Genomic DNA, 144,179 nt, shown 5'->3' with positions numbered 1-144,179 from the left:
CATCGATATCTTCCTGCAGTCTACAGCTATCCTCCTCGCTATCAACCACACAGTCAATTTCTGTGTCGTCTGCAAACTTCTTGATCATGGCCCCTGCATTTATGTCCAAATTGTTGATATATACCACAAAAAGCAGGGGATCTATTACTGAGCCCACTGGAAACAGCCTTCCAGTTGCAGTATTACCCCCAACACCATGAGCTCTTATCTTGTGTAGTAGCCTTTTATGCAGGACCTTATCAAATGGCTTTTGGAAATTCAAATACACTCCAGGTTCCCCTTTATCCACCCTGCTTGTTATATCCTCAAAGAGCTCTAATAAATTTGTCAAACATGATTTCCCTTTCATAAAACCATGTTAACTTTTCTAAATGTCCTGTTACTACTTTCTTAACAATGAATTCTAGCATTTTCCCTATGACAGATGTTAGGCTGATTGGCCTATAGTTTCCCGCTTTCTGTCACGTACCATAGCACCCGCACACCCCCCCCCCCCCCCGCCCCCACTTTCTATAATAGAGGTGTTACATTTGCGGTTTTCCAATCGCTGGGACCTTTCCAGAATATAGGGAATTTTGGAAGATTACAACCAATGCATCCACTATAGCTGCAGCCACTTCTTTTAAGAGTCTATGATGCAGACATCAGATCCAGGGGACTTGCCAGCCTTTAGTCCTATTAGTTTTCCTAGTACTTTTTCTCTAGTGATAGTGATTGTTTTACATTCCTCCCTCCCTTTGGCCTCTTGATTTTCTGCTATTCTTGGATGCTTTTTGTGTCTTCTACTGTGAAGACAGATACAAAATACTTTTTCAAGTATCTCTGCTATTTCCTTGTTTCCCATTATTAATTCCCCAGTCTCATCTTCTAAGGGACCAACACTAACTTTAACTATTCTCTTCCTTTTTATATATTTGTAGAAGCTTTTGCTGTCATTTCTTCTATTTCTTGCCAGTTTACACTCATACTCTAATTTCTCCCTCTTTTTATTTTTTTCTAATCATCCTTTACTGTTTTCTAAATTTTTCCCAATCTTCTGGCCTACCACTAACCTTTGCAGCATTGTTTGCCTTTTCTTTCAATTTTATACCATCCTTAACTTCCTTGGTTAGCCATGGATGGTGCATCCTTCTCGGAGTCGTTCTTTCTCAATGGAATATATCTTTGTTGTGAGTTATGAAATACCTCCTTAAATCTCTGTCACTGCTTCTCTACTGTCTTACCTTTTAACTTATCTTCCCAGTCGACTTTCGCCAACTCTGTCTTCATACCCTTGTAATTGCCTTTATTTAAGTTTGACACTACTTTCAGACCCAACTTCTCACCCTCAAACTGAATATGAAATTCATCATGTTATGATCATTCTTGCCTAGAAGATCCTTTACTATGAGGTCATTTATTAATTCTGTCTGTTACACGTTACCAAGTCGAAAATAGCCTGCTCCTGGATTGGTTCCAGAATGTATTGTTCTAAGAATCTGTCCCTAATACACTCTGAGCCCATCTTTCAGGCTACCTTTGCCAATTTGATTAACCCAATCTATATGAAGATTAAATTCACCCATGATTATTGCAGTACTTTTCCTACAAGCCCCCATTATTGATTTATATTCTGTCCTATTGAGTTGCTACTATTAGGGGACCTATAAACTACTCCCACCAGTGATTTCTTTCGGTTGCAAGTTATCTCCACCCAAACTGATTCTACATCTTGATCATCCGAGTCAAGATCCTTTCTCTCTACTGTGCTGATCTCAATTTTTATTAACAGAGCTACCCCACCTCCTTTTCCTTTCTTTCATTCCTTCCGAAATGTCAAATACCCTTGAATATTCAGTTCCCAGCCTTGGTCACCTTACAACCACGTCTCTGTAATGGCTATCATTTGCCCATATATTTCTGTTTGTGCTATCAATGCATCCATCTTGTTATGAATGCTGCGTGCTCAGATAAAGAACCTTTAATTCTTTTTATAGTTTAATCCTTTTTATAGTTTAAATCCTTTTTACCATTTTTCCCTACTCTGACCTTGTTTGCTGGTGCACTCTTTTATGTTGGTATGCTCTGTCCCTTCCGGTCACATGCTGGTTATCATTACCTGTGTCTCTACCCTGCACTAATCCTGTCCTTTCTCGTTAACTTTCTAAATTTCACCTCACATGAACACTGCCCCCCACTATTTAGTTTAAAGCATTCTTTACAGCCCTAGTTATACGATTCACTAGGACACTGTTCCCTGCGTGGTTCCGGTGAAGGCCATCCCAACGTTACTACTCCCTCTTTCCCCAGTACTGGTGCCAGTGCCCCATGAATCGAAACCCACTTCTCCCACACCAATCTTTCAGCCACACATTCAACTCTGATCTTATTTACCCTTTGCCAATTTGCTCGTAGCTTAGGTAGTAATCCTGAGATTATTACCTTTGTGGTTCTGCTTTTTAATTTAGCCCCTAGCTGCTCGTACACCCTCAGCCGAACCTCCTATCTTAGTCCTACCTATGTCTTTGGTACTCACTTGGACCAGGACAACTGGATCCTTCCCCTCCCACTCCAAGTTCCTCTGAAGCCCCAAGGACATGATGACCTTAACCCTAGCACTGGGCAGGCAGCACAGCCTTCAGGACTTGCGCACTCAGCTGCAGAGAACAGTATATATCCCCCTAACTATACTGTCCCCTACTACTACCTTCCTTTTTACTCCCCCCACTTGAATAGCCCCCACAGCACAGTGCTGTGGTTAGTTTGCTCATCCTGCCTGTAGTCCCTGCTCTCATTCACACAAGCTGCAAATACCTCCAACCTGTTGGACAAATGCAAGAGCCGAGGCGCCTCCATTACTATCTTCTGAATTTGTAGGATAATGTGGAAAATAGAGGGGCCAGGGGAAGTGGGACTAACTTGATAACTGAGACAAAGAGCTGGCGTAAGCACGATGGGCCGAATGGTCGCCTGCATTGTACGGTTTAATGAATTCACACTGGTAGTGGCTCTCTAGTGACCCCTCCTGGAAAGTGTGGATGTGTGCTCAGAATGGCTTGTCTCCATGCTGTAGATTCAATGAAATCCACTAACCGGTGTCAAAAATCCACTAACCGGTGTCAAAAATCCAACATCGGCAGCTTTCGAATGATGTTCTGCCCTCTGGTGGAGACAATCAGAAGGCAAACATTCAACTCTGGAAATGATAGAATTTTTCAGGTGTTTTCTCCACGTGAGCCACTTGCTTGAATCAAACTCTGTTGTTCTCCACGTCTCCCCTTTTAATATTTCTCTTTTTCAAGCAACTTATTTAACTCCTTTTTAAAAAGATGTTATAAACTCTGCTTCAACAGCGGCTTGTAGCAGCAAATTCCACGTTCTAACCTCCTCTAATTGATTTTTGCGATTATCCTACCGTTTGTGTCCGTGTTACTGTCTCACTGACCAGGGAAACAGACTGGAGGTATTCACATTGTCAGAATCTTTTACAATCTTGAAGACCTCTGTCAGCTCTAGTGGAAAAAAAAGCCCTAACTTATAATCTCTTCATAACTGTATTCTTCGATTTATGGCAACATCCTAGTGAATCTCTGCTCCACCTCCTCCATTGCATTAATGATCATTCTACAATGGGATGTCATGTCTCATCAACTTCACTATAGTTGCCAGATTGTGCAGCAGGTCAGTTTGATCTGCCTTTTGGGTGAGACATTAAATTGAGGCCTCATCTGCTCTCTCAGGTTGACGTAAAAGATCCACAGAACTATTTTGAAGAAGCGCAGGGCAGCACTCCCCAGAGTCCTGACCAATAGTTATTCTTCAATCAATATCACTAAAACAGATTATCTGAGCATACTCACATTGCTGTTTGTGGGAGCTTGCTGTGTGCAAATTGGCTGCTGCTTTTCCTATGTTACAACAGTGGCTACGCTTCAAGAGTACTTCATTGGCTGTAACATGCTTTGGGATGTCCTGAAGTTGTGAAAGGCACTATATAAATGCAAGTTCTTTATTTTCTTTCCCTGCCATTCCCATTGTAATATCTGTATCTTAAGACTTCATTTTATGTTTTTTACAAAAATGATAAATAACTTTCTGTTTCATTTCTGGTTGTACAAACTTTATTAATCTTTGGTCACAGATTTCCTGTTTTGTATTTTTCTTTTTCAGACGCCTACAAATTGAAGATTTGGAAGCCCGTATAGCACTGCTACCCCTGCTGCATGCTGAACAGGATAGGCGGTAAGTTAGTGAGGTGTCTGCTTTTAAAAAGGTTAAGGAGGAGTTTATCGCAAAGTGTATGTTTCAGTGTGGAGGTGGACCCCTTTAAAGACACAAAGTCTAATCGGTGTTAAGGCTTGGGTCAATAAGAGTCTAATTGTTCCGAAACAAAAGCAAAATACTGCAGATGCTGGAAATCTGAAATAAAAACAGGAAATGCTGAAAATGCTCAGCAGGTCCGGCAGCATCTGCGAAGAGAGAAACAGAGTTAATGTTTCAGGTCAGTGACCTTTTATCAGAGTCTAATTGTTGGTTTGGAGATCTGGGCAGAGTAGAATGTGCTTCTCAGGGTTTTTAAACCCTTGAGAGGGTTGAATGACTTTACTTATTCTCGACTAGGAGTAACCCTGCAGATGAATGCAACTGTACCAGTGGAGTAGAATTTTTTTTTAAATCTCTTGTAATTTGATTTTGTTCTTTCATTTCTCTGATTCTCTGTCATTATTTTTCAAGGACTCTGCGTCAATTAAGAGAGAATCTTGAGGAAGAGGCTAAAATTATGAAGGATGTTCCAGGCTGGAAGGTAAATGGGGCTCATTTCAGGCATTTGCATTTCTTTGTAAAACAAACATTCATGTAGTGCTTTTTTTTTATTTGTTCATCGGATGTGGACATCACTGGCAAGGCCAGTATTTATTGCCCATCCCTAATTGCCCTTGAGAAGGTGGTGGTGAGCCGCAGTCTTGAACCACTGCAGTCCATGTGGGGTAGGTACACCCACAGTGCTGTTAGGGAGGGAATTCCAGGATTTTGACCCAGCGACAGTGAAAGAATGGCGAGAGATTTCCAATTCAGGATGGTGTGTGACCTGCAGATGATGGTGTTCCCATGCATCTGCTGCCCTTGTTCTAGGCGGTAGAGGTCGTGGGTTTAGGAGATGCTGTCAAAGCAGCCTTGGCAGTGCATCTTGTAGATGGTGTGCCAGTGGTGGAGGGAATTAGTGGTCGATGGGGTGTCATTTGAAGCGGGCTGCTTTGTCCTGGATGGTGTCAAACTTCTTGAGTGTTGTTGGAGCCACACTCATCCATGCAAGTGAGAAATCTTCCATCACGCTCCTGACTTGTGTCTGACTTGGATGGGGTAATGAGTAAGGCACTTGACTTTACTTCTGGGACTTGAGTTTAAAACATCGAAGATTGATGCAGTAAAAACGTCCTCTGTCTATTGACCGTAACTGTCATATGCAAAATAAGTCCAGTGAGCCTCAACCTATCCCAATGGTCATGGGCTGACAGCACGAAGGAAATTGGCAATGTTGTGTCAGTCTAAGATTGGGAAATGAGGGAAAAATTGCACTGATGCAGTTCCGGCCCTCTTCTGATGTTGGGGCTAAAGGAGATTGTTGGGGCGGGTGGCGGTTTTCATATCTTTGCTTGAAGTAGTGGAAGCACCCGCACCCACCAGCCATGAGTATTCAGCCCCTTGGGTCTGTACGCTATTCAGTTAGATCATGGCTGATCAGTGACTCAACTCCATTCATCCGCCTTTTCTTCATCTTCCTTGATACCAACAAAGAAGTCGTCCTGATTTTGTTCCTGAACGGCCTAATTTTAAGGTTGTGCCTCCTTGTTCTTCTCTCCCCCATCAGTGGAAATAATTTTGCCATATCTAACCTATCGAATCCTATGAATGTTTTAAACACCTCAATTAGATCACCCCTCAGTCTTTAAACTCAAGGGAGTACAAGCCTAGTCTGTGCAACCTGTCCTCATAGTTTAACCCTTTTAACTCCAGGTGTCATTCTAGTGACTCTGTGCTGCACCCAGTCCAAGTCCAATATATCCTTGTATTTTGATTGAAGTGGGAGTGGGGTGCAGGCAGTTTTATTTTGATGTAACATGATGTGGCTGCATCTTCCGTTGCAGGTTGGCGAGAGTGTTTACAACATTGATCGCTGGTTCACACCCACGGTGGAGGAACTGTTTAACCTACGACCGGAGGAGGAATACCTTCGAGCGAAGTACGGATTCCAGTGGTATGTGTGAGCGCCAGAGAGGGCAGCAGGACTTTGACCGGAGATTTGGCCTTTGGCCCCGACAGGTCATCTCCACAAGAACTCCTGTTCTGAGTGTGGTATTGTTAATAAAACCGATGTGTGTATTATGGAAGCTGCTTTTGTTTTTGTGTTCATTTTGCATTGTTTTAAGGAATTGGTTCAATCTGTGCAAAGAGAAAGTAAAGACAGACTTTGTGCCTTTCACAACTTCACGAAGCCTCAAAACACTCTACAGCCAACAAAATACTTTTTCGAAATGCAGTCACTGTTGTAATGTATGAAATGCAGCAGCCAAGTTGTGCACAGCAAGCTCCCACAAACAGTAATGTGGTCATGAGCAGATAATCTGTATTTTTTTGTTGATGTTGATTTGGGGGATAAGTATTGGCCAGGACAATGGGGAGAACTCCCTTGCTCTTCTTCGAAATAGTGCCAGAGGACCTTTACATCTACCTGAGGGGGAAGATGGGAGCTCTATTTAATGTCTCATCTGAAAGATGGATTACGCAAGAGAAGACACAGAGGTGACCTGATAGAGGTCTTTAAAATTCTGAATGAGTTGGACAGCGTAGATATGGAGAAGGTGTTTCCACTTGTAGGAAAATCCAAAACCAGAGGCTATAAATACAAGATAGTTACTAATAATCTAATTGGTAAATAAGGAGAAATTTCTCAGAGGTTAGAATGTCAAACCTGCTACCACAAGAAGAGGTTGAGGCAAATACCTTGGATGCTTTCAAAAAGAAAGTAGATAAATGCTTGAGAGGAGAGGGAATAGAAAGATTTGCTGAAAGGCTGAGATGAGGCAGATGGAATGGGAAGGGGCACGTGGAGTATAAACACCACCACATCCTGGTTGGGCCGAGTGGCCTATTTCTGCGCTGTATGTTTGATGTAATTTGTCCGTCATCTTTATAACTTCGAAAGACTTTTTAGCAGAAATCTGGAAATGGTCAGGATTAATCAGTGTGCACCATTCTGAGAGCCCTTCCATAAGTTTCAACCCATGCACTGGTCCTGCCACAGGATTTAGGATCTGTAAGTGGAGTTCTGAAAAGAAGACTTGCCCCTCCTTCATCAACTTGATCTCCAGAAGTAAATAACGAGCTAAGTACTTAATCTCTCTCCCAAAACTCCTGGGGATCCTCTGCAGGACTATGGATATTTTAAATCAATCCCAAGCAAGAGTGTGATTTCTTTGTTGTGAAAATGTATCCCGCAGATCACCCGAGTCTCTTTCTCCCCTCGTTGATTTGTAAGGGGGCATCTCGGCATTTTCAAGCTGAATTGGATGAGATACATGGGGGAAGGGAAACGATGGTCGATGGAAATTAGTTGGGACAAGTGTAAAGCACTGAGTGGTGGTGTCGCAATAACACACAATAAAATTGAGAGATCAAAGAGATTCAGGAGGTTAGGCACTCATCAATTGATGGTCACTACAGAGCAGAAATATGGTCAGACCACAGCCTGAGTACTGTGTCTGGCTCTGGCCAGTGAGACTTTGAAGTGCAGAGGTAGTTCTAGAAAGGCACTTGAGATTCATTCTGAATGCCTGATGGACTGAGATGAGGGGAATTAGTGGAGAAATCTGGGCCTTTGAAAGTTGGGTAGTGGTGTGAGGGGAGCATTGACTTCAGGATGAGTAGATAGGGGGTCCCCAGGAATGTGTTAGCATTTGCAGGGGGTCCCCGGGAATGTGTTGGCATTTGCAGGGGGTCCCCGGGATTGTATCGGTATTTACAGGGGATCCCTGGGTGTGTGTCAATATTTACAGGTGGTCCCCGAGAGTGTGTTAGCATTTGCAGGGGATCCCCGGGAATGTGTTAGCATTTGCAAGGGGTCCCCGGGAATGTGTTAGCATTTGCAGGGGGTCCCTAGTTGTGTCATCATTTACAGTGGGTCTCCACGCACAAGTGTTATGAAAACCACTGGTTTTGATCGTACACAACTCTTCCGAGCACAGCATGGAGTTCCCCGGTGTCCTGGCAAATATTTCTTCCTCGACCAGCATAAATTAATTAGTCCTTCATCTCATTACTGCTTATGGGATCTTGCTGTATGTAAAGTGGCTCTTGTGTTTGCTTACATAACAACCGTTACTGCACTTGAAAGTAACTCATTCTACGTGAAGCACCTTGCGATGCTTTTAAGATGTGAGCAGGCGCTATACAAAAGCAAGTCTTTTGGAAATTTTTGCCCGTCACTGCATTGTACAATTTTTGCCTTCCTTCTCCACCAGAGGTCAGCATATGTCTTCCGTATCCAATTTGCTGTTCCCTGTTCCTTGTTGAGATGTTACACAGGGACTGCTATTAAACTGCACTCTAATAAAAACTCTGCATTTCTAGAATTGCTTCAAGTTTAAATTCTATAGGCAGGTATCAATCTATCAATTGGAACACTTGTGCGTAAAGGAAAGAAGGAAAAAATTACTTTTCTGTAGCATCTTTCACAACCTCAGGATTTCCCAAAGGTCATTACAACCAATGATATAACTCTTTTGAAGTGTAGTCACTGTTGTAATGTAGGAAACGTGGCAGCTGATTTGCACACAGCAAGATCCCACAAACAGCAAAGAGATAGCAGTCAGACAATCTGTTTTTTCGTTATGATAATTGAGAGATCAGGACATGGGAAAAACTCCCCTGCTCTTTTTCGAAATAGTGTCATGTAATCTTTTACTGTTTCCAGCAGGGTTCGGTGATACTCAGTACTACATCCCTTGCTTTTCATAGTATATAATCAATGACTTAGACTTAAATGTAGGGGATAAAAGGGACAGTTGCAGCATGAATATGAAATTGAGTGACAGGAAATAGTGGGGTTCCCCAGGGTCAATGTTAGCACTCCTGCTTTTCTTCTATATTAATGACCTAGACTTGGGTGTACAGGACACAATTTCAAATTTGCGGATGACGCAAAACCTGGAAGTATTGTGAAGTATGTGGAGGATAGTGATAAACTTCAAGAGGACATAGGCTGCTGGAATGCACGGACAAGTGGCAGTTGATATTCAACAGCGAGAAGTGTGAAGTGATTCATTTTGGCAGGACGAACAAGGAGAGGCAATATGAATTAAAGGATACAATTCTAAAGGGCATGCAGGAGCAGAGGGACCAAGGGATTTATTTATACAAATCATTTAAGGTGGCAGGGCAGATTGAAAGCAGTTAATAAAGCATATGGGATTCTGGACTTTATAAATAGGGGCATAAAGTACAAAAGCAACCAAATTATGGTACACCTTTATAACTGGTTTGGCCTCAGCTGGAGTATTGTGTCCAGTTATGGGCACCACACTTTAGGAAGGATGTGAAGGCATTAGAGAGGGTGCAGAAAAGATTCACCAAAATGGTTCCAGTGATGAGGAACTTCAGTTAGGTGAATATATTGAAGAAGCTGGGGCTGCTCTCCTTGGAGAAGGGAAGATTAAGAGGAGATTTGATAGAGGTGTTCAAAATCATCAAAGCTGATGATGGAAGGATCCAGAACCAGAGGACACCGATTTAAGGTGATTGGCAAAAAAGCAATGGGGAAAAACCTTTTTACGCAGCAAGTGGTTAGGATCTGGAATGCACTACCTGAGAGTGTGATGGAGGCAGATTCAATCATGACTTTCAAAAGGGAATTGGATAATTATCTAAAGAGAAAACATTTGCAGGGCTACAGGGAGAAGGCAGGGGAGTGAGTGGTACTCGGTGAGTTGATTTTAGTTTAGTTTAGAGATACAGCACTGAAACAGGCCCTTCGGCCCACCGAGTCTGTGCCGACCATCAACCACCCATATATACTAATCCTACACTAATTCCATATTCCTACCACATCCCCACCTGTTTCTATATTTCCCTACCACCTACCTATACTAGGGGCAATTTATAATGGCCAATTTACCTACCAACCTGCAAGTCGTTTGGCTTGTGGGAGGAAACCGGAGCACCCGGAGGAAACCCACGCAGACACAGGGAGAACTTGCAAACTCCACACAGGCAGTACCCAGAATTGAACCCGGGTCACTGGAGCTGTGAGGCTGCGGTGCTAACCACTGCGCCACTGTGCCGCCCGATTTTGCAGAGAACAGGCATGGATATGATGGGCCGAATGGCCTCCTCTGTGCTGTTACCATTCTATGATTAAGAAGTTTACAGATGATACAAAAGTTGGCCATATGGTTGATAGTGAGGAAGATAGACCAGGAAGATATCAATGGACTGGTAGGTGGGCAGAGAAGTGGTAAATTTAATTCCATCCAGAGACGAATGAAGTAATGGATTTGGGGAGGGTAAACAAGGAAAGGGAATACACAATAAATGGTAGGATACTGAGAAGAGTAGAGAAACAGAGGGACTTTGGAGCACATGTCCACTGATCCCTGAAGGTAGCTGGACAGATTGAAAAGGTGGTTAAGATGGCATATAGGATACGTTCCTTTATTAGCCATGGCGTAGAATTTAAGAGCAGGGAGGCTATGTTAGAATTGAATAAAACACTAGTTAGGCCACAGTTAGAGTACTGCGTAAAGTTCCGGTCACCGCATTACAGGAAGGATGTGATCGCACTTGAGAGGGTACAGAGGAGGATGTTGCCAGGAATGGAGAATTTTAACTATGAGGAAAGATTGGATCAGCTGGAGCTGTTTTCTTTGAAACAGAGGAGGCTGAGGGGAGATTTAGTTGAGGTGTATAAAATTATGAGGGGCCTGTATTGAATGGAGAGGAAGGGCCTATTTCCCTCAGCAAAGAGATCAATAACTAGGGGGCATCGATTAAAAGTAATTTGTAGAAGGATTAGAGGGGGGTTGAGGAGAAACTTTTTCATCCAGAGGGTGGTAGGGGTCTGGAACTCACTGCTTGAAAGGCTGGTAGAAGCAGAAACCCTCATCGCGTTTAAAAATTACTTGGATGTGCACTTGAAGTGCTGTAATCTATAGGGCTACAGACTAAGGGATGAAAAGTAGGATTAGGTTGGATCACTCTTTTTCAGCTGGAATACGATGGGCTGAATGGCCTCTTACAGTGCTGTAATTTTTCTATGTTTCTATGACCCTCTGACTCAAGAGTTGAGAATGCTATATGGGTGTCGGAAGGCTGAGTCTAAGACAGAGAGCCTGAAGGTGTGGGTCACGTGATACAATTTCTAGGCCAGGTGAATTTTAATTAGTGACAGTGTGCAAAGGCAGGCAGTGGCACTATTAGCAAAGCGGATAGCGGCAAATAACAGGGTCCAAATATCGAACAAACCTGCCAACCTCTCTGGCAATAACAATTGGAAACACAGGAACCTGCATTGTGAGATGAATTGGACGCCGACCCTATCACTTCTTCCTAGTTTAAATCCGGGGCAGAGTAATGGAGTTTGAATCTCTTTTGTGAGGGGCCTATTTGAAATTGATGTTGGCCATTCACAATCCACTCGGTCGAAATTCCTGACTTACAATACAAAGCCTCCTCTAAATCAAACTGGAAACCACACTCCCAGGGCAGGTACAGCATGGGGTTAGATACAGAGTAAAGCTCCCTCTACACTGTCCCCATCAAACACTCCCAGATTAGGTACAGCACGGGGTTAGAAACAGATTAAAGTTCCCTCTACTCGGTCCCATCAAACACTCCCAGGATAGGTACAGCATAGGCTGTGTTGATTGAGGAACAAATATTTTACATCGGGGACCTGGGGTGGAGTGTGCTGCACAGGGCTGTTCGGTGCAATAGACTTTTAAGCAGGTTCACGGACACCCAGGCCGCCTGTAATTTCTGCGGCCTGGACGAGTCGTGTTCCATGTATATATGGAGTGTGCGAGGTTGCAGCCCCTGTTCGAATATTTGAAGGGGCCGCTCCTCAAGTTTTGGCTGCACTTCAGCCCCGCGCTCCTGATCTTTGGGCACCCGGTGTGGAGGGGGGTGGGCTAGGAGGAGGATCTCCTCGTCTGTCTGCTCCTGGGCCTGGCCAAGGTGGCAATTCACAGATCCAGGCTGCGGGCCATCAGGGTGCCCGCCACCATGATTGCCTGCCCCTCTTCCGTGGTTACATTCATGCCCGGGTGTCCCTGCAGAAGGCACATGTGTCCACCGGTAGGCTTGAGGCATTCCTCGACCAGTGGGCACCGCAGGGACTGGAGTGCATCATTGATGCCGAGAATGGCATTTTAATTTGAATTTTGTTTTATTTATCTGTTTTAATAAAGTTATAAAATGTACAGAAGGGGCGCCTGAGGAATAAAGGCCCCCTCGACATAAAATACATAAAAGGGGCCTGGGGTATAAAGAGCACGTCCAAAAAAATTTAAAAAAAATAAAAAACGGAGTTAGATACAGAATAAAGCTCCATTAAAAAAAAAGGGGTTAGATACAGAGTAAAGCTCCCTCTATACTGTCCCCGTCAAACACTCCCAGGACAGGTACAGCACAGGGTTAGATACAGAGTAAAGCTCCCTCTATACTGTCCCCGTCAAACACTCCCAGGACAGGTACAGCACAGGGTTAGATACAGAGTAAAGCTCCCTCTACACTGTCCCCATCAAACACTCCCAGCACAGATACAGTACGGGGGTTAGATATAGAGTAAAGCTCCCTCTCCACTGTCCCCATCAAACACTCCCAGGACAGGTATTGCAGGGACATCTAAGGTAATAAAAACAAGAAATGCTGGAAATACTCAGCAGGTCTGGCAGCATGTGTGGAGAGAGGAGCAGAGTTAATGTTTCAGGTCAGTGACCCTTCATCAGAACTGGCAAATATTAGAAAAGTAAAAGGTTTTAAGCAAGTAAAGTGGGGGTGGAGCAAGAGATAACAAAAGAGAAGGTGTTGTTGGGACAAGGTCACAGAGAATAACTGACCAGAAGCCATGGAGCAAAGGCAAACAGTGTGTTAATGGTGTGCTGAAAGACAAAGTGTTAGTACAGAGAGGGTGTTAATGGACAGAAAAATTAACAGCCCTGGCCCCAAGCACAAACATGAAAAAATCAGTGGGTAGGCACAGTAGAAACAATCTAAAATAAAATAAACAAAAAAGAAAAAATAACTAAAAACAAAAAGGGGGGCTTGCTCTGAAATTATTGAAATCAATGTTCAGTCCGGCGGGCTGCAGCATGTCTAATCGGTAAATGAGATGCTGTTCCTCGAGCTTGCGTTGATGTTCACTAGAACACTGCAGCAATCCCAGGACAGAGATGTGGGCATGAGAGCGGGGTGGGTGGAGTGTTGAAATGGTCAGCAACCGGAAGCTCGGGGTCCTGCTTTCGGACTGAGCGGAGATGTTCCGCAAAGCGGTCACTCAGTCTGCGTTTGGTCTCCCCAATGTAGAGGAGACCACATTGTGAGCAGTGAATACAGTATACTACATTGAAAGAAGTACAAGCAAATCGCTGCTTCACCTGAAAGAAGTGTTTGGGGCCTTGGATAGTGAGGAGAGAGGAGGTAAATGGGCAGGTATTACATCTCCTGTGATTGCAAGGGAAGGTGCCATGAGAAGGGTATGAGGTGTTGGGGGTAATGGAGGAGTGAACCAGGGTGTTGTGGAGGGAATGATCCCTTTGGAATGCTGACAGGGGGAGGAGAGGGGAGATGCGTTTGGTCATGGCATCACGCTGGATGTGGCAGAAGTGGCTGAGAAAGATCCTTTGGATGTGGAGGCTGGTGGGATGGTAAGTGAGGACAAGGGGAACCCTGTCGCAATTCTGGGAGAGAGGGGAAGGGGTGAGGGTAGAGGTGCGGGAAATGGGCTGGACACGGTTGAGGGCCCTGTCAACCACAGTGGAGGGGAATCCTCGATTGAGTAAAAAGGAAGACATATCTGAAGCAATTCATATCAGGGACTTCTAAGGTCTGACTCCATAAATGTGAGCTCCTCCAAAACTCTGCTGCCTGTATCTTAACACGCATAAAGTCCTGTTCACCTATCACCCCTGCGTTCACTGGCCTATATTAGCTCCTGGTGCAGCCTTCTTGTGTTCAAATCCCCCGAGTGGCCTCACCCCTCCCTATCTCTGTGCCCTCCTACAACCTTTCACGATCTCTGCACTCCTCCAATTCTGGCCCCTTGTGCATCCCCAATTTCCATCAGCCCCACTCCTGATCCTGAATGTGTGTGTGTATCAAGTGTGGTCTGGATTGAAGTCTGCGATGATGCTTCACAAGGGTGAATAGCTCTCAGCTGGAGAGTGGGGAATGACTACTTGGCCGAGGGCTGAGGATAGGGGTCTAGCACCTGTGTCTTCAGGAGAGATGGGGAGAAAATTGGAAAAGGGGCAACAAAAAGGTGTGAACACAGTAAAAGGGCAACATTTAGTCAAAAAACTCTCGCCTACATGTTATACATTAACAGTGTGTACAAGTTGCATCGGTTTGGGTGAAGGGAGACCCATGAATGAGCTTCTCTGCACTGATATTTCACTCACACCCCTCTCAAACCCTGTCTCTCATCCATCATCAGCTACACATTCACTCCATCCCGTTTGTTGGGTTGCCAACTCTGGTAGGATGTATTCCTGGAGGTTTCATCACATGACCATCCCAGTCCAACCGCTCCATCCTTTTTTTAATCTTTAATATTTTTGAAAATGGAAAATATATATCTTGTTTAACGTCCCTCTGATTTTTGACCTGGTTGTTGCTCGCAGTTGTGTCCTGGAGATGAATCTTTACAATCCTGGAGACTCCAGGGCAATTCTGGAGGGTTGGCAACTCTACTTGTCTGACAACCTCTTCCTCCTCGTTCCTTACTGTGTTAAAATTATGACTCATGGTGCTGTCTCCTATTCTAATTTACTCCTTCACCAGGCCACAAAGGCCCTCACCTCTCCCACCCTTCCCTACAGGATCTTAAAGTCCAAGCTTGACGTCAATGAATCCTGATTCTCGTTCTTGCTCCATTTTATTCCTGAAGCTTGATGGCACCTTGCACTCTGACCTTTGCCCAAAAACACCATCATGGTACACAAGTGGCTGTTAGTTTAGAATGGCAGTTCACAGACACTTTACACGGTTAAACACTCCTAGTTACTAATTTCATGACCTCATACACTCTCACTCTCTCACAGACATATTACACTCACTCTCTCACAGACACATTACACACACACTCACTCTCTCACAGACACATTACACACACTCACACACACACATTACACACACACTCACTCTCTCACAGAGACCTTACACACACTCACAGACACACGTTACACACACGTTACACACACTCACTCACACACTCATATGCTAACACACATACTCTCACTCACACACACATTACATACTCACTCTCACGCAGATTCTCACATACATAAATACACATAACACACACATACATAAACACACTCTTACACACACACTTTTACACACACTGTTACATACATACACACACAGTGGCCAATCCTGATATGCTCATGCTTCAGGCCAATCACTTTCCTGTCTACTGAAGCTGGTACGCTTCCGATTGGCTAATGTGCCAGCCAATGAGTGAGGACACTGAATCACAAATCACTGTGTCATCTAAGGCACAGAGTCTGACACCAGCTCACAGCCTCAGCATCAGGACCCAGCATAACCTCCCCACTCTCCCCACACAAGAACAGTGACAACTGCACGAAGACATGGCCAACACAATCCATGGTGTTGTACAGCAGCCAGCAACGACCGAGCCTGTCAAATTCCTCAGGTAAGTGGGAGCCTGCGATAAGTGTGTGGATGAAAGCCCTTTCTTGCTGCCTGAATACAGCTACATTGATTTCTCAAAGGCTGTAAGCTCTGTGCTGTTTGAGCTGCATCATTGCGAAAGGTTCCGAGCTATCTGAACGAGTTACCTGGGATGATTGAGTTGTAAGTGTTCCCCAGCTCCAGGTTCAAATCTAATTCAGCTCCCGACATCCTGAGACTGAAGGGAGCTGCTGATTGTGGATCTTCGACGAGATGTCCTGAATGTATCAAAGGACAAACACACCCACCCAGCAAGGCTGAGAACTTTTTAAATTTGTTGCTCAGCACGGTAGGTGCATGCTGAATAAAAAGAAGCTCTCGTTAGAATTAATTATTGCGTAGAAAACATTGTGTGTCCCGGGGATCGCTTCAGATTGGGCAGGGCAAACATTGAAACGTGAGCCCAACCCCCCCAGCCTCTCACAATGCCCGTCCTGCACCCCTTGAACGCCAACTATTGTGTGCAGAAACACACACAAATAGAGTGTTTTAAACCAGGTTTGTACATGGGAGGCGGGCTTTGACATGCAAGGAATAAACTTGCATTGTACCCCAGTTAGGCTGGTGGTGTTTACCCTGTGTCGAGTGCAGTCAGCGCTGCCTGTGAGATTGAGTTCAAGTGGTTGAATTATACAGAGGTGCTGAGGTGGTGTCTGCAATGTGGAAGAATAATTATGCAAAGCACAAGCTGTCTGTATGACCTCAGTGAACTTTATCTCCCATGATATATTTTACCGTTAGCACGTTGCAGGTGATTTCAGAGAATGGGCAGTGTCGGTCGCAGGGGCGATCAGAGTGACAAGTGTAGGGACAATCGGAGTGGCAACCCACGCTGTCTGCTTAGATAGGCAGGAACGTAACTTGGTGGGATTCACTGCAGCGATGCCAAACCATGCTTCCTGGGTTCATCCACAGATACCCTCCCAGCAGGAAGCTCAGTGGGGAGCCTCCTCGATGGGGGCGCGGAGAAGAAAAACAACAGTGTACCAAGTCGTAGCCCAAAACTCCGATCTATGTTCCTGCTGAGCGAGGCTTCCTGCTGGGAGGCAGTACGAGATGGTTGACCCCATAATTGTGCCCTAAACTTTCCCTCATCGCTCACTGTGTAAAAGTGCCATTGGCTGGTAGCAACACACCAAATAGAACAGCAAGCTGCTGGCCTTTGTCAGTCCTGGTACTGCATCTCACAAAAGATATATTGGCCTTGGAGGAGGTGCAGAGTCGATTCACCAGAATGATACTGGGGCTGAAAGGGTTAAATTAGGAAGACAGTTAGCACAGAAGAGGATTGAGTTTAGGAGGTTGAGAGGGTGAGATGATCGAGGTGTTTAAAATGTTAAAACAAATTAAATAGGGTAGATACAGAGAAACTATTTCCTCTGGTCAGGGGAGTCCAGCACAAGGTGGAATAAATTAGAGTTAGGCCACAGTTTCTTCACACAAAGGATAGTGGGAATCTGAAACTCTCTCCCTTAAAAGTCTGTGGATGCTGGGGGTCAAGTAAAATGCTTACGATTGAAATTGATGAATTTTTATTAGGTAAGGGTATCAAGGGATATGTAGCAAAGGTGCTCAAATGGGGTTGAGGTACAGATCAGCCATGATCTGAGTGAATAGCAGAACAGGCTTGAGGGGCTGAATGGCCTCTTCCTGTTCCTACCTTCCATTCTGTGCTGAGCTGGATGATCTCGGCAGAGGTGGAGGTTACAGTTAACCTCAGTGCCCTCAGCCAGAGGCAGCAAAAAACAATCAGGCAGGGTCCTGCGTTTGATCACTATTCGCTTGTCTCCCATTGGAAGGTGCAACCATGTGTGCGATTAGCGAGTCAGAACATGATTGTGATACCTGCTATAGCCAAATATCCAATGCACTGCTCTCTGAGCATGGTCAATGGTAGAGAGGAGGGGCAAACCCTGGCAGAAGCACAGAGGATCTGAATGCACCTGGTTTTGAAACACAGGCACAGGCACAAAATTGAGCTCAGAGTAGAAAGCCCAGCCCATCTGCCCTGATATCTCACTGGAACAGAAACATCTTTTACTGCATGTCCCAGACTGAAAACTGACTCCTCTCACAGTCTGTGATATTTAGTCACCTGTTTCTTGCAGTTTGAAGTGGTCATGCCAGTTCGTTTCAATTCAGGAGAGAAAGTTGAAGGGAATACCAATGGAAAAAATTATAAATTATAAAATTTATAAAATAAATAATTATAAAACTCTGGTTTGACCTCCACTGGAGTATGGTGTCCAGGTCAGGGGATCACACTTCAGAATGGGTATCACGGACCTGGAGAGATTATAGTGGACGTTTACCGGGAATATAAGAGGGATGAGGGGTTCAGTAACATGGATAGGTTGCAGAATCTGGGGTTGTTTTCCTTAGAGAAGGTTGAGAGGAGATTTTATAGAAGAGTTCAAAATCAGGAGGGGTCTGGAAAGAGTAGATCGGGCAAAACTGTTCCCATTGGCTGAGGGGTCAAGAACCAGAGGTCACCAATTTAAGGTGATTGGCAAAAGAACCAAAGGCAACATGAGGAAAAAAATTTTTACGCAGCGAGTGGTTAGGATCTGGAATGCGCTGCCTGAGAGTGTGGTGGAGGCAGATTTAATCATAGTTTTCAAAAGGGAATTGGATAAGTACCTGAAGGGAAAAAATTATAGTGCTACAGGAAAAGGGGCAGGAATTGGGACTAACTAAATTACTCTTGCAGAGACCCAGCATTGTCAAAACCAGCCAAATGGCCTCTTTCAATGCCATAACTATTCTCTGATTCTATTCTATGAAAATTACAGAATAAACTGAGATTCCACTGACAGGTGAGCTTCACAGAACATGCAAGTCCCAGGTTCCAAAACCAGTGTCTGTGTGGAGTTAACTAACCTCACCTGGGCTTGAGATTGTCCTCAAGGCTCCATGGGCTAGAGTGGAGGGTGGAAGGAAGGAATCATCAAAGATTCCTGTTACTTATCACTATGCAGTGACCCCATTCGCACAATGTTTATGTATGGAACTGGGGTGGAGAGACTATCAGTTCTGCTGTGATACCATCCCAGAGTTGAATAGCTTGCCTGAGTTCACTATCTTGTATGGCACTTGCCACCTGTGGAATTTAATCCAGGCAGGAGTCAATGCCTCCAGTACAAAAGCAGCTGAGTGGGCTGAAATCACTCAAGCCCCAAGATCAGTGTGCCTTCATTCCAAACCAACTGGGGTTGTTCTAAACTCAATCATTAAGGGGAATTATTAAAACACAATTAACCAGATTCACTGCATTTAAAGGGAAGTTAGAAAGGTACATGAGGGCGAAAGGAATAGAAGGATATGAGGTAGGGTGGAGGAAGCTCACGTGGACCATAAACACTGGCATAGACCAGCTGGGCCAAATGGCTTGTTTCTGTGCTGTACCCTTGATGTAAGGGTGGGGGAGGCAGGTGGAATATAAAATGTGGATAACCCAAAATTCAGAATCACAGGGACAGGTTCGGAATAACAAACCCACTCTCTGTACTCCAAGATCAGAATAAGAAAGCCCATTTACCAGCTTCACTCCAGATTGTCGAGAACTTGAATACAGATTGGCAACTGTCCAATTGCAAACCTAAAATAAGTTTCATTCATTGTCTAAATGTTTGCAATTGTCAACCCTGTTGTATTGCAATGGCGTGATGTGATCACAGGGTTTCTGATGTCACACTCCTACATCATCTTACCCCTGCAGAGTCTGTGGTATTTTTAATGTCATTTGAATCATTACCAGCAGGTTGCAGAAAGGTTATTTTTCAAATTTATTGCAGAAATATTGCTCCTTCCCTTTTTGGAAGGCGGAGAAGGTTCTTGCAAAAATAAGCAAAGTGGGCACTCATTAATTATTGGGTGGAGGACCTTTTGTTACTCTATTATTTGTCTCTCATGCAGCTCCAATTTTCTTTTGTTCTCTCCAAGAAAGATGGAAAGAGAATGAGGGAAAAAGAGATTTAAAAAAGAAATGAAAGAGAGAGAGAAATGAAAGAGTTGGGAGAAACAAAGAGAAAAAAGAGATTGCGTTTGTTTTGTGTTTTCCGCGTTCTCTGAAAGAGTTGGAGTAGAAGGTGGTTCAATGAGTCCATGGGCAGGATGTGGGAATTTGGGATGAGGGAATTTGAACACTGCAAACAAGAAGAGGAAATTTCAGAGCAGCTGTGACCACAATAGTAAAGACGAAAGAAAAGTTGTGATGGAGGAAAGGTAGAGGTTGAATGCTTGAGATGGGAAAAGGAAGGATGGTTAATCAGTTGCAATTCTTTTTCTTGCATCTAGCTCACGGAAGTGAGAGAGCTGTTGGGGCAAACTCTAGGGAACAGTACTCAAGTCTGTTGTGTATGTGGGGTTGGATAAAACCTCTCCTTTTACAAGACTTTGCCTTTATTCCTGCTCAAGTTGATGCATTAACATTTGTGTTCTAATTTACTGATCTTCCACATATTATTATTTTATTTATTTATTTATTTTATTTAGAGATACAGCACTGAAACAGGCCCTTCGGCCCACCGAGTCTGTGCCGACCAACAACCACCCATTTATACTAACCCTACAGTAATCCCATATTCCCTACCACCTACCTACACTAGGGGCAATTTACAATGGCCAATTTACCTATCACCTGCAAGTCTTTGGCGGTGGGAGGAAACCGGAGCACCCGGCGAAAACGCACGCAGTCACAGGGAGAACTTGCAAACTCCGCACAGGCAGTACCCAGAATTGAACCCGGGTCCCTGGAGCTGTGAGGCTGCGGTGCTAACCACTGCGCCAGTGTGCCGACCTTATAAAATAATTAATATTAAAATTAAATTAATAAAATAAGCTTTGATATTGTGTTTCCCCTTAGACTGAAAATAATAAGCAATTTGTCAGCATATCTTAGCAATTGATAACACCTCACGCCCATTGTGTCAGGAAGAATCTGCCTCCCTCCTGGCTCTAAACATCTCATCTGAGAACTTATCAAACGTGTAAGAGCACCCAATGAGACTCCTGCGATCGAAAATATTAATAATTGCATGTCTTAAAGCACTGCCACCTTTGGAGGGACTTGGAATTTAAATGGTAATGTCATCCCTGCAGAGGTACCTATCCCGATGGGTACTCATATCAGACATACGATTGGGCAGCACAACTGTTTGCTGATGGCATGAAGTTCAAAATTACCTCTTGATTGAAAAAGAAATGTTGTAGCTCAGAATGGCTTGTGTTAGTCATTAGTTCTGGCCACTGACAAACATCATTCCTGCTCCCAGTTTCAGGGCCTAGTATCACCACGGCTTCCCTGATATAATGCCCGTGTTTTCGTCAGGCTGTTGGGTGAACCGCCCTTTACCCTAGTGACACAGTTTGATCATGGGATCCAATTCATTCTTGTTTGTTTTTGCTGTTGCTGTGACTGTAACAATCTCACTGGGATTCACTGGGATCGTGGCTCTAATCTCTGGGTCTGGATCCTTTCCCTCTGTCTGGATATCAGTGCCTTGTTTTTGGGATCCTTTGACCATTTTTTCCGCAGAAAAGATTTGGAAAAAGAACTGCACTTAAGTGTTGTGTCTTAAAGCAAAGTAAAGCAATTTTTTTTGAAAGTGGTGCGAAGGTAATAAATGGTTAAAATGCTAATAAAATAAGCTTTGATATTGTGTTTCCCCTTAGACTGAAAATAATAAGCAATTTGTCAACATGTCTTAGCAATTGATAACACCTCACGCCCATTGTGTCAGGAAGAATCTGCCTCCCTTCTGGCTCTAAACATGAGAAACTTTTAAAAAAACAAAGATACAGACAGTCAGATCCACCCGAGGCTGTGCAGAGGTTAGAATGTAACTAGGTACTGCAAAAAGGAGTTGAGGCCACAATCAGATCAGCCATGATCTTATTGAATGGCACAGCAGAATCGAGGGGCCGAATGGCCTACTCCTGCACCTATTTCTTATGTTCTTATGTAGGTGTATTAGAATTGTTCTCTACAGCCTTGTGTTAAGGAGGGGTAAAATCAATGACAGTTTCCTCTCCTGATCACTATCCAGTGAGCCCCCTCCCAGAAAGTGGTGCATGCAGATTTAATCAGAGATTTCAAAAGAGAATTGAATAAACACTTGATAGGGGAAAAGAAATTGCAGGGTTTTGGAAAAGAGCGGAGGGGTGGGACTAACTGGATTGCTCTTCGAAAGAGCCAGCGCAGACTCGATGGGCTGAATGGTCTCCTTCTGTGCTGTACTATTGTATAATTCGATATGAACATTGGGCAAGGGCAAGGTGAGACTCAAATGTGACGCACCTCATGGATAAATATCCTGTTGGCATTTACCGTCTCAGCTAATACATGAGGATTAAACACTTGGGTGGGGCCATAAATACAGGAATAAATGGAAGGGATTTAGAATAGAGGGCAGGAGAAATAGAGATAAAAGCAGGAAATGCTGGAAACACTCAGTAGGTCTGTCAGCATGTATGGAGAGCGAAGCAGTGTTAATGGTTCAGGTCTGTGACCTTTCAACAGAACAGAGAGTTGTGAAGCTGTGGAATTCACTTCTGGGGTTAGTAGTTGAGGCATAAACTATGTCAACGTTGAAGATTAAATTAAAAAGATGAATAAAGGAAAATCCTATGAAGAGATGTGGGAACTGGAGAGTGTAAATGTGATTAGGACTATTTGTCTGTGCAGAAGGTAAACACTGACATGGACTAGTTTGACTTGATTGGCGTGATTCTATGTTGGAACTTCAATATATATTTTTTATTTGTTCATGGGATGCGGACATCGCTGGCTAGGCTAGCATTTATTGCCCAACCCTAATTGCCCTTGAGAAGGTGGTGGTGAGCTGCCTTCTTGAACTGCTGCAGTCCATGTGGGGTAGGTACACCCACAGTGCTGTTAGGAAGGGAGTTCCAGGATTTTGACCCAGTAACAGTGAAGGAACGGCGATATAGTTCCAAGTCAGGATGGTGTGTGACTTGGAGTGAGACTTTGAGTGAAAGGAACAATCACACAACAACAACAACAAGAAATTGCATTTATATAGTTCCATATCATAGTAAAACATCCCAAAGTGCTACACAGGAGTGTTATCAGACAAAAGTTGACACCAAGCCGCAGAAGGAGATATGAGGGCAGTTGACGAAAAGGTAGGTTTTCAGGAGCATCTTAAAAGAGGAGAGTGAGGTGGAGAGGTTTAGGGAGGGAATTCCAGAGCTTAGGGCTCAGGCAGCTGAAGGCACGGCCGCCAATGGTGGAACATTTAAATTGGGGATGTGCAAGAGGCCAGAATTAGAGGAGTGCAGAGATGTCGCAGGGTTGTGGGGCTGGTGGAGATTACAGAGACAGGGAGGGGGGGAGGCCATGGAGGGATTCAGAAACAAGGATGAGAATTTTAAAACTGAGGCATTGCCAGACTGGGAACCAATGTAGGTCAATGAGTACAGGGTGATGGGTGAACGGGACTTGGTGCAGTATACACAGGAAAGAGAGAGAGAGAGAGACAGAAGTAAAAAAGATAATATTAATGTGCACGAACAGAGAGACAAAAACGGAAGATCTGGACTAGAAAGATCGCAGGCATAATGAGACCCAAAGCTTAATTTTTTTTTGATTTTCACATGACTTGTGGAACCACAGCGGACTGGAGATAGAATGGGAGCTGAACACCAGCAATGAGTCATTTAGACATTTGAGCAGTGATGAAGGTTTGCTGTGAGCTGCCAAAACTTATCAGCAGCTGCACAGAAGCAGCTGAAGCTATTTTACTTGACATTCTTTGCACTGTCTGTACGTTTGAGGTTAGGGCAGCCCAGTCAACTGCTTGATTGACAGAAGACTAGCTCTTCTGTGAAGGGAGAACTGAAGGAAGCAAAGGGATTAGGATAAAAATAACGACCGTCTGATCTGCTCCTTAGTTGGATGTGTTAGAATCTTGTTGTTTAAAGAGAATACTGATAGTCAGATGGTATTCATTTCCTAGAATAAATCTCCTTGTGGCCTCAGCTGGGTACAAAAATAGGGTTGCCACAGAAAAGGGTTTTATTTTTCCACTGCATGACTTTGTCTCCTGAACATGGTCTTTTCCACTGGTGGGAGGGTCGTTAACCAGAGGACACAGGTTTAATTGGCAAAAGAACCAGTGGGGAGATGAAGAGTCAGTTGTTGTGATTTGGAATGTGCTGCCTAAAAGGTGGAAGTAGATTCAACTGTAACTTTCTAAAGGGAATTGAAAAAAAGATTTGCTGGGCTCTGGGGATAGAGCAGGGGATTGGGGCAAATTGGATAGCACTGTCAAAGAGCCAACACAGGCATGATGGGCAGAATGGTCTCCTGCGCCGTATGGTTCTATGAATGTGCTGAAGGCCCAGTTCCGTGGATTGCCTTCATTCCCTGGTATCTCACCCAAGTGGCCTTTCTTCAGAATGAGGCCTAAGATATACCAAGAGGGTTAAACTAGATATGACACACCCGGTGCAATACTAAGGGAGTGCTGCACTGTGAGAGGTGCCATCATCCGGATGAAATGTTTAACTGAGGCCCTGTCTGCCCTTTCAGGTGGACATAAAAGATCCCATGGCCACAATTTGAAGAAGAGTAGGGAAGTTCTCCCCAGTGTCCTGGCTAATATTGATCCCTCAATTAGCTGAAACAGATTAACTGGTCGTTCAGCTCATTTGTGGGATCCTGCTGTGCACAGATTGACGATTGTTTTTGCCTACATGGCAACAGGGACTACACTTCAAAATTACTTTGCCGGTGTTGAGGTCCTTTGGGATAGCCTGAGGATATGAAAGGCACTACAGAAATGCAAGTTCTTGATTTTTTTTCTGAGAGACGGTCGTCAGGTCCATTCTGACCTTAAGCAGGGGTCATTAGGTAGCAGCTAAGAGTAGGAAGGCTGTACCATTGGAAGAGGACTCTCACACACAGTGTCACACAAGCTGTGACCAGACCCTAACACAAAAAGTGCAAAATAACACAAGTTGTGTTTGTGATTTAATTAGGCTGAAATTTATGCTATTTTTCTGGGGTTTTTTCATATTCATTCCTGAGGTGTGAGCATCACTGGCAAAACTGGCATTTATGACCCGTCCCTAGTCACCCTTGACAAGGTGGTGGTGAGCTGCCTTCTTGAACCACTGCAGTCCATGTGGTGTAGGTACACCCAGGATTTTGACCCAGCGACAGTGGAGGAACGGCGATATAGTTCCAAGTCAGGATGGTGTGTGGCTTGGAGGGGAACTTACAGGTGGTGGTGTTCCCAAGCATCTGCTGCCCTTGTCCTTCCAGTTGGTAGAGGTCGTGGGTTTGGAAGGTGCTGTCTAAGGAGCCTTGGTGAGTTGCTGCAGTGCATCTTGCAGATGGTGCACACTGCTGCCACTGTGCGTCGGTGGTGGAGAGTTTTTCTATACTTTCAGCATTCAGTTGGAAAAAAAAACTACAAATTCTTTTAAAGCCCACACATAATCACTGACCAACCTAATTTTTAAAAAATGTAATTATATAAGAGCGATGCATTTTCAGAGATATCTCTGTGAATTGTGTGAAATGTGATCTCTTTTCCATTAAGTAGCTCATTATCAGAGCTTCACACACGGGATACCAGTTGGCATGACTGACCTGAATTTCATTTTGATAATCATGTATGTCCTTGGCTCCCATTGTTTCCAATTTGCAAAAGAAGGAGAGTTGGACTGACGTGTGCAGACCTCCCGGGGAGGGAGGAGGCTCTGTTGCAGTTTGCTACAGTGAAGAATGGTTTGCCCCTCAGGCGGCTTTGGACCTTATCTTGCAAGGAACAAAACCTTCACCCAATGAAGCTCTCTGTCTGTTCTCAGGCTCTTGCTACGTGTGTCTGTGTCTGTCTGTCCGTATATGTGTCAGTGTCTGACTGTATGCGTGCCTGTTTTTTGTCTATGTTTCTGCATGCACTAGTTCTGTCATCCCTGTAAATCCTGCTTTCTTCCCCATTAGTTGACAACAGCCTGTGCTCGAGTCTTTCCATCTGAATGAACAAACAGCAAACAAAGATATTGGTACAAAACGTTGTGAGGCCTTTGTAACCTCAGCTCACTTGTCTGCAGTCACTGAGGGGATCATCATTTTAACCCCAATCAAGGACAAATGCACCCGCCTCTCCTGCCACTTTATTGATGAGCAAGATTCATCAGGCGAGCATTCCTGCTGGACAGTTATTGGCGTGGTGTCCCAGCATGTGACCCATTAATGACACTTACTTTGGAGAAACTGATCAAAAGAGTCCCAGTGACAACATTGTCTCGCCTCCGCCTGCCGTCCTTGCGATGGTATCTCCCCTGCGCTCTTCCTGTCTCTGAAAATAGCTCGATTCCTCTGTAATGCATGTTGAAACTCAAAGTCCAGCTTAATGTTTGGCTGAGGAACCAGGGGAAAGAGGGCACTTGGTGTTGATCGCATCCCCAAAGGAAGGATCAGAAAGCAACAGTGAATATTTAGCATATCATTGCTTGGAGTTTAGACTTGTGCACTGAAATGAATGCATCATCTTCAGACATCTGCATAGACAGTCAACAAAGGACCCATATAGTGGGTAAAAACATGCTGTAATGTTACAGTTCAATACAAACCCCTCCATTAGATTCTAGCCTGTAGTTTAACATCACGTCCGAAAGACGGCACCTCCGACAGTGCAGCACTCCTTCAGTACTGCATTGGCTGTGAACTCGAACCCACAATCTCCTGACCAGACTCAAGTTTTCACCTGGACTGATAGAACAGGCAACTAGGATGTTGGTTTAACACCTCACTGCAAGACAACGGGGATGAAATTGGTCTCTGGGTAGCAATTTGGCAGCCTGGTACACTCAAAATAAGTAAACTAAAGAGAAAAGCAGATGAAATGTAAAACAAGCTGCCACTTTGCTATCTATTGGCCATTTTATGCTTCTACCTAAAGATAGATTTCACTGCCAGCAAAGCAACTGTCCACCTACATCATGGTGTTCAAATGCTGCAGTGGGGCTTGAACCCAGCATACTTCTGAGACAGCTGCAAGAGTACCACCGACAGAGACAAGCCGACAACTCTTTGTCTCCTTTTACCCAAACTATGTTTACCACTGTTCAGTGTTTTTATTTTCTTCCTCTTCACTCACACTGTCTATTTTCACATCACCGCAGACCAAACTCCAGACAGCTAGATGTGGGATTTATTTGCATTGCTGAATTAATCAAAAGCTGGAGGTTAAAGCAGCAACACTGGAGCTGAGACACGGAGCAGCCTGCAGCGTAGGCTGGGAAGAGCCTCAATCCAGTGAATGATGTGGGTGAATAGAGATTTACCTGACAGCTTGTAAACCCACACTTCTGGGATCAGATATCCTTTTTTATTTGAGAGACTTCTGTAATCCGAATCATCTATAAAATGAGGATAAATTAAAATTAATAATTATGTAGAATTTACATGTTTATTTCCTGTTACCACTGAAAGCTCCCTCTACACTGACCCATCAAACACTCCCAGGGCAGGTACAAAACGGGGTTAGATACAGAGTAAAGCTCCCTCTACACTGTCCCCATCAAACACTCCGAAAAGAAAAGGGAAAAAAAAACGAGGTTAGATACAGAGTAAAGCTCCCTCTACACCATCCCATCAAACACACCCAGGGAGGCCGTGCCTTCAGCTGTCTGGGCTCAAAACTCTGGAATTCCCTCCCGAACCTCTCCACCTCTCTATCTCACTGTCCTCTTTAAGATGCTCTTTACAACCTACCTGTTTGACCAAGCTTATGGTCACCTCACTTGATATCTCCTTATGTGGCTTAGTGTCAAATTTTGTCTCATTACACTCTTGTGAAGCACCTTGTGACGTTATATTACATTAAAGGTGCTATTATATAAATACAAGTTGCTGTGTCCTGATCAGTATCTAGTGGCCTTTGCTGGAGTGTGTTTTTGTGTGATGTGTGTTGTGTTTGTGCATGTGTATATGATTAGATTAGATTAGAGATACAGCACTGAAACAGGCCCTTCGGCCCACCGAGTCTGTGCCGAACATCAACCACCCATTTATACTAATCCTACACTAATCCCATATTCCTACCAAACATCCCCACCCGTCCCTATATTTTCCTACCACCTACCTATACTAGTGACAATTTATAATGGCCAATTTACCTATCAACCTGCAAGTCTTTTGGCTGTGGGAGGAAACCGGAGCACCCGGAGAAAACCCACGCAGACACAGGGAGAACTTGCAAACTCCACACAGGCAGTACCCAGAATCGAACCCGGGTCCCTGGAGCTGTGAGGCTGCGGTGCTAACCACTGCGCCACTGTACCGCCCGTATGTATGAGTTGTGTGCAATGTCCGGTCTGTGTGTGTCTGTGTGCACAATGTGTGTAGTGTGTGTGTGTGTGTGTGTGAGAGTCTACATGTATGCGGTACGTGTGCAGTCAGTGTGCTCCCACCCTGCCTTTCCCAAAATGATTCAGGGGTGGGGTAGTGCTGGCAAACCGGCATGCCAGCTGGCAGCACAAAATTATGTGCTGACCCGCCTCTGTTCCCATCCCCATTGGCCCACAAAAATCCTTCCCTATTTGTATGGCTCTGTGGTGTGTATGCGTGTGTGTATGTGAGAGGTAGCATCATAATCTAACTGCCAATCAACATGCTGAAGAATGGAGACTTGCTTGAAGCAGTAGAAGACTGATGGAGCCTGGAATATTGTCCCAGAAACAGCAAGCTCCCTTGGGAGGAGCCTGTAGGGGAGAATATTGAACGAAAACTGTACAGTGGTTGGGGAAGTTGATGCAACTCTTTTGGGGTGGGAATGCCTGCAGTAAGTCATGTGTTCAGGCCAAATTTGCACACCCAGTGACTTCCTGCTGTCAAAGCAATTGCGGACTCCACAGGCAGCGAGGTGAAAGGGTCGAGTAAGTTGAGTTGGGAACAGCCCTGGTGAGCTGATTCTCAGTTGATTACAGAGCTGAACTGGAGGCATACATTGCCCCCTTTAACCACGCGGACTCCCAGAGAGGGAGGGCTAAAGACGGGAACCTTACAGGAGAAAGAAAATTAAATACGTTACAGGGAGGAATGTGCCTTTAACTCTGAGGTATTTGAGCACTTTAGAAACTGCTACCATGGCAACCACTGCTAAATATAGATGAATATCAGTGCTTAGGTGCAGCAAGTTGTGTGAGAGGAAAAGCCAATTAACCCCTGAGTGTTAGGAAGTTACGCCACTCTGCTTTACTGAATTCAACAACAATATCCTGCATTTACCTAGCACCTTTAACATAGAAAAATGTCCCAGGATGCTTCACAGAGGAAAAAGATGGTTGCCAAACCAGTGAAGGGGAGTGAACTGTGGCTCAATGAGTAGCACACATGCCTCTTCGTCAGAAGGGTTACGGCTAGGGTTAGGGTTAAGACGCACTCCTGAACTTTGAGCCTATAATCCAGTCTAGTGCTCCCAGTGCCACTACTGAGGGAGCACTGCACTGTTGGCGGTGCTGTCTTTCCAATGAGATGTTAAAGTGAGGCCCCGTCTGCCCTCTCAGGCCATGGCGCTATTTCGAAGAAGAGTAGGGGAGCTCTGGACAATACTTCTTTATTCCCTCAGCCAACATCACTTACAAAATCAGATGAGCTTGAGCCCCAAAATCAGCTGTGTGCAAATTGTCTGCCACGTTTCCTACAGTGACTGCACTTCAAAAGTACTTAATAGGCTGCAGTGCTTTGGGATATCCTGAAGTTGTGAAAGGCGCCATGGAAATCCAAGTGTTTGTTTCTGTTCTTCATAGACTGCTGACACAGTGTTGGAGCTCACAGTAGAGCCACTTTGGCAAATAAACCACGTGCAGCGATGGGCCTGTTGCCCCACATCGGTTAGCAGCATCAGGAGTGATGGAAGAAAGTTGCAGGGCAGGGGGTGAAATGAGGATTGCTTGAAGGATGGGGATATTGTGAGAAGATAAGATTGGGAATATGGTGAGACAGTGGCGGTGTATTTAATGAAGAGTTAGAGAGGTGGAGTTGGGGTTATGGTGAGATGGTCATGGTGGGGATGTAATGAGGCAGTGGAAAAGTGGTGTTGGTGTCTACCAAAAGGAACGATTTCTTGATGCGAAGACTCTGCCAGGAGTTTCCCATATATTATTCCTGTATAATATTACCCGTTTGTTTATGGTTCTGATCTCTGTTCTCAGGCAGCTGGCCAGCAACACAACAACCCTGTACTAGAGGGAATCAAGGCACCTCCAGGGACAATGATACACTTTAATAACATGTCACAGAGTTACTCTAATTTTCCTGCTCCATCACCTGCTCACAGCATACAGACAAAATAATATAAATGAATATTAACACCTTGAACTTATTGCTAAGCTGACAATTCATCGAGTAAACTGAAGTAGGAGTTGGTCTCCTCATGCAAATTGTGGTGAAGGATTCATTCACTAGGGGACATAGAACAAAGTTAGGTTAAGAAAGGGAAGTCAAGAGGATCGTTTTCACTAGAGGGACAATCATGATGTGGAGTAGGTTCCCAGTGAAGAACATTGAAGTAGGCAGTATGAATTGACCAAGAGACAACATGATGTGTTTCTCAAGAGAAAAGAGTGATGGAGACAAGATGGGAAGGTGGCGGAATTTCCTTGATTGGCCACTGTAACTTGAAGACAAGATTGGCATAAACTCAGTTTTTGCCACATAAACACAACCTACTCCATTCTACCCAACTCAACACACTCCTAAGCAACCCATTCCACCCTTTTCAGCCCTACTCAAAGACAACTCCATCAAACTTCATCCAACTCAGTTTAAAAACAACACCTTGTATTTATATAGGGCTTTAATGTAGCAAAACATCCTAAGGAGCTTCACAGGAACTTTGTAAAACAAAATTTGACATCGAACCACAGACGATATTAGGACAGGTGACCAAAAGCTTGGTCAAAGAGGTAGGTTTTAAGGAGACTGTTAAAGGAGGAGAATTCCAGAGTTTAGGGTCCAGGCAGCTGAAGGCCACCAATGGAGCAATTAAATTCAGGAATGACCAAAAGGCCAGAATTAGAGGAGTGCAGAGATCTCAGAGAGTTGTGGGGCTGGAGGAGATTATACATCAACCGGTTGCCCCACCCAAGCTAAAGATGCCAAATACCTATTCTAAAAGAGACGTGTCAAATAAGTGGATACACATAGGTTTACTTTTCTTTCAGTGCCCTGTTCTTGTTGGTCATCTGAAAGCTCCTCCAGGCAATTGCAACTGTCTTACAGCTACTTTCCTTGGACTCATTTGTCACATTGAGTTACTAGAAACTGGATTGAGACAAGCTAAACTCTTTTCAATTAGTGGCTGTAGAGCAGAGAGAGGCGGCTTTCCAAACATCAGTCGGGCTTGAATTGGAGCTCAGGTTTCACAGGTTCCAGGTGAAATGCCAGTATGTAACCCACCACGTAAACTGGTTCCAAGCTACTGGCTAGATGGAGAAAATTGTGTTTATGTACCAAAAATGGTAAGAGAAAATGACAAATAATGTAAGATGCAAAGTTTTAAAGGTGTTTAGAAGCTTTCATTTTCTTTACCTTTTGAGGAGTAGAGAAAAAATCTGTAGAGCCTTCCCTCAAGAGGGGAAATGGTTGGGCTGGAAGTCGTTGACGGGACAATCTGTAGGTAGTGTGTGTGGACAGCAGGCTCTTGCTTCATGCTTTCTTCCACTAAATGTTATCAGTACAAACAAAATTTATGTTGTAGCCTTGCTCAAACTAACTGCAGGAGTCAATCTTTGACTTCTTCAATCTGATGTTGACGGATAGAAGCCAAAGTCCTCCTTCTGCTGCCCTATCAGTTGTAACCAATGATATGTTTTTTCCCCATTCCAGAGACTTGACCACAAAATCAAGCTGACACTTCCAGTGCAGTACTGAGGGAGTGCCACGCTGTCAAAGGTACCATATTTCAGAAGAGACGTTAAAACGTGGCCCTTCATGCCCTCTCAAGTGTGTGTACAAAATCCCATGACACTATTTCGAAGAGCAGGGGTTGTTCTCCTGCTGTCCTAAGTCAATATTTATCCCTCAACCAACATCACTAAAAAAACAGATTATCTGGTCATTATCACATTGCTGTTTGAGGGAACTTGCTGTGCGCGAATTGGCTGCTAGGTTTCCTACATTACAACAGTGATTACACTTCAAAACTATTTGGGACCTCCTGAGGTCATGAAAGGTGCTATAGAAATACAAGATTTTTTTCTTCTTTATCTTTCCATCAAGATACCTGTCCATTTTGACCTTGGGGAAGCCTAAGTAGCTTATCCCCTGGAACCTCCCATTGTGAGTAATTCCAAAACCTGACCACCCTCTCTGTGATATCTCCAAACATCCTGCCTGAATCTACCACTTCTTGGCTTCTAAACATGCCCCTTGCTATGCCATCCTGTGCCAATACTTATTAATTTCAATAACTCCACTATATCTCCTCTCAGTCTCTCCTCTCCAGTGAGAAGAGTATCAGATCTTAGATCTTCATATATTTATAATCATGAAGGGTTTAGATCGAACTTTAAAAAAATTTGTTCATGGGATGTGGGCATCGCTGGCCAGGCCAGCATTTATTGCTCATCCTATTGCCCTTGAGAAGGTGGTGGTGAGCTGCCTTCTTGAACTGCTGCAGTCCATTTGGGGTAGGTACACCCACAGTGCTGTTAGGGAAGGAGTTCCAGGATTTTGACCCAGCGACAGCGAAGGAATTGCGATATAGTTCCAAGTCAGATTGGTGTGTGACTTGGAGGGTAACTTGGATAGAGTTTAGCTAAAGAGAAATAATTTTCAATGGCTGAAGGGGGAATAACCAGAGGGCACAGGATTTAAGGTGATTGGCAAAAGAACCAGAGGTGACATGAGGAAAACCTTTTTTACACAACAAATGGGAATGAGCTGCTTGATAGGGTTGCAGATACAGATTCAATAACAGCCTTCAAAAGGAAATTGGATAAATATTTGAAGGTGAAAAAAATTGCAGGGATACGGGGAAAGAGTGGAGTGGAGTGGTGAGGTGGTGGGACTAAAAGGATTGCTCTTCAAAACAGCTAGTGCCAATTCGATGGGCCAAATGTTCTCCTTCTGTGCTGTATTATTCTATGATTCTATGACTCTATAATGTAGTCCTGATACAATAGACATCTGAGTGGTTTCCTAAGGGACAATCTGGCAGGTTTCCATTCCCAGCATGGAACCTTTCTGGATAGGAACATTGATTGGAGAGTCCATGTCCTGTTTAGAATCTCAGAATCTTACAGCGGACAAGGAGACCATTTGACCCATCGTGCCTGTGCCAGCTCTGTGAAAGAGCTATCCAATTAGTCCCACTCCCCCTGCTCTTTCCCCATAATCCTGCAAATTTTTCCCTTTGCAAATATATACCCAATTCTCTTTCGAAATTACGATTGAATCTGCTTCCACTGCCCTTTCAGGCAGTGCATTCCAGATCACAACAACTCACTGCGTAAAAAAATACTCCCATCTGCCCTTTAGCTGTTTTGTCAATGGTCTTAAGTCTGTGTCCTTTGGTTACCAACCCTCCTGCCACTGGAAACAGTTTCTCCTCATTTATTCTATCAAAACCCTTCATAATTTTGAACACCTCTATTAAATTTCCCCTTAACCTTCTCTGCTCTAAGAAGAACAATCCCAGTTTCTCCAGTCTCTCCACATAACTGATAACACTCTCCCTCATCCCTGGTACCATTCTAGTAAATCTCTCTTGCACCCTCTCCAAGGCTTTGACATCCTTCCTAAATTGGACACAATGCTTCAGCCAAGGCCTCACCAGTGGATTATAAAGGTTAACCACTCCTATCTAGCATGGCCTTCAAAATAACCTTTATCCTTTCAGAATCCTCAATCTAACAGCACACGAAAGTTCTGCTCCGTACTAAGGGAGGGCATGAAGTAGCTGGGATGTGTTGGCTGTATGCCCGGGTTTGGGTTGCTGAGTTGCTGGATACACTTCCTGTCAAAGTCACCTCCTGCCACCCCACCACCCCCCACCCCCCAATTCTCACACCACCCCCACCACCCCAACCCTGTGTCGCCTGCCCTGCTTCACACTCTCACCTATGACAGCACTGGAGTAACATTGGGACCAGCCAAACGGTAGTTAGCACAGCAAGTGTGTGGAAGTCTGGCAGGTGATGCTCGAGAAGTGCTGAATAATTGAATAGGAAATGAAGCTCACGCAGGGGCTCAGCTTAGAGGGGCTGGCAAGTTTCACAACTTACACAGAAAAAAATTGATTTTGTGATTAATGAAATTAGCCCCGGCCTGTGTGACTCAACAGAGATTGTAAAGCCTTTGCGTTGACCTCATAGGCAACTGGATACTTGATTCTTTCAACATACAGATGAGACGTTAAACTGAGGCCCTCTCAGCTGGGCATAAAAGATCCCATGGCCACTATTCTGACAGAAGAGCAGGAGAGTTCTCCCTCGTGCCCTGGCCAATATTTATCCTTCAGCTACCATCACTAAAACATATTACCTGGTCGTTATCACATTGTTTTTTTGTGGGATCGTGATGTGCGCAAATTGGCTGCCACGTTTTCCACATTACAACAGTGACTATACTTCAAAAAAAGTATTTCATTGGCTGTAAAGCACTTTGGGATGTCCTGAGGTCGTGAAAGGTGCTATATAAATGCATGTCTTTCTTTGTGGGAGTCAGTGACACATTCCCTTGTCTTTTCTCGCTGTAGAGCTACAGAAGTTGTCTCATTATCCTGCAGTAAAGTGGGTTCAAAATGGAGCTAATTTATGGAAAGATAAACAGAAAATGTTGGAAAGACGCAGCAGGTCAGGCAGTATCTGTGGAGAGAGAAATCATGCCAATGTTTCAGGTCGATGACCTTGCATCAAAACTGGAAAAAGTTAGAGATGCAACAAGTTTTAAGCAAGTGCAGAAATAGGGAAAAGAGGGAAGGCAGTTGGGGTGGGGTGGGGGGTTGGGAAGAACAAAAGGGAGGGTCTGTGATAGCATGGAAGACAAATGATGACGGTGCAAGGTGCAAAGGGGTGGTAATGGGACGAGTAAAGAGACGATAGAGGAAGTGTAGAATCATTACCAGGCCCTGATGTCCAAAGTTATGATCTGAAATTGTTGAATTCGATGTCTTGAATGTTTGAAATTGTTCTGCTGTTGCATATATTCACCCTGCTCCTTGCCAGCCTTTAGTCCCATTCATTTTCCCAGTACCTTTTCTCCAGTGATAAAGATTTCTTTAAGCTCTTCCCTCCATTTTGCCCCCTGATTTTCTGCTATTACTGGGATGCTTTTTTTTGTCTTCTACCATGAAGGCAGATACAAAATATTTGTTCAAAGTCGCTACCATTTCCTTGTTTCCCATTACTAATTCCCCAGTCTCATCCCCTAACAGACCAATCACATTGGCCACAATAGACCAGCAAATGCACCACAATAGAAAGGTAAACCCACTCAGATTTATCAGCAAGCAAACCCAAAATACCCCACTAAATACACTAAAAATGTTACCCGAATGGACCAGTGGTCACACCTCATTATACAAACAGATCGACCAACCCGCAGCAGCATACTCATCACAGCTAGTGACTCTCCGTGCAGTATCTTTCAGTCATACTCACATGGCGATATCTGTTTGCAATTATTACAAAGACTCGTCAGCTTTAAATCAATTTTTGTTGCAGAAATGGAAACCAGTCTTCAATCTGACAGATAAAATGAGGAAGAGCCTTGAAAACATTCCTCCATCTCAGCGATAGGGAGGGAATGGCATTAGAACGTTAACAATGTGAGGGAAAGGGTCTGTTTTGTGACAGTATTCATCAATCACACTGATAGGAATCTGGCCCTGCTCCTGTATTACTCTGGGTCACTACAACAGATCTATTTCATTACTGCTGTGATAAGATTTGACAGGGGGGGGTCTAATTAAGATCTATTTTTTGCTTTTAAAAAAACGATATTAAGTAATTGAATCCTGTTAGCTTCTAAGTAATATATTATATCCGCACTAAAAACAGCAGTTGTTGTTTGGAAACTCTCTGCGAAACATTTCAAATTGTCATTACATTTGACACACAATGTACATTCCCATACTTCCATATAAATATGGGTAGAGGCAATAAATGCTGGCCTTGCCAGTGACGTCCACATCCCATGAATGAATAGAAAAGCAGTTCTATGTTCCTAAGTATGCTTTTTTTCTTTCTCTCTCTCTCTCTCAAAAGAAGGGCTGGCTGTGTGATGGAATGTGCTCCACTTACCTGGATAAGTGCAGCTCGAAGCGCAACACCATCCAGGACAAAGCAGCCAACTTGCTCAGCCCACTCGCCACCTTCAACGTTCATTCTCTCCACCACCGACGCACAGTGGCAGCAGTGTGTACCATCTACAAGATGCACTGCAGTAACTCACCAAGGCTCCTTCGACAGCATCTTCCAAACCTGCAACCTCAACCATCTGGAAGAACAAGGGCAGCAGATGCATGGGAACACCACCACCTGCACGTTCCCCTCCAAACCACACACCATCCTGACTTGGAACTATATCGCCGTTCCTTCACTGTCGCTGGATTAAAATCCTGGAACTCCCTCCATAACAGCACTGTGGGTGGACCTACCCCACATGGACTGCAGCGGTTCAAGAAGGCAGCTCACCACCACCTTCTCAGGGGCAATAAATGCTGGCATTGCCAGCGATGCCCACATACAGAGAATCAATTTTTTTTTAATGTGGACTTTAATGCGATGAGCTGATTGCGAATCAACTGCCTGCTCTACCCTGCGGCCCAATTTCCATCTTCATTGTCTGAATTTGACAAAGAAGTGATGCAAATGCACCTCATTTTGCTCTTGTGCATTTACAAGGAGATCGTAACCAACTCTCTCTGCCCTTTCCTAGGAACTAGTGATTCCTGGAGGAATTGCAAATTGCAATTTCACTATGCCCATTTTGGGTACGGAGTTCGAGTAGGGGAGTGGAACTGACTGGATAGCTCCATGGAGAGCCGGCACAAACTTGATGGGCCAAATGGCCTCCTCTTCTGTCGTAAATGACTCTCTGACTCTACTAATCTTTAATTGGTGCTATTTACCGCTTTCTCACATTCCTGCCCAGTGCAGGGGTATAGACAGAATCCCAGACAGATCTGTGATGATTAACACTTTTTCAAACCTGATTGAAGGTTAGCAGGAGCAGCACAAAGAGAGGGACACAATCGAATGTGTGAGGAACAGGAGCTGATGGAATCCTGGTGATGTCAATCCACTTTTCTTTTTTTTTATTTCCAAAATATACTTTATTCATAAAAATCTATAAAAATTACATTGCCAAACAGTTTCCAAACAGCACCAAAAAATACAAACATTGCAAGGCAGATCAGTTTCCTTCAATACTGTCATGAGTTTCTTCCCAACCCTTCCGTTTCACAATTGTCATATCAATTACAGTTTTACATTTACAGCAATTCAGAATATTAACGATACAGTTCGAGGGGTTTCCCATGGATCCAGCCCCTCAGTCCAGCTTGGTGGGGGAACCTTACACTGTGGTCTTTCCCCATTGAGCCTTTGCTGCGGCTGCCCCAAGCTTTAGTGCGTCCCTCAGCACGTAGTCCTGGACCTTGGACTGTGCCAGTCTGCAACATTCGGTGGTGGACAACTCTTTGCGCTGGAAGACCAGCAAGTTTCGGGCAGACCAAAGGGCGTCTTTCACCGAATTGATAGTCCTCCAGCAGCAGCTGATGTTTGTCTCGGTGTGCGTCCCTGGGAACAGCCCGTAGAGCACAGACTCCTGTGTTACAGAGCTGCTTGGGATGAACCTTGACAAAAACCACTGCATCTCTTTCCACACCTGCTTTGCAAAGGCACATTCCAGGAGGAGGTGGGCGACCGTCTCTTCCCCACCACAGCCAACGCGGGGGCACTGTGTGGAGGGGGCGAGACTTCGGGTGCGCATGAAGGATCTGACGGGGAGGGCCCTTCTCACCACCAGCCAAGCTACGTCTTGGTGCTTGTTTGAAAGTTCTGGTGATGAGGCATTCTGCCAAATGACTTTGACGGTCTGCTCGGGGAACCATCCGACAGGATCCACCGTCTCCTTTTCCCGTAGGGCCTTGAGGACATTCCGTGCAGACCACTGCCTGATGGACCGGTGGTCAAAGGTGTTTTCCCGCAGAAACTGCTCCACGAAGGATAGGTGGTACGGCACCGCCCAACTGCATGGAGCGTTCCGCGGCAATTTGACCAGGCCCATCCTTCGCAACACCGGGGACAGATAGAACCTCAGCACGTAGTGACACTTGGAGTTTGCGTACTGGGGATCTACACACAGCTTGATGCAGCCACACACGAAGGTGGTCATCAGGATAAGGGCCGCGTTGGGTACATTTTTCCCGCCCTTATCCAGAGATTTGAACATCGTGTCCCTCCGGACCCGGTCCATTTTAGATCCCCAGGCGAAGCGGAAAATGGCTCGGGTGACTGCCACGGCGCAGGAGTGGGGTATGGGCCAGACCTGCGCCACGTAGAGCAACAACGTGAGCGCCTCGCACCTGATGACCAGGTTCTTACCCACAATGGAGAGAGATCGCTGCCCCCACATGCCCAACATTTGTCGTACCTTGGCTACTCGCTCCTCCCATATTTTGGTGCACGCCCCGGCCCTTCCGAACCATATCCCCAGCACCTTCAGGTAATCTGACCTGACGGTGAAGGGGACAAAGGATCGGTCAGCCCAGTTGCCAAAGAACATGGCCTCGCTCTTGCCGTGGTTAACTTTGGCTCCCGAGGCCAGTTCGAACTGGTCGCAGATGCTCATCAGTCTGCGCACGGACAGCGGGTCCGAGCAGAAAACGGCGACGTCATCCATGTACAGGGAGGTTTTGACCTGAGTGCCTCCGCTGCCTGGGATTGTCACCCCTCTTATGCTCGCATCCTTCCTAATAGACTCAGCAAAGGGTTCAATACAGCAAACAAACAAGACCGGGGACAGAGGACAGCCCTGTCTGACTCCAGATTTGATCGGGAAACTTTCAGATTCCCACCCATTGATTGAGACTGCGCTACTGATGTTTGTGTAGAGCAGTTGGATCCAATTACAGATTCCCTCCCCAAACCCCATTTTGGAAAGCACGTCCATCATGTAGGTGTGCGATATCCTGTCAAAAGCCTTCTCCTGGTCCAGGCTGATGAGGCAGGTGTCCACCCTCCTGTCCCATACATAGGCGATCGTATCCCTGAGTAGCGCGAGACTATCAGAGATCTTCCTGCCGGGTACAGTACAGGTCTGATCGGGGTGAATCACCAACTCCAGAGCAGACTTGACTCGACTGGCTATGACTTTGGACAGAATCTTGTCATCAACATTAAGCAGTGAGATGGGCCGCAAATTTCTGATTTCTGCCCTCTCCCCCTTCTGCTTGTAAATGAGGGTGATGATGCCTTTTCTCATGGATTCTGACATGCTGCCGGCCAGGAGCATACTCTCGTATACTTCCAGCAGGTCCGGGCCGACCCAGTCCCACAGGGCCGAGTACAACTCGACCGGTAAGCCGTCGCTCCCGGGGGTTTTACTCGTCTCGAAAGACTCGACGGCCTGTGTCAGCTCGTCCAGAGTTAGCGGCTTGTCCAGTCTCTCCCTCCTGCTGTCATCTAAGACCTCTGTGATAGATGACAGGAAGGACTGGGAGGCTCTGCTGTCTGTGGGCTTCGCGTCATACAGCCCAGCATAAAAGGATTTGCTGATCCTTAGTATGTCGGACTGCGAAGACGTTACCGAGCCATCTTCTTCCTTCAGGCTGCTGATAACAGAGCTCTCTCTCTGTACCTTTTGGAAGAAGTAACGCGAGCACGTCTCATCCTGCTCGATGGAGCGGACTCTGGACCGGAAGATGATCTTGGAGGCCTCCTTGGCAAAGAGCGAGGCCTGCTGGCTCTTCACCTCTTGGAGGTCCTCCTTGACCTCGACCCCCATTGACTGCAACCGGAGTAGATTTTGCATAATTTTCTGGAGTCGGGACAGTTCCCTCTGTCTCTCTCTCGCCTTCTCAACACCTTTGTGGATGAAGAACCTCTTGAATCCACTTTTTTCACCCCACCATTGGTGGCCGTGTCTTCAGCCTTCAAGGCATCAGGAATTCCTTCTCTCTGCCTCTCCATCTCTCTCTGCCTTTAAGATCTGCCTTAAAACTAACTTCTTTGACCAAGCTTTTAGTCACCCCCTACTAATATCCCCTTTTTTGGCTCAGTGTCAAACTTTGTCTGATAACACTTCTGTGAAGCACCTTGGGGTGGTTTTCTAGGTTATAGCAGAAATAAATGCAAATTGTTGTTGTCACGTGAAGAAAAGGCAACTGACGTGGGATGTATCATACAAGAAGTAAGCTGACTTAATTTACCTTTGAGTGACAGGGGTGAACATGCCAGACCCTCCCCTCAGGATATTAAAGGACCAATTGTAAAAGGGCTGCTTTTCTGTTGGAGCAAGAGGCAGCGCGTCAGTCATTAGTGTGGGACCATACTCAGTACGATCATGTGTCAGACCCTGACTGACCTCAGATTGTAAATGGTTTGAAGTACAGTCTAGGCATGCACATAGTCATACCCACTGGAACAAGGAAAGGCAAGAGATAAATTGCAAATGGTATATGTAACAGAGAATTAATGAAGAAAATGCATCAATTGAAGGGAAGTTAGACATTATATTTCCATTGCTTCTCAACCTTTTAATGTTTTGCACCTTTTTTGTTCTTGTTTTTCTCTCCTGTGCTGGCTCTGGCTCTTGCAGAACATACATGACTAGTTCAATCTAGCATCTAAATGACCATTTTTCATGTAAGAGTAGAGAGTTACCAACCTTCCAGGGTTACCCTGGAGTCTCCAGGAATTGAAAATTAACCTTCATGGTAATAGCTGCAAACCAACCCAGAAGAACAATCATAGAAGGCATTAATTATTGGTTATAGAAATATTGGAAATGGGGAGAAAAGGATGTTTACTGAGACTGGACAGGTGAAAGTTGGAGATCTTGTGATGTAACCTCCAGGAATACTTCCAACCAAAGTTGGTAAACCTACATATGTCTGGACAATGAGATGGTGCTGGACTGGGAGTCAATGTAGGTCAGTGAGGAAAGGGGTGATCACTACAATTTATCCTAGCACCCCTGGGCTCACGAGTGACAAAAGAAACAGGCTTCCTGCTCTTGTTGATTATCCAATGATCCAACTGCCCACCACACCCCACACCCTGCATTTGTCATCAGGATAGGATTGTGTTATGATGCTCCCAATGTTTTCTGATTCTTCCTCTTCCTAGCTCTGGAGCACAGAGACCTAAATCTTCCTCAAAGCTGACAGGTTGTCTGAGGATATTTGAGGGAATTGTCCTATGAGGAGAAATTGAGTAGAATGGGCCTATATTCTCTGGAGTTTGGAAGAATGGAGAGGCCTTGACAGGGTAGATGCTGAGAGGCTGTTTGGCCCTGGCTGGAGAGTCTAGAACTCAGAGTCATAATCTGAGGATAAGGGGTTGGCCATTTAGGACTAAGATGAGGAGAAACTTCTTCACTCAGAGGGTTGCGAATCTTTGGAATTCTCTAACTCAGAGAGCTGTAGATACTCAGTTGTTGAATATATTCAAGACTTAAGAGCCATTTGTATTGGGGGTCAGGGCAGGGGGATCAGATCATCTTTGAGCTCCCTGAATAAGGTAATCTATTTTGTGGCTAGCAATTTCAGGATGGGAACCCATTCAAAAGCGGATTGCGGTTAGCGAGATTTCATCACCTTCGACACTGAGACTGTTTCAAACTCAGTTCACATACGAGCCTTACAGACTATGGGGACTTCCAGCTCATTGGGCTAGGCTGGATATGGAGCTGAGTCTCAGAGGTAAAGTTGACAATAATAAGGCTCAAGTTTTGTTAATGAACCAGCACCTGTGACCACGGGATAATCAAACAGTGTCACACCTGAGAGAGATTAAAGAACACGCAATACATCTCTACACAATGTGTGTCATGTGTGCTGTTTGTTCCATTCTCCTCTTAATCCATGTGGAAATATGTCTCAGAACTTTCAAAAGGGAATTGGATAAATACTTGAATGGGAAAAAAATTGCAGGGCTTTGGGGAAAGAGACGGGGAAGTGACGGGGAAAGTAATTGGTGAATCCCCTCTGCACCTTCTCCAAGCGGTTGGCATCTTCCAAAAGTGTGGAGCCCAGAATTAGACGCAATACTGTGGGGTCTAACCAGTGATTCATAAAGGTTTAGCGTAACTGCTTATCGAACCACAGAAAGGGAAACAGGAGAGAAGACATTTGGTTAAAAAAAAACTGAGGCCGGGAGCAAAACATATCCCCAAGTATCTCAAACTGAAAGCGCATCCCGTGGGGCTTGCTTCCATTTCATAACTTCGTACTCAGAATTGGCCACAATATCCACCATCTGAGGCCCAACTAGTGATTTGTTGGGGTTGGGTGGGTAACACTCTCACCTCTGTATCAGAAGGTTGTGGGTTCAAGTCCCACTCCAGAGGATTAAATACAAAAATACAAACTTACACTTCAGAGCAGTACTGAAGGAGTGTGGCACTGTCAGAGGAGCCGTCTTTCAGATGAGATGTCAAACTGAGACTCTATCTGCCCTTGTGTAAGAGATCCCGCAGCCACTATTTCAAAAAGAGTAGGGGAAGTCTCCATGGTGTCCTAGCTGCTATTTATTCCTGATCCAATATCATGAAAACAGATTATCTGATCATTATCACATTGCTGTTTGTGGGATCTTGCTGTGCCCAAATTGGCTGCTGTGTTTCCTACATTACAATAATGACTATACTTCAAAAGTGCTTCATTGACTGTGGAGCACTTTGGGACTGCCTGAGGTTGTGAAAGGTGCTAGAGAAATGCAGGTTTTTCTATATTTATAAAGGTTTAGCACAATCGTCAAAAAACATCCCACCTCTAATTTATTTAAACAGGAGGTTAGGCAGCCATACGCAGAGTTGCAGACTGCACTTCTCCTCCCGCTGGTCTAACTTGGGACTTGACATTTGTTGAGAAGCACTGGGGGATCAGACGAGTTACAGGGACCCCACTGTGCAAACTGAAGCAAGACAAGGCACGGGAAAATCACAAGAACGTCACAAAGAGGAGCTGAGAAGATTCCGGCTGCTTTTGGCGCTCAGCTGCCTGTTCCTGTTTACTCAGTGGATGTGTTGATCCATCACCTGCTTTCCTGTTTCCACAAACACCTCTTATTTCTGCTGCACTGACTGCACACCTCCTGGGCGGAGGAGAGGGTGGCACAGAGACGGGCAGCTTAGAGTTTTATCCCTTGCTTTTCCAAGAGTTTAAAGATAGCACACAGGCTGCAGTATGTTACACATAGAATAACAAGTAGGCTGAAGTGCATTACACACAGTTTAGTGCTCAATGTGTGACCAATCCAAGCATTGCTTGTCCAACAGTTCTGCAACGGACTTGCCAGTCTTGGCTCAGTGGGTAGCACTCTCATCTCTGAGACATGGGTTCGGTGGTTCAAGTCTCGACTACAAAGACTCCAGCATGTAATCCAGGCTGACAATCCAGTGCAGCACTGAGGGAGTGCTGCACTGTTGGAGGTGCTGTTTGTCGGATGAGACGTTAAACTGAAGTCCCGTCTGCCCTCTCAGGTGGATGTAAAAAAGATCCCGCAATCATTATTCAAAGAAGAACAGGGGTGTTTCCCCCAGTGTCCCGGCCAATATTTGTTCCTCAATCAACATAGCCCACACAGTACCTGTCCTGTGAGTATTTGATGGGGACAGTGTAGAGGGAGCTTTACTCTGTATCTAACCCCGTGCTGTACCTGTCCAGGGAGTGTTTGATGGGGACAGTGTAGAGAGAGCTTTACTCTGTATCTAACCCCGTGCTGTACCTGTCCAGGGAGTGTTTGATGGGGACAGTGTAGAGGGAGCTTTGCTCTGTATCTAACCCCGTTTTTTTTCTTTTTTTTCCTTTTTTTTTTACTCTGTATCTAACCCCGTTGTACCTGTCCTGGGAGTGTTTGATGGGGACAGTGTAGAGAGAGCTTTACTCTGTATCTAACCCCGTGCTGTACCTGTCCAGGGAGTGTTTGATGGGAACAGTGTAGAGGGAGCTTTACTCTGTATCTAACCCTGTTTTTTTTTTTCGTTTTTTTTTCTTTATCTAACCCCCGTGCCGTACCTGTCCTGGGAGTGTTTGACGCCAACAGTGGTACATGAAATAGGAAAGTGCGGCAATTGCCAGCACTAACATCTTTCACATTGATGAATAAAAAATTTATCAGAGAAAAACAATTCGACATGACTGACAACATGTTGAGTAAAAACACACTTAGGATTGTGTTGATTGCCTGGTTCTGCAGCTGTTGTTGAAAATTGTATTTGTGTTCTATTGTAGTGCTTATTGTTTTGAAGGCTGTGCTTTTATCGTTCAGATTTTGTTTTGAAATATGTTATGCTAGGTAAAAGCTTCTGTTCTTTGAGGTCCTGCTTGCTCATTGACACCTGTTCCACAGTACATCTGAAAGGATTTCATTTTTATTTTACAAAAAAATGTCTCCACTCTTATGAAGAGACCAGAGACATGGGGATCATTCTCCTTTGAGCAGAGAAGGTTAAGCTGACATTCAATGGAGGTGTAAGAGTAAATAAGGTGAAACTGTTTTCAGTGGCAGAAGCTTTGGTAACCAAAGGACACTGATTTAAGGTGATTGACAAAACAACCAGAGGCGACAGGAGGAAATACTTATTCTCACACAGCGAGTTGTTGCGATCTGGAATGCGCTGCCTGAAAGGGTGGTGTAAACAGATTTAATAATAACTTTCAAAAGAGAACAGGATAAATACTTGAGAGGGAAATATTTGCAGAGCTAGAAGGGATTGGACGAATTAAATATCACTTTCACAGACCTGGCAAAAGCACGATGGACTGAAAGACCTCCTTCTATACCGTGTCATCCTGTGATTCAGATTCCTATTGTGACGACACTGACTCTCACTGGGGTACGGGTCCCACACACACTGACTCTCACTGGGGTACGGGTTCCACACACACTGACTCTCACCGGGGTACGGGTTCCACACACACTGACTCTCACTGGGGTACGGGTCCCACACACACTGACTCTCACTGGGGTACGGGTTCCACACACACTGACTCTCACCGGGGTACGGGTTCCACACACACTGACACTCACTGGGGTACGGGTTCCACACACACTGACTCTCACCGGGGTACGGGTTCCACACACACTGACACTCACTGGGGTACGGGTCCCACACACACTGACTCTCACTGGGGTACGGGTTCCACACACACTGACTCTCACCGGGGTACGGGTTCCACACACAGACTCTCACTAGGGTACAGGTCCCACACACACTGACCCTCACTGGGGTACGGGTCCCACACACACCGACACTCACTGGGGTACGGGTTCCACACACACTGACACTGACTGGGGTACGGGTCCCACAGACACTGACTCTCACTGGGGTACGGGTCCCACACACACTGACCCTCACTGGGGTATGGGTCCCACAGACACTGACTCTCACCGGGGTACGGGTTCCACACACACTGACTCTCACTGGGGTACGGGTCCCACACACACTGACCCTCACTGGGGTATGGGTCCCACAGACACTGACTCTCACTGGGGTACGGGTCCCACACACACTGACTCTCACTGAGGTACGGGTCCCACACACACTGACTCTCACTGGGGTACGGGTCCCACACACACTGACCCTCACTGGGGTACGGGTTCCACACACACTGACTCTCACTGAGGTACGGGTCCCACACACACTGACTCTCACTGGGGTACGGGTCCCACACACACTGACCCTCACTGGGGTACGGGTCCCACACACACTGACTCTCACTGGGGTACGGGTCCCACACACACTGACTCTCACTGGGGTACGGGTCCCACACACACTGACCCTCACTGGGGTACGGGTTCCACACACACTGACACTCACTGGGGTACGGGTTCCACACACACTGACTCTCACTGGGGTACGGGTCCCACACACACTGACTCTCACTGGGGTACGGGTCCCACACACACTGACCCTCACTGGGGTACGGGTTCCACACACATTGACTCTCACTGGGGTACGGGTTCCACACACTCAGTCCCGTACTTCTCGGTGTCCATCCTGATTCCAAACACCAGGCAAACGCAACGACCCATATGTTTGATATCCACTGAACCCCAGCTTCCTTTGTGATGGCAGATGGCTTAAAGTGTAACAATGTAAAAAATATCAGCAATAATGTTAACTGGTCTTGACAGCATGGATTATTGGAAACCTGTTGCACTGATGAAATTGTCTGTGCAGGATATTAAGAGGAACAGTTTTAATAAAGGACTGCCCCAGCCTCGGGCTCCTTTCACAAACAAACCTCTGTTCATCTTCTTCTTGTAGTCACTCATTCTACTGGTAGCACTCGGCAATTCATCAGTGAAGATATTCTGATTGCTATCTCATATTTTTCACTGTTCAAATGCTCCAAACACATTAAATGGCAATTTTTTCCTGGATGATAGTTCTTCACCTATTTTCACCTCCCTTTTCATTCCACCTCCTCTCCTGCAGATGATAGCCTATATTAAGATGCGCACTTCAACTGCTGCCCGCCTGTATCCTGCATCACATCTCTGAGTCACAAGTTACAGGTTTGAGCCCCACACCACAGACTTGTGCACATAATCCAGGCTGAACCTGTGTACAGTTCTGGTCACCAGATTACAGGAAGGACATAATTGCTCTGGAGAGAGTGCAGAGGAGATTTACAAGAATGTTGCCAGGGCTTGAAATTTGCAGCTATGAGGAAAGATTGGATAGGCTAGGGTTGTTTTCCTTAGAACAGAGGAAGCTGAGGGGTGACTTAATTGAGGTGTACAAAATTATGAGGGGCCTAGATAGAGTAGACAGGAAGGACCTGTTTCCTCTAGCAGAGAGGTCAATTACCAGGGGACACAGATTGAAGGTGATTGGTAGAAGGATTAGAGGGGACATGAGGAAAAGCTTTTTCACCTAGAGGATGGTGGGTGTCTGGAATTCACTGCCAGGAACGGTGGTGGAGGCAGAAACCCTCAATTTTTTTAAAAGGTACCTGGACATGTACCTGAAGTGCTGTAACCTGCAGGGCTATGGACCAGGTGCTGGAAGGTGGGATTAGATTGGAAAGCTAGTTTTTTCAGCCAGCGCAGACATGATGGGCTGAATGGCCTCCTTCTGTGCCATAATTTTTCTATGGTTCTCACCTCCTGGTGTCAGTACTGAGGGAGTGCTGCGCTGTCCAAGGTGCTGACTTTCAGTTGAGAAGTTAAACCAACGCCCTGTCTGCCCTCTCAGGTGGATGTAAAAGATTCCATGGTGCTATTTCGAAGAAGAGTAGGGGAGCTCTCCCTGGTGTCCTGGGCCACTCAATCAACATCACTCAAAAACAGGTTGTATCTAGTCATTTATATCAATAGTGTTTGTGGGATCTTGCTGCATGCAGATTAGCTGCCGCATTTCCTACATTACAACACTTCAAAAAGTACTACATTGACTGTAAAGTGTTTTGGGAGTCCTGAAAGGCATGATAATACATACAGGTTCTTTCTTTGTCCACCTAGCAGGAGTGCCTATTCTTATTGCTCTCTTGTTTCTGGGTCAGTGAGTGGGAGTTAAATCGATGGAATAGGCTCCCCAGGGAGATGGCAGAGCAGAGTTTTTTCTTTCTAATTCATTCTTGGGACGTGACATTGATTGGCCATCCCTAGATGCTCTAAGAAGGAAATGGAGTGGTTTTCTCCGCTACTTCTGAGGGCAGTTAAGAGTCAACCAAATTGATGTGGAACTGGAGTCACAGATAGGCCCAGACCAGGTACGAATGGCAGGTTTCCTTCCCTTAAAATAACATTAGTGAACCAGTGAGAATTTGATGACAATCTGACAGCTTCATTGTTACTTTTATTGATACATATTTTTATTTACAGGTTTTTTTTAAAGCTGAATTTGATTTCTCGAACTACCCTAGTGAGATTTAAGCTCACATTCACTACCTATTAGCCCAGGTTTCTGCATTTTAAGTAATGGAACTGCTACAATACTTTACCTTGTAATTCCCATGCAAATTGATTACATATATTTCAGAAAATAACATATTGGGATAGTGTATATGAGTATTTTGAGACTTGATGTGTGGTGAGTGTAAAGTGCTGGGGAGGAACAAGTTCATTTGGACCTATGATTCCCAAAGCTCTCCACTACTGGGGGCTTTCATCACCTCATGTCTGGGTCTCTTGTAGACTAATTGATGAGCGATTGATCGCTGTGATTAGTCAATAACTCCATTATTGTTGCATCCCAGAATGGTAGAAGGCAGACTAGATGGATATTTGTTCAGAAATTCTATGCTCCCAGGGGTCAGAAGGTGATGGGTTCAAGTCCAACTTCAGAGGCTTGAGCATATAGTCTAGGCTGACACTCCCAGTGCAGTACTGAGGGAGTGCTGCTGGGGCTTTACGATTATTGAGACATTAAACCAACATGAACATTAAAGATTTCATTTCAATAAAGAGCAGGGAAGTGTCCTGGCCAACAAGCCTCCCTCAATCAACGCCACTGAAGACTAAGCTAATTGGTCTCCTTCACGTTTCTTGTAGAGAGCTAACAGGGACATGATGGGCTGATTGGCCTCCTTCTGTGCTGTAACCATTCTATGATTCTATAAAATCAAGTTGACTGCGTTTGCCTATATGACAATAGTCTCATTTTATTGTATGATGGTTTGATTATAAGTTGCTCTATAAATATAAATATTATTGATATATGAGCCTAAACTTTGTATGTAATAGGAGACTATTTGACCAAGTAGGGCATCACAATCAAGCCCAATCCTTTCTTCATCTAACAGGAAGGCACAGTGTGAGTCACTAAATCATGATTGCATGTGGAAACCATCGATGATTTATTTGCCTCTTTAGTCCAAGTGGTCCTGAGGTTAATTGTTGCTCTTTCTACTGTTGCCCCAGCTGAGATCAACCAATCCCAATGTGCCTAATGGGTGGTTGGTGAGGTGGGGGTAGGGGCAACATTTTTATATCCTGCACTCACCTTTTTCTGTCCCTCATCACGCGCTGTGCTGGGAGGTACCCTCTGCCATTGCTGGCCCTGGAATCTTCTGCCAGTTAGGTCGAGTTTAGATGCCAGGAGGTGTTCTTGTCCCAGAGCGTAGTGGACCCCGGAGCAGGTGGCCAGCTTGTGTGTTGGACACCAATTTGATGAATTCCTTCAGGTGGGATCTGGACCTGTTTGTAACTGGGGCAGGCATCACCTCGTTAAAGGGTTGGCTGCCCTGGTAACGTAAATCAGGGCCAGAGCGATCTCCCGGACTAGTTTTGATTGCCTAAAAGGGGAAGTGGGGATGGGTATTGGAGAGGAATTTTTCATGTTTTGTTCCTGCCTGATTGAACTGGATTTATATCTGGTTTTTCACCTTGGGGAGATCACATGGTTTTAGGTTTGGTCGGGTGAGGGTGGGAGTGCAGAGTGCATGTACCCTGATGGATAAAGAGGTTAAGGGGTAATTTGATTGAGGTTTTTAGACTTCGATAAAGAAAATAAAGAGAAGCTGGTTCCAATGGCTGGAGGGCCGATAACCAGAGAGCACAGAGTTAAGGTGATTGGCAAAAGAACCAGGGCAAAAACCTTTTTATGCAATGAGTGGTTAGGATTGAAAATGCACTGCCTGATAGGGTGATGGAAACAGATTCAATAGGAACCTTCAAAAGGGAATTGCTTCAAACTCTGTTCCCTAGAAATTGACTCAATCCCTCTCCCTGGCACCCGTCTGACTCTGAACCAGAATGTTTGCAACCTCAGCATCATATATGTTCTTCTGACCCCATACCCGCATCTTTACTAAGACCACCTATTTCCACCTCCGTGATATCACTGGACTCCGCCCTGCCTCAGTCCATCTGCTCCTGAAATCCTCATTCATGTCTCAGTTACCTCTAGTCTTGAGGTCTAACACACTCCTGGCTGGCCTCCCACATTCTACCCTCAATAAACTGGAGGTCATCCAAAACTCTGCTGCCCATGTCCTTACTGCGCCAAATCTCATGAGGATACCTGATTTTAATTGCTCCACCAATGGTGGCCTTGCCTTCAGTTGCCAAGACCCTAAGTGCTTGAATTCCCTCCCTCTCACCGCCTCTCTACCTCTCTTTCCTCCTTTAAGACATTCCTTAAAACCCACCTCTTTGACCAAGATTATTTGGCCATCTGCCCTAATATCTCCTTATGTGGCTCAGTGTCCAATTTTGCTTCATATCACTTCTGTGAAGCACCTTAGGATATTTTATTACTTTAAAGGTGTTATATAAGATTTGTTTTTGTTGGAATTAGTTAAATATTTGAAGGAGAAAAGATTTGCAAGGATATGGGAAAAGCGCAGGAGAGTGGGACTAACTGCATTGCTCTTCAAAAGAGCTGGTGAAGACTCAATCGGCCAAATGACCTCCGATGCTGTACTATTCTACAATTCTATGTATTGAAAGGGTAGATTGAGAGAAATCTTTTCCACTGGTGGGAGGCCTAAGCCAGGAGGACATAACCTTAAAATCAGAGCCAGGCCAATTAGAAATTAGAAAATACTTCTTCATGTAAAGGATGGTAGAAGTGTGGAATTCTCTCCTACAAAAAGCAATAGATACTAGACCAATTAATCATCTTAAATCAGAGATTGATAGAGTTTTTCTCGGTAAGGATAGAAAAGAATATGGAACCAAGGCAGGTGGATGGAGTTAAGATACAGATACATAATCTCATTGAATGGCGGAACAGACTTGATGGGCTGAGTGGCCTCCTCCTGTCCTAGGCACAAGGCATCACATGCGTGTGGACATCGGCTGACTGGACCAGAGGGTCTTTTCCTGTCTGGCATTGTCTGTATGTTCATAAGTGACCTTGTTTGGGACAGCTCTAACTTTGACCCTCTCTCCCTCACATGCCTCCCCTTCCCCAACAATGCGACATGGGTGAGATGGCCAGGCTGTCACAGTCCGTATGCAACTGAGACAAAGCTTTACCGTGGTGACACTATATCCCCACGAGCCCCCTCCCGCCCTCCCATTCCATTCAATGCTTCTCAGGAACAAAGCGGGTGTAATACTCTAATTCCAGCTGGACACCAATAAGGCATCAGATGAAAGATATGTTGAGTCATAACAAGACAGTTTTAATGGGTAGTTCCAATTTTGAATTGGAAGAACCATTCTGCAATGTTTTAATTGGCCGGAGGGTTGGTGATCGAGATCTTATTGTTGCTGCAAAGCTGATAGAAAACTGCCTGTTCTCCTGCAGACAGCCTCACCCAGCATTCCTAAAGCACTGTCAATTTTTGCCCGGAGCTCCATGCAATTCCATGCAGGTTTTTTCCAGATTTTCCCTTTATTTCCTGCCATGCTGCCTGGTATTTTTGCTAAATGTGCTCTTGGGCGAAGCTTGATTGGATGTTTGTGTACAAATCTTTGAAGGTGGCAGGACAGGTTAACAACACAGTTAATAAAGCACATGGGATCCTGGACTTCGTAAAGAGAGGCATAGAGTACAAAAGCCACCTTTATAAAACACTAGTTCAGTACCAGCTGAACTATTGTGTCCAATTCTGGGCGCTGCACATTAGGAAGGATGCCAAGGCCTTAGAGAGGGTGCAAAGGAAATTTACTGGAATGGTCCCAGGGATGAGGGTCTTCAGTTATGTGGAGAGACTGGAGAAGCTGGAATTGGTCTCCTTAGAGCAGAGAAAGTTAAGGGGAGATTTTAGAGGTGTTTAATGTCATAGAGGGTTTAGATGGAGTAAATAAAAAGAAACTGTTAACGATGGCTGGTGTCAATTACTAGAGGATACAGATTTAAGGTGATTGTCAAAAGACCCAGAGGCAACAGGAGAAAATCCTTATTTAGTTTAGTTTAGAGATACAGGCCCTTCGGCCCACCGAGTCTGTGCCGACCATCAACCACCCATTTATACTAATCCTACACTAATCCCATATTCCTACCACATCCCTACCTGTCCCTATATTTCCCTACCACCTACCTATACTAGGGGCAATTTATAATGGCCAATTTACCTATCAACCTGCAAATCTTTGGCATGTGGGAGGAAACCGGAGCACGTGGAGGAAACCCACGCAGACACAGGGAGAACTTGCAAACTCCACACAGGCAGTACCCGGAATTGAACCCGGGTCGCTGGAGCTGTGAGGCTGCGGTGCTAACCACAGCGCCACTCCTTATATTATATTATTATGCAATGAATGGTTAGGATTTAGAATTCACTGCCTGATAGGGTGGTGGATACAGTTTCAATAGTTACCTGCCAAAGGGAATTGGATAAATACTTGAAGGAGAAAAAATTGCAGGAATATGGGGGAAAAGCAGGGGAGTGGGACTTTGAAAGAGCTGGTGCAGACTTGATGGGCTGAATGGTCTCCTACTGTGCTGTACTATTCCTACTACTGTCCTGATCCTATTCTTTGATGCAACAAAGGGCCTCAGGATGCCTGGGAGATGTCACTGGGTCCAACTAGGATTGACAACCCTTCAGGATCTCCCAGGGTGTCTTCTGGGAATGATAGACTTAATCTAGGGGTGGCACAGTGGCGCAGTGGTTAGCACCGCAGCCTCACAGCTCCAGCGACCCGGGTTCAATTCTGGGTACTGCCTGTGTGGAGTTTGCAAGTTCTCCCTGTGTCTGCATGGGTTTTCTCCGGGTGCTCCGGTTTCCTCCCACAGCCAAAAGCTTTGCAGGTTGGTAGGTAAATTGGCCATTGTAAATTATCACTACTATAGGTAGGTGGTAGGGAAATATAGGGACAGGTGGAGATGTGGTAGGAATATGGGATTAGTGTAGAATTAGTACAAATGGGTGGTTGATGGTCGGCACAGACTCGGTGGGCCGAAGGGCCTGTTTCAATGCTGTATCTCTAAACTAAACTAAATCTCCAGGACACAGCAGCAAGCAAAACAACCAGGAATAAAATCATAAAAACATTTTAAAAATTCTTCAAACTCTTTTGTTTATTGGTTGTAAAAACTTTGGACCCATAGAGCTAATAGTCAAGAATTGTGGAATGAAGAGTCTACTCGCTTTCTGATTGGCTGTGGGGATGGTGGGGCACTGCAAGGATGAATTTGTTGGGCAACGAATGGTGGGAGAGTGGGGGTGGGGCGGTTGGAGGCAAGAGGGTCATGTGATGACACATTTAGGAAGATGCCCAACCAGAGTTGGCAACTGTAGGCCCAAAACAAGTGATACACTGGCAGTGTTGTGAGCACCTTAAAATAGTGAGGGCTGAGGAGGAGAGGAAGGGGTTTAAGAATTTAAGGGTGTAGATCCTATGCAGCTTGAATGCAAGGTCATCAATGGTGGTAAAATAGACAAGAGGCTGTAATGGGAATGATGCAGAGTTTGAAGGGAATTGAAAAGCTGGAGAAGCTTCCAGTGATCGGGAGGGGTGAGGCAGCAATGGTATTTAAATATAATTTCATTTCCATTAACATTGAACCTGACTCCCTTTGGAGATGACTCAACTTTCTTGTGATGAATTGAAAACTGCTTTTCCACTGAGGCAGTTCAGACCAGTTAACACTAATTTTCCTGCGGATTGTCTCTGCCCTTTTTATTCTAACAGTTCTGTGCTTTAGATTTTTTCCACAGGTCTATCCTAGCTCCTCACTGCTCTGGGAAATCTGCCCTACTTTGGCATCTAAGCAAGTTTAAAACTGACCTGCAGAAACAATATTTCATTGAGCGAGTGGTCAATCTATGGAACAGAGTCTCTCGGGAAACACTGGTAGTAGTCACTATTGATCAATTCAAAGGCAAGCTAGATAAAATTTCTTCCAGATAATAACATCTCAGGAATCCTGTATCGGAGTAATTTGAGACAAGACGTGTGGTGACTGTAACATGCTCGGGATGAACAAGTGACTTTGGACCTATGGTTTCCAAAGCTCTCCACAAACTGGGGGTTTTCCTCACCTCATTCTGGGTTTGTTGTTGAAAATTCATTTTAATGATGTGGATGCCCATCCTTAGTTCCCCCTTGAGAAGCCTTCCAAACTCCCGACCTCTACCACCTAGAAGGACAAGAGCAGCAGACACATGGGAACACCACCACCCGCAAGTTCCCCTCCAAATCACACACCATCCTGATTTGGAACTATATCGCCGTTCCTTCACTGTCACTGGGTCAAAATCCTGGAACTCCCTCCCTAACAGCACTGTGGGTGTACCTACCCCACATGGACTGCAGCGGTTCAAGAAGGCAGCTCACCACCACCTTCTCAAGGGCAGTTAGAGATGGGCAACAAACGCTGTCCTAACCAACAATGATCACATCCCATAAAAGAATAAAAAAACGTGGTGGTGGGCCTTCATCTGGAAACACTGCAGTCCATACAGTGAAGGTGTTCACTCCCGGGACTTTTATGGAGGGAATACCAGGAGTTTGACACAGTGACCATGAAGGAATGGCTGGTATTTTTCCAAGTCAGGATGGTATGCCCGATTTGAATAAGGAACTTGGAGGTGATGGTGTGATGCCCCCCAAGTCAAATAGCCAGGCACGGTCTTAGTCTGAGTAGTGATTCATTAATAATATGGTGGTTGTCTATCCCAGCATGGCAGTAAGGGAGAAGATAAGTGTAGGGGGTGGCACAGGTGGGGGGGATGGAGTGGGAAGGGGTGGGAGGGGGAAGGTGCTTTGTGCTATGCAAGGGCACTCACACCCTGTCATTAGCTCAGTGTACTGTGCAGCGAGGAGCCTGAGGGTTTAATAAACGTTGCAATCAAAATGCTTAGCAGACAATTTGTCCACAGAAAGCAAATAAATATGATGTGCGGGTGGAACAGTGAGAGCTGTACAGCCCCTGTGGGAGAAGGAAGAGAGCAGATGCTGCTACTGTGATTAATGTCACTGGAGCCTCCAATTCAAGCAACCTCATTTACAGCTAATTAAATTTCTTGAAATATTTTTGCTACTAGAATGTGATATTTCTTTGGAATTCATAGAAAGTCCCTGTTGACTGGAGCAGCTGTTACAGATGGTACTCGCTGCTGCTAATGCGCTCTGTTTCAAAGGAGCATAACTCGACAGTGTATATTTTTAACACACTGTTTACTGACAGACAGTGTGGGGAGAGGGCCTGAATGGGAGGGGGAGCTTTGTGAGACGTCCCGAGACCATTCGACGTCTAAAAGACACAATCTAGTGAAATTTAGTCAAGGTATAATCTCGCGTTGTGTGAGGCCAGATGTAGGTTGGGTGTCAGGAGGTGCTTCTTTTGTCCCAAATAGACTATAGTGGACCTGTTGAACAGGCTGCCAGCTCGTGCATTGCACTCCATTTTGCTGAGTTCGTTCAAGCGGGAGTTGCTCTTCTTCCTGGCTGGAACAGAGATGAAGAGGTAGGTACTGTCTGACATTAAGGCAGGGGCTGAGATCACCTCGTATACAAGATAATGTGATTCAGGGCCGGTGTGATCTGCTGGACTTGTTTTGATTGCCGAAAGGGAGTCAGAGAGGAATTTCCCAGATATTTTCCCACTGGGTTTTTTAATCTGGTTTCTTGCCTCTTCCAGGATATCACATGGTGTTTGCTGTGGGGTTGAGAGTGTGTGTATTGCGATACTCAAGTGTGGGGACAGGCTGGATAAGAACAGAGGGTGTTTTCCTGTCTGCCATTACTTGTGTGCATGTAGTTCTTAACATCACCTTCTAGGCACCTCCCTTCCCCCACCTCCCACCTTGGTGACTCAGATTACGATATTGTCGTCATATTATAAAAAAGATATATAGGTACTGGAGAGGGGGCAAAAAAAATTTACAATGATGATACCAGAAATATGGGGGTATATCTATCAGGAGAGGATGAATGGGCTGAGTCTCTTTTCCCTTAAAAAGTGAAGGCTGAGGGGTGTCCTAATAAAGGTCTTTAGAGGGGAGATGGTGGCATAGTAGTAATGTCACTGAACTAGTAATCCAGTGGCCTAGGCTAACGCCCTGGGCCACACAGGTTCAAATCCCACCATAGCAGCTGGTGGAATTTAAATTCAATTACTTAATAAACTAAATTAGTTAATAAAAATCTGGAATTGAAAGCTAGTCTCATTAATGTTGCTGTGAAATTATCATCAATTGTTGTTAAAAACCCATCTGGTTCACTAATATCCATTAGGGAAGGAAATCTGCCTTCCTTCCCTGGTCTGGCCTACATGTGTCTGCAGACCACGGCAATGTGGTTGACTCTTAACTGCCCTCTGAAATGGACTAGCAAGCCATTCAGTTATTTAGGGCAATGAGGGATGGGCAACAAATGCTGGCCATGCCAGTGACACCCACATCCCATGAAAGAATTTTAAAATAAATTGTGTAAAGTTTTGATAGAGTAAACAAGGAAGTATGTTTCCACTGAGGGGAAGAGCAAACCTAGAGCATGTCAATATAAGATAATCGCCAAGAAATCAAATAGGGAATTCTTTACCCAAAAAGAGTACTGAGAATGTGGAACTCACAGGGAGTGGCTGCAGCAAATAGCGTAGATGCACTTAAGGAGAAGCTAGATAAACACATGAGGGAGAAGGGAATAGAGTGCTATGCTGATAGAGTTAGATGAGGAAAGATGGGTGGAGGTTTCAGAGGGGCATAAACCCCAACATGGACTGGTTAGGCTGAATGGTCTGTTTCTGTGCTGGATATCCCATGCAATATGTAATATGAGTAGCAGAAAGATAGTAGGTTCAACTCCTGCTCTGTGGTCTGGTGGAAGAACAACTTTTATTTATGTAGTACCTTTAATGTCATAAACATCCCAAGGTGCTTCACAGGAACATTATAAAACAAAATATGACACTGAGCCACGTAAGGAGATATTAGGACAGGTGACCAAAAGCTTGGTCAAAGAGGTCGGTTTTAAGGAGCGTCTTAAAGGAGGACAGAGAGGCAGAGAGGTTTAGGGAGGGAATTCCAGAGCTTGGGGCCCAGGCAGCTGAAGGCACGGCCACCAATGGTGGAGCGATTAAAATCAGCGATCCACAAGAGACCAGAATTGGAGGAGCACAGATATCTTGGAGGGTTGTGGGGCTGGAGGAGGTTACAGAGATAGGGAGGGGTGAGGCCATGGAGGGATTTGAAAACAAGGATGAGAATTTTTAAATCAGCAGTTGCTCAATAGGCAACCAATGTATGTCAGTAAGCACAGGGTTTGTAGGGGAACGGGACTTGGTGCAAGTTAGGATATGGGCAGTACAGCGCATGATCTAAGCTGAGGGGTTGAGTAGAGTTAAAGTCAGGTCACAACTGGCATAATCCGCCCTGGGTTAGCGAGGGTTAATATAAAAAATCCAACACTTTTCCTGCCCCGATTTCTACCAGAAGCCTTGAGCTGAGAAATAGCTGCAGGTGAATGCCACATAAGCAGAGCAAGGGTGGGGCTCAGCTGTGATGCCTTCTGCAGTCAAATAGCTTGGGTGAGGAGAGGGCTGATGGGTGCATGTGAAATCATATGCTTGAATGTATTGGTTCCATTACTAAGAGAAGAAGTGATGGGAGGTAAGTAGCAGTAGAGAAATTTAGAAGAGAAAACTAAGCTAGGATATTGTATTGCTTTTTAAGCAGGCAGGCAAGGCATGCTGGGAAGCATGACATCATTGCTATGGCACATCCTGAGCCAAAGTGACATCACCCTCCAGCCTATGGTGCCCTCAGGTGGTGGGTGAACATACAGCATCCAAGTCGAGATTACAAAGAAATGGCAGTGCGTAAACGTTTTCTCTGCTGTTTCCTGACACCCTTGCTACTGGCATTCAAGATTTTGCTTCAGATAAAAGAGTAAATTACCTTCCTTGTCACTCTTGGCTGCTTGAGAAGACTTGGGCGAGGGCTGACTCACAATTTGAAATGGATTGAAGGTGGAAGGTCATTTTAATCATGGAAACAAACTTCTTTCTACATCCTCTGCTCTCTCGATAATATCCTGAAATGTCAATTACTTTTTGTGTTTGAGTCTTTGCCTTGCATTTGTATAGGACTGTGTCAGTCATGTCTCAGTGGGTAGCATGGTTGTAACTGAGTCAGAAGGCTGTGGGTACAAGTCCCACTCCAGAGACTTGAGCACATAATCCAGGGTGGCACTGCTGGTACAATACTGAGAGGGGACTGTTGGAGATGCCATCTTTCAGATAAGACAATAAATCACGGCTCTGTCTGCCCTCTCAGTTGGACAGAGAATGGTTACAGCACAGAAGGAGGCCCATTGTGTCTGTGCCGGACATATTAAAGATCCCATAGCACTATTTTGAAGGAGAGTAGAGGAGTTGTCCCCAGTGTCTTGGCCAATGTTTATCCCTCAAACAACATCTCAAAAAACAGATGATCAATTATCACATTGCTGTCCGAGGGATCTTGCCGTGCACACATTGGCTGTCGCGTTCCCCATATTACACCAGTGACCATACCTCAAAATATCTCATTGGCTGTAAAAATCTTTGGGAATCCTGAAGTCCTGAAAGGTGCTAAGTAAATGCTCTGATAAAACACAAAGAGAGATTGTATTGTTTAAAACAAAAATACTCAAGCTGTAATCCCATGATTTGTCCAGCTCCAATTTTGCTTGCTGTTTGATTTTGATGTTGTTGACAAGGTTGCAAAGGGAATGATGTGTTTGGCCACCAAGGATGTCCAATTAAGACCTGTGCTGTATGTTTGACATTCTCTCTGATTTTCAAGGACCTTCTGCTGAGTACAAGCTGAATTATTCACTGGCAGATCACAGAATGTCTGATATCTGTAAATCAAAACAAAAATGAGCCTGTCAAAGACTGTTGCACACACGAGTACATTCTGATTTACGTGAAGACTGAACATTACAAAGATCAAATGTTCCAACCCTTCTCCTCATGCCAATTTATAAGAGAGAAGTTGCATAAAAATTGCACCTTTAGTGACCTCAGGACATCCCAAAGAATCTTACAGCAAATTTGCAGTTATAGCTCTGCAGTGTGGTCACTGCTGTAATATAGGCTAAATGCGGCAGCCAATTTGCACATAGCAAGATCCCACAAACTGTACTAATGATAGTCAGCTGTGTTTTTCAGTGATGTTGGCTTGAGGGATAAAAATTAGCCCAGGACACTGGGGGAAGAACTCCCCAACTCTTCTTCCAAATAGTAACATGGATCTTGAATGTTCACTCGGGGCAGGGCCTTGGTTTATTGGCTTATCCAAAAGACAGCACCTCCACCAGTCTAGCACTCGAGAGTGTCAGCTGAGTTTCATGCTTCAGTGTCTGGAGTGGGTCTTGAACACACAACCTTCTGCCTCAGACTGACCCACTGAGCTTCAGCTAACACCTATGTAATAATTATTGTTCTCACGTAATGCTGCTTCTCTTGGTCATTGCAGTTCCAGTGCTACTGACCACCTTCCTGTGTCTTTGTCAAGTAGCCATTCATCACGGTTGAGTCTAGCTATTCAACCATGGGGTGCATGTGGAACATGGCAGACCAACACTGCTCCGACCCAATGTGCATAAACATATACACTTCCGAGTAGGGATAGTGATTAAAAGAGGGAACTCTGGCTGTTTTCTCCCCTTCCCCACCCTAGTCTGGAGGTTTTGGGGTCCCAATTCTCAGAGAGGGTAAACACTCACTGCTCCTCCTGGTCAGTGTGTTTACCAACTTAGACAGTGGGGCAGCCGATATTGCCCTTTCAACCATTAATCCATCAAAAGGGCTAGGAGTCGGTTTTCTCATCATCGAATGCGACAGCACAGAAGGAGACCATTCAGCCCATTGTGCCTGTGCTGGCTCTTTGAAAAATATGTCCCACTTATCCCTGCTCTTTCCCCACAGCCCTGCAAATTTTTCCTTTTCAATTATTCATCTAATTCTCTTTAGAAAGTTATTACTAAATCTGCTTCCACTGCCCTTTCAGGCAGCGCATTCCAGATCACAACAACTCACTGTGTAAAAAATATTCTCTTTCCCCAGGTTCTTCTGTCAATTATTTTAAATCTGTGCCCTCTGGTTACTGACCCTCCTGCCACTGGTAACAGTTTATCCCTAACTACTTTTATCAAAACTCTTCTTAATTTTGAACACCTCTATTAAATCTCCCATTAGCCTTCTCCACTCGAAAGAAAACAATCCCAGTCTCTCCACATAATTGAAGCTCCTCATCCCTAGCACCATTCCAGTAAATATCCTCCACACCCTCTCCAAGGCTTTGACATCCTTCCTAAAGTGCGGTGCCCAGAACTGGGCACTAAACTCTAGCTGAGGCTAAAGATTTAACTTCCCTGCTTTTGTGCTCCATATGACTTTCTTAAATAAAGACACAATTATATCCCAATTAAAGACTGCAGAACTATATCAGCAGCATGGAAAGGGTTAATTCTAATGAGTCAGTGCCTGAAAATTGCTAACTACAGAAATCACTAACATATCACAGGAACACTGCTGTATAAATACCAGTTTTAATTGGCTGAGGGTGTTTTAAGGGTCTTGGGTTTCTTCATATTTTAGCTCTAATTGGAGCTGTGATCAGCATGGTCTGTCACTGTGTGTCTCACATGTACACACCAAAGAAATTGCATACAAGCTGGCAAAGGGAAGTAAGTGCTCGTCCGATTGGAAGGTTGCGTGGCACCAAAATGGATTTCTCCCCTTGGTAAGTTTGTTAACCTCGGCATTGATTGGTTAGAAGATTGACAGGTGCTTGGGGTGACAGGTGACTCTGGTAATAGTATACATTATAAGACTTGCATTTATATCGCACTTTTCATGATCTCAGAACAACCCAAAGGACTTCACAGCCAATGAAGTATTTTTGAAGTGTAGTCACTGTTGTAATGTTGGAAACGGGGCAGCCAATTTGCGCACAGCAAGCTCCCACAAACGATAATGCGTTACGGCCGAGGCGGGAGGAGTGCACAGTTTCTCAACGGGTGACGACATATATTTAAATTGAAATTTTTTCCCACTTACTGATATGGTCAATCATAGACTCTATTTTTATCCCAGAATAAAACAGACCAACCAAGTTTCTTTAACAAACAACAAAATTATCAGTTTACTATAGAACAAGTCTTAACCAGTACAGAAATAAAGCATAAACACACAGATTGAAATATTAAAGTTCCCTTTTTACTTTAGCTCCCCCTCCCCCAACTCACTGTCCAAAGCAAAATCATAAACAATGTCACAAGAGACAAGCCTCTTTACCTCTATCAATCTTGACCTGTCACTTCTCAGTAAACATCTTCCCCAAATCAAAAACAATCCCTGCTGGGCAATTATTGGAAGACAGGTGCCTTCCAGTAACTGTTTTTAGCACTCCTTGATCCTTCCAGTAATTGTTTGTTTTCAAAGCCAGACCTCTCAGTAACCCTTGTAAAAAATCCATGGATTCCTCTTCAATTTTAAACCACAAATCTTCAAATTTACCAAAAAAAAGGAAGCACTCATAACAAATGTAATAATGACCAGATAATGTTTTTCAGTGATGATATGGTTGAGGGATAAATATTGGCCAGGGCAACAGGGAGAACTTGCTAGCTCTTCTTCAAAATAGTACCATGGGATCTTTTGAGGACACAGTTGGGGCCTTGGTTTAACGTCTCATCTGTAAGTTGGCACCTCTGACAGTGCAGCACCCCCTCAGTACTGCACTGAGAGTGTCAGCCTGCAATTTTGTACTCAAGTTACTGGAGTGGACCTCAAACCCACAAGCTTCTGACCCAGAGAGGAAAGTGATCCAAACTGAGACAAGCTGACACTGTTTAAGCTGTCTTACAGCGGATGGGGAAAATTCACCTAATTGGAGTGAAGCTCAGCCATTATTTTTTAATTTGACCTATTTTGATGTAAACCCAAGTCTGTGCCGTTAGCTGAATTTTTGATCCCATTTTGTTTGATCATAAATCTCACTTCTAACCTCTTCCTGATGTTGTTGAGCTCTGGATGGAGGTTTTAATTAATCAACTAATTTTAATGAGATAAACCTCCCTGCTTCAGGGATCAATAAGAGTGAGTATCGAAACAACACCACCTTGCATTTATATAGCATCTTTAACGTAGTAAAACACCCCAAGACATTTCCCAGGGGCATCATCAAGCAAAATTTGACACTGAGCCACGTAAGGAGATATTAGGGCAAGTGTTCGAAGAGGTATGCTTTAAGGAGCATCTTAAAAGGAGGAAAGAAAAAGGGGAGAAATGGAGAGGTTTAGGGAGGGAATTCCAGAGGTTAAAGCCCAGGCAGCTGAAGGCATGACCACCAATGGTGCAGTGATTAAAACTGGGGATGTGCAAGAGGTCAGAATTCCAGGAGCATAGTGATCTCAGAGGGTTGCTGGGTTGGAGGAGGTGATAGAAATAGGGAAGGGTGAGGCCATGGAGCGATTTGAAAGCAATGATGAGAATTTTAAAATCAAATTGAGTAAAGCTCACTCCACCCTGTCCCATTGAACACTCCCAGGGCAGGTACAGCACAGGTTAAATACACATTGAAGCTCCCTCTACACTGTGTCTTAACCTCCATCTATGAGCAGTGCTGTTCACTTAGTCACGGGCCCAGGGAAGCTCTGCCTCCCATATTTTGGACTGGATTTTATTCACGCACCGCGCTCTGCAGTGCTTTGAACTCGGCAGCCTTCCGACATGGAAGGGCCGCCGCACAGGCCCAGCGATATTACGCACCATTTTTAAAGGGCTTTAAGCCCTTAGAAGTAATTTTGATTTTTAAAAGGTACGGTATTAGGTGTTTTTAATTAACAAACAATAAAAGATATGGAGGCCCTTTCCCAAAACCCCAATGGTCATTTCAATGCTCAATATGATCAACACTTGATTTTTTTTCCCTACCCAAACTTTCCGCCCCAACCTTCTAATATTTGCCCTTTAACCCTTTCCCACCATCCCCTCAGCCAATAAACAGTGTTTTCCCTGCTCCCCCACCCTGAAAATTCTATTCTTCACCCCTCTCCACTAGGTTCTTGCCCGGGAACTCTGTACGGAGTTCTGAAGGCACGCAAAGTATGAACGGCGGCCGTAAAATTAGCATGGGATGGCCGCAGTCTGCAGGTAAGTTCATTTACATATCTTTATTGTTAATTTGAATACTAAGATGAAGGGCCCGCCGCCAAGTGGTGGGGGTGTCCGCACCGAGGTCTCCCCCCCCCACCCCCGGTATAACGCGGCAGGCCTGTCTCGAAGTCGCGGATCGAGGCGGACCTCTTCCTGCAGAATTAGCCGGCCCCCCCATCATGATCTATGGTGTCAATGGGCTGGTAAAATTCAGCCCTTTGATTCGGAGTTAGACTGATAATGATGTACCAAACTATGGACAATTCTGAACTGCCAGTTGTATTCACTGGGAACTAGGTTCATCTCATCTTTGGCCTCCTTGTCTCGAGAGACAATGGGTAAGTGCCTGGAGGCGGTCAGTGGTTTGTGAAGCAGCGCCTGGAGTGGCTATAAAGGCCAATTCTAGAGTGACAGGCTCTTCCACAGGTGCTGCAGATAAAATTGGTTGTCGGGGCTGTTACACAGTTGGCTCTCCCCTTGCGCTTCTGTCTTTTTTCCTGCCAACTGCTAAGGCTCTTCGACTCGCCACACTTTAGCCCCGTCTTTATGGCTGCCCGCCAGCTCTGGCGATCGCTGACAACTGATTCCCACGACTTGTGATCAATGTCACAGGACTTCATGTCACGTTTGCAGATGCCTTTAAAGCGGAGACATGGACGGCCGGTGGGTCGGATACCAGTGACGAGCTCGCTGTACAATGTGTCCTTGGGGATCCTGCCATCTTCCATGCGGCTCACATGGCCAAGTCATCTCAGGCGCCGCTGGCTCAGTAGGGTGTATATGCTGGGGATGTTGGCTGCCTTGAGGACTTCTGTGTTGGAGATACGTTCCTGCCACCTGATGCCAAAGATTCTCCGGAGGCAGCGAAGATGGAATGAGTTGAGACGTCGCTCTTGGCTGACATACGTTGTCCAGGCCTCGCTGCCGTAGAGCAAGGTACTGAGGACACAGGCTTAAAACACTCAGACCTTTGTGTTCCGTGTCAGTGCGCCATTTTACCACACTCTCCTGGCCAGTCTGGACATAGCAGTGGCAGCCTTTCCCATGCGCTTATTGATTTCTGCATCGAGAGACAGGTTACTGGTGATAGTTGAGCCTAGGTAGGTGAACTCTTGAACCACTTCCAGAGCGTGGTCACCGATATTGATGGATGGAACATTTCGGACGTCCTGTCTCATGATGCTCGTTTTCTTGAGGCTGATGATTAGGCCAAATTCATTGTAGGTTAAGATCATCCAAACCTGTCTGAATTACAACTCTTACAGCCAAGGTGAGTAGTTTTTTCTGGGTGGGCTTTGTACCCATATCTGAGAGGTAAGAGAACAATTCCTGAATGCACTTTCCACAATTCCCCTTAAACATGGGTTGAAACTAAGGCAGTAACCTTTCAACCCTTACCCTGCTGGCTGGTCCATATATATTCCTGTCTCCCCATTTTGGTTATTTTCAGCTCCATGCACTGCGATGCTAAAACAAACACTAACATTACAACAAAATAAATCACCAATACTAACATTATAGTAATAAATGGCAATCACTAGCATTACAGAAAGAAATTGCAAACACTAACAATTGCAGAAATAAATGACAAGCACCAAAATTACATTAATAAGTTACAAACACTATCAGTAATAAATCACTGAGATTGCAGTAATAAATGATAAACACCAAAATTACATTAATAGATCACAAACACAAAATTTGAGTATTCAATCACAAATGCTAATATCCAGTATTAAATTGCAGATACTAGTAATATGGTAATAAATCGGAAATACTGAGAATGCTGTAATAAATCAGTCACTAACATTACAGTAATAAATAGCAAACACTAGCATTACAGCAAATCAGAAACACAAATAATACAGTAAGAATTCAACATCATAAATGGCAAAAACTGCAAACAACAAAAAAATTCTGTTCTTTTATCAGACCTTTAATGTACAAAAACATCCTAAAAAGCACCATGAATGACTGACCCAGAGATATCCATCCATGACTTTGGTTAGAGCTATTTCAGGGCCAAGGGGAGCAGTGGAAACCTGATTGGAGGCTTTCTAAATTCAGGAACAGATCAGTGAGTTGACAAGAAGAACAAGAACTCTGGAGAACCATCAAAATCTTCCAGTGTGAGCTTTATTGCAAAATCAAGCCAACCTCAGACAGAATGATTGAGAGTTAACAATGCTGATTTTATATATTGAACATATGGCAAAATATGAGCTTGCAACCACTTGAACTGATTATAATTCTGGAGAGAGAGAGGATTAGCCCAAAGGAGAACAATCACCAATTACTGTGAACAGTCAAGTTGCTTTATAAGATTAATAAATTGGAATGCTTGATTGTCACAAACATAGCTTTTACAATTCATGCTCATTCGTCTCTGGTTGGGCTTGACAACCGAGCAGTTGTCGTCTAAATGAATACTAACTTATGTTGAGAAACTAGGGAATGTGCATGTGTCTGTATTTGGAATGGTGTTTTCTCTGCTTGTGTTCAAATCCCTCCATGGCCTCACCCCTCCCTATCTCTGTAAACTCTTCCAGCCCCACAACTCTCCAAGATTTCTGTGCTTCTCCAAATCTGACCACTTATGCATCCCCCATTTTAATTGGTGGCTGTGCCTTCAGTCCATAAACTCTGAAATTCCCTCCCTAAACTGCTCCACCTCTTTTTCCTCTTTTAAGTTGCTCCTTAAAGCCAACTCTTTAACCAAGCTTTACATTAATATCTTCTTTACATTAATATCTCCTTATGTGGTTTGATGTCAAATTTTGGTTGATAATGCTCCTGTGGGGCATCATGGGGATGTTGTATTACATCAAAGGTGCTAGATAAATGCAAGTTGTTGTTATTGGTACTGCTCCAGCGGATGCTCATCATCCAAGTGCTTTGACTCTTCATATATGAGGCTGATCAGTAAGTGTGGGTGGGGAAAACAATTGAGCCTAGTCCTGTTCTCTCCTGATGGCCACACACTAGTAGTTGCCAGAGGATTCATTTAATAATTAGGTGTTGGATGCCTGGCTGATTTTCATCCTCTATTACCTTGGTGTGTGGGGGCTAATTGTTACACTCACAGTCAGCCAGTTCAGAACAAACTAAAAAGAAACACAGAGCTTAAATTTCTCCATTTCTTCTGTGTTTCTATTTTTCCTTTTCATTCCTCCAGTGTCTTCATCCCTCTATCTCCAACCCTTCAGTGTGTTTAGCTATTCATTTAATCTTTCAGTATGTCTATCCCTCCATCACTAATCTTTCAGTATCTCTATCTCTCCATCACTCTTCTGTCAATATCTCTATCTCTCCATCATTCTTCTTTCAATATCTCTATCTCTCCATCGCTAATCTTTCAGTATCTCTATCTCTCCATCACTCTTCTTTCAATCTCTATCTCTCCATCGCTAATCTTTCAGTATCTCTATCTCTCCATCACTCTTCTGTCAATATCTCTATCTCTCCATCACTCTTCTGTCAATATCTCTATCTCTCCATCACTCTTCTTTCATTATCTCTATCTCTCCATCACTCTTCTGTCAATAAATCTATCTCTCCATCACTCTTCTGTCAATATCTCTATCTCTCCATCACTCTTCTGCCAATATCTCTATCTCTCCATCACTCTTCTGTCAATATCTCTATCTCTCCATCGCTAATCTTTCAATATCTCTATCTCTCCATTGTTCTTCTTTCAGTACGTCCATCCCTCCATTGGTGGTCTTTCAATATCTCTATCTCTCCATCACTCTTCTTTCATTATCTCTATCTCTCCATCACTCTTCTGTCAATATCTCTATCTCTCCATCACTCTTCTGTCAATATCTCTATCTCTCCATCACTCTTCTTTCATTATCTCTATCTCTCCATCACTCTTCTGTCAATATCTCTATCTCTCCATCACTCTTCTGTCAATATCTCTATCTCTCCATCGCTAATCTTTCAATATCTCTATCCCTCCATTGTTCTTCTTTCAGTACCTCCATCCCTCCATTGGTGGTCTTTCAATATCTCTATCTCTCCATCACTCTTCTGTCAATATCTCTATCTCTCCATCGCTAATCTTTCAATATCTCTATCCCTCCATTGTTCTTCTTTCAGTACCTCCATCCCTCCATTGGTGGTCTTTCAATATCTCTATCTCTCCATCACTCTTCTTTCAATATCTCTATCTCTCCATCGCTAATCTTTCAGTATCTCTATCTCTCCATCGCTAATCTTTCAATGAGATGGTACAGTTACTAGCCCAGGTTGTAGATGTTAATTAAACTAGTGTCGAATAAGTAATGCCTGAGCTAATGTGGCCCACAAAGAGTTACAACTAGTGTTAGTTTAACAGATTGTGTGCCTTTTCCCATATAACATTATATTGGATATGATTTGGAGAACAACAGCCAACGTGTCTGTACATGGTGAGCAGGAGCAATCACTCAACCAAACCCTGACACATTCATTTCCAGATAAGTGGCAACAGAATTAAATCTTCCCTCACAAGGATGATGGTTAATTCATTACAGAGCGAAGCAATTTTCCTTTTTTCTAAGACTATTATTTTCCAGATACTTTTCTCTGCCCTGTGACACAGTGAAGTGAACTCATTCAGATTCCACCTGACCTGGCAATTCTCACTCAGCTTGCTTTTACAATGTCATTGATTTTCATGTGTCCCACTCTTGAGAGTAGAAAAATCTTTAGACCCTAGGGTGCAGGTGACTGTAACGGAATCCTCTGTCCTCTACTTTAATGCACAGTTAATATCTTCACTGAAGTAACAGATAAGGGAATGTTGCAAGAACACCATCCGTCCACCATTATCAGCATCTGGCATTCCCAAGTGGAAGCGTTTAAATGTCTTATATTACATAGAATTTACAGCACAGAAACAGGCCATTCGGCCCAACTGGACCATGCTCCTGTTACAACCTCAGTGAGACCGTTAACTCCCCAGACAAAGAATTACACAAGATTTCACATTTTAAGACTTTTATTATAAAAACCGAACTACAAGAAATACCCATGAACTAAATAGTGCTTAGTAAGTAGCTGATACTCCACATTACAGAGAAAAATATTTTCTTCACTTATTAATACACTTGAAAACCTCACCATACCCATACGTTACACAGTCATCCTTGATGGTGGAATCTTTTCAGCTAAAAGCCCCAAACTTCTCCCAGTTGCAATGGGTTGAATCTCCCAGACCTTTTTCAAAGTCAATGTCCTCTTTGCTCACTTCTTCCAAACACTTTTGACCCGGACTTCCATGAGTTTTTTTTTTTAATTGGTTTGTGGGATGTGGGTGTCGCTGGCTATGCCAGCACTTATTGCCCATCCCTAATTGCCCATGAATTGAGTGTTTTGCTAGGCCATTTCAGAGGGCATTTTAAGAGTCAACCACATTGCTGTGGGTCTGGAGTCACATGTAGGCCAGTCCAGGTAAGGATGGCAGATTTCCTTCCCTAAAGGACATTAGCGAATCAGATGGGTTTTTACAGCAATCAACAATGGTTTCATGGTTATCATTAGACTAGCTTTTTTTTTAAATTTCAGATTTATTAATGGAATTCAAATTTTACCATCTGCCATGGTGTGATTCGAACATATGTCCCCAAAGCATCAGTTCTGATGAAAGGTCACTGACCTGAAACGTTAACTCTGCTTCTCTCTCCACAGACGCTGCCAGACCTGCTGAGTATTTCCAGCATTTCTTTAGTTTTAGTTTTTTTAGTTTTAGAGATACAGCACTGAAACAGGCTCTTCGGCCCACCGAGTCTGTGCCGACCATCAACCACCCATTTATACTAATCCTACACTAATCCCATATTCCTATCACATCCCCACCTGTCCCTATATATTTCCCTACCACCTACCTATACTAGGGGCAATTTATAATGGCCAATTAACCTATCAACCTGCAAGTCTTTGGCATGTGGGAGGAAACCGGAGCACCCGGAGGAAACCCACGCAGACACAGGGAGAACTTGCAAACTCCGCACAGGCAGTACCCAGAATCGAACCCGGGTCCCTGGAGCTGTGAGGCTGCGGTGCTAACCACTGCGCCACTGTGCCGCCCCTTGTTTTTATTCCCTAGAGCATTAGCCTGTGCTCTATATCACTAGTCCAGTCACATTACCCCTATGCCACCACCTCCCTGGTGATCCTGTTGGTCTATTACTTTTCCGCAAACCTCAACTTTCAAAATGGGTTCCAGTCTTTGCAGCCTTTCGCTGTATCTGTCTTCTGAGAGCAGGTGTTCACTCTCTCTCCTCGCTGAGGCTGCCACCGCTGGTCGTCTTCTGGTCTTCCTTACAGTCTACCTGCCTTCAGAAAATCTGTTGAATTTATCTGGAATCAAAAGTCAATAGCCAATTGTCTTCAATATACAAAGTCCACAAGTCTGGCTACAGCAGAGCCACCTGAACTTTCCATTGTTTCCAGGTGTTGGCAACTGCAGTTCGTATTTACATTTTCAGAACCACCGACTCCTTGTGTATGATGTGGAAGTTGGGGGTGGGGGGTGGTGAAACCCATTGTTCTTCAGGTGTAATATCCCTGCAATCTCTACTTTTCGAAAAGGTCTTTGATATGAGTTCTTTGTTGTCCTGGTAACTAAGATCCCCATCTTGTCTTTAAGCAGAGTTGATGTGAGGTCACCTGACTTCTGTGACTTCATCTTAAACTACATTAAAAATCACAGCTTTTAAAACATAATCGTGTTACAAGGTTTCCTTCCACCCTACTTCATCTCATATTTATCTGCATAACCTTCTAATCCTTTCTCCCTCATGTGTTTATCTAGATTCCTGTTAAATGCATCTTTTCTATTATCTCAATCACTCCATGTTGTCGCGCTTTCTCACCACTCTCTGGGTAAAGCTGTTCCTGCTGGTTGGGGAGTCTTAGACGAGGGGAAATAGCCTAAAACTTAGAGACAGGCCTTTCAGGAGTGAAATTATGAAACACTTCTACACACAAAGGGTGGTAGAAGTTTGGAACTCTCTTCCACAAAAGGCAATTGGCGCTGGGTCAGTTGTTAATTTTAAATCTGAGATTGATAGATTTTTTTAAATCATAGGTATTAAGGGGTATGGGGAAAAGGTGGGTATATGGAGTTAGATCACAAATCAGCCGCGATCTCATTGAATGGTGGAACAGGGTCGAGGGGCTGAATGGCCTCCTGCTCTTCCTGTGTTCCCATTTTCCATTAAGAGTTAACTGCTTCCTGTGGGATTTGGTCATGTTTAGGGAAGTGAACAAGCTGGGTTTTTAACCTTTCAGTGTGCCTGCCCATAAATTATTATTTATTGAGCTCAATTTTGCAGCATCCCGTGTGTGATTCAAACTCAATAGGGGTGTTGCTAGACCAGTCCCTATTACCATGACAATCTTGTATCCCATGCTGTTCTCTCCCTATAGAGTCGATTGTGATCTTGGCCACTGTCTCTCACCCTACCCCCCCCCACTCCCCAGATAATGATGCAATTGACAGTAAAGCCCACCTTAAGGAGACCATAACAGGCCATGGAGCTATGTATTAGAATTCCAACTTGATTTTCCATTTCCATTTCATTATTGATTACTGCTGTTGAACTGATAACATAAAGCTATTTTCTTTTTCAATTCTCTGCTCCTTACTCTGTTGAAGAAGGCTGTGGATGCTGAGGGCCAGTTGAACCTTTAAGATTAAGCTTAGTTTAGTTTAGAGATACAGCACTGAAACAGGCCCTTCGGCCCACCGAGTCTGTGCTGACCATCAACCACCCATTTATACTAATCCTACACTAATTCCATATTCCTACCACATCCCCACCTGTCCCTATATTTCCCTACCACCTACCTACACTAGGGGCAATTGCTAATGGTCAATTTACCTATCAACCTGCAAGTCTTTGGCATGTGGGAGGAAACCGGAGCACCCGGAGGAAACCCACGCAGACACAGGGAGAACTTGCAAACTCCACACAGGCAGTACCCAGAATTGAACCTGGGTCGCTGGAGCTGTGAGGCTGCGGTGCTAACCACTGCGCCACTGTGCCGCCCTTACATGAAAGAAGACGTGACTTTGAAAAGCTAATGAGGTTTTCTGACAACTCTGAAAGTTAAAAAGGATGGATTGGTTCGATAGATTTTTGTTGGGTAAGGGTATTAAGGGATATGGGTCAAAGGCGGGTAAATGGAGTTGAGGTACAGATCCAGCCATGATCTAATTGAATGGTGTAGCAGATTCGAGGGGCTGAATGGCCCCCTCCTATATGCTGACTCTCACTGGAGTAAAGGTTCTCAGACTTCATCTACCCTCAGTTTACCTCAGTCTTCGTGTGTGAACGTTGTCTATTTGCCCATCGCAGCCAAATCTGGTCCTGCCCTTGCCCAATCTCAAGAGTTGCACAGGAGTCACTGAATGATAATTGGGAGCATCAAATGTATTAGGGGATATGGGACAAAGGTGGGTATATGGAGTTAGGTCACAGATCAGTCATGATCTCATTGAGTTGAGCAACAGACTCGAGGGGCTGAATGGCCTCCTCCTGTTCCTGTGTTCAATTAAAAGTTAAGCACTTACAGTGGGACTTAAGTCATGTTTAGGCCAGCTGTGTTTTTAACAAGAGTTTGGAAAGAATTTGGGACATCCAAGTCTTGTGAGTGAGTGCCACTCTAGACAGTATATTACCCATTGAATCCTCACGTGGTCCGTAACTTGAGCTCACCCAAAACTCTGCTGCTTGTATCCTAATTTGCACCAAGTCCTTTCACCCATCGTGCTTGCTGACTTACAATGACTCTCAGTCTGGAAACACCTCAATTTTAAGATTCTTGTCCTCATGTTCAATCCCTCCATGGCCTCATCCCTTCTGATCACAGTAACCTACCCAGCTCTACAACTCTTCAAGGTCTTTGCACTCCTCCAATACTGGTCTATGATCCATTCCCCACTTCCATCGGCTCACCATTGGCGGCCGTGCCTTCAGCTGCCTGGGCCCTAAGTTCTGTAATTCCCTCCCTAAACCTCACCGACTCTCTCTCTCTCGCTCTCTCTTTCCTCCTTTAAGATGCTCCTTAACACCGACCTGTTTGACCAAACTTTTGATCATTGGTCCTTACGTGGCTCATTGCCAAATTTTGTTTGATGACGCTCCTGTGAGGAGCCTTGGGAAGCTTTACCATGTTAAAGGTACTTTAGAAATGTTGTTGTCTCTGTTCATTGAATTTGATTCTTAAACAGATTATGCCATTTACCTGCGGCAATTGTGAGCACAGGGCCGTCTGCGTGAGTTTTGTTTAACTGCGTTTGACAAGTGACAGATACACATGTGTTTGTAGGAGCCAGCACTGGCACAGAGGGTTACCAGATTCTCAAAATAACAGTTAGTTGAACAAGATAACGAGGGGATTAATTGGCTCTCGAACCAATCCATCCTTTTTAACTTTCAGAGTTGTCAGAAAACCTCATTAGCTTTTCAAAGTCATGTCTTCTTTCATGTAAGACTGGCAGTCAGAGCTGTGACAATCCTTTTTTTATTCCATTCAACTGAAATTGCCATGTCTTTCTTGAAAGAAATTCTTTCATGATGCATTTCTTTCTGTTTAGGCAATATGCAAACCTTTGACGAAAATTGTCAAATTTTCTCCTTTGACTCATTGTAAAGGCCAGAGACAGTCAGGCACTGATTGTCCTCCTGTACGTCATCTAAGTGACCATTCGTTACCTAGATGCTGAGTATGAGTAGGCTATTCGACCATGGAAGGGGCAAGCTCGTCTCACTGTCCCCAGCCAACACACACTCAAGCACTTTCCAGTGATCAGGAGGAGGAACTCCATGCTGATATTTCTCCTTCCCTGACTGGAGACGTCCCTTTCCATGGTCGAATTGCCTGCTGACAATCACCATTTTGTGCAAACGTCAAGGATGGCCGCTTGGACATGGCACCAAGGGTGTTAGTATCTGGCCTCACAATGATTCAAAGAAGAATATTAAAGCAATGGCCAATAACCAATCGAGCAGGGCAGAGGCCTGTGCCTGATCTGTACTGGTGGTCAGGCCATGCTAAATTGGTTGGGGCTTTATTGTTTTTAGAAGGCCCTAGTGACTGCCTCCATTTACCATTGAAACAAAGTTCCTGTGCACATTTCAGAGCAGGAGATCCCAATGTTGCCACAAGAAGAAAAAACAGAAAGGCAGAGTATTTCTTAAATGGTGAGAGGTTGGGAAGTGCTGATGTTCAAAGAAAATTGGGTGTCCTTGTTCATGAGTCACTAAAATCTAGTACACAGGTGCAGCAAGCAATTAGGAAGGTACATGGTATGTTGACCTTCATTGCAAGGGGATTTGAGTACAGGAGTAAAGATGTCTTGCTGCAGTTGTATAGAGCTTTAGTGAGACCACACCTGGAGTATTGTGTACAGTTTTTTGGTCTCCTTATCTAAGCAAGGATACACTTGCCATAGAGGGAGTGCAATGGAGGGTCACCAGACTGATCCCTGAGATGGCGGGATTGTCTTATGAGGAGGGATTGCTGGGCCTGTATTCTCTGGAGTTTTGAAGAATGAGAGGTGATCTCATTAAAACTTACAAAATTCTCACTTGATGTGACAGGGTAGACGTGGATAGGATGCTTCCTCTGGCTGGTGAGTCTAGAGCCAGGGGACACAGTCTCAGAATAAGAGGTAGGCCATTTAAGACTGAGATGAAGAGGAATTTATTTACTCAGAGGGTGGTGAATCTTTGGAATTCCCTACCCCAGTGAGCTGTGGAAGCTCAATCATTGAGCATGTTCAAGACAGAAATTGATAGATTTCTGAATACTAATGACATCAAGGGATATGGGGATAGTGGGGAAAAATGGCGTAGAGGTAGATGATCACTCATGATCTGTTTGAATGGTGGAGCAGGCTCGACGGGCCGAATGGACTACTCCTGCTCCTATTTCCTATGTTCCTAAATAGAATTTCTGGGCCCTGAGCAGTTTAATAGAAAACCTCTATTAGGTAATTTGGGGGAGAGGGTTCCAGATTTCCACTCCCCTTTGTATGAAGAAGTGCTTCCTGACATCACCCTTGAATGGCCTGGTTCTAATTTTAAGGTTATACCCCCTGGTTCTGGATTCGCCCAACAGAGGTGCATTTATTCACTGGACCAGCAGAAATTATTTTCACCTGATTTTAAACCCAAATCCCAGCAAACATAAGAACTTAAGAAACATACGAAATAGGAGCAGGAGTCGGCCCTTCGAGCCCTTCGAGCCCTCTGCTATTCAATAAGATCATGGTAGATCTTTTACATCAACTCCACCTTCCCGCACTATCCCCATATTCCTTGATTCCCTTAGTATCCAAAAATCTATCAGTCTCAGTCCTGAATATACTCATCATCTGATTATCTACAGCCCTCTGTGGTAGAGAATTCCAAAGATTCACAACCCTCTGAGTGAAGAAATTTTTCTTCATCTCAATCCTAAATGTTCAACCCCTTATTCTGAGACTATGATCCCATTTTCCATATTCCCAAGCTAGGGAAAGATCCTCCCAGCATCTACCCTGTCAAGCCCCTAAAGAATTTAATATGTTTTAATGAGATCACCTCTCATTCTTCGGAACTTCTGGGAATATAGGCCTTGTCTACTCAATCTCTCCTCATAGGACAATTCCTTCATCTCAGTAATCCCAGGAATCAATCTAATATAATTGCTGTGTTTTTTTTTATAGAACATAAATTGAAAATCAATAGGAGCCTCCACACAGAATTCGGCTGCAACTTCTGATCACCAGTTATCAAAATCTTTGTTTAGGATCAGAAAGTGCCAAAAAATCCCCCATAAAATCTTCTTTGTCGAACTCTATAATTGCAGTAATTTATCAGATAGCGGAAAATCCAGCTCATCTGGATTTCTTACAGGAATCACCCTTATTAAGTTCTCCTCGCATAGTTACAGCAATCACCACGGGGAGACGTGGGGAGGAGGAGGAGGAGGGGGGTGTGGAGGCAGTGAGTGTCATCCATTAGACAGAGACACAAGAAACAGAACAAAAGAAAACAGCATTAAAAAGAGAGGGCGGGAGAATAGGAAGAAACAGAGAAACTGAAGTGGGTGGGACGAAGGAAACACAGAAATGGAGAGAGAAAAAAGCAGAGAGAAAAAGAGAAAGGGAGAGGGAGATAAAGAAATGGAGAGTAAAGCAAAAAGAAAAAGACGTAAAAATAGCAGAAGCAGAGAGAGATAGAAAAACTGAGAGAATAAAATAGTGACAGACAGAGGAAGAAAGAGAGAGGAAATGAGAGACAGGAAAGTAAAAGGAACCATGAGATAGAGGCTAACCTCAACAAGGAAAAGCCTGTTGCTTCACAGGCAAACCTTTCCGTCTCTCGCACTCTCAACAACACTATTGGCCGGATTTTATTCCTGCAACAGGGATCCCGGAGGCAGGCTGGAAGGTGGGGGGAGAACCTGCCTCAGCCCTCTGTCGGACCCCCGGTGGAATTCCACAGCGGGCAGGCAATTAACTGCCTTCCATCGGGAATGCTGTCCCTTTAAGGGACAAGCTCCCGCCTCCAAAGCTGCCAGCCAATCAGAGGGCCGGCAGCACTGCGGTACCGGTAGCGCCACCGGGAGCAGAGACCACTGCCAGTCAGGCACGCCCCGGTGACGGGGTTGCGGGGTGGGGGTGGGGTTAGTGATGATGGGAGGGAGGTGGTCTTCCCAGGGGACGGTGTCACCACCAAGGGGGGGGGGGGGGCCTGTATTGCCCCCAAAGGAGGGGGTCCCCAACCCCATTAAGAGGCAGCCAGGTCTCATCTGATGGCATCTCCCCGGGGCAATGGGCCCCATCCAGCTTCAAGAAAATGGAGGTGGAAAGAGGCCCTTAAGTGGCCATTGGCTTGGGGCACCCCAGCCATTTTGTTTGACCCCCTGCCTCCGTGCCCTTCTTCAAGGGCAGAACAAAATTCTGCCCCCCTGTATTTATTTAGCACCTTTAACACAGTAAAATGTCTCAAGGTGCTTCATAGGAGCGTCATCAGATAAAATTTGACATCGAGCCACATAATTAGTGCAGGTGAGGTAAAGGTTGGTCAAAGTTTAAAGGAGGATCGTAAAGGAGGGCAGAAAGATTGTCGCCCTCCACACCTCAGTGATCCTCCTCTGTCCATCCTCAGCTCCACATTCCACCTGCCCCACTCCGGGGTCAATTTGTGTCTCACTCTCGCACCATGTGCCCCTAAAGCTGAGGTGGTAGAGGGTCCAGAGCCTCACTGGAATGGGTAGGAGGCGTGGGGTAAGTGTGGGGGCAGGATGAAGAGTGATCATTAACATCTGCGGTTTGAGTTCAAATAATACAGTTCAGAACGCAGCACCATTTTCCTCTCTACTCCCAGTTTATCCGCTTGTCCATAACCTACGGGTGATACCAGCCATCCCCAGAGGCATTGAAAGGGACCTGATGCTACATGAGCAGGATAGCTGGAAGCAGCTTTTCTGCTCATGATTACTTCGATTCCTTGCGTGTTTTGAGTTATTTCCAATATTTGGTCAACTTGCTGGAAAACTTTTCGCTGCCCCTATAAAACTGTCGCTCCCTTTATCTCCTGACATTTCCATGTTCCCCACCCCACCCACCCCCCGCCCCCCTAAGGTCCTGCTGCAGCCTTGTCATGGTGGACCTCCCCAATGAGTCACCCTCCACCCCGTCAGCTGCCTATACAACGCGCCATTGGTGCTTGAAGCTCATCTATTCAATGCTAATGTGACACGACCACAATTGTTTGGGCCATCTCACCAACTACCTCGGGCAGGGGTAGGTGGATGATGCAAACAGCCTGGTCCCATCAGAAAATAACCTTTGCTAATCATCTCCTTGCATCCTCACTGCGTGAAATCAAGGCTCTTCGTCTGGTCTCTTCTACCACTGTAACTCAGATTTCCCCTGCATCTCTAAACTGCGAGACTCCTCGCCTCCCTCCGTCTTCTCCAGTACTGAGGGAGTGCTGCATTGCCCGAGGTGCTGTCTTTCGATGAGATGTTAAACCAAAAACCCGTCCGGCCCCTCAGTTGGACGTTAAAGATCCCATGGCACTATTTCGAAGAAGAGAGGGGAGTTCTCCCCAGTGTCCTGGCCAATGTTTATCCCTCTGCCACCAGTACTAAACCAGATTATCTGGTCATTATCACATTGCTGTTTGTGGGATCTTGCTGTGTGCAAATTGACTGCTGCATTTCCTACATTACAACAGTGATTACACTTCAAAAGTACTTCATTGGCGGGAATGCCCTGAGATCAGGAAAGGCGTTAAAAAAAAGTCATTTTTTTTTTTCTTTCTATCTCTTTTAAAACCCGACTTGTGGAGACCTGGACAGTGCTTCCTAATTCACCTCACCTTCCTTTGTATGTTACCCCCTTTGATCCATATCCCTTGATACCTTTACCTCGCGAAAATCTACTGATCTCAGTCTTCAAAGCTCTAATTGACCCCCAGAATCCACAGCTTTTTGGGGGAGAGAGTTGCAGATTTCCGCGACCCTGTGTGTAAAGAAGTGCTTCCTGACATCAGCCCTGATAAACCTGGCTCTAATTTTAAGATTATGTCACCTATTTTCTACTAGTGGAAATAGTTTTTCTGCATTTACTCTATCGAATCCCTTTATTATTTTAAACACTTCGATCAGATCACCCCTCAAAGATCATCCCTCAATCTTCTGTACTCAAGGGTGTAAAAGCCAAGTTTAAATAACTTGTCCTCATTATTTAACCCTCTAAAGCCCGGGTATTGTTCTGTTTGCCTGATTACAAATGCTTGGGAATTACTCTGTAGATATTCAGTCAGAAATGGGGGGTACAAACAATCCCAGGAATCAACAGCGAAAAAAATTATTTTGCTGGAATATTCCATGACACAATATTCATGTTCAACGTATGAGGTAACTATGTGTTCACATTCCCATTTACTGCAAAGTATATTGGAGTCAAAGGAGCTTTCTTCCTTTGCAAGGAAGATAAGATCATCCGTCTAGACATCAGATCTCAACGCTAATCTCAGCCAAAGTTATCACCAGCTCAGAGTTGTTAAAGACTTTTTATTGCACTGCGTTTAACTGTTAACTTACATGGAGCACTTACATTTTGAAGGAGGTTGTAGTAAAACTGAGAGGAGCTGCATTAATTACTGAAATTATTGAGCTCTTTCAAATACATCTATATCCTTTCTGAGATAGAGTGTCTAAATCTACACACTACACTCTGGAATTGGCCTCTTTGATGAACTATATGCTGTCGGGATGACTTGATCCAACTTGTAGTTCAATGCTCTCCAAGTTGCCTTCATTCTCAATTTATTTGGAATTTGGAGCACAGAATTGAGGCCCAGCTAGTCCATGCTGGTGTCTATGCTCCACATGAGCCTCCTCCCCCTACTTCATCTCGCCCTATCAGACACTTTTCTATGCCTTTTTCCCTTCCCCTTAAATACATCTTTTCTATTCACCTCAACTGCTCCCTGTGGTAGTGAGTTCCACATTCTCACCTGTCTCTGGGTAAAGAACTTTCACCTGAATTTCTTATTAGATTTATTAGTGACTATTTTGTATTTCTGGTCCCTCGTTCTGGAGAAATTTTTCCTCTCAGAGGGCCGTGAGTCTTTGGAATTCTCTTCCTCAAAAGGCGGTGGAAGCAGGGTCTTTGAATATTTTTAAGGCAGAGGTAGATAGATTCTCAATAAGCAAAGGGGTGAAAGGTTATTGAGGGTAGGCAGGAATGTGGAGTTGAGGTTACAGTCAGATCAGCCATGATCTTATCGAGGGACCGAGGTGGCCTGCTCCTGCTCCTAATTCGTATGTTCGTATGACTCCCCCTATCCCCTTACCCCCTTCATAGCTTTCAAGACCACTATCAGGTCACCTCTCAGTCTTCTCTTTTCTGAACATAACAGCTCCCTCCAGTTTTCCTGATGAAAATAACTCCTCAAATCTGGTATTATCCTTGTCAATCTTTTTGGCATCTTCTTCAATGCTTCTATATTATTTTTAGCAATTATTTGGATCACTTACCATCGTAAAACCTGTCTGATTTTCCTTGCTTTGATTTTCCATGAGAAGGATTCTCCACTGGGAGGGTTCCCCACCGGGTGGGAATCCACTCTGAATTTACTGCTCAGGCAGTGAAGGAGAAAATTAACCCCGTGTTTACTGTTGATATTGTGTGTGACCTGTGCTGGCGCCTCTTGTACTCATTGTGCTGGTAGAAACCCCCAAAAGCAGCTCGCCAGATCTGCCTGGCCCTGAAGAAAGAAATAGGATTTTCTGGGGAATGGCCTTAGGGAGACCAGCACGTCATAGAAGTCAATATAAAGTCAGTTAAAGAGAGGCGAGAAGGAATTGAGCAGATAGAGGAGCATGAGATTGGGTCTGCGAAAGCCTGAGAGAACTTGGAGGGATAGAAATTCATAGAATTTTACAACACAGTAGGAGGACATTCAGCCCATCGTGTCTGTGCTGGCTATTTGAAAGAACTATCTAATTAGTACCACTTCCCTGTTCATTCACATAGCCCTGCAAATTTCTCCACTTTAAGTGTTTATCAAGTATTTATAATATCTAAAATATAAAACTTGATGGGGTAGATACTGAAAACATGTTTCCTTTGGCTGCAGAATCTAGAACTAGGGGGTCACAATCTCAGAAGAAGGAGCGGCCATTTAGGATCGAGATGAGAAATTTCTTTACTCAACGGGTTGTGAATCTTTGGAATTCTCTACCCTAGGGGACTGTGGATGCTCAGTTGTTGAGTATATTTAGATTGATAGGTTTTTGGATACTAAGGCAATTAAGGGAGTTGGGGATAGTGCGGGAATGTGGCGTTAAGGTAGAAGATCAGTCATGATCTTACTGACTGTTGGCACATTCTTGAAGGGTCAAATGGCCGACTCCAGCTCCTATTTCTTATGTTTTTAAGTAATTCACTTTTTAAAGTTACTGTCAAATCTTCTTCCACCATCCTTTCAACCAGCACGTTGCAGATCAAAACAACTCACTGCATTTAAAAAAAAAATCCTTCTCATCTCCCTTCCTGGTTCTTCTTTCAATTTGTCAAATTGAACTGTAACACAAAACAGACAATAAATGAGTCAATGAAAATAAAAAATCATTCAGAGTTTTAAAATAGGCAACAGATTCACTTCCATTATCATTTTCTACATTACAACAGTGACTACATTTCAAAAGTACTTCATTTGCTGTAAAATGATTTGGGACGTCCTGACATCATGAAAGGCGCTAAATTGAAACTGCCTATGTAAACTTTCATGCTGTAATTACAGCTTCCAACAGTGGTGGCGCTCTAGTGCCTCACGCTGTATTGCAAAAAAAGCAGCGTGTTTATTGACACCACTGTCAGCCAATGAGTTAGAGGTGGAGTGGGACTTACAGCAGAACTCAAACAAAGTCTATTTAAATAGTGCACTGCAGCAAACAGTCTACAGAGTCTATTTAAAAAGAGTCTGTAGAAATAACAGCAAACAGAAATCTTGACAAAAATTATAGCAACTTCTCCCAATAATCGCAGGGTAATTTTGTCAGCAAGATGTAGTGAGTGGTGACTAGTTACATAGCACAAATTATTTCCATAAAATAAATCCCAGTCACTTAAAGAGATGCAGTCTCCAGGCCTGATTGATGAGGGAAATTACCCAATCATTGTCCATTCTGGCCATGAATAGCAGTGCCCAAAGACAATCCCACACTTTAACCACATCTGTTTCCCTATTCGCCAAATTGCTGACAATTTAACCATAAATTTGTTTTTAACCATAAATTATATCAAGTTGAAGCATGGACTTGATGGGCTGAAGGGCCTCCTATGCTGCAAATGATTCTGTGACTCTATGTAATAAAATAAAGACTGAATGTATTACATTATCTGTGTGTCTGAATCCATTTTTCCTGAAAACTACACTAGGTCTTCGCAGTGTTAACCCTGGCTCAATGGGCAGCACTCTCACCTCTGAGTAAGAAGCTTGTAGCTTCGGGTTGAGCACAAACTCTAAGCTGACACTGCCAGTGCAGTACTGAGGGAGTGCCGCACTCGCGGATGTGCTGTCTTTCAGATGAGATCTTGAACCGAGACCCTGTCTGCCCTCTTAGGTGGACGTAAAAGATCTCACGGCACTATTTTGAAGAAGAGCAGGGGAGTTCTCCCTGGTATTTATCTCTCAACCAACATCACTAAAATAGATGAATCAGTCATCAATTAGCAGACCTTGCTGTGTGCAAATTGGCTGCTGTGCTTCCTAAATTACCACGCTTCAAAAAATACTTCATTATCTGTAAAGCGCTCTGGGATATCCTGGGATCGTGAAAGATGCTACAGAAATGGGAGTTCTTTCTTTCACTCCCCATGTGCTGCACCACAGGAGATTGACTTAATCTTATAAAAAGGAAGAAAATTGGCTTGCCAATGGAGGGCAGAAGGTGATAAAAGGAGAGGACTCTTGCTGAGGCTGAGATGGGGGCAGTGTCTAACAGAGCTTCACAGGGATGTATTCCTGGTGCTTAAAGTATTCATAAAACTCAGACTCACAAGGTGCAAAGAAAATCAGTTCGCTGCACTGAAAACTAGGCTTGGTAACAATACTGGGACTGCAGTGTATCACAAAAGGCAACAAACACTAATTAGTAAAGACTGGAATATGCCAGCCTGTGATTTTCTGCTTCAAATATCAACATAATTCATGTGCGCTGTGAATTGTTATTGAAGTAAACTTACACACTGCAGCAGGCTTAGGAGGTACAGGTGATTTTGGACCTATTGTTCCCAAAGCTCTCCACCACTGGGGGTTTTCCTCACCTCATGTCTGGGTCTATTGATGACTCACTGATAGAGATTGATCGCTGTGATTAGTCAACAGCTCCATTATCATTGTATCAGGCAGCTACCAGGATGGTTAAATGCAAACTAGATGGACCTAGGTCTTTTATCATCTGGCCAGTCCTTTGTTCTTAAACACTGTTCATACAAGCAAATGCCTTCAACCATGTCGAAGTGCTTTGTCATAAGCAACAATAGCTTGCATTTATATAGCACCTTTAACATAATAAAACATCCCAGGGTGCTTGACAGGAGTGTTATCAAACAAAATTTGACACCAAGCGACATAAGGAGATGTTAGGACAGATCTCCAAAAGCTTGGTCAAAGAGGTAGGTTTTAAGAAGTGTCTTAAAGGAGGAGAGAGAGGATTAGAGGCGGAGAGCTTTCCCACTTCCAATTGCCTCACCCAGTCAAGCAGCCTCCCCCACCCCACCCCACCCCACCTCCTCCATCTCTAATATTTTTTATAACCAAAAAATTAAACTGTTCAAAGAAACTGAAGAAAATAACCTATTTTTATTTAATGCCCTTGTGGGTGTTGCTCGCAGCAGTGTCCTGGCGATGATCTTTAATTCCCAGAAACTCCAGGGCAATCCTGGAGGGTTGGCAACTCTACTCACCTCCCTCATGGTTAAGGCAGCCTTCTGTACTCCTAGACATTAGAATTCCATCCCCTACACTTCTCTCCTCACACGTTCTCAAAACTTCCTTGTCAATTCTTTCAGTCGCCTTCCCCAATCTTCTCTGACTACAGGATATAATCTCTATATTCATCCTCCTCGTTTGAAGTTCTACGCCTCAGTACAGTTATTTTTGTCCTTAATCTTAATTACAAAATCAATTCTAACTGAACATTGATTAATTAAATCTTCCCTCTACAACCTAGATTCGCTTAAAACCTAAGATAAACTTATGTCTTCCCTCCTATTCTTTTCAACTTGTTGGCGTCCAGCACTGTGGGTCTTGACTCTCCACGTGAATTTCTAAGTTCCTGCCAGTCCACATATATAACTTGTGTGCTATCCTGTGTGCAGCAACTTGCCAAAGCTTTTTCGACAGCACCTCCCAAACCTGCAACCTCCACCAGCTGGAAAGACTATGGCAGCAGATGCATGGGAACACCACCACCTGCAAGTTCTCCTCCAAGCCACACACCATCCTGACTTGGAAATAGATCGGCATTCCTGCACTGTTGCTGGGTCAAAAACCTGGAACTCCCTCCCTAACAACACTGTGGGTGTACCGACACCACATGGACTGCAGCAGTTCAAGCAGGTGGATCACCACCACCTTCTCAAGGGTAATTACCTCATCTGCGTCTATGTCACCCCAAGGCTCAATTACTCCACCTCTCTCCCTCCTTGATCTCTCAAGCTGCAACATGTTGCCTGGTCTGGAGGGCATTAGCTATGAGGAGAGGTTGGATAAACTCGGATTGTTTTCACTGGAACGACGGAGGTGGAGAGGTTTACAAAGTTATGAGCGGCATGGACAGAGTGGATAGTCAGAAGTTTTTTCCCAGGGTGGAAGAGTCAGTTACTAGGGGACATAGGTTTAAGGTGAGAGGGGCAAAGTTCAGAGGGGATGTGCGAGGCAAGTTCTTTACACAGAGGGTGGTGAGTGCCTGGAACTTGCTGCCGGGGGAGGTGGTGGAAGCAGGTACGATAATGACATTTAAGAGGCATCTTGACAAATACATGAATAGGATGGGAATAGAGGGATACGGTCCCCGGAAATGCAGAAGGTTTTAGTTTAGGCAGGCATCAAGATCGGCGCAGGCTAGGAGGGCCGAATGGCTTGTTCCTGTGCTGTACTGTTCTTTGTTCTCCAGAACACTGCTGCCCCTATCCTCTCCCACACTAAGTCCCACTCCCCATCCTACCCCTTGTTCTCACCAACATGCAGTGGCCCCTCCCATTCCCAATGCAACAAATCTTTGTTTATGTCCCTTTGCTGCTCCCTACTTCTGCACCCTCCTCCTACCCTCTGCTCTTTTGACTCTTTTACATTGTTGCCCTTTCCCCATTTTCAGTTGTATTGGCCTGCACTTTGGAGCTCTCTCTCTAATCCCCTCCACTTTGTCAATTCTCTCCACTCCTTCAAAAGTCTCCATATTACCCAGCTCGCTGACTGTGATCACCTCCCCTAATTCTCCTCCTACATCTGCTTGGTACACTTTTCTCACTTGTTTCAAAATATATCATTACAGTAAAGATGCTATATAAATGTTGTCACTGCCCTGTATGTGACACAGTGAAGCTTACCTATTATCCTACATGATGCACCTCAACTGGCTTTGCCAGCCAGACCGAGATAGGCCACTTTTCCCTATGTAGAGTCACAGATACAAACTCACATTCTTGTAATCCATAGGGATAAATGATTGATGCATCAATGTATTGTCCTAACCAACCAACTCTACTGCTGGGAAAGGAAGAAAAACTTGCATTTATATAGCATCTCTCACAACCTCATGACATCCCAAAACATTTTACAGCCAATGAAATACCTTTGAAGTGCAGTTGCTGTTGTAATGTAGGAAACAGTAATGTGATAACGACCAGATAATTTGTTTCTAAGTGATGTTTTTTGAAGGATAAATATTGGCCCAGGGCACCAGTTTGAACTCCCCTGCTTGTCTTTGAATAATGTCATACAGTCTTTGAATTCCACCTAAGAGAGAGTCTCACCTAAAAGGCGGTATCTCCAACAGTGCAGCACTCCCTCAGTACTGCACTGCAGTGGCAGCCTGAATTATGGGTTTGGAGTAGGATTTGAATCCATGACCTTTTGACCTAGAGGTGAGAATTCTACAGCTGACACCGGTAGAGGGCTGAGAGACAGGGAGATTATCGTGCTCTCACTGCTTCCACCAACTTGTGTCTTCTGCAGTAAAGAAGAGGCAAAGGCATTGGAGAAGGAACTCTACGAGGAATACAGATTTGGACAGCAGCAACTGATAGAGATCGCTGGACACAGCTGTGCCCTGGCAATAACAAAGGTAGGCGACTCACGGTCATCCTCTTCCAAGCCTTTCAACCTCCCCTCCGTGCCACTCGGACTGGTACGAGCCAACACAGGATACAACAGGTACACAAAGAGCATGCAGCACCACGGCGCAGCCTTTAGTCACACTGCTCCTCCCTCTGCCACACAAAGACTTGGGCACACTGGCTCACAGCACAGAGGGAAGAGGCTGTAGGTCAGCACAGTGACAGCCTCAGTTAACCACCAGTGTTTGAACTGTCGCAAATGCTGCTCAGCTCCAGCTCCTGATCAACGAAACAGAGAGTTCCTCTGATTCCGCTGTTCTGCTGAGCTTCTCAGGAAAGGTGGCAAGATTTATTTACATCCCATTTCAGCATTACAAACAAACGCTTTACAAGTTCCAGCAGGGAAGTTAGCACACGTTCAACAATTGACATACCAGGTAGACACAATATTCAGATGTAAGATTTTCAATGCACATTCTTTTAACAAAGTAGAAAACTCCTCAATCAAATTTCACATGGATAACACTGGTATATATTCATATCGATATAACATTGGTATACATTAATTTCAGTGCAGTACTGATGTCTCCCATTGTCTCCCGAGACAAGGAGGCCAAAGAAGAAGAAGACTGATGTGTATTCTCACACTGGTATCATACCTGTGTACATTGTATCACTGATACAGTGCTGGTGTATATTGATTTAATATGTTATTACTTTGGGATTAATTAGAGGTTAATCGCTGCTGGTGCAGAAAGATTGTAAATTGGCAGATGCTTGTAAATTAGTGCCTCCAGGTAAAGACAAACTAGTATCAAATGATACTCTTTATTCGTCTACTTTTGACAATTTCATGTGTCATGCCTGAAATCAACAGGACAGATTCAAGACATAAATCTTATTGATATAATTGGGTACAGAAATACAAATCATTAAAAAGTAGCGATTAAGGTTGCCAAGGCCATAAAAAAAAGCAAGCCAGGCAACGAGCTTCCTTTCCAGAGGGACACAATTGAAAAGCAGAGAAGTTATGATAATCTTGGTTAGACCACATTTGGAATACTGTGAACAGTTCTGGTCACCATATTATGAAAAGGATATAGAGGCACTGGGGAAGGTACGGGAGAGAGCAGAACTAGGAGCTATGAATAAAAGGTTGCTACTAATAAATCCAATAGGTAATTCAGGAAAACTTCTTTATCCAGAGAGTGGTGAGAATGTGGAACTCGCTACCACAGGGTGTGGTTGAGGCGAATAATGTTTATTGCATTTAAGGGGAAGACGTGAGGGAGAAAGAATTGGAAGGTTTTGTTGATAAGAATGAGATGAGGTAAGGTAGGAGAAGGCATGTTTGGGGCATAAACACTGGCATGGTCCAGTTTGGCCAAATGGCCTGCTTCTGTGCTGTAAATAATTTGTAATAAAATTTGCATCTAACTCAACTCAATCACACTTGACTCTGACCTTCGATACAGAAGCACGACAATCTTAATAAATGGAAGAAAAAGTCAGACACTGACCTGGAGTCTGAAATGTACATCTGAAGTACAATTATGCGGATTCTTACAGGGAGGGGTCTTAAAGCAACAGGCCGGGATCGCAGCAGCTCTTCACAACCGCACTCCAGACTGCTTTGAGCAATGCCACAGGATATCTGCTAGTATGTAGAGGAGTTTACATAGCAGAGGTCCCAGGCCAGTATTCGCAGGTATAAAAACATAAGAAATAGGAGCAGGAGTAGGCCATTCAGCCCCTCAAGCCTGCTTCACCATTCGATAAGATCATGGCTGATCTTTCACCTCTACTGCACTTTCCCAGCCTATGTCCATATCCCTCGATTCTCTCAGTGCTCCAAACATCTGTCGACCACTGTCTTGAAAATATTGAATAACTGAGCATCCACAGCTCTCTGTGGTAGAAAGTTCAAAAGATTCGCAACCCTCTGAGTGAAGAAATTTCTCCTAATCTCAACCCTTTACCCTCAGACCATGCCCCCTATTTCCAGCCAGGGGAAACACACTCTCTGGAGCTAATTCATTTGTCACAATTGAGTAACAGCCATTGATCCCTATTCTTTGTTTCAAAGTATTAAAAGCCAATTAATTATCCAATCCCAACAACTCCCAGTTTTATAGAGGGAGGCCGTTCAGCCCATCGGGCCTGTGCCAGCCCTTTGGTAGAGCTCTCCAAATCGCCCCAACCTTCTTGTCCTTCATCTTAGTAATTGTCCAATGAAAGTCATCATGCATCACATGATGGAATGAAACCGAACGGACCACCCGGCATCGACCTAGGCACTGGACACGAAAATGGCAAACCCAGCCCTGTCGACCCTGCAAAGTCCTCCTTACTAACATCTAGCGGCTTGTGCCAAAGCTGGGAGATCTGCCCCACAGACTAGTCAAGCAGCAGCCTGACATAGTCATACTCACCGAATCATACCTTACAATGTCCCAGACACTGCCATCACCATCCCTGGGTATGTCCTGTCCCACCGGCAGGACAGACGCAGCAGAGTTGACGCAATGGTATACTGTTGGGAGGGAGTTGGCCTGGGAGTCCTCAATATTTACTCCGGACCCCATGAAGTCTCATGGCATCAGGTCAAACATGGGCAAGGAAATCTCCTGCTGATTACTACCTACCGACCTCCTCCACCACCCCCCCCACCCCTTAGCTGATGAGTCAGTACTCCTCCATGTTGAACAGCACTTGGAGGAAGCACTGAGGGTGGCAAGGGTGCAGAATGTACTCTGAGTGGGGGACTTCAATGTCCATCACCAAGAGTGGCTCGGTAGCACCACGACTGACCGAGCTGGCCAAGTCCTAAAGGACATGGCTGCTAGACTGGGTCTACGGCAGGTGGCGAGGGAACAAGAGGGAAAAATATACTTGACCTCGTCCTCACCAATCTGCCTGTTGCAGATGCATCTGTCCATGACAGTATTGGTAGGAGTGACCATCACACAGACCTTGTGGAGACGACGTCCCGCCTTCACATTAAGGATACCCTCCTTTGTGTTGTGTGGCACTATCACCGTGCTAAATGGAATAGATTTCAAACAGATCTAGCAATGCAAAACTGGGCATCCATGACACGCTGTGGGTCATCAGCAGCAGCAGAATTGTACTCAACCACAATCTGTAACCTCATGGCCCAGCATATCCCCCACTCTACCATTTCCACCAAGCCAGGAGACCAACCCTGGTTCAATGAAGAGTGCAGGAGGGCATGCCAGGAGCAGCACCAGGCATAGCTCAAATGAGGTGTCAACCTGGTGAAGCTACAACCCAGAACTACTTGCGTGCCAAACTGCGTAAACAGCATGCAATAGACAGAGCTAAGCGATCCCATAACCAATGGTTCAGATCTAAGCTCTGCAGTCGTGAACGGTGGTGGACCATTAAACAACTAACTGGAGAAGGTGGCTCCACAAATATCCCCATCCTCAATTATGGGGGAGCCCAGCACATCAGTGCGAAAGATAAGGCTGAAGCATTTGCAACAATCTTCAGCCAGAAGTGCCGAGTTGATGATCCATCTCGGCCTCCTCCTGAAGTCCCCAGCATCACAGATGCCAGTCTTCAGCAAATTCAATTCACTTCACGTGATATCAAGAAACTACTGAAGGCACTGGATACTGCAAAGGCTATGGGCCCTGACAATATTCCGGCAATAATACTGAAGGCCTGTGCTCCAGAAATTGCCGCACCCCTATCCAAGCTGTTCCAGTACAGCTACAACACTGGCATCTACCCGGCAATGTGGAAAATTGCCCAGGTATGTCCTGTACACAAAAAGCAGGACAAGTCCAACCCGGCCAATTACCGCCCCATCTGTCTACTCTCAATCATCAGTAAAGTGATGTCATCGACTGTGCTATCAAGCGGCACTTGCTTAGCAATAACCTGTTCAGTGATGCTCAATTTGGGTTCCGCAAGGGCCACTCAGCTCTTGACCTCATTACAGCCTTGGTTCAAACATGGACAAAAGAGTTGAAGTCAAGAGTTGAGGTGAGAGTGACTCCCCTTGACATCAAGGCAGCATTTGACCAAGTACGGCATCAAGGAACCCTAGCAAAACTGGAGTCAATGGGAATCAGGGGGAAAATTCACCGCTGGCCGGAGTCATACCTAGCGCAAAGGAAGATGGTTGTGGCTATTGGAGATCAATCATCTCAACTCCAGGACATCACTGCAGGAGTTCCTCAGGGTAGTGTCCTAGGCCCAACCATCTTCAGCTGCTTCATCAATGACCTTCCTTCAATCATAAGGTCAGAAGTGGGGATGTTCGCTGATGATTGCACAATGTTCAGCACCATTCACGACTCCTCAGATACTGAAGCAGTCCATGTAGAAATGCAGCAAGACCTGGACAATATCCAGGCTTGGGCTGATAAGTGGCAAGTAACATTCGCACCACACAAGTGCCAGGCAATGACCATCTCCAACAAGAGAAAATCTAACCATCTCCCCTTGACATTCAATGGCATTACTATCGCTGAATCCCCCACTATCTTGGGATTATCAATGACCAGAAACTGAATTGGAATAGCCATATAAATACCATGGCTACAAGAGCAGGTCAGAGGCTAGGTGAGTAACTCACCTCCTGACTCCCCAACACCTGTCCACCATCCCCAAGGCACAAGTCAGGAGTGTGATGGAAACTCTCCACTTGCCTGGATGGGTGCAGCTCCAACAACACTCACGAAGCTCGACACCATCCAGGACAAAGCAGCCTGCTTGATTGGCACCCCATCCACAAACATTCACTCCCTCCACCACTAACGCACAGTGGCAGCAGTGTGTACCATCTACAAGATGCACTGCAGCAATGCACCAAGGCTCCTTAGACAGCACCTTCCAAATTCATGACTTCTACCACCTAGAAGGACAAGGGCACCTGACACATGGGGACACCACCACCTGCAAGTTCCCCTCCATCCTGACCTGGAACTATATCGCAGTTACTTCACTGTCGCTGGGTCAGAATCCTGGAACTCCCATCCTAACATCACTGTGGGTGTATCTACCCTCCATGACTGCAACAGTTCAAGAAGGAAGCTCACCACCACCTTCTCAGGGCAAATAGGGATGGGCAATAAATGCTGGCCTGGCCAGCGATGCCCACATCCCATGAATGAATAAAAAAAAAAGCATCCACAGGATATTCAGTTTTTTCTTGGCTTGACCTATGTTCCTAAACCCATCTTGGCACAGAAACATCACCTTTGCTCTGGTTAGCTGGAGTTATTTCCCTCCATGTTTTTTCTATTATACCAGTTAAGACGACAGGTTGTCTGACCTTTAATAAAGAATTTAAACAATAACTTTTTACCAATCATCTGGTTCTTGCCTGACGTTTAATGAGCTGCAAAATATTTCAACCATGGCTCCCAATATTCCTGCCTTTGTTTCTTTGATTATTATTGGATGCATTCCATATGAATATTCCAATTATTATAGTGACCATTTTATGATTTTCTTGCCTCATTTTGCTACCTTCCCTCTTGATGGTGCCAAGTCTTACTGGGACCATTACCTCACCCACCTGGCAATTCTCCATAGCTGAGCCAGACAGTCAGTGCCAGAGAGCTCTTTGACTGTTGTGGATTTCACAACTGAACTTGATTCTTTCCTGACCCAAGATCTCACCCATCCCCTGATATTCACCCATGTTACTTCCATTGCTGAATTGCAATCAGAAAGAAAGAACTGGGAGGAACAAATTGGGGAGGCAGTGGCATGGCGGTAATGTCACTGGACTATTAATCCAGAGCCCAGGCTAATGTTCTGGGGACATGGATTCGAATCCCACCACAGCAGGTGCAGTGGGTAGCTTTGAATTCAATTAATAAATCTGGAATTAAAAGCTAGTCTAATGGTGACCATGAATCCATTGTTGATTGTTGTAAAAACCCATCTGGTTCACTAATGTTCTTTAGGGAAGGAAATCTGCCATCCTTACCTGGTCTGGCCTGCATGTGACTCCAGACCCACTGCCATGTGGTTGACTCTTAAATGCCCTCTGAAATGGCCTAGCAAGCAACTTTGTTCAAGGGCAACCAGGGAAGGGCAATAAGTGCTGGCCTAGACAGTGATGCCCACATTCCACAAACAAATAAAAAAAAAACTTGCATTTATATAGCACCTTTCACAACCTCAGGATGTTCCAAGGTACTTTACAGCCAATGAAGTACTTTTGAAGTGTAGTCCACTGTTGTAATTGGCAGCCCATTTGCACACAGCAAGATTCCAAGATCAGCAATACGGTTAAGATCACAAATAATCTGCTTTCTTTCTTCACTGATGTTAGTTGAGGGATAAATATTGGCCAGGGCACTGGGGAGAACTCCCATGTTCTTCCTCAAAATAGTGCATGGGATCTTTTACATTCCCCTGAGAGTTCAGCACCTTCTACATTCACTTAGTACTATACTGTGATGTTAGCCTAGATTGCATTGTTATAGTCTCTGGAGTGAATTCTGAACCCACAGCCTCCCGAGTCAGACAGCGAGCAGACCGACTAACACCTACATCAGGAGCACGATCACTTATTAATTAGTTCTGGGAGATTGAGGTCAATTGTTGCATCCTCCACTGCCACCCTGAGTAATGTCAGCCAATAGATCTTAGAGCTTTTGACCTCCTGATTCGATGAAGCGCAGCTACCCACTGCACCTACCATCCAGGACACTGGGGGGAACTGCTTCTCAGGACCCATCTGCTCCTCCACCGGGGAGGCTTGACCCAATCAGGCCCTAAGCTACTCCAGAGAGAAACATGTGGAAACGCTAACCATCCTGCCCTTTGGAATGCTGATGGGATCAGGTGGAATGCTGTTTTTCTTTGCTCCCGTCCGATTTTATTCCCCTTCGAGGTCAGTAGAGAGTAATATTGAGCAGGATGAAAAAGCAGAGATTTCGATTAAAATTAAACCCACCTCATGATGTAAAAAGTTATCTGTCACCAGCTCCAACACACTGTTATTCACTTCCCTAAGCTCCTGCCTTTAAAGTGGCCCCACTTTCTTTTCAATAACAGCCACAGTGGCCCCATAAGGGAGTGGGACTGGGTGAGTTGCTCTTGCAGAGAGCCAGCATGGACACGATAGGCCGAATGGCCTCCTTCTGTGCTGTAACCATTCTTTGACGCGATGATTTTCTCTAGCATTCTTTGCAATTACCTCATTCCCCCAATTTCCACCTTTCATCCCAGGTTATATTTTGGGTGAAAATTTGTTTTACTTTTGTTTTACTTTTGTTGAGCCAGTGTGGACACGATGGGCTGAATGGCCTCCTCCTGCACTGTAACAATTCTGTGATTTTATGTGTTTTCCAGTCCTGATCTTAACACTCGCCTTCCCTAACATCCACTAACAATATCTCCCAAACTGGCGATCTCTAACACCTAGAAGAACAAGTGCAGCAGATACATGGGAACACCACCACCTGCAAATTCCCCTCTAAGCCGCACATCATCCTGCCTTAGAACTATATCGCCGTTCCCTCACCATCACCATCACAGAATCCTGGAACTCGCTTCCTAACAGCACAGTCCACCACGTGGACTGCAGCGGTTCAAGAAGGCAGCTCATTACCACCCTTCTCAAGGACAGTCAGGAATGGGCAATAAATGCCAGTGACGCCCACACCCCATGAATGAATAAAATAAAAATGTGGAACATAAATAGCAGCATAGACCTGTAGGGCTGAATGGACAGTTGCTGTGTTGTGTATTCCATGTAACTGAGCAGTGGCCGAGGATCGAGACTGGGAGCAGGGGGTCTGAATAACTTTGTACCACACCCAATAGTGCATTTACCAATAAGGTCATTAGCGAGGTGTTGTTTTAGCTTCTGTTTCTCTCTCTCTGCTGTCTCTTCTCTCCCCCATGGATTGATGCAGGATAAAAGGCACTGTTTATAAATTGTGGTTATAAACTGATGGAGTGCTGGCAGGAGCCAGTGTTAAATCCAGACCTAAGTATAACTTACTGTCGTGTCTCCCTCTGATGATTTTTGGATCTCTGGAATGCTTTTCAGACTGGCAGCCCGCTGCTGTGCGTGAGAGTTATAAAGAAATCATCCTTTTTATTTGACTCAATACAGCCATAACAGAGTGGCTGGTCATCCATCTAGGACCATTGGAACAGGAGGAGGCCATTCAGCCCCTCGAGCCTGTTCCGTCATTCAATGAGATCATGGCTGATCTGGGACCTAACTGCATATTCCTGTCTTTGTCCTGGATCCCTTAATGCCTTTAGTGAACAAATTTTAACAATCCCGTATTTAAAATTAACAATTGATCCAGCATCAACTGAAGTCTGCAGAAGAGAGTTCCACAATTCTACTACCCATTGTGTGTAGACGTGTTTCCTAATTTCACTCCTGAAAGGTCTGGCGCTAATTTTTAGACTATGCCCCTTGTCCTCGACTCTCCAACCAGCGGTAATCGCTTCTCTCAATGTAAAGAAAAGCTTGAATTTATATAACGCTTTTCATAACCACCAGATGTCTCAAAGCACTTTGCAGCCAATGAAGTACTTTTGGAGTGCAGTCACTGTTGCATTGTACGAAACATAGCAGGTAATTTGCGCACAGCAAGCTCCCACAGAGAGAAACGTGATTATGACCCAGATCATCTGTTTTTATGATGTTGATTGAGGGATAAACATTGGCCAGGACAGCGGGGAGACCTCCCCCACTCTTCTTCAAAATAGTACCATGGGATCTTTTACATCCGCCCGAACAGGCAGGTGGGGCCTTGGTTTACTATCTCATCCAAAAGACAGCACCTTCAACAATGCAGCAGTCCCTCAGTACAACACTGGCCTTGATTTTTATGCTGCAGCCCTGGAGTGGGAATTGAACTCAGAACCTTGCAACTCAGAAGTGAGAGTGCTACCAACTGAATCACAGCTTACAAAATGTACCCTATCTGTTCCTCTCATTATCCAGAAAACTTCACTCAAATCACAACCCCATTTTATAATCTCTCCTTGTAATTTGACCTTTGGAATTCAATACATTCTGGTAAATCTACACTGCACCCTCTCCAAGGCCAATAAATCTTTCCTAAGGTCTGGTGCCCAGAACTGCTCACAGTATTCCAAATGTGTTCTACCCAGGGCTTTGCATCATGACTTCAACCCCCTTGTATTCTAGTCCTCTAGATATAAAGGCCAGCATTCCATAGCCCTTTTGATTAATTTCTGTACCTATCCACGACATTTTAATCATTTAGGTACATGAATCCCTAGGTTTCTTTGGACCTCCGCTATTTCCAGCTTTGCACCATTTAGAAAGGACTCTAATTCTATCTTTTTCAGGTCCAAAGTGGATGATCTCACATGTTCCAACATTGAAATCGTTCTCGCAGCTACAGCTCAATCGAGAAACCTTGGGCCTTAAAGGGCACCAAGAACATTCATGGTGGGGCCCTTGCGCGCAGTCATCCCCACACCCCCCTCCCCCAACCCCGCACTCCCCGACTCATTAAAGCCAACCCCAATGGAGGTGAATGGGCCGCTTCTCTCTGGTGCTAGGACTCGTGAGCATTGACAGGTCGCTGCGTCCCCCTGTTTGACTGGGCCTCCCCTGGGCCCCCCCTGGGCCCCATGCAATAATGCCACCTGTGTTCAGTGTTGTTTGTGTTGGCCTAATTACGCCAGGGCTTTTGGAAAGACAGGCCATGTCATTGTTACCACCTCTTACCCCATCCCTTAGAAAGGTCCCACAGGGCCTCAAATACAAAGAATTGCTTTCAAGTGTGGTAATTGTTGCTTTAGAGGCAAACATGACAGCCATTTTGGCCCAAACAGTTAATTAGCCTCAAACGGTTAAATTAGGCCCAAACAGTTAGTTAGCCCCCAACGGTTAAATTAAGACCAAACAGTTAATTAGGCTGCATTAGTTAATTAGGCCCAAACAGTTAGTTAGCCCCAAATGGTTAAATTAAGACCAAACAGTTACAATTAATTAGGCCCAAATGATTAAAGTTCAAGATTAGAGTCTGTCTGATTTACCTTCTCAACGTAGAGATAATTCTAGGAATAAGCAGCTGGCAGCCTGTTCTCCGAGAACACAGGGCAGGGAGAGGCTTTTAACAGCTGACTCTTCAGCCCTAGCCCCTTGTAATTGGATCCCACAAACACTCCTCAAATCCCTAATCCCTTCTTCCTGCAGACACCTTCAATTTCCTTTTGACTCCATTTATGCTATCTTAATTTATGTCTTTCCCTGGTGACTTTTCCCATTGTTTTGTTCAAGAATCTCTTTTTTTAACATAGCATTTTACAGTTCAGAAACAGGTCATCAGACCCACCTGGTCTGTGCTGGTGTTTATGTTCCACATGAGCCTCCTCCCAACCCTCTTCATCTCACTCTGTCAGCATATCCTTCTATTCCTTTCTCCTTTGTGTGTTTATCGAGCTTCCCCTTAAATGTATCGATACTATTCACCTTAACCACTCCCTGTGGTAGAGAGTTCCACATTCTCACCAATCTCTGGGTAAAGAAGTTTCGGCTCAATTCCCAATTGGATTTATTAGTGACCATCGTATATTTATGGTCCCCAGTTCTGTCACCCCTACAAGTGGAAACATCTTCTGTGCATTTATTCTTCATAATTTTAAGACATTACGCTTCCCCTCAGCCTTCTCTTTTCTAGAGAAAAGAGCCGCAGTCTGTGCCATCTTTCCTGATAGGTACAACCACTCAGTTTTGGTATCACCCTAGTAAATCTTTTTCAGAGCCTCTACATCCTTTTTTGCAATATGGAGACCAGAACTGTGCTTCCGTTTTTATGTCTGACGTTCCTGAGCCTAGAATTCCCAGAGGGTTCTCCCGATCTCCCTGCCTAATTCTGGTTGAAGATCTGCGGAATCCCCCGAGTGAAACGGAACAAAGATGTCTGTTCATGCCGATTCTCCTGGATTTCTGGCAGTCTGTCAGGCAAAGCCAATCAAGAAGGCCCTGTGTGAACTCTCACCACCAACCCCCCCCCAACCTTTCACCTTGAACCTGCCTCTTTGATAATTTGCCTTGATCAACTTTGTCAATTCCATTGCAAATTCAATGAGATTGCCTGGCAGTCTCTGATCAGGAACTGAAGGGTTTGACACATTTTTGAAAGTATTTTACGAATAGTTTCCAGAATTTGCACCTTTTCCTTTAATTCTTACTGGAGTTGCCAACTCGGGTCGGACGTATTACTGGACCTTCCATCTTCACCACTCCACCTAATCAAGCAACCTTATTCCCCCCATCTCCAATACTTTTATAAAAGCAAAATACTGCGGATGCTGGAAATCTGAAATAAAAACAAGAAATGCTGGAATCACTCAGCAGGTCTGGCAGCATTATCTCTGCTTCTCTTTTCACAGATGCTCCAATACTTTTATGTCTAATAAGTAAAACAGTTCAAAGAAGATGAAAAATAACACTTTGTTTTAATGTCCTTATGATTGTTGTGATCTGGAACGCGCTGCGTGAAAGGGCGGTGGAAGCAGATTCAATAGTAACTTTCAAAAGGGGAATTAGATAGGCAGCTGAAAAGGAAAGATTTACAGGGCTAAGGGGAAAGAGCAGGGGTATGGAACTAATTGGATAGCCCTTTCAAAGAGCCAGCACAAGCACGATGGGTTGAATGGACTCCTGTGCTGTATGAATCTGTGACACACTCTCCCGTCATCAATCTGATGGCAACACGTATTGTATTCACAAAGAGGCTGCAAAATAAAAATACTCTGAGCTAATGTGGAAAGGCGAAACTAATTTGAAAGCAGATTGCGCATATTTTAAAATCCTTCTGTGATAATCAGAGGATTATTAATATTGTTGCTATTCTAAGATGTTCTCACTACATGTGGGCCATTGATTCTTTGCATTCACTGGAGTTGCTTAATATAACTTCATATCTAGCGGGCATATTGGATTTCACACTGAAAGTTTTCAGTGTCTTGAACAAAGCAGAAGGAAGCGGTCAGTAAACTGATATAATTCAGAGAGAGTCATTAGTTAGATTCACATAGCACAGAAGGAGGCCATTCGGCCAATCGTGCCTGTGCCAACTCTTTGAGAGAGCTAATAGAAATGCTGGAAACACTCAGCAGGTCTGGCAGCATCTGTGGAGAGAGAAGCAGAGTTAACGTTTCAGTTCAGTGACCCTTCTTTGAGAGAGCTATCCAATTCGTCCCACTCCCCCTTGCTCTTTCCCCATAGCCCTGCAAATTTGTCCTCTTCAAATATTTATCCAATTCACTTTTGAAAGTTATTATTTAATCTGCTTCCACCATCCTTTCAGGCTGCGCATTCCAGATCATGACAACTCACAGCATGAAAACAATTCTCCTCGTCTCCCTCCTGGCTCTTTTGGAAATTATTTGAAATCTGTGTCCTCTGGTTACTGACCCTCCTGCAAGTAAAAACAGTTTCTCCATTTTTCTCTTATCAAAACTCTTCATAATTATAAATCTCCTCCAAACCCAGATCTCATCTCTCAACATAACCAAACTCCCTCATCCCTGGTTCAATTCTAGTAAATCTCTTCGGCGCCCTTCTCATTAAAGGCCTGCTACCCGACCCAAACCCAATGGGACCCGATGACATGTGTCGGGTTCGGGCTCGGGTCAGGCCGGATCGGACACGCTCTATCACCACCTCAGGTAAGTGACTTTAATGTTAATTTACTTTTTGGACTTTAAAGGTGGTTTTGCTACAGTTATTTTAAGCTTGTGCAGGTAAGCAACAAAGTGAAAAATGGAAAGTAGGTTAACTGGTAGTCAGGTCGGGTCGGATGTGGGAAAAAATGGAAGGACTCAGGCCGAGTCAGGCTCAGGGTCGGATGGGGTTCTGTCGGGCTCGGGTTGGGTCTCATTTGCAGACCTGAGCCGGCTTTCACTTCTCATAACCTTGACCGCCTTCCTCAAGTGTGGTGCAGCTGTGGCCTAATCAAGGTTTTATAAAGGTTTAGCATAACTTCCTTGCTTTTTTACTGAGGCTTCTGTTTGTCAGGTCCAGGATCCCATATGCTTCTCAACTTGCCTCACTATACTGGAAGATTGATCTGCAGTGCAGTTCCACAATCACTACTAGCCTCCAGTAACACAACAAATTAGCTGTTTTAATCTAGTGGTAAGCCAGACTGAGTAGCTTCTACCCAGCTCTTATGTGCTCACAGTATAGAATGACTCCTGTTTTGGAAGTAACTGAATGGGTAATTTTATTCAGAAAGTTCACAGGCTCGTTTATGTGGGAAATTGAAAATCTCACATGTGTGCAATACGGTCTGTTCTTCTGAGGTTGGGACCGAAGTGTGTTTCCCCAACTCTGTATCTAACCTGTTTTTTTTCACTCTGTATCTTTTTCCTTTTTCTTTATATAAGGCGGCCTTTATACCCCAGGCCCCTTTTATTTTGCTTGAGGGGGCCTTTATTCCCCAGGCCCCCTTTATATACATTTTAAATAAATAACTTTATTAAAACGGATAAATAAAACAAAACTCAAATTAAAATGCCATTCTCGGCGTCAATTCTGCACTCCAATCCCTGCGGCGCCAACCGGTCGCAGAAGGCCTCAAGCGCACTGGCGGACACCGCATGCTCCTCCTGCAGGGACAACCGGGCGCGAATGTAACCGCGGAAGAGGGGCAGGTAATCAGGGCAGACGGACCCCCCCGACGGCCCGCAGCCTGGACCTGTGAATTGCCACCTTGGCCAGGCCCAGGAGCAGACTGACGAGGAGATCCTCCTCTCGGCCCACGCCCCTCCGCTGCGGGTGCCCAAAGACAGGAGGATGGAGCTGAAGTGCAGCCAGAACTTGAGGAGCAGCCCCTTCAAATACTCAAACAGGGGCTGCAAACTCGCACACTCCATATATACGTGGAACAGGGCCGCAGAAATTACAAGCAGCCTTGGAGTCCGTGAACCTGCTTAAAAGTCTATTGCACAGGACTGTCCTGTGCAGCACGCACCACCCCAGGTCCCCAATATAAATGGGGAGGACTCCCACGTAGAGAGACCTCCAACAGGGTTTCCCTCACCGCCAGATGGCAACACGGAATGCCAGGGTGTGTCTGGCCGGCTGATGAGGGCAAGGAAGTGGAGAGTGTGCAGGAGCAGCTCGTACAGGAAACCCTTCCAGGCCATGTAGAATGGCATGGAGGGCATTTCCAAGAGGCAGCTTGGGTTCGGCGGGACCAACTCCCGAGGAGGGTTTCGGGGCCTGGGTCCAATGAGCAGTTCCAGCCAAGCTGGGTCAGCACTCCCGAGCCACATCGTCACCCGCAGTGAGGGGCATCCCAGGGGCTTCGGCTACACTTCTGGCTGTCGGTCCATTCCCGGAGCTGGCCACCCGGACAGTCGAGGCGCCCTCCTCTGCTGGCGGGGGAGCACCCTGACTGGAGACGACCATGTTCCAGACTCTGAATAGATCCCGGTAAAAGACAGGCAACTCCCTCAGAGAAGCGTGGCTAACATTCTCTGCCATGAGCTGCGTGTCGTCTTGAAGGCAGTGACACTGGCAGAAAAAATACATCGCCAGCGCACACCATCTGGGAGGACGCTCGACGTACAGGTATCTCTACAGGGTCCGAAGGCAGAGAGTCGCAGCCTGGGTGCGGACACACACCAGCGATTGGCCGCCCTCCTCAATTGGGAGACTCAGGACCGCGGCAAATACCCAGTGTTTCCTCTTGCCCCAGAAGAAATCGACGAGTTTGTTCTGGATCTTGGCGAATGCAGGGGGTGGGGCCAAAGTGACCAACCGGTACCACAGGATCAAGGTCACCAGTTGGTTTATGACCAGCACTCAGCCCCTGTAGGAAAGCACTCAGAGCAGTCCAATCCAGCACCCCAGCTAAGTGGTGACTTTCATCTCCAACTCCTGCCAGTTTGCTGGCCAGGCTTCCTCAGCGGGGCTAAAGTGGACTCCCAGATAGAGGAGATGTGCGGTGCTCCACGCAAAAGGCGTCAACTCCTCCGGTAGGGAGTCCACCGGTCACTGACCCACCAGGGAGTCTGGAACATTTCTCCCAATTGATCCTCGCGGAGGACGGGGCAGAAAAGGTCTGCTGGCAGTCATGCATCCTCCACAAGCCAATGGGATCTGTGACCGTGAGGAGCACATCATCAGTGTAAGCCGAGAGGACGACCCACATGGCCGGCTCGCGCAGAGCCAAACCCGTCAACCTCCTGCGAAGCAGGCACAGGAACGGCTCCAAGCAGATGGTATACAATTGGCCTGACATGGGACATCCCTGACGCACTCCTCTCCCAAAGTGAAGAGGTGCCGTCAAGGACCCATTAACTTTGACCAGACATTCTGTGGCGGTGTATAAAAGTCGGACCCGGGCCACAAAATGCGGCCCGTGTCCGATTGCATGCTGAGTCACAAAAAGGGATACTTGATCTACCCTGTCAAACGCCTTCTCCTGATCGAGGGAGAGAAAGGCGACCGTCAGATCAGTCCTCTGGGAAAGATGGATCAGGTCCCGGACCAGGTGGATGTTGTTCTGGATGGACCGGCCCAGGATCATGTAGGACTGGTCGGGGTGGGTCCTTTGGGCCAGCACGGAGCCCGGGCAAAGTTCTTATAATCCATGCTGAGGAGGGAGACCGGACTCCGGTCCAGTTCTTAAGCAAGCAGAGATCGCCCCTCTTCGGCAGCAGGATGATGACCGCCCTATGCCATGAGAGGGGCATCTCCCCAGTCAACAGGCTTTCCCTCAGGAACCATGCCTAATCGTCCGCAAGGACATCCCAGAATGCCCTGAGGAACTCCACAGTCAGCCCATCCAGCCCCGGGGATTTGCCTCTCGAGAGCTGATGGAGGGCGCCAGTCAGCTCCGCCAATGTGAGCGGAGCCTCCAATCCTTCGGCGCCCTCCGCGCTGACCTTCGGCAGGTCCTCCCACAAAGCTCTGCGCGTGTCCTCGCTAGAACTAGAAAGAACAACACACTGTAATTGGTACGGACCAGGAGGCCCATTCCCTCCGGATCCATGATGGAGGATCCATTGTCGGCCAGCAGCTCGACAAACTGCTTACAGACCCCCCGCCATTGTTCCAGTGAGTAGAAGAAGGGTGAGGCGCGGTCCAAATCTTCCAGGATCTGGATCCGCGACCTCACATATGTGCCTCGGGACCCTATGAGCTGCAGGACCCACAGCGCACCCTTCTTCTCTTTCTACGCCTGCCACAGGGCTGGGTCCGAGATGGCATGACCGAGGTGGAAGTCCAAGTCGAGCACATCCCTCTCTAGGCGCCTGATCTCGGCCTCCCACCTCTTGGTCGACCCTTTTGCGTACTCCTGACAGAAGATGCAGATGTGAGTCTTGCCCTCATCCCACCATAGCCTCAAGGAGGGGAGGCCCCCCTGCTTCCTTCTCCAGTCGGCCCAGAATCGACGGAATGACTCCCAGAATCGCTTGTCCTCCAGCAGCCAGTTATTAGTGCTAGTACATGGAACCTGCCCACGTGTGGAGCGGAGTGAGCTCCGCCCATACCAGGTGGTGGTCCGAGCACGGCACCAGCCACATGGAGGCTGCTGAGACCTGGGAGACGTATGCCTGCGAAATGTAGAGGCGGTCGATTTGGGACCCTCCTCCTCCAGAACTCCACGTGAAGACGCTGGAATTGGGATAGAGATTCTGCCAGACGTCCACCAAGTTGAGGAAGCTGATCAGTCCCCTCAACTTCTCCACCGATGCTTGGTCACGCTGGGGACTGGAGCGATCCCTCATCTTGAGGGTACAGTTGAAATCCCCTCCAAGGATGATGCACTCGCCGCTATCGATAGAACTCAAGAGAGAGGACATTTCTTCAAAGAAGTGCACTTGCAACGTGCGGGCCTGGGCGCGTACACATTCACAAAGCAGCCTGGCACAAACTCCTTGACCCCCAAGATCTCCGGCTGAAAATTCGGGGCCAACAAGATAGCCACCCCACTAGAAATAGGGGTGAGGTGACTCAAGCGGCCCCTACCCTGCCACTTCAGGAGCCAGATGGCTTCGTCTCCCAGGACATTGTGGATTTCCTGCAGAAAGCTCACTGCATATCTCCCTTCCCTGAGGACTGAGAGATTGTGAAATCTGTGGTGAGATCCCCTGCTGCCATTGATGTTGAGGCTGGTTATGGTTACCTGCATGTCAAAAGTACTTGGAAACCTGTCACCAACACCTCACTGTGAGGAGGCAGTGGAAGTGTACCTGGCCCTCCACTCCTCCAGCAACCCATTGAGGAACGCATTAAATCGGCACCTCTCAACCAGTTTCACGCCCATGCCCTTCCCCGCTTTCTTGAGGGCGGCACGGACAGACTGGATGATCAGCGCCAGACTCGACCAACGGCCGAGGGCCAGCTGAACTTTATTGCAGCAATGCCTGCATGCTGAGAGGAAGTCCCGGAGTTCCGCTGTGGGGATGAGAGGAGACTCGATGGGAGGCACGAGGGACTCCACCACCTCACTGGCGATGGAATCAAGGTCATCCTTTGTGCTCCACATCGAGTCCCCATCCTCCTCCGGGTTGTCACCGCCAGCGGCCGACACACCCACCACACACCGTGGGGCATGCGTCCCGGCCGCACCAGCTGGTCCCGCCTCCGTCACAATCCCACCCCCAGGATCGATGGCAGAGATGTCCTCTCTGGGTTCTAGTGTGGAACTGGAGCCTACAGTGACTTCTGTCCCTAGGCCAATGATCGGTCCCGACTCCGGAAATCCAGCCGGAGTTGAGACCGGAGGCGAAGAGAGGAGGCCATCTCCTGCTCCGCCAGCGCCCAGAGACCCAGCAGACGGGGCTGCATTTTCAACCATAACTGGGTCAGGTACATCCCTGGTTAGGAGTGGATTTTGGCTGGGAGGGCTGACCCTTTGGGGCCTCGCCCTCCCCTCCACCCAGGGCACCCGACCCAGTGGCAGAATGGGAGGCTTCTCCAGGAGCAGGGCTCCATTTACTTCTTCAGGAGGGGCCACATGTACAGGGGTCTCCCGCTCCCCTCCATCCTGAGGGAAAGGGAGCTCCTGCCCCGACTTTACAGCCTTGATGTTGGTGGTGGCATGGGGAACCTGGGGACCCGAACCAAGAGACAACTCCCCTCCAGCAGATGGGCCCTGCACCTCAGGGCCCTGTGTTAACTCTGCAGAGGGGTGCCTTCTCCTCTTTTTCCCAGTAGGGCTTGGAGGCTCAGAGACCTCCATGTCAGCAGAGGCCTCTGCCTCCGCACCCTCCTTTTTTTTTTAGCTACCCTGGGCCTGAGCCCAGTCCTGGGGCAGGTGGGTTCCCCTGGGAGTGGGCCGTGGGCTGAGCTCAGGCTCGGGTTGTGCCACGGTGTCCAGGGGACACGCCTCTCGCTGTTTATTTTTCCTCCGCATCTTCCTTCCACTTGGACAGGCACCTCCCTCCCCACCGGAGCCCATGAAAACCACAGCCTCCGGAATCGACTGAGTGGTGTCTGTTGGAGGTGTAGGGAGAGTGGGAGGAGGTGCAGTAGTGCCACCCTGGGCCACTGTGGTGGAATTGGCGACTGGGAGGTTGGGCAGTTCTTACAAGCATGCCCCACCCCCTTTTTTTTTTCTTTACTCTGTATCTAACCCCCGTTTTTTTTTTTCACATCGAGGGGGCCTTTATCCCTCAGGCCCCCTTTATGTACATATTTACAGTTTTAAAATAACTTTATTAAAACAGATAAACAAAAAACTCAAATTAAAATGCCATTCTCGGCGTCGATGATGCACTCCAGTCCCTGCGGTGCCCACCGGTCGCGGAAGGCCTCAAGCGTACCGGCGGACACCGCATGCTCCTTTTCCAGGGACACCCGGGCGCGAATGTAACTGCAGAAGAGGGGCAGGCAATCGGGGAGGACGGACCCCCCGACAGCCCGCAACCTGGACCTGTGAATTGCCACCTTGGCCAGGCCCAGGAGCAGACCGACGAGGAGATCCTACCCCCGGCCCAAGCCCCTCCGCACCGGGTGCCCAAAGATCAGGAGCGTGGGACTGAAGTGCAGCCAGAATTTGAGGAGCAGCCCCTTCAGATACTCAAATAGGGGCTGCAACCTCGCACACTCCATATAAATGTGGAATACGGACTCGTCCAGGCCGCAGAAAGTACAGGTGGCCTGGGAGTCCGTGAACCTACTTAAAAGCCTATTGCACGGGACTGCTCTGTGCAGCACCCTCCACCCCAGGTCCCCGATGTAAAGGGGGAAGACTCCCGCGTAGAGAGACCTCCATCGGGGTTTCCCCTCGCCGCCAGATGGCAACGCGGACCGCCAGGGCGTGTCCGGCCGGCTGACGAGGGCGAGGAAGTGGAGAGTGTGCAGGAGCAACCCGTACAGGAAACCCCTCCGCGCCGATTGGAATGGCACGGAGGGCATTTCCGAGAGGCGGCTCGGGTTGTGCGGGACCGGCTCCCGAGGAGGGTTTCGGGGCCTGGGTCCGATGAGCAGTTCCGGCCGAGCGGTGGTCAGCTCGGCCGGGATCGCTCCGCACTCCCGAGCCCCCTCGCCACCCGCAGTGAGGGGCGTCCCGGGGGTTTCGGCTACTCCTCCGCCCGCCGGACCGTCCCCGGAGTCGGCCGCCCGGACAGCCGAGGCGCTCTCCTCCGCCGGCGGGGGAGCGCCCTGACTGGAGGCGACCATGTTCCAGACTCGGAAAAGATCCCGGTAAAAGACAGGCAACTCCCTCAGAGAGGCGCGGCTAACGGACTCCACCGGGAGCTGCGTGTCGTCTTGAAGGCAGTGACACTGGCGGAAAAAATACGTCGCCAGCGCACACCATCTGGGAGGACGCTCGACGTACAGGTATCTCTGCAGGGTCCGAAGGCGGAGAGTCGCAGCCTGGGTGCGGACGCACACCAGCGACTGACCGCCCTCCTCGATCGGGAGACTCAGGAACGCGGCAGAGACCCAGTGTTTCCTCTTGCCCCAGAAGAAATCGACGAGTTTCTTCTGGATCTTGGTGGCAAATACAGGGGGCGGGGCCAAAGTGACCAACCGGTACCACAGCATGGAGGCCACCAGTTGGTTTATGACCAACGCTCGGCCCCTGTAGGAAAGCACTCGGAGCAGTCCTGTCCAGCGCCCCAGCCGAGCGGTGACTTTCGCCTCCAACTCCTGCCAGTTTGCCGGCCAGGCTTCCTCAGCGGGGCTAAGGTGGACTCCCAGATAGAGGAGGTGCGTGGTGCTCCACGCAAAAGGTGTCATCTCCTCCGGCAGGGAGTCCACCCGCCACTGACCAACCAGGAGTCCGGAACATTTCTCCCAATTGATCCTCGCGGAGGACGCGGCAGAAAAGGTCTGCTGGCAGTCGCGCATCCTCCGCAAGTCAACGGGATCTGTGATTGCGAGGAGCACGTCGTCGGCGTAAGCCGAGAGGACGACCCGCATGGCCGGCTCGCGCAGAGCCAATCCCGTCAACCTCCTGCGAAGCAGGCACAGGAAGGGCTCCACGCAGATAGTATACAATTGGCCGGACATGGGGCACCCCTGACGCACTCCTCTCCCAAATCGAAGGGGCGCCGTCAAGGACCCGTTAACTTTGACTAGACACTCTGCGGCGGCGTATAAAAGTCGGACCCGGGCCACGAAATGCGGCCCGAGTCCGAAAGCGCGCAGAGTCCCGAAAAGGTAATCGTGATCCACCCTGTCGAACGCCTTCTCCTGATCGAGGGAGAGAAAGGCGACCGACTGACCAGTCCTCTGGGAAAGATGGATCAGGTCCCGGACCAGGTGGATGTTGTCCTGGATGGACCGGCCCGGGACCGTGTAGGACTGGTCGGGGTGGATCATGTGGGCCAGCACGGAGCCCAGGCGGGTAGACATAGCCCGGGCAAAGATCTTATAATCCGTGCTGAGGAGGGAGACCGGACGCCAGTTTTTAAGCAGGCGGAGATCGCCCCTCTTCGGCAGCAGGACGATGACCGCCCTGCGCCACGAGAGGGGCATCTCCCCGGTCGCCAGGCTTTCCCCCAGGACCCGCGCGTAATCGTCCCCCAGGACGTCCCAGAACGCCCTGAGGAACTCCACGGTCAACCCATCCAGCCCTGGGGATTTGCCCCTCGAGAGCTGGTGGAGGGCGCCAGTCAGCTCCGCCAACGTGAGCGGAGCCTCCAATCCTTCGGCGCCCTCCGGGCTGACCTGCGGCAGGTCCTCCCACAAAACTCTGCGCGCATCCTCGCTGGACGGATCCGGAGAGAACAACGCACTGTAATATGTCCGGACCAGGAGGCCCATTCCCTCCGGATCCGTGATGGAGGATCCGTCGTCGGCCAGCAGCTCAACGAGCTGCTTACGGACCCCCCGCCATTTTTCCAGCGAGTAGAAGAAGGGTGAGGCGCGGTCCAAATCTTCCAGGATCTGGATCTGCGACCTCACGTACGCGCCTCGGGACCCTATGAGCTGCAGGTTCCTCAGCGCGCCCTTCTTCTCTTTGTACGCCTGCCACAGGGCCGGGTCCGCGACGGCATGACCGAGGCGGGATTCCAAGTCGAGCACCTCCCTCTCAAGGCGCCCGATCTCGGCTTCCCGCCTCTTGGTCGACCCCTTCGCGTACTCCTGACAGAAGACGCGGATGTGAGTCTTGCCCACATCCCACCATAGCCTCAAGGAGGGGAAGCCCCCCTGCTTCCTTCTCCAGTCGGCCCAGAATCGACAGAACGAGTCCCGAAATCCTCCAGCAGCCGGTTGTTAAAGTGCCAGTACGCGGACCCCGCCCGCGTGCGGAGCGGAGTGAACTCCGCCCACACCAGGCGGTGGTCCGAGCACGGCACCAGCCGCATGGAGGCCGCCGAAACGCGGGAGACGTACGCCTGCGAAATGTAGAGGCGGTCGATTCGCGACCCCCCTCCTCCAGACCTCCACGTGAAGGCGCTGGAGTCGGGATGGAGATTCCGCCAGACGTCCACCAAGTTAAGGGAGCTGATCAGTCCCCTCAACTTCTCCACTGACGCTTGGCCGCGCTGGGGACCGGAGCGATCCCCCACCTCGAGGGTGCAGTTAAAATCCCCCCCGAGGATGATGCACTCGCCGCTATCGATGGAGCTCAAGAGAGCGGACACTTCTTCAAAGAAGCGCGCTTGCAACGCGCCGGGCCTGGGCGCGTACACGTTCACAAAGTGGAGCGGCACGCTACCCAGGCGAACGGCGAGGTGGAGCAAGCGGCCCGGCACTAGCTCCTTGACCCCCAAGATCTCCGGCTGAAAAGTCGGGGCCAACAAGATAGCCACCCCACTAGAAATAGGGGTGAGGTGACTCATGTAGACCCCACCCTGCCACTCCAGGAGCCAGGTGGCTTTGTCTCCCGGAACGGTGTGGGTTTCCTGCAGAAAGCTCACCGCGTATCTCCCTTCCCTAAGGACTGAGAGATTGTGAAATCTGCGGTGAGACCCCCTGCTGCCGTTGATGTTGAGGCTGGCTATGGTTATCTTCATGTCAAAGGTACTTAAAACCCGTCACCAACAGCTCACTGTGAGGAGGGAGTGGAAGTGCACCTGGCCTTCCACTCCCCCAGCAACCCATTGAGGAACACATTAAACCGGCGCCTCTCAACCAGTTTCACGCCCGTGCGCTTGCCTGCTTTCTTCAGGGCGGCACGGACGGACTGTATGATCAGCGCCAGATTCGATCAACGGCCGAGGACCAGCTGAACTTTATCACGGCAACCCCTGCAAGCCGCAAGGAAATCCCGGAGTTCCGCCGTGGGGATGAGAGGAGATTCGGTGGGAGGCACGAGGGACTCCACCACCTCACTGGCGATGGAATCAAGATCATCCTCCGTACCCCACACCGAATCCCCATCCTCCTCTGGGTCGTCACTGCCAGTGGCCGACACATCCACCACACACTGTGGGGCGGACGTCCCAGCCGCGCCAGCTGGTCCCGCCTCCATCACGATCCCACCCCCAGGATCGATGGCGGAGGAGTCCTCTCTGGGTTCTATTGTGAAACTGGAGCCTGTGGGTACCAGCAGCGCAGGACCCCCCTCCACCTCCGTCCCCAGGCCAATGAGTGGTCCAGGGGAGACATGATCCCGACTCCGGAAATCCAGCCAGAGCCGAGACCGGAGGCGGAGAGAGGAGGCCATCTCCCGCTCCGCCAGCACCCACAGGTCCAGCAGATGGGGCAGCATTCTCAGTTCTCACCGGGTTGGGTGTCTCCTGGTTGGTGGTGGACTCCGGCTGGGAGGGCTGACCCTCTGGAGCGTCGCCCTCCCCTTCATTCAGGGCACCCGACCCAGTAGCAGAATGGGCGGCGTCCCCAGGCTCCCCCACCACAAGCAGGGCCCCACTTACTCCTTCAGGAGGGGCCTCATGTACCGGGGTGATCCCCTCCCCTCCATCCTGAGGAATGGGGAGTTCCTGCCCGGACTTTGCAGCCTTGGTGGTGGCGGTAGGGGGAACCTGAGGATCTGAAACAGGAGACAGCTCCCCTCCAACAGATGGGCCCTGCACCTCAGGGCCCTGTGTTATTTCTGTGGAGGGGTGCCTTCTCCTCTTTTTCCCACTAGGGCGCGGAGGCTCAGAGACCTCCATGTCATCAGAGGCCTCCGCACCCTTTTTTCCCTTTTTAGTCACCCTGGGCCTGAGCCCAGCCCTGGGACAGGTGGATTCCATGGGAATGGGCTTTGGGCTGAGCTCAGGCTCGGGTTGAGTCAAAGTGTCCAGGGGACGCGCCTCATGATGTTTCTTTTTTCCCCGCGTCTTCCTTCCGATCGAACGGACGCTCCCCTCCCCGCTGGAGGCTGTGAAAACCACAGCCTCCGGAACCGACTGAGCGGTGTCTATTGGATGTGTGGGGGGAGTGGGAGGAGGTGCTGTGGAACCACTCTGGGCCGCCGAGGTCTTGCTGGCGGCCAGGAGGTTGGGGCAGTTCCTACGAACATGCCCGACCCCCTTGCAGACGTGGCACCGCGCCCCATCCGAGGTCCAGAAGACGCGGTAGGCCGTCCCCTGAAACTCTATACCGAAGTGGCCCTCCAAGACCTCCTCCCGCGCCAGCTGCATGAATAGCTGGCGGCGGAAGGAGTACACATGTCGGAGGCTGTGCTCCCGAAGACCGAGCGGGACTGGGGTGATCCCTGACCTCACCTCCCCCAGATGGTGTAGGTGGGGGAGGTGGAGCTCATCAGGAATGAAGGGTGGGACGTTCGACAAGATTACCTGACGCGCAGTGGCCCCCAGAGGGTCCACTGGCAGGAAAATCCCACCCACTGTGAGCCCCATACTTAGGGCGAGGGACACAGCCCGCTCGGTCTTCAGGAAGAACACAGCCTTCCCATACATCTTTGAGGCTGCAACAATGGCCGAAGGGCCGACAACCACGGCCATTGCCTTAACACAAGCCTCAATAGTCATATTAGGATGGGTGTAACTCTTCACCCCATGCTTTGATGTTAAGATTTTAAATGGTGACGGGGCCACAGGAGCAGCTGTCGCAGCTGCTGCAGCATAGGAGGGCCCCGCCACCGGAGAGGACTGAGAAGTCATGGGGTAGAAGAGTTACAGGCACTTTGTTGAGAGAAAAGAAAAGAGCAAATACAATAAATCAAAAAAGCAACACTTAAAGGATGTAGCACAGGGGAAAGAGGCTGAGGGAGAGGAAGGCCAGGAGGAATCAATCTTTGTTGGTATTTTAAAGAAGTCTTGTAGCTGGTCTTCCAGTTGGGAGGGTGGGGTGATGTCTTCACCTAGGTCAGCTGTAAGCTGCCAAGGCACACGCCTCCTTCGATGTTCAGATAAGAGAAGTCTCTTCACCTGGGCAGCTCCAGCTGTCCCAGGCTTAGTAGTTGGGGTGGGGAGGGAGCTCCCTCTCCAAAAATGTTAAACACAGGAGCTCCCTATTGAACAATGCAGCCCCACCCAAGGTCTTCAGGTCTCTTCTTTCCCCACCCCCAACAATCAATGAAAAAGACTTCAGGATAAAACAAACTCACAAAAGAGCTTCCAGTTCTCTGCCTTCCTTCCTTTGTTGAAATTTGGAACAAAAATTTGTTTCAGTTTGAATCTCCCTCTTGCAGCAGTCACACAGCCTGCAGCCTCCAACCTCTGCACACAGCCACAGTCAGCTGCACCTCGTTGATGCACTCAGGCTCCCAAATCAGAGAGCAGCCAATCCCAGTGCTGTACCTGTCCTGGGAGTGTTTGATGGGGGACAGTGTCGAGGGAGCTTTACTCTGTATCTAACCCCGTACTGTACCCTGTCCTGAGAGTGTTTGATGGGGGCAGTGTAGAGGAAACTTTACTCTGTATCTAACCCCATGCTGTACCCTGTCCTGAGAGTGTTTGATGGGGGCAGTGTAGAGGGAGCTTTACTCTGTATCCATTGGATTGAATTTATATTGAATTACCTGTGAGGTATCTGTAAAGGGTTAAAGTCTGCAAATGTTGATAGAGGAATGTCATGCCTTCCGGGTACCACGCAGACTGATCTGAACCCATAACTGTGCAATACTCAGGAGTAATTCATCCTGACCCTGAGCCCCAGTCTTAAATTCCTCACCAAAAATTTAGACCACCTCCAGAGGCCCAAATAGTGATAGTAAAACAAAGGGTTGGAATAGTAGGAGGTCTGCGTTTAATGTGCATAAAATCTGGTGAATAATTTCCTAGGGCAGACTTCAGAGAACTAAAACCTCATTATTCGAGCTCAATGCCTTCTAAATTGATAGACTATCGGTCAGCGCAAGGCAAGGGTAAAGCAATTAAAAAGAAAATTTAATCAATTTTCAGGCACATTTGTTAAATATATTACTGGATATATATAATCTGTGGAATTTGGGAAAAATTGTCGTTTCATGTGGAAAAGTCATTATGCCAGACTGCTCTGGATCTCAACATTCTTCACCTCGCTGGATTGGCTCTGAGCTTTATTAAAAAGTGACTTTTGTTAACACTTTGGACCAGAGATTTGTCCCATTTAATGGTCGCTAACTGGCCATTCTAAGGTTCCAGTATGGTGAGAAGGAAGTGGCGCAGGTCTCCAATGGAACCCTGCCATATTGGTTTGCGTCAGTGTCAGGAATGCAGGTCAGGGTTATTTAAAAGGGATGAACGTTTTATCTCAAGAGCCCTGCATGTCCTGTTGTCGATGGCGATTTTCACGCTGTGCAAGTTCAGCACATGGCAAACCAAGGCTGGGATGTTCCAGAATCAAAGTTTTGAGGGAGTGGAATCCCTTTTAAGATACCTGGCCAGTTATAGAGAACATGCAAGGCAATGTAAGTGCAGTCTATAGCACCTTACACCATGAGGAAGCCTGGCATGCAGGTGAAGCCTCGTGTTCTCTATTCTGTTGCACACTGTACATAGGTGGGACTTGTGCACATAATCTTGGTTGACATTGCCAGTGAGGTACTGAGGAAAAATGTTAAACTGAGGCTCCGTCTGTCCTCTCAGTTTGTTGTGAAAGATCCCACGGCACTATTCAAAGAAGAGCAAAGGAGTTAACCCCCGTGCCCTGCTCAATATTTATCCCTCAACCAACAACACAAATACAGATTACCTGGTCATTAAGCACTTTGAGGCTGTGGTCATGAAAGGTGCTATAGAAATGCAAGTCTTTTTTTTTCTCTTCGTACTCCTAGCGCAGTGAGTCTGGGTGACCTCCTTGCCACAGCAGTGGACTGTGAACTGGGGGATGTTGCTGATGTCTTTTGTTTTAGCTGGAGAGGAGCTGGTGGTCTAAACCTTTCAGGCTGCAACAGTCCACATTTCCGACATCTCCCGACATCTCGCTGATGACAGTCTTGTTTAAGGTAGCTGGGCTGGGACACCTGAAAATCATCTGAGGCCAAGATACCAGCTAGCCCTAAAAAATGGCCATCTTTGCCTCCATTTTCTACCTGGAAAACAGTTGTAATGAGAGCCAAATTCTCCACCAACCTGTCTCTCTCTCTCTCTCTCTCATTTTTCTTGTTCGAGTCTCAAAACTCCTACGGAATGATTTACTAATTTTATTTAGTTTTCATGCTGCACCCAGTCCCACCACCTCAATGAGAGGAGACGAGGGAGAACAATAAACTTCCAAACTCCCCCAAACAGGTAAGAAATAGCTCTGAGCTGCCAAATCCAGTCCTCTGGAGCTGAGGCAGCCAGAGGCTCCTCTTAAACCTCAAAAGAAGCAATGCACCCTTTACCCAAAAGGCAAATTGATAAAACTTGCAGCTTATTTTATGAGGCAAATTACACTTATTTTTCTAATAATGGGGACCAACTCTCCCTGGCTTTGCCCCAAATATTATTTTGTAGGATTTTATGAGACAGAGCTTGAATTTTACAGGAGTCGGGGAAGAAAATTGGCCTGTACAGCGTTTTTCACAACTAATTGGTTTCCTTATATTTGCAGTGGGTGTCACTCTCGCCTCTGAGTCAGAAAGTTGTGGGTTCAGGTTTTACTCCAGAGACTTGAGCACAACATCTAGGCTGAAGCTCCTAATGCAGCACGGAGGGAGTGCCGCACCGACAAAGGTGCCAGCTTTCAGATGAGACATTAAACTGAGGCCTTGTCAGTTCTCTCAGTTGGATGTAAAAGGTCCAATCCCCATTATTTCAGAGAAGAACAGAGGAGTTCTCCCTGGTGTTCTGGGGTCAATGTTTACCCCTCAACCAACATCACTAAAAAGCAGATTATATGGTCATTATTACAGTGCTGTTTGTGGGATCTTGCTGTGTGTGAAATTCCCTGCCACATTTTATACATTACAACACTTTGAAACAGTGTAGTCATTGGTTCCTACCCAAGTTTTTATCTAGCACACTTTGACTGTCCAATAGGGTCAGTGATTAAGAGCAGCCCCACCCCCTGCCACGACCGACTGGGGCCTTTCACAAACCATCGTCTACCACAGAGAACACAATTAGAGAAATGTTGGTACAGGAAGTGGCCATTTTACTCATTGTGGTAAATTTACTCATTTCAAGCCTTCTACTCCCTGGTTCATCCCTATATCCTTTAATACTTTTTTTCAAGTCATTCTCTGTTTATTCACTTGTGGTAAAGCATTTCATTTTCTAACAAGCCTTTGCATAAAAGAGAAACTCTTACTAAACTCTCCCTTCATACTTCCACTATTAATCCTAAAATTAACTCCCTTGTTATTGATGATTAAAAATAATCTTTTTCATTTTGTCCTCTCAAAACTTTGTACATTTCTGTTAAATCTCCCATACTTTAATCTTCTGTGCGCCAATGAATGCAACTCTAGCATATCTTCAAAATTATATCCCCCGATCCCAGTGAATCTCCATTGCATCTTTTTCCATACTCCAATATCCTTTCCAATTGGCTGCTCAAAACTATTTAAAAATTCATCCTTGGGGATTTGGGCATCGCTGGCAAGGCTGGCATTTATTGCCCATTTCCTCGATGCCCCTGAGAAGCTGGTGGTGGGTCTTCTTCTCGAACTGCTGCAGTCTGTGTAGTGAAGGTGCTTTCACAATGCTGTTAGGTTGGGATTTTGGGGATTTTGACCCAGAAAGGATAAAGGAACGGGTTTTTTTTTCCAAAAATATACTTTATTCGTAAAATTTATCAAGATACATTACGTAACGATTCAAACTGGGCAGTACATAAAATTCAGAACAGATCAGTTTTTTTCAATACAATACATGAGGGGCCTCACTACACTTGCCTTTCAGATTATATTTACAATGTACATTTGCATTACACATCAAACAGTCTCTGTTGCATACACGGGTTTCAGCCCCTCGGTAAACTATGACAAGAGGGCTTTATGCACTTGCCTTTCTCCATTGAGTTTTTGCGGCCGCTGCCCCAGGCTTTAGTGCGTCCCTCAGCACATAGTGTTGGACCTTGGAATGTGCCAGTCTGCAACACTCGGTCATGGACAACTCTTTGCGCTGGAAGATCAGCAGGTTTCGGGCAGACCAAAGAGCATCTTTCACCAAGTTGCTGGTCCTCCAGCAGCAGTTGATGTTTGTCTCGGTGAGCATCCCTGGGACCAGTTGGAATATGTCCAAGTCAGGATAGTGCAGGTTCTGTATATAGTTTGCTCTGTATTGTATATACTAGTTTAACTGTGAATAAACCATCCAGAGAACTTCAATGAACTGGAATGTCCCTCATTGTGTTGTTTAAGATAACACAAAGAACTCACGACAGAGGGGTAGTTGAAGGTGTTGTTGTTGTATGTTTGGTTAGTCTAGCTAGGAGATATTACTGACTCTTCAGTAAGTTTTAACAATAACGAGTTTATTACATATTGGAGAACTATACACAGCTTTATACAAGTATGTCTAACTCCACTGATGCCATGTTGCTTCTTCTTCAAGTCTCTCTCTCTCTCTCATATGATCTTTTACATCATCATACTGTCCCAAATATTAACCCTTTCAAATCCTTATACTATAGTTGTGTTCCCATGTGGCTGCTCTGCATGTCCTTCTAGGTGACAGTGGTCACAGATTTGGGAGGTAACAGATGGTCAATCAATGTCTTGCAATTCATCCTCACCTTTGGAACATCTCCTTTTGTAGTCACCCTTCACTCCTTCAATCTCATTTTTAGTCATCTCTTTACTAGACCTAATGATCAACACAGCATCAACAGTCCAATAATGTCTATTTTGCACAATCCCCCACTTTATGGAAGAAAATATCTCTTCTAATAACAAGTCTGGAAGGCTTGAAAGCTACAATCCTGTTATCTAAGATAAAAACAGTTCCCACACTTGCAAATTAGCATGAGATTCCTGGAGGAATTGTGTCAAAAACAAACAAATTACCCAGTTGGATATTTTGAGAAAGGAATTTCTTCTTAATGGCCCTTGTGTATCCAGCTGATTATTGAACACACTGAGATGGTGCCAACATTCTTCTGACAGGGGTGTGAATAGAATAACACAATGGTAAATACCCAGGGTATTCTAGAAAGATGAGATCAAATGGACTGAAGGGGCTTCCTCATTTGAATCAAAACATTGGCTGTATATATTTTTTGTGGCGATGGACAGCCTTCAGAAATAGGGAAACCATCACCTCTTCTGTCTGAGCTATATTTAGAATCCTCTCTGTTTTTCTCCTTACGTGTGAAATGGGGCATCATCGATCGGCCCTCAAATGGAGTAGAAGTTTTTATGATATTGCTGTTAAGATTCATCATAATCTAATCTAATGAAGAAATAACATGTTTATTGAAACTTTAAACCAGCTGCATATTCAGCAGTCGATGCAAGCTCAAGGGACTGACAATCTTAGCCATTGTGGATATAACCTGTTGCTAAATTGCAACCCTGATGCATCATCTACTGATATTAAGGGAACACGTATCTAAATTGTGATATTTTAACTGATACATCAGTAGAGAGGCAGTGTTACAGCTCAGTGCATTTCCCACTTAGCTTCCCAAACAGAGCAGGAACTAGCTCATCCCTTCTTACAGGACTAGATTTGAACTTATGCCCCAGAGGACAAGGAGAGGTGTCCCTAAGAGGTTTGACAAGATGGGGAAACTATGAACAACAATTTGCATTGCTATAGCACCTTTAACCACAGTAAAACGCCCCCAGATGCTTCATAGGAGCATTATCAGACAAAATCTAACACCTAGCCAGATAAGGAGATATTAGGACAGGTGACCAAAAAGGATTGGTCAAAGAGGTAGACAGCGTCTTAAAGGACGAGAGAGATCTGGAGAGGTTTAAGGGAGGGAATTCCAGGGTTTAGAGCCTAGGCAGCTGAAAACATGGCCACACTGGTGTAGCGATTGAAATCAGAGATATGTAAGAGGCCAGAAAACCTCCTTCAGTCTTAAGAACATAAGAAATTAGAGCAGGAGTGGTCCATACAGCCCCTCGAGCCTGCTCTGCCAATCAATAAAATCATGGCTGATCTTCTACTTCAACTCCACTTCCCCAGCCAATCCCTAAATCCTTTGATTCCTTTAGTGCTCAAAGATCTATCGGTCTGTGTCTTGAATATACCCCTCGTCTGAGCATCCACAGCCTTCTGGGATAGCAAGTTCCAAAGATTCACAACCTTTTAAGTGAAGAAATTTTGCTTCATCTCAGCCCTAAATGGCTGACCGTTTTTTGTGAGAATATTCTTTCTCCCACAATCTACAGGTTTTCCAAACCCAAGCTTGGTGGCCCCCTATCCACACTTCTTAACTCACCTCATCTTTTTAACCTCGGTCCTGTGCACCTCAGCCCTTCACCTGATTTCTCAATAAAGGGTTATTTTTCAGAGCAAATTTCCTCAATTGCTTCTTGTACAGAAAGTGGGAAACTGCCGGGTACTTTCGGACACCATACATCCCAACATAAACGTTTCTTACCCATCAAACCTTGTTTCTTGTCCCTCTCCAATGTTCTCCTTTCCAGGGCTGACACTCCAGCGCACTACTGAGGGAGTGCTGCACTGTCAGAGATGCCGTCTTTCAGATGAGAAGTTAAATTGAGGCCCGATTTGCCTTCCCAGGTGGAGGTAAAAGATCCCAAGGCACTATTTTCCAGGAGAGTAGAGGCGTTCCTCTGTGCCCTAACTAATGTCGATCTCTCAATCAATAGTTCCATGGGATCCTTAACACCCAGCAGAGAGGGGTTTGAGACTGCTACATTCCTCAGCTATGTGGCTGATTTATAAACTGCTAATCTGGAATCTCCAGGTATTAAAGATTAATCTGTACTATACAGCTGTGAATAACTCAGGGAGAAAACTCATACGGGCGTTAAAAAGAATTGCATTAGAGTCAGAGTCATTATGGCACAGCAGGAGGATATTTGGCCCACCAAGTCCATGCTGGCTCTCTGTAGTTCCATTTGTTTTCTTTGAACACTTTTGTTTAATAGTTATAAGAATATCAGGCAGGGGGGAAGAAGGCTGTTTGACTAACAGTCAAGAATCATCCAATCAGGTAACGAGGAATCTGTTTGCTTTCTGATTGGCTGTGGTGAGATCGCGAGGATGGACTTGTCAGGCGACCAATGAAAGGAGAGAGTGGGTGTGGGGCAGTTGGAGGCAAGAGGTCACATGATGAAATCTCCAGGAATACGTCCAACCAGAGTTAACAAGACCCTGACTGCCATAACCCATGGTGTCAACAGCAAGCCTCAGAATAAAGCTCAGTGGGGATTCAGATGTTGCCACTTGGATCTCTGTAAAATGTGGCACAGGGTGTGCAAAATTTTGGCAGCATCTCCACACAAACACTCAGCTTTACAGCTACAGATCCCATTGCATAGATAGCATAAACAAACAATACAAATATCCCTATATATTAGAATCTATCTATGTAGATCTGTAATATATTAAATCTTCAATCAGCACACTGTCAACCTTTTTCCCCATTATAAATTCTATGTCCACATTAATAATGGGGAATTCCTATGTAAACTTGTCACGCTGTAATTACAGCACCACTACAAGCAGGATAGTATAATTGCAGTATGACCCATTTACTATCTATCTATAAATATCTGTAATATATTAAAAACCCAATATTCTCCTCATAACTATCATTCCCTTCAATGGCATCATCCTGCTTATAATTGCTGTGGTTTTAATGTCACTTCTATAATAGGGCATCTAAATCTGTACACTGTGCTCTAACTCTGGACTAACAACTGTTTTACGTAAATTTAGCATCACCTCTTTGCTCTTGTACTCTATGCCCCTGTTCACAACATCCAAAATGCTTTATCTATTTGCCCTTGCCAGGGATGCCAACCCCCCAGTTTGCCCTGGAGTCTCCAACTTCTACAAACCTAATGAAGAGAAGGAAACTTCATCCTTAAAATATCCAATAGGGGACCGTCAAGAGTCCTAAAGAGTTGTTCACTATTACTTATTGTCATGGTGGTTTTTGTGACTCAAGTGTTTTAGTCAAAGGCGCAATGAGCCTACTTTTGTTGTTCTATTTTGTCAGTGGAAATTTAATGGTAGGTTTTGAGATTTTAAACTGAAAATCTTCAGAGTGACCTTGAGGTTCTACAACTTGGGTTTGGTGCTGACTTTGGGAATGGGAAGCAGGTGGTCAGCTAGAGAGGGGAAGAGCTGCCAACCTTTCCCTGTCAGATACACGATGAATGGGTCCCGTTATGCACCTGGTCTCCATTTTCCTTCAGTCTGGCTATTGTAAATAATATCATTCTATCATTCTTCAATAACTGGCTTTGAAGTTTCATTTCTGCTCTTTTGTTTGAAAAGGAGAATTGAAAATGTTGCGACTTACGTTAATCTTTTAGCTGCCAAATCCTTTTGCAACCTTGCCAGATGCGTGATGTTCCCCTCTTGCTCCAGGACTAATCCCTCTCCCTGTTTCCCCTTCTCCTCACTGTGCTCACTCACTTCCGAGAGTGCCTGCACTCCTCCTGTACCTTAACCAAGTGGTCACCTGTGAGTGGGCCTGGGCCCAATTGTAGCGATCCCTAGTCTGAGATCAGCTGACTCCCCACAGACTGGGAATCGGACTTGGCAGAGAGCTTCACTGGATGGTACTTCCACTGAGCCATGAGGACATCAGGACTGGAACACATATGGGATCTTTACACAGCAGGGATACATTGGGTCAACCCTTATTTTTCTGTTTATTGGGGATATGTACAAAGCATGCCGGGGGGAAGAGAAGTGGGTGGGCTGTGGATAGGTGGAATTATAGATCTCATTCCATGACTTTGAACTCCCTGCGTGGCAACGCTCCCTTGCGAAGAGCGAGCAGTGGGAAATGGACCGGAATTTTCTGCATGTTAACTTAATGAGCAGAAAATCACAGGCCGTGGTCCCAGGATTCACTTTGAAGCACTGCCTTCAGGATCAGCTCTTATTGGGAGCACGGAATCATCAGATAAGCCCTGATATCAGAATACCATGTCACACTGTTGTGGTATTAAACAGGCCAGGCCTGCTATCAAACGTTGACTAGAGTTCGAGGCTCAGTTTCCAATATCAATAAGTTGCTTTCATGACCTCGGGACGTCCCAAAGTGCATTACAGCCAACTCAGTACTTTTTGAAGTGTAGTCGCTGTTGTAATGTAGGAAACGTGGCAGCCAATTTGCGCACAGCAAGATCCCACAACAGCAATGTGATAATGACCCAGATCATCTGTTTTTGTGATGTTGATGGAGGGATAAATGTTGGCCTAGACACCTCGAAATAGTCATGGGATCTTTTACATCCATAAATGTCCCAGATCTGATATCCTCGTGGCTCCGTGGAAGCTCTGTGCCAGGTCCAATCCTGAGGGAGCAGACGGGACCTCAGTTTTAACATCTCATCTGAAAGACAGCACCTCCAACTGTGCAGCACTCCCTCAGTACTGAACTGGGAGTGTCAGCTTGGATTATTGGGCTCAAATCTGTGGAGTATGATTTGAACCCACCACCCTCTGCCACAGAGGTGAGCATACTACCCACTGAGCCACAGCTAACACCTCATTGCAAAAGAAATGAATATTGTGAAGGGCATTGCCATTGTCAAATTCCCCACATCAACATCCTGCGGGTCACCATTGACCAGAAACTTAACTGGACCAGCTACATAAATACCGTGGCCAAAGGCTGGGAATTCTGTGGCGAGTAACTCACCTCCTGACTCCCCAAAGCCTGTCCACCATCTACAAAGCACAAGTCAGGAGTGTGATGGAATACTCTCCACTTGCCTGGATGGGTGCAGCTCCAACTACACTCAAGAAGCTCGACACCATCCAGAACAAAGCAGCCCGCTTGATTGGCACCCCATCCACCACCTTAAACATTCACTCCCTCCACCACCGACAGAGCAGTGTGTACCATATATAAGATACAACTTACCAAGCCTTCTTCAGCAGCGCCTCTCAAACCCATGACATCTACCAACTAGAAGGACAAGGGCAGCAGATATATGGGAACACCACCATCTGCAAGTTCCCCTCCAAGTCACACACCATCCTGACTTGGAACCATATCGCCGTTCCTTCACTGTCAAAATCCTGGAATTCCCTCCCGAACAACTAATCAAGTACTTTTGAAGTGTGGTTGCTGTTTTTCTGTAAGGAAATGAGACCAGGCAATATTTACACAGCAAGAGGGCAGCACAGTGGCGCAGTGGTTAGCACCGCAGCCTCACAGCTCCAGTGACCCGGGTTCAATTCTGGGTACTGCCTGTGTGGAGTTTGCAAGTTCTCCCTGTGTCTGCGTGGGTTTCCTCCGGGTGCTCCAGTTTCCTCCCACATGCCAAAGACTTGCAGGTTGATAGGTAAATTGGCCATTAGCAATTGCCCCTAGTATAGGTAGGTGGTAGGGAAATATAGGGACAGGTGGGGATGTGGTAGGAATATGGAATTAGTGTAGGATTAGTATAAATGGGTGGTTGATGGTCGGCACAGACTCGGTGGGCCGAAGGGCCTGTTTCAGTGCTGTATCTCTAAAACTAATACTAAAGATCCCACATGCAATGATGAGATAAATAACCGTATCATCTGTTTCTCGATGTTGGTTGAGGGATAAATATTGACCAAGGCACCAGGGAGAACTCCACTGTTCTACCAGAATAGTGGCCATGGAATCTTTTATATTGATAGAGCCACAGTTTAACATGTCATCCAAAAGGCAGCACTTCCAACAGTGCAGCACTTCCTCAGCACTGCCACTGAGAGTGTCAGCGTGGCCATAACCTTCTGATTCAGAGACAAGAGTGCTACTCACTGAGCCATGGCTGACACCTATTGCAAGGGGCACCAATGATCACACTTGTGATTCAGGTAACCACTTATCTTGATGTGCGGCAGACCCAGGTGGATGTGTGTTAGTGTGCACATCTCCCTCTCCCTCTCCCTCTCTCTCTCGCTCTTCTGTCTCCCTCTCTCTTTCATTCCCTGGCTCTTTCTTTAATTTCTACAAGACGGTGACAGTTCCTGAAGAGGGTTTGCCAACTCGCCAGGAATTACCCTGGACTCTCCAAGAATTAAAGATTAATCTCATGGACACAGCAACGAGAAAAACACAGGAGAAAACTCTTGGGGGCATTAGACTAATTGTATGTCTTTTTTCCCATTTTCTTTGAACACATCTGTTTAGTTATAAAAATATTGGAGAAGGGAAGAAAGGTTGTTTAACTAAGAGTTATGATTAATCCAATTGGATTCACTTTCTGATAGGCTGCGAGAAGACGGAGTGCTGCAAGGATGGGCGTGTCAGGTGACCAATGGTGGGAGCATTGTGGGGAGGAGTGGGGTTGAAGGCAGGGCCCAATGGCCCTCTTTTGAAGGAGAGCAGAGGAGCTGTCCTCGTGCCCTGGTCCAATAGTTAACCCTCAATGAACATCACTGAAACTAGATTAATCTGGTCCTTATCACATAACTGAGGTTGGAATCTTACTGTGCGCAAATAATTGCCTGCGTTATGACAGTGACTACACTACAAAAAGTACTTCATTGGTTGGAAAGTGTTTCCGGATGTCCTAAGCTCAAGAAAGGCGCTATAGAAACGTAAGTCTTTCTTTCCTTTAAACGATGTAACCTCCAGGAATACGTCCAACCAGAGCTGGCAACCCCATTCCTGAGGTTAAGGTGCAGAGTTGACAAAGGCACTGACGATCTTTCTCTTTCCTCTTCAGGCTTATCCTCGGAGCTCGCTGCCAAAGAAACAGCCGACAGTATTGGTGATCTGCGGCCAGGAGCAAAATGGAGCTATCGGCCTAGTGTGTGCAAGACACCTTCGGACATTTGTAGGTACCTGGGGAGGTGGGGAGTCTACATGCTCTGACCTTAGCTTTGTTGAGCTGGTTTCATTGTGTAATGGGGGTGCTGTGACTGTTCTGAGGAGGGCAGGTCCGCAAATAAATAGATTTTCTTTTAAATGATTTGTAACGTTGTAATATTTATCTCAGAATCACAAAGACTTGTATTTCGATAGCGTCTTTCACGTCCTCAGGACATCCCAAAGCACTTTACAGCCAACAGAGCACTTTTGAAGTGTAGTCGCTGTTGTAATGTAGGAAAAACAGCAGCCAATGTGCGTACAGCAAGATCCCACAAACAGCCAGATAATCTGTACTTTGCTGACGGTTGAGATAAATATTGGGCCCAGGACACAGAGGTGGCTGAGGGGAGATTTCACTGAGGTGCATAAAATTATCAGAGTGGATAGGAAGAACCTATTTCCCTTAGCAGAGAGGTCAATAACCAGGGGCGGAGCCTTAAAGTAATTGGCAGAAGGATTAGAGGGGAGTTGAGGAGAAATCTTTCACCCGGGTGGTGGTGGGAGCTTGGAACTCACTGCCTGAAAGGGTCAGAGAGACAGAAATCCTAATCACATTGAAAAAATACTTGGCTATGCATTTGAAGTGCCGTAACCTACAGGGGTACAGACCAAGAGGTAGAAAGTGGGATTAGGGTGGATCACTCCTTTACAGCCAGCACAAAGACAATGGGCTGAATAGCCTCCTTCTGTGCGGTAAATTTTCTATGTTTCTATGGCACAGAGAGAACTCCACAGCTCTGCTTCGAAACAGTGCCATGAGATCTTTTATGTCCTCCTGAGAGGAGAGATGGAGGCCTTGGTTTAATGTCTGATCTGAAAGGCGGCACCTCTGAGAGTGCAGCACTCCCTCAGTACCGCACTAGAATTCTGTGCTGAAGTCTCTGCAGTGGGACTACAGACCCATGAGCTCTGATTCAGAGGCAAGAGGGCTAGCCACTGAGCACAGCTCACAACATCAGAAATTATTGTTGAGGATTTGCTTGCCCATGGTAACATCTGAAATATACATCACTATGTTCAAATACAGAGCAGGGCAAGCGGCACATCATCGATCGTGCCCAGTGTTTAGCAATTGGCCATCTACATTTTACATTGCACCGCTGATTTTAGGAAGACTAGTACTATAATAAGAAAGGATTTGCATTTATATAGCACCTTTCACAACCTCAGGACGTGCCAGAGAGCTTCACAGCCAATGAGGTGCCTTTGTACCAGCCTCATGGCAGCACTCCACACCGCGTGCATTGACTCCGGCAGCGATCTCCATCAGGGAGGGCGGGAGTTCTGCCTGAGAAATCCAGTGACAGGCTGATGTCCCTGGTAAAGCCCCACAGGAAAGTGGGTCCCATGATGCCAGGTCAAGATAAGTCCGTGGGTTATATTTCTATCTGCAGGCAATGTGAGCCATAGGCTGTGGTTTATAACCATGAAAACATCTTGTCACATCAATAAATAAAAATTAAAGTTTGTTTCTGCCAAAGTCCACTCGACAGGAAGTATATGCACTGAGAACTTCCTGTGGTTACCCAAAATGGCAACCCAATGTCTCGTTCTCAGGTAATCCAAACACACCTGAAACCCCTTTTGATATGGCAACCAAACTGCCTCTTTAAGTGACATTATTCAGTAGCAGTGTTGCACTAGAAGTTTCACGTGGATGCTTCTGTGGTGTAGCGTTTTAAATAATTTATTGCTGCATGTCTGTCAGGTGCACAGTGAGAAAAGATTCAGAGACACCAGCCTGTCTATTCTTTCTGCTGAACAACAGATGTTGGCCCCTGGCAGAGTCAGGATCCTGAAAACCACCTGAGACTGTTTTATGTTCTTCATGAAGAAATTCGACCAACAAAGGGGATAATTCTACCTTGAGCTTAATTCTGAAAATAGGCCACGATTTTGTTGTCACTGATTTACAACAGCAGGATGGAATCAATCACCCAGCGGTTGTCACCGATACAAATCTTGTTTTAATTTGTTCTCAGGATGTGGGTAATGCTAGCAATGTTGAATTTGTTGCCTCCTCCATTCCTAGTTGCCCAATGAGGAGGTGATTGGTCCTTCTCCTTAAACCACTGCAATCTGTGTTGCTCCTACACTGGTGTTAGGAAGGGAGACCAAGACCTGGCAACATTAAAGATTAGAACGTAGGCAATTGATGGGCAGGAAAAGACCAGCTAGTCCATCATGATTATGATAGCTAGAGCATCATGATTAACCACTTCTTCCTCCCCCCACTACACACACCCTTCGCCTCCTCATCCCTCCTCCTCTCCCCACTCCTGCAGCCATATAATCTCCTTGCAGGAGCAAAATATCTTGGGGGGGGGGGGAGAAAACAGGGCTAATAAGAGAAAAAGAGACTCTGGAAATGTCCTCTCTGACCCGCTTGAAACCAGCCTCGGAGATCACACCAACCCACTGTTATCTATAAAGACACTTACCTTTCAAATGATGTGATCTCTGCCCCGGTCAGAAACCGGTCCAGCTCGCTCTTGAAGACGCTGAGGAGAGTCAGCAGCTCCCAAACCAGCCAGCAGCTAGTTCCAGGGGCAGATATGTGTCCCAGTCGTCATAATGTGTGACTTAAGAGGGGAACTTGGAGCCGATGTTGTTCCTGTGACATTGCTTCTCTTATTCTGTACCCAAAGGCATGAGCTGGTGTTGCTGACTCCCAGATGCATGGAGGCATTTATCTGCTTGTCCAAACTGTAATTATTCATTAAAAACTGGCCATTACTGTTGTGTGATTGCCTTTTAGAGTAATGTACCTTTAAGATCTTAGTATGCTAATGAGCTGAGTACCAGGATGCAGTCATGTGACTACATGCCTGTCTCACTCTGCTACTGTAACACCAAGAGGCAAGTGCTGTTAATAGGTAGCTCTGTACTGTATATATTAGCTGTTTAGTAAACCTGTTTTGAGATCTTCAAACAATTTGAATTCCACACATCTCATTTATGTTGCATCAGACAACATAACAAAACTTCTCATTGCAATTACCTCCAAAAAAGTTATTTTAAATTTTGAACAAGATCTTTCACTCCTGTAAAACGCGGGAAAGAATGGCAGGTTCGGCCTCAGCTGGAGTATTGTGTCCAATTCCAGGCACCGCACTTTAGGAAGGATGTCAAGGCTTTGCCGAAGGGACTGAGGAGAGTTACTCGAATGGTACCAGGGATGAGGACTTCAGTTACAGGGAGAGATTGGACGAACTGGAATTGTTCCTCTTAGAGCAGAGATGGTTAAGAGGAGATTTGATAGAGGTGTTCAAAATCATGATGGATTTTGCTACAGTAAATAAGGAGAAACTGTTTCCAGTGGCAGGAGATTTGATACCCAGAGAACACAGATTTATGATAATTGGCAAAAAACCAGAGGCGACACAAAATGTTTTACTCAGTGAGTTGTTGTGATCTGGAACGCGCTGCCTGAAAGGGCAGTGGAAGCAGATTAAATAGTAACTTTCAAAAGGGAATTGGATGAATAATTGAAGGGAAAAAGGTTGAAGGCTTTGGGGAAGGAGCAGGGAGAGTAGGACTAATTGGGTAGCTCTACCAAAGAGCCAGCGCACGCCCGATGGGCTCAATAGCCTCCTTCGGTGCCGTATCATCCTATGATTCTATGAAGAAATTAAAATTCTGGGCTTTCCTGTGAAATGCATTTGAAACACCACTCAGTGACAAATACCTTCTTTAAGTGTTGGAAATGGGACCTGCTGTTTTGCTAATGGCTGAACCAGTGCCTGAGCTTTTACTGAATGAAGCACTAAATAGATTGATAGAACCACTCACTGTGTGTGCCTCCTCAGGAACAGGCCATCACTGTGACTGACCTGTTGAATTTCCGCTGGAGATTTTTTGAATGCACCAGTTGTCCTGTGCCCTGGTGCCCACAGTCTGGTTGTATCGTATTCACTCACTGAAGACTGTTTCATTGTCCCACACAGAGCACATACACTGGGCATTACATCCTTGGTCCATCGGGTTTAAACGATTTACTCCAATAATCACCAGGAACTCACGAGATACATTTTTTAAGAAAAATGTTAGACTTTGGATCAATTAGTGTGGGATTGTGGTTTAACACGTATGGATTTTTTTTTTGCTGCTGACTAATATTCAAATACTAGCACCTTTCAATAACTAACTTTTCTTAATAACTAGCAACTCATAATATCTAGGATCTAACCAGTCCCTGTTAATAACTTGCACCTCTTAATAACTAGCATCCTTTAGTAACCAGTGACTCTTAATAACTTACATCTCTTAATACTCATCACCTCTTAAGAATTAGCTCTGCTTAATAGTTAGGACTTTTTAGGAACTAGCATATGTTAATAATTAGTATCTCTTAATAACTTACATTTCTTCATCACTAGCACCTTTTAAATTAAGTCTCGTAATAAGTAGCACTTCTTAATAGCTTGTGGCTTTTAGTAACTAGCTCCTCTTAATACCAAGCAACTCTTAATAATTAGCACCTCTTAGTAACCAGTATTTCTTAATAACCAGAATCTCTCCACCAGGCAACTCAGAAGTATGTGAGACAAAATGATTTCTAGTATCAAGAGAAACATCTTGTAAGTATTTTAGGTATGTTCAGACAGAACAGATTACCTCTTCTGAAAGCTGGGGAGGTGACAACCCGACAAAGTGTCCCAGCTTGTATTTGTGCTCGAAAATAGTTGGTTCCAGCCCCTACTCCAGGTCTCAAGTTGCTCATGTGGGAGGAGCCATCTTTCAGGTGAGACGTTAAACCAGGGTCCTGTCTTCCTGTCCAGGGTACAAGTTGCCAATGGTCCAGCATTGCCCTGGAGTCTCCGGGAATCTATAACAATAATACGTTGATTTTGTCTGTCCGCATTTTTCTGATTGGTTGGTGGGTTGATTTGGTGAGGAGTGCCTGTCTGCATCTGTGGGATGACAGCTGCTAAATTCGATATTTTAAAACCTGATTATAGCAATCGGGTATTGAGTGGACCAAGCAAGATGCTTTGGGACATTTGAAGGACACAGAGAGTGCTGAATGTGCCTACCAATGATTGGTGTGTTGCTGTCCCCATGCAAAGATGGAGTCTGTGTGTATGCAAACTGTGCAGGTTCTCCTTGACAAGCTTAAAAGGTCGTTTTTTTTCAAGCTGGGGTGGAAATCAGTGAGAAGCGCCAGGACTCATTGTTTCCTCTCATCTCCTCCATTGGTGTTAACGTACAGTAGCTGGGAGATGAGTATGTGTGAGCGTTACCTAGAACCACCTCAGCAACATTTGCCGACTCGGTCAACAGCTCCGCACCGGCTATGGTCAGCAGTTAGAACTGCAGCGGGACTAAGCCGGGACGGTACCACCAGCCGTCCTGCATTAAGGAGTGAAGCTGAGATCCTGTCCTACTTTATGAGTCAGTGTTGCCTTGTGTGTAGTTCGGGCATAACTGATCCTATTGAAGTTTAATTAGATAATTTTCAACATGTCAGCTGAGGAACTGATGCTTGCGGTGGGGGAGGGGCGGGTGCTTCAGTGTCAATATGGAAACGTGCTGGGATGGGGATGGCATGAGAGGAATGGCATGGGCAGGGCGGAATGGCATGGGATAATGATGGCATGGGAGGGAGGAGATGGGAAGGATTGGTATGGCATGGGAGAGGTGGTTGAGTTGATGAAATTGGTTAAGTATACTAATTTGACTGCAAATGTTTTGGGGGTCTCTGCTGGTTAAAGATTAATTTCCTGGACACTGCTGTGAGCAACACCCAGGAGAAAAATAACTGCGGCATTAAAATAAAATGTGATTTATTCACTTCCTTTGAACACTTTCACATATTTGTTGTAAGGAAATTCAAAATGGGGAAAAAGAGAAGTTGGGAGGGCGTATGATAAAACCTCCAGGAATACATCCAACCAGAGTTGGGAACAACAGTGCAGGTGGACATAAAAGATCTCTTACCAACGATTGGAAAAAGAGCAGGGAAACTGCCCCCAGTAGCCTGGTCAACATTGATCCCTCACACAACACCAGTAAAATCACATTAATACATAATTCATCTCATTGCTGTTTGTGGGTTCTCAGTTTCACTGTCTTTCCCTACATAACGACAGTCATTGTCTCTTCAAACTAACTCCCTTTGTGAAGCTGGTCAAAATGTTTCGGGGGGGTGGGGGTGGTGCGGGGAATGAATAAAAGTGACTTGCATTTATATAGCGCCTTTCATGACCATAGGATGTCCCGAAGTGCTTTACAACCAATGAAATGCTTTTAAAGTGCAGTCACTGTTTTGATGTAGGAAACGTGGCAGCCAATTTGTGCACAGCAAGATCCCACAAACAGCAATGTGAAAATGACCAGATAATATCTGTTTTTTGTGATGTTGATTTAAGGATAAATATTGACCAGGACACTGGGGATAACTCACCTGCTCTTCTTCAAATAGTGGCTGTGGAATCTTTTACTTCCATCTTCGAGGTTTCATCCTCAGTTTAACATCTCATCCAAAGGGCAGTATCTCTGACAGTGCAGCATTCCCTCAGCACTGCACTGGAGTGCCAGCCTTGATTTTTGTGTTGAAGCCCTGGAGTTGGAATCGGACCCACAACCTTCTAACGCAGGGGGGAGGATGCTACCCACTGATCCACAGCTGGATGTGATGAGCTGCTTTTTGAAAATAAGTCTTTCCACAACAGATCTGTTCACCACATGCTGGCCTGTGCAAATAGGACCCCACCTGACCACGACAGACCATCCTGTGATCCTTGCTGCTGAATTTGGGTATTGTCGACTCTTGCTCTGTGTTTGGTCTAAAGTCAGTCCCTCCAATTAACAGCAGTCAACCCCTCACTGTAATAGGTGAACAGGGTGGGAGAGGGGAACAGGCTGATTGTCAGAGTTAGATATGAAATTGAAACCTGCTGCCAGGTTGTTTTAATAATGCACACATATTTCATACGAAATGATGTCTGGAATCCTCCCCCAGATCTGTAAACCCATTGGTGAAAAGAATATACTTCGCTCAAACCTGCAGGTGAAATTTCATTAAGAAGGGACAAAAGGCCATTCAGCCTCTCTTTAATGGAACTGAACCCCACCCATCCACCTTTGCAGCTTTAACTCTCTGACCCTTGCTCCCCACTCATCTTCATCTCTTTGTCTTCCTTGTCTCGGGAGACAATGGATAAGCGCCTGGAGGTGGTCAGTGGTGTGTGAAGCAGCGCCTGGAGTGGCTATAAAGGCCAATTCTAGAGTGACAGGCTCTTCCACAGGTGCTGCAGAAAAATTTGTTTGTCGGGGCTGTTACACAGTTGGCTCTCCCCTTGCGCTTTTGTCTTTTTTCCTGCCAACTGCTAAGTCTCTTCGACTCACCACACTTTAACCCCGCCTTTATGACTGCCCGCCAGCTCTGGCGAACGCTGGCAACTGACTCCCACGACTTGTGATCAATGTCACAGGACTTCATGTCACGTTTGCAGTCATCTTTAAAGCGGAGACATGGACGGCCGGTGGGTCTGATACCAGTGACGAGCTCGCTGTACAATGTATCCCCACTGGCACTTCACATACTCACATCCAACTCCAGAAATACTCTTAATGTCTCTTGACCCCATTTACAGTGTCCTTCCCTGGTAATTTATTCCACAATTTTAGTGCTTTCTTTTTGTGTCTTCACACTCTTCCCTTGAAGAGTGAAGCCTGAGGTTCAGGTGGAGGCCATTCAGCCCTTCAAGCCTGTTCTGCCATTCAATGAGATCATGGCTGATTTATGACCTAACTCCATATCCCCGCCTTTGCCCCATAACCCTTAATACCCTTGGTTAACAAAAATCTATAAATCTTACATTTAAAATTAACAATTGATCTAGCCTCAGTGTCATCTGTGGAAGAGAGTTCCAAACTTCTCCCACCCTTTGCTAACTCCTAATTTCACTCTTGAAAGGCTTGGCTCTAACTTTTCGACTACACCCCCTACTCCCCCTACCAGCAGAAATAGTTTTCCTCTATCTACCCTATCCCTTCTCCTTAATATCTTGAAAACTTCGATCAGATCATCCCTTAACCTTCTAAATTCCAGGGAATACAACCTTAGTTTGTGTAATCTCTCCTCGTAATTTAACCCATAGAATCCAGGTATTATTCTGGTAAATCTACACTGCATTCCCGAAGGATTCACAAAGCTGATTAACAGTCTGACAGGCCATAACACCAACCCTCCTTCCATAGCCCTAACAATCTTTATACCAGCCGGTGGACGGTTAGTCCTGTACAGCTGGAGGATACAACTAGAGGAACATTTGAACAATATGTTTTCACACAAAGGGTTTTTAAAACTGGAAATGTTTTACCTTAAGGAGCTATAGAAGCAGACACTGTTACATCGTTTAAAAGGGAATTGGATAAGTATTTGAAAAGGACGAGTATAAAAGATTACAGGGAAAGGGTAGGGAGATGGGATGAGAGTTGATGGCTCCAGTTGAAGATCTGGTACAAATATGATGGGATTCCTGACCTTTTGCACTGCTGGAAATTTTATGATACAACAATAACTTGCTTTTATAGAGTGCATTTGACTAGTAAAAATCCCAGTGTTTCATTAGACAAAAATTTGACACTGAGCCACACAAGGAGATATTAGGACAAGTGACCAAAAGCTTGGTCAAAGAAGTAGGTTTTAAGGAGTGTCGTAAAGAAGGAAAGAGAGGTACCGAGACAGGTTTTGGGAGGGAATTCCAGAGCTTAGGGTCCAGGCAGCTGAAGGCACAGCTGCCAATGGAGGTGCAATTAAAATTGGGGATGCTCAAGAGGCCAGAATTGGAGGAGCGCAGAGATCTCGGAGGATTGTTGGGCTGGAGGAGGTTACAGAGATAGGAATGGGGGTGGGGCCACGGAGGGATTTGTAAACAGGGATGGGAATTTTATAATGGTGGTGCTGTCGGTTTTTTCAAGAAAGGCAGAACTGGAAAACAAAATGCGGATAAACTGTGCTTTGGTTTTCTGACAGAACTACGAGCCGACCATCTATTACCCGAAACGTTCCTGCAAACCCATCTTCCTGGATTTCATTGTTCAGTGTGAAAAGATGGATATTCCATTTCTGTCCTATCTTCCAACTGAGGTAATCATGATGGAGGTTGTCACTTCCTCTAACATGGTGGGTTTTGGGAGGGATACAAACAAGTCATTTATCGTTGTCTTTGCCACATCAAAGGTTATTGTGAAAAATAAAAGTTCATGGTGTAGGGGGTAACATATTGGCATGGATAGAAGATTGGCTAGCTAACAGGAAACAGAGAGTAGGCATAAATGGGTCATTTTCTGATTGGCAAGATGTAATGAATAGTGTGCCACAGGGATCAGTGCTGGGGCCTCAACTTTTTACAATTTATATAAATGACTTAGATGAAGGGACCGAAGGTATAGCTGCTAAATTTGCTGCTGACACAAAGATAGGTAGGAAAGTAAGTTGTGAAGAGGACACAAGGAGGCTACAAAGGGATATAAATAAAGTGAGTGGGCAAAGGTCTGTCAAATGGAGTATAATGTGGGAAAATGTGAAATTGTCCATTTTGGCAGGAAGAATAAAAAAGAAACATATTATCTAAATGGTGAGAGATTGCAGAGCTCTGAGATACAGAGGGATCTGAGTGTCCTAGTGCATGAATTGCAAAGGGTTAATATGCAGGTACAGCATGTAATCAGGAAAGCTCATAGAATATTATTGTTTATTGCGAGGAGAATTGAATACAAAAGTAGGGAGGTTATGCTTCAGCTCTACAGGGCATTGGTGAGGTGAGACCACATCTGGAGTACTGTGTACAATATTGGTCTCCTTATTTAAGGAAGGATGTAAATGTATTGGAAACAGTTCAGAGAAGGTTTACTAGACGAATACCTGGAATGGGTGGGTTGTCTTATGAGGAAAGCTTGGACAGGCTAGGCTTGTATCCACTGGAGTTTAGAAGGTAAGAGGCAACTTGATTGAAACATATAAGATCCTGAGGGGTCTTGATAGGGTGGATGTAGAAAGGATGTTTCCTCCTGTGGGAGAATCTAGAACTAGGGGTCACTGTTTAAAAATAAGTAGTCGCCCATTTAAAACAGAGATGAGGAGAATTGTTTTCTTTCATATGGTCGTGAGTCTTTGGAACTCTCTTCCTCAAAAGGCAGTGGAAGCAGAGTGTTTGAATATTTTTAAGGCAGAGGTAGATAGATTCTTGATAAGCAAGGGGGTGGAAGGTTATCGGGGGTAGGTGGAAATGTGGAGTAATCAGTTCAGCCATGAACTATTGAATGGCGGAGCAGGCTCGAGGGGCTGAGTGGCCTAATCCTGCTCCTAATTCGTATGTTTGTATGTCTCTTACTTTGAGGGTAAGGAATCTAGGATCACTCCAAACAATGATGGTTTTTTAAAATTCATTGGTAGAAATTGTACCTCATGGTGCCCATCTTACACCCATAACATGGGCACAACATGGACCAATTCCTACCCTAATAAGGTTTATGGGTGTAAAACAGGAGCAACAAGGTCCAATTTCAGGAGCCAACCACCTGAGCCCCAAGGGATACAGACCTGAAATTGGGTCTGGACATTTTACAGGCATCCTCAATAACCGTCTAAAAAAGACATTCAGCCCCTTGCCTCTGTAGACAAGGGGCCGAATGCCCGATTTTGGTCCTCTCACATAAATTAGGCAGGCATTGGCTTTCCAAGAAAAGATAAGATGGAGCCAGGAGGAGCAAGGGTGCCCCTCCTCCCCCTGCCAAATTCCAAGATTATTACCATCAACCCCTCACCCAGTTGTAAGCTCCCATCCCGCCAAAGCCCTCCCCCCACCCCTACCTTTTCCCGGGAATTAACTCCAGCCCTTGCCAACAAGGAAAGAGACCCAACATTAGCCATATACATAATGCATAAGCTTCCTGCAAAGGCTTGCTTGTTGTCAATGAGGCCCAAAGCCCAATTTCACGCCACTTTGGGTGGCGCTATCTGCACAGTGCTTATCAGTGCACACACTTACCTTGGCCTAGATAAAGGTCCAGACATATTTCCCAATCCTGGTCCTCCATCTCCCCATCAAACACTCCCAGGACAGGTACCGCATGGGGTTAGATACAGAGTAAAGCTCCCTCTACACTGTCCCCATCAAACACTCCCAGGACAGGTACCGCATGGGGTTAGATACAGAGTAAATCTCCCTCTGTATTAAACACATTTTTAGGATATCAGGCAGCAGAATTGTGGACAAGTTGAAGTTTAGGGACTGAGCTCAGTTTGTCTGATTTGCTCAGGCTTTGCCAAGCGTGTAATGGTTTCTGTGATTAACGCTTCCTTCTTCTATCTGTAGGTGCAGTTGATTAATGACGCCTATAACTTGATAATAGACGCTGTGCTGGGCCTGTCAGATGAGGTGGGACTGAAGGAGCTGTACTGCAACATTCTGACAACAATGAAACATGTGAAAATTCCCATAATCAGCATTGATGTCCCATCAGGTAAAAAAAATAATTTGGCCCATCATGTCTGTTGGCTCTTCAGTCGAGCTATCCAATTAATCCCATTCTCCCACTCTTTCCCCAGAGCCCTGCAAAGATTTTCATCGTTGAGTATTTGTCTAGTTCCCTCTCTGTGTCTCTCTCTGTCTTTCTTTTTGTTTCTATCACTGATTTACTAAGGTTCATGACGCTCTGCTTTGCTCTGTCACTCCACATCCTCAGTTATGTTTTAGTTTAGTTTAGAGATACAGCACTGAAACAGGCCCTTCGGCCCACCAAGTCTGTGCCAACCATCAACCATCCATTTATATTAATCCTACACTAATCCCATATTCCTACCACATCCCCACCTGTCCCTATATTTCCCTAACACCTACCTATACTAGGGGCAATTTATAATGGCCAATTAACCTATCAACCTGCAAGTCTTTGGCATGTGGGAGGAAACCAGAGCGCCCGAAGGAAACCCACGCAGACACAGGGAGAACTTGCAAACTCCGCACAGGCAGTACCCAGAATTGAACCCGGGTCGCTGGAGCTGTGAGGCGGCGGTGCTAACCACTGCGCCACTGTGTCGCCCAACTCACTGTTGAAATGAACAGGGTAAATTCAGTGATCCCAGACTCGTGAAAACTGAGAGACAAAAAGACAAGCCACCACTTTGTACAGATTAACAAAAGTTAGTCATTCTAGAACGTTTGTGGCTGCGGAACTGTCAATCAGAATAGAATATCCCCCAGAAACCTGCCTCATTCTCAAACATGACATTCTGTCTGCTAAGACAGAGTGCACAGCTGATAACAAGTAGGATTCTTTTTACAAGTTTTTTGTAAAGTGTTTTCAGATGCAGTAACATAGTTTTTGTGAAGAAATCTGACCTGTTAGAGTTTAAGTAAAGCACTAATGAGATTTATAAACGTACTGTCAATCTGCATCAGTTTAGGCTTGAATAAAAATAGCAACTCATGATTTATATATCAAATCTCTTGATTTATGAGACAGTGGCATTGGCTTGTCTGTTAACATCCTTCCTAACGTGTGGTGACCACAATTGGACACAATACTCCAGTTGGTGCCTCTTCCAAGTTCTCTTGACTGGTTCATGAAACAATATGGGAGGCATGGAGCCTGGTCATCTCTTTCATCAAATTCCACACATATGTGTAGCTTCTCTGGACAGGAGTCAAGAGAGGGAAACTTTCTTAATCACCTTACCACCCCTCATAGCCCCTGGGCTACCCTAGGACAATTATACCACTCTCATCAGCTCTTTCCCTGGCTTCTTTGCTCTTTAAGGCTGTTTATAGTGAGGCTATTACTCCCGGCCAGAATGGGGATAATTGGGTAATTCCCCTATCAGACACACATGAAGACCCCACTGTTGTAAGTGACTCAGATTGATTTCACGCACATCATTTGTATTATGTCACTATCCTCCACTCACTGCATTTTGCTGGAGAAATAATCCTACTTTTATCAGGAGACTTTCCTGTAGTTTCGGTATGATTTCCGTTTGCTGTAGTTCTTAGAGTCTCTTCAGATAGATTCTGCTGTAACTAGACTGTTTGCTGTGGGTCCTGCCATAAATTCTGCCCTGCTTCCAACTCATTGGCTGACTCAGAGGTGTCAATACTCACTTTGTCTTTAATTCATTCTCTGGAAATAGGCATCGCAATAAATACCCATACTTAGTTGCCCCTTGGCGGATCTTCTTGAACCACTGTAATCCGTGTGATGAAGGTGCTCTCACAGGGCTGTTGGAGAGGGAATTCCAGAATTTGGATTTAGTGACCAAAAGGATAAAGCTGAGATGGCCAAAGGAAAAGACCTGAAGTTAGGCCTTCCAAATCTGTACATCAGAATCCATACCAGGGGCCTGCAATTTTTAATCAGACCTGGCCTGACTTTAATGGCAAATTACCTTTTTTTTTTCACAGGCTGGGACGTAGAGAAGGGGAAAAGTGATGGCATCAATCCAGAGGTGCTCATTTCCCTGGCAGCACCAAAGAAATGCGCCACGCAGTTTTCCGGAAAGTTCCATTTTCTAGCCGGCCGCTACTTGCCCGACGACCTACAGAGGAAATACGAGCTTAATCCCCCAGACTACCCGGGAACCGACTGCATAGCACAACTTTAAGGAGTGATGATTTTAAGATGATGGATTCAAACCAGGCAAAAACTGACCTGAACTAAAAGCAAATGCAAGTAAAATGTGGCATTGGCTCTCGACGCAGGAACTGCATTCTCCAGAAATCCTGGAACCAGCTCAACCAGTTCCTTATAAGAAGGAAAAAACCCTGGAAAATGCATCTCCTTGAAAAGGAATTTGGACTACGTTCTACATCAGCACAAATCAGTTTTGTTTAGTTTATCTGGTCCAGAGTGTGTGCCTTTTTTGTAGAGAATTGTGACATTTCTTTTCCCTTTTAAATTTCATGAAAGTTGCTTTGCTGTAGAGAATGATGTTTGCAGTTTCAACTGTGTGATGACCAGGCCCAAGTTAGATGTACTTTTTGTGATCTTTTTAAATTGTTGTTTAGTGCTTATTTCACAGGGGACACTTCACACATGTACACTGTACCTTTCAATAATCCTAGCAAATTTGGTATTGAGTTTGTCCCGGGAGAAGCTGGTGTATGTTTAGTTTTGGAGGTTGAGTTGGGAGGGATACTTCAGCTGACTGTGAAGCTACCTACTTTAACCTGTGCTGGGATTACAAATCTCAGCCGGGATGGTGTTTAGGAGAATCACAATTGGTTTCCAGCGATCTTACCAAAAGGGGAGGAAGGTGTATGGATAGATATGAGCCAGGGCTTCCTGTCATTGAACCCTAAGCAGTGATCCAAACATCCCCCTCCCCCCCACCCAAACAGCCCCCCACCCCGCCTTTCCTGGCCAGTATACACATGTAAGGAAATCACATGAGGACATGATTAGCCTTGACTGTGCTGCATCCCATGGTTGATCAACCTACCAACACTCCCTCTTCATGCCTGCACACGCAGAATGGCCAATTTGAGCAAGGCACTGTTGGGCTTATGCAACTCTCTACAGAAGCAAGACTGGGGGAGGATGAGAAAAACAGGAAGAAAGTGGGAGAAAAGGATTTCAGGGTCACTATCTCCTCGAGACCATATAGGGAACCTTCTTCTGTGTTAAAGTGATCCTCAGTGCTGTAGTAATAAGGGTTGAACTGTGTTGTACCTCAATTTTGGTGAATGGCTGTTCATTCTGATGGTGAAGGTCCAAGCGGTTGTTAAATTACTGGTCACTACCATATCTGATGGGAAGGAGAGGAGAGGGGAATGGAAAGGGAGGGAGGTCATATTGAGGTCAGCATAACCGTTCCCGCAATAATTCTGCAGCATCAGCTGTGTGTGGAGTGAAAATGAGAAACGCTGGAAAAATGGAAGCAAACCGTACTCTTTGTACAATGAACTCGAGATGAAATTACAAAATTATACACGTGTTGGACAAGTTTAGAGGAAGTAATTAATTCTGGAGTGTGCTGTGCGGTTTCGACCATCCTACCTCATTAAAAAAGGGTATAGGTGGATTACAAGGGGTTCAGGGAAGAGTGACCTGGGTGATTTCAGGCACCAAGGGACTAAGTCAAGAGGAAAGGTCAGGGTGACTGAATATATTGTCCTTAAAGACAGTCATGAAAGGTGCCGATGAGGCAGGAGCTCATCAGACTGCTTAGCTTGTAGAGTGAGCTCAGAACGTGTGGGTTATAAAACAAACACGTCTTGAGTAAGATCGGAGATATATTTTTCTCTCCCCGCAACATGGAATAAGCTACCAGTAAAGATTGTTATCCTTGGTCCGAATGATAAAAAGGAACTGCATCAATACCTGTCAAGGAAGGGGGAAGAAGGTTACAGAGATATTTTATTTTTTATTTATTTTATTTTTAATAGATATTAATAGATCTATTTGATCCAGAGAGTGAAAGTGTAGAGGGTACGGTGATCTTAGATGGGATGACAGGGATTGTGGGGCGAGGGAAGGATGTCCATGATTGAGATAGTATGTAGAAGGAGTGTATTGGACAGGCTGAATGGCCTTTGCTCATTCCCAGCTTCCTTATGAGAGGCACAAGAGGCTCGTCAGCACCTGAAAAACAAAACCAGATGGGAGATTAATTCAGATGGAGGTCAGAAATCAGAAATATTATCTTCTCGTTTCTCCTTCTGATCTTGTTTGACCTGCTGCATATTCCCAGCGCTTCCTGTTCCCATTACAGATCTCCATCATTTATCTTTCTTTCTATTTTGTGAGTTTGTTATATTTAGAATATGTACCTGTTTGTTGTACAAGTTTAATATATCACTAGCAGACGTTCCATTAGCATTGCTCGTGAGGAGTTATGACCAAGTTTCGTCTTCAGATGAAGTGGGCATAGAGGGTGGGGGATAATTCGACCAGGGAAGTGCAGCTGGAGTTTAGTACCCCCTATTTAAAGTCATGAGTTATGATATTTTTAACGGAAAATGCCTATGTAAACATGCCACACTGTAATTACAGCCTCCCTTCTCTCAGGGAGACAGTGCGATTACATTGTGACATGTTTACATATGAATCCCCCATTATAACTGTTGACATAGGACTTTATAATCGAGGAAAAGGTTGACAGTGTGCTGATCTAAGGTTTAATATATTACAAATATATATAGATAGGTTCTAATATATATGAATATTTGTATTGTTTGTTTGCACTATTTATGCTGTGTTTTTGAGTACTGGGTAGAGTGTGTTTTGCCAGCTATACCCATGGGTTGTATGATATGTTTACAACCAAGGTCCAACTCCACTGCTGTTGATGAAGTTACTTAGTATGTCATTCACATTTACCATACTTAATGTATGCTACTCATGACCCATCCTTTCACCTTGCACCAGTGACAGGCCTGTACAAGGCAGTCACACAGCTCAAGACGGTCTCTCTGAACACAGCTCGTGTTTGGAAGAATGGGATCTGTAGTTGTACAGCTGGGTGTTTTTGTGGAGACACTGAACATTTTGCACACCTTGTGTCATATTTTACAGAGATCCCAGTGGCAACATCTGAATTCCATTGAACAAGTAGAATGAAAGAATGGAAAGATTTAACAGAGCTAATTCAGCTGTTTTCATACAAAAGTTTTTGTGCTGTTAACTTGCCTTAGATTTCACAGAACAGTACAGTGCAGTGTTTACTGGGACAGTGTAGAGGGAGCGTTACTCTGTATTTAACCTGTGTTGTACCTGCCCTGGGAGTGTTTGATGGGACAGGGTAGAGGGAGCTTTACTCTATCTAACCCCATTTTTTCTTTTTTTTTTCTTTTTTTTTTCTAGCACCCCGTTCTGTACCCTGTCCTGGGAGTGTTTGATGGGGGACAGTGTAGAGGGAGCTTTACTCTGTATCTAACCCCATGCTGTACCCTGTCCTGGGAGTGTTTGATGGGGACAGTGTAGAGGGAGCTTTACTCTGTATCTAACCCCATGCTGTACCCTGTCCTGGGAGTGTTTGATGGGGACAGTGTGGAGGGAGCTTTACTCTGTATCTAACCCCCCCGTGCTGTACCTGCCCTGGGAGTGTTTGATGGGGACAGTGTAGAGGGAGCTTTACTCTGTATCTAACCACCCCGTGCTGTACCTGCCCTGGGAGTGTTTGATGGGGACAGTGTAGAGGGAGATTTACTCTGTATCTAATCCCGTGCTGTACCTGTCCTGGGAGTGTTTGATAGGGACAGTGTAGAGGGAGCTTTACTCTGTATCTAACCACCCCGTGCTGTACCTGCCCTGGGAGTGTTTGATGGGGACAGTGTAGAGGGAGATTTACTCTGTATCTAATCCCGTGCTGTACCTGTCCTGGGAGTGTTTGATAGGGACAGTGTAGAGGGAGTTTTACTCTGTATCTAACCCCTTACTGTGCATAACGTGAAAAAGTTTGATTGCAACATTGGTGCAAAAAGTGGAGTATATGCTCCATTCTCTAACATTGAGTTTCTTCTAAGTTGGTAAGTATATATGAAAATATTTCCAAAAATAAAATTTTCAGCCTGGTCTGTCTCCACTTCTATCGAGCCTCCGTTCAGCAACAAGCGTGGTCTGCAGTTGCTGTTGTCAATGACAGTGGGTGAATGCTTAACATGCTCAACCTGCCATTGAGACGGAGGCAACATCAAATTCATGCGTGTTACATCTTCCCACTCTTATCATCAATGGTAACTCCTGCACTTTGGAGTTTATAATGTGTTGTGGTATTCTGTTAGTCCCAAATGCTAGTTATTTGCCATATACTCTACTCAGCTCTGAGGCAAGCACACTACTGAGTTAAAGTCAAATGAATTTTAATGTTGTTCCTTCTACCAGGTCTTGGAGTGTTGCTGAATCACTTTGATACCTGTAATAAATAGAAGTTATGTTCAAAGCTATTGTTGTGTCAATGATGTTGTGATGTGGGGAAGGGTTCTGTCACTTTTAGACTCGACTAACCCAACATTTCCCTGGCTGGTCTCTCATTTTCCACCTTCATAAACTTCAGCTCATCCACACTCTGCTGCCCCGTATCCTAACTCACACCAAGTCCCATTTACCCATCGACCAAAAGCTAAAATCGATCCCCCAAGAGATCAGCGGGAAAGGCCTTAAAAATGCAAATGAGATTCTAGAAAGACTTGCATTTATCATAGAATTACAGCACAGAAGGAGATCATTCAGCCCATCGAGTCTGACTCTTTTGAAGAGCAGTCTAGTTAGTCCCACTCCCCTGCTCTTCCATATCCCTGCAATTTTTTTTCCTTCAAGTATTTATCCAATTCCCTTTTGAAGGCTGCGATTGAATCTCAAGGCCAGTTAGGGATGGGGAATAAATGCTAGACTTGCCAAAGATGTCCACATCCCATGAACAAATTTATAAAAAACTGTATCCACCATCTAATCAGGCAGTGGATTCCATACCCTGACCACACACTGCGTAAAACACTTATCCTCATGACTACTGTGGTTCCTTTGCCAATCACCTTAAATGTGTGCCCTCTCAATGAGAGCTTCAGGAGGGAAATATCTATATCATGTCTTTCCAGTGACTACACTTCAAATGTATCTCTTGGCTTTAAAGCAGTTTGGAACATCCTGACATGGTGCATGAAGCTGTATAAAATGCAAGTTCTTTCCCTTTCACATAAGTTGTTCCTTAATGCCAGGGGTCCACATGTGTTTGTTTAGATCATCAGAAGCTGCAGGAGCGTGAAGTCAACTCACCCAAACCTGAGCCTAACCTGTCAATCTGCAGTGTGTCATGTGCTGGCAGGAGCATATAGGAATATAGGAACAGAAGGAGGCCATTCAACCCCTTGAGCTTGTTCTGGCATTCATAGAGTGATACAGCACTGAAACAGGCCCTTCGGCCCACCAAGTCTGTGCCGACCATCAACCGCCCATTTATACTAATCCTACATTAATCCCATATTCCCTACCACATCCGCACCTTCCCTCAATTCTCCTACCACCTACCTACACTAGGGGCAATTTACAATGGCCAATTTACCTATCAAATGCAAGTCTTTGGCTGTGGGAGGAAAGTGGAGCACCCGGCGGAAACCCACGCGGTCACAGGGAGAACTTGCAAACTCCACACAGGCAGTACCCAGAACCGAACCCGGGTCGCTGGAGCTGTGAGGCTGCGGTGCTAACCACTGCACCACTGTGCCACCCAATTCAATCAGATTATGCTTATTTTCTACTCTATTTACCTGCCCCAACTCCACAATCCTTATTACCCTTCCCTCTCTTCCCTCGCCTCATCACTCCACTCACCAGCCAAAGATTCTCTGCATCCAGTTGCAGTGCCCAATGGAGATAGGGGAGCAATTTTACCCTGGATACTTTAGGCATTAAAGAGTCTCCGAGGTGGCCAAGATTGGGTCTTGAGTTGCAACGCTGGTTTAGCCACACTTAGCGCAAGACGCCATCTTGCTAAAGGAATTGAAGCACATGCGAGGAACAGCCACCCAGAGAATTGTTAAGGGTCTGATTTACATTGCCAGCTAATGCTCAGTAAAGAGGCTGCATGGCATTTTTGTGGCTCATGTTTTACCTAACACCCTTTTCTAACAGCAACCAGCTGACTGGGAGTAAACAAGTTGTTACTGAGGGTTTCGAGTGCTACTTAAAGGTATATCCCCTTTTACTGTTCACTTGCTGCTAGAGATTTGAAAGGGAAATTTTGAAACACATCAGAAGATTTTCTGGAACACTTTGTGAAGACTTCACCAACATTCAAGTGACATTTATTCCAGAAATTCTCTGAGGACATCACCTAAAAAGAGTAGATGCTGTGCAGCTCCATCTTATTAGACACCTTATAGGAGTCACCAGGAGAAGGGGAGTGTTTGTCATGGGCATCTTGCTAGGGGTCCCCTTTGGTCTGCAGGTGGAATGGGAGCAGGCAGAGTAGCACCAGCTGCTGCAGGAGAGAGGGACAGGAGGGCTGAGAGGCACTCCTTCCCCCTGCAGGTACAGGACATCCCTCTTCCTCTACCTCCTCCACCAGGACCTCCAGTGCTGTGACTGAGAACTTGTGACTCTGCTCCCTCAGTCCCTGATCCATCTGAAGTCTGCCGCTGTGCCAGCCAGGACACTCCACACCTTCAGAGGACGTGCGTGTGTGCAGCCACATATAATGCTCCATGAAAATTGTGTGTAATCAGTGCTTGTGTGCAAAACCTGCAGGTTTCAGTTTTAGCACCAGCAGGCAAGATCAAATTATAGTAATCAGCAATTAGAACCAAAATTGCCTGCTTTACCCAGACTTTCAAACGGGCCTGTCTTATTAGCACTGTACCCACTTAGCGCTTGTTTAAACCCTTTCACCAAAATAACCCCCTAAATCTGGAATCTCAGTCTGTAATCCTTAACCCCACACTGAGCAGGGTATTTAACAGCTGAGCCCCGGCTGGGAGCCGCGAGGATTTTTTTAGGGTCCTGCCCATCAGATGAAGACATTTCTTTTGATTCCCACGGAAAGCAGCTTCCTGCACTTTGATCCTGACTCACTCAAATCTGCTGCAACCGACGCCAGCGGCCCATTTGAAAAATGTTAAGTCAATTTATAAACACTTTTATTTCAAATAAAGGTCAATGTGAGGGAGCGAGGGAGAGGCTGCCTGACATTCCAAGTCTTTCCCATTTGGTTTTACTTCTTGCTGTCTCACGGGACCATCAGAAGCACCTCGGAGAATTTTGGAAGTTTTCCAAAAGCTTTGAATCCTCAACTTCACATCAGCTTCAGAAAGAACTGTGCTGGTGGTGTTCTGTTTGAATGATGCATTCCCCCACTGAGCCTCCTGCACAAGGCCCCACTTGTACTTTAGCAACATAAGAGCAGGAGCCGGCCACTCAGCCCCTCGAGCCTATTCCGCCATCCAGTTTGATCGTGGCTGACCTGTATCTCAACCCCATTTGCCCTCCTTTGGCTCAATATCCCTTGATACCCTTATTTAACGAAAATCCATCAACAGCAACAACTTGCATATTCATAGCGCCTTTAACATACAAACCATCCCAAGGTGCTTCACAGGAACGTAATCAGACAAAATTTGACATCGAGCCACATAAGGAGATATTAGGACAGGACATCAAAAGTTTGGTCAATGAGCTGGATTTTAAGGACCGTCTTAAAGGAGGAAAGAGAGGTTTAGGGAGGGAATTCTAGAGGTTAGGGGCCCAGGCAGCTGAAGGCACAGCCGCCAATGGGAGAAGGAGGTGGAGGATGCTCTCGAAGCCAGAGTTGGAGGAACACTGATACCTCAAGAGAGTTGTAGGGCTGCAGGAGGTTACAGTGACACCACCTTCTCAGGGCAACTAAGGATAGACTTTAAATGCGGCGTATCAGCACTGCCCATGTCTTGAGAACAAATAATTTTTTTTAAAATCAAGAACGCTTCATTGGCTGTGAAACACGTTCCGACATCCTAAGGATGTGAAAGTTACTATATAAATGTAAATGTTTTCTTTTCCTCAGAATAAATCCCTACAGAACAAAACCACTGTGTTTTTGTGATGCTGGAGTTTCTGCAGATGTTTTCCTGATCATCCTCCGTAGCCTGGGGAGGGGAAGATGTGCAGAAACTCCAGGGAAAATTCAATCCCTAGGCCTCTATAACATGACATAAATCTGTAAGACCTATTGTTGTCTCAAGACGTTCCCCTGCAATGTGACATTTCCATTTCTCCACGTCACAAGGTCGCAAACATAAATAATTAGAAAAAAACCCTCGTAGCTCATATATCCAGACACAAACCTATGCTTCCTCCCCCATCACTGTATCCAACATTTTCTTGATTAAATAACATATCTAGTACCTCCAGTATCCTAACTCTCCCATCAAAGCCCATCCCTCTACTCTCCTAACTCCCATTGAGGATCATCGTTCAAGTACTCCAACTATCTCACTGAAGCCCAACCCCCAATACCATTAATATTTTAAAATGCCACCAGACATTTCACAGGGACATTAATCAAATAAAAAGGATGCCCAAGCCAACTCTCCCATTGAAAGTCATTGCTCTAATAGAAATGTCAGGTAAAGAGGCAGCGATTAGCTTACACCAAGCTTGGGTTCTGAAAGGACATAGGGCGTTAGACGATGGGATGGCTGAGGGAGCTGAGGAGTCCCACGTTTCTGAGGCACTGGGAAAGAATTTCTTAAAGTCAGAGATAGTGTAAAGATTTCAACGCAGGCTGGAGGTAGAATCTGAGAGCTAATGTGTTTGACACTGTGGAGGATCAACAGAGGAAAATTCAGAGGTGTACAGACTGCTGTTTTATCAATAGAGATGGGAAGGTTGTAATCGAGACAAAGAGGTTAAAGGCCAGAGGCGGAAGAAATGAATATGACAACTAACCCTTATTTATGACCCCCCCCCGCCCCCAAGTTTCCCTTCAACTTGCTTTAACAAATGCAAATCTCAGTGTTTGCAGATCTGTAAATCTGCTCCTTCTGATAATTTTAATGTGTTCTTTT

General features: G+C 45.7%; 2 protein-coding genes across 2 annotated transcripts in view; both read left to right on the top strand.

Annotated features, from left to right (window-relative positions):
* The window catches only part of ndufa13 (NADH:ubiquinone oxidoreductase subunit A13), a 13,773-nt gene extending 7,405 nt beyond the window's left edge, over nt 1-6,368 (top strand). The window contains exons 3-5 of the mRNA XM_068016038.1: nt 4,150-4,221; nt 4,714-4,783; nt 6,126-6,368. Of these exons, the coding sequence (XP_067872139.1) occupies nt 4,150-4,221; nt 4,714-4,783; nt 6,126-6,245 (262 nt within the window). The 3' untranslated portion in view covers nt 6,246-6,368. The remainder of the gene's footprint in view (nt 1-4,149; nt 4,222-4,713; nt 4,784-6,125) is intronic.
* Nucleotides 6,369-55,433: 49,065 nt separating this feature from the next.
* Nucleotides 55,434-135,369, top strand: yjefn3 (YjeF N-terminal domain containing 3). Its single transcript, XM_068015788.1, has 6 exons — nt 55,434-55,474; nt 84,898-85,006; nt 121,547-121,657; nt 130,676-130,789; nt 133,020-133,167; nt 135,105-135,369. The coding sequence occupies exons 1-6, from the start codon at nt 55,467-55,469 to the stop codon at nt 135,302-135,304; spliced, it is 690 nt and encodes a 229-aa protein (XP_067871889.1). The 5' UTR covers nt 55,434-55,466; the 3' UTR covers nt 135,305-135,369.
* Nucleotides 135,370-144,179: the final 8,810 nt, after the last annotated feature.

Source organism: Heterodontus francisci, chromosome 36 (genome assembly GCF_036365525.1).
Source record: "Heterodontus francisci isolate sHetFra1 chromosome 36, sHetFra1.hap1, whole genome shotgun sequence".
Lineage (NCBI taxonomy): Eukaryota > Metazoa > Chordata > Chondrichthyes > Heterodontiformes > Heterodontidae > Heterodontus > Heterodontus francisci.
The sequence above is the reverse complement of the archived record's forward strand: the minus strand, read 5'-3'. Positions and strand labels throughout refer to the sequence as shown.

Excerpts from the sequence above, each read along its gene's own strand:
- yjefn3 (XM_068015788.1), top strand. Across the intron at positions 85,007-121,546 it reads GTGCCCTGGCAATAACAAAG|GCTTATCCTCGGAGCTCGCT; the intron begins GTAGGCGACTCA and ends TTTCCTCTTCAG. Across the intron at positions 130,790-133,019 it reads TGTCCTATCTTCCAACTGAG|GTGCAGTTGATTAATGACGC; the intron begins GTAATCATGATG and ends TTCTATCTGTAG.